The sequence below is a fragment of the Cucumis melo genome, chromosome 3 (assembly GCF_025177605.1).
Source record: "Cucumis melo cultivar AY chromosome 3, USDA_Cmelo_AY_1.0, whole genome shotgun sequence".
NCBI lineage: Eukaryota > Viridiplantae > Streptophyta > Magnoliopsida > Cucurbitales > Cucurbitaceae > Cucumis > Cucumis melo.
Genome location: NC_066859.1, coordinates 3,353,165 through 3,483,106, shown reverse-complemented (window position 1 = coordinate 3,483,106; position 129,942 = coordinate 3,353,165). Strand labels below are relative to the sequence as shown.

The 129,942-nt window shown below is 32.3% G+C and overlaps 13 protein-coding genes across 18 annotated transcripts; 2 read left to right on the top strand and 11 right to left on the bottom strand.

Annotated features, from left to right (window-relative positions):
* Positions 1-5,405: 5,405 nt before the first annotated feature.
* LOC103485574 (NF-X1-type zinc finger protein NFXL2) lies at positions 5,406-10,793 on the bottom strand. Its single transcript, XM_008443245.3, has 13 exons — positions 9,615-10,793; positions 9,374-9,487; positions 9,244-9,299; positions 8,453-8,519; positions 8,163-8,255; positions 7,712-7,797; positions 7,436-7,598; positions 7,146-7,319; positions 6,787-6,977; positions 6,608-6,689; positions 6,267-6,473; positions 5,949-6,038; positions 5,406-5,859 (listed from the first exon to the last, which is right to left on the bottom strand). Exons 1-13 carry the CDS (start codon positions 10,743-10,745, stop codon positions 5,701-5,703), a joined length of 2,613 nt encoding a protein of 870 aa, XP_008441467.2. The 5' UTR covers positions 10,746-10,793; the 3' UTR covers positions 5,406-5,700.
* An 8,312-nt stretch (positions 10,794-19,105) lies between these two features.
* LOC103485573 (phosphoinositide phospholipase C 6) lies at positions 19,106-23,674 on the bottom strand. Its single transcript, XM_008443244.3, has 9 exons — positions 23,087-23,674; positions 22,369-22,565; positions 22,123-22,258; positions 21,799-22,014; positions 21,270-21,493; positions 21,053-21,170; positions 20,528-20,680; positions 20,362-20,448; positions 19,106-19,457 (listed from the first exon to the last, which is right to left on the bottom strand). Exons 1-9 carry the CDS (start codon positions 23,417-23,419, stop codon positions 19,158-19,160), a joined length of 1,764 nt encoding a protein of 587 aa, XP_008441466.1. The 5' UTR covers positions 23,420-23,674; the 3' UTR covers positions 19,106-19,157.
* Positions 23,675-24,755: 1,081 nt separating this feature from the next.
* On the bottom strand, positions 24,756-29,910 carry LOC103485572 (DNA replication complex GINS protein PSF3-like). 2 transcript variants are annotated; one of them, XM_008443242.3, is made up of 8 exons: positions 29,304-29,908; positions 28,887-28,956; positions 27,299-27,387; positions 27,156-27,224; positions 26,975-27,075; positions 26,084-26,176; positions 25,167-25,306; positions 24,756-25,070 (listed from the first exon to the last, which is right to left on the bottom strand). In XM_008443242.3, the coding sequence occupies exons 3-8, from the start codon at positions 27,341-27,343 to the stop codon at positions 24,961-24,963; spliced, it is 558 nt and encodes a 185-aa protein (XP_008441464.1). In that variant the 5' UTR covers positions 27,344-27,387; positions 28,887-28,956; positions 29,304-29,908; the 3' UTR covers positions 24,756-24,960. The 2 variants fall into 2 exon arrangements, with proteins under 2 accessions (XP_008441464.1, XP_050937839.1); XM_051081882.1 differs by lacking the exon at positions 27,156-27,224 and having other exon boundaries at positions 29,304-29,910.
* Positions 29,911-30,251: 341 nt separating this feature from the next.
* Positions 30,252-35,011, bottom strand: LOC103485571 (putative ABC1 protein At2g40090). Its single transcript, XM_008443239.3, has 12 exons — positions 34,767-35,011; positions 34,252-34,406; positions 34,037-34,162; positions 33,714-33,809; positions 33,496-33,596; positions 33,260-33,296; positions 32,748-32,966; positions 32,206-32,317; positions 31,975-32,066; positions 31,684-31,863; positions 31,280-31,393; positions 30,252-30,817 (listed from the first exon to the last, which is right to left on the bottom strand). The coding sequence occupies exons 1-12, from the start codon at positions 34,948-34,950 to the stop codon at positions 30,617-30,619; spliced, it is 1,617 nt and encodes a 538-aa protein (XP_008441461.2). The 5' UTR covers positions 34,951-35,011; the 3' UTR covers positions 30,252-30,616.
* Positions 35,012-55,559: 20,548 nt separating this feature from the next.
* On the top strand, positions 55,560-60,771 carry LOC103485570 (anthranilate synthase alpha subunit 1, chloroplastic). The gene is made up of 11 exons (XM_008443238.2): positions 55,560-55,802; positions 57,220-57,392; positions 57,770-57,959; positions 58,419-58,570; positions 58,746-58,861; positions 58,936-59,182; positions 59,279-59,335; positions 59,416-59,568; positions 59,722-59,802; positions 59,891-59,977; positions 60,214-60,771. The coding sequence occupies exons 1-11, from the start codon at positions 55,568-55,570 to the stop codon at positions 60,535-60,537; spliced, it is 1,815 nt and encodes a 604-aa protein (XP_008441460.2). The 5' UTR covers positions 55,560-55,567; the 3' UTR covers positions 60,538-60,771.
* An 877-nt stretch (positions 60,772-61,648) lies between these two features.
* On the bottom strand, positions 61,649-65,539 carry LOC103485568 (probable LRR receptor-like serine/threonine-protein kinase At3g47570). Its single transcript, XM_008443237.3, has 2 exons — positions 62,547-65,539; positions 61,649-62,272 (listed from the first exon to the last, which is right to left on the bottom strand). The coding sequence occupies exons 1-2, from the start codon at positions 65,242-65,244 to the stop codon at positions 61,845-61,847; spliced, it is 3,126 nt and encodes a 1,041-aa protein (XP_008441459.2). The 5' UTR covers positions 65,245-65,539; the 3' UTR covers positions 61,649-61,844.
* A 3,300-nt stretch (positions 65,540-68,839) lies between these two features.
* On the bottom strand, positions 68,840-72,402 carry LOC103485567 (probable LRR receptor-like serine/threonine-protein kinase At3g47570). The gene is made up of 2 exons (XM_008443236.3): positions 69,762-72,402; positions 68,840-69,426 (listed from the first exon to the last, which is right to left on the bottom strand). Exons 1-2 carry the CDS (start codon positions 72,400-72,402, stop codon positions 69,032-69,034), a joined length of 3,036 nt encoding a protein of 1,011 aa, XP_008441458.2. The 3' UTR covers positions 68,840-69,031.
* A 3,058-nt stretch (positions 72,403-75,460) lies between these two features.
* Positions 75,461-81,033, bottom strand: LOC103485566 (endochitinase A). 3 transcript variants are annotated; one of them, XM_008443233.3, is made up of 6 exons: positions 80,708-80,883; positions 80,111-80,595; positions 79,832-79,949; positions 77,934-78,045; positions 76,294-77,343; positions 75,461-75,986 (listed from the first exon to the last, which is right to left on the bottom strand). In XM_008443233.3, the coding sequence occupies exons 2-6, from the start codon at positions 80,304-80,306 to the stop codon at positions 75,729-75,731; spliced, it is 1,734 nt and encodes a 577-aa protein (XP_008441455.1). In that variant the 5' UTR covers positions 80,307-80,595; positions 80,708-80,883; the 3' UTR covers positions 75,461-75,728. The 3 variants fall into 3 exon arrangements, with proteins under 3 accessions (XP_008441455.1, XP_008441456.1, XP_008441454.1); XM_008443234.3 differs by having other exon boundaries at positions 80,111-80,476; XM_008443232.3 differs by having other exon boundaries at positions 80,111-81,033.
* Positions 81,034-91,175: 10,142 nt separating this feature from the next.
* LOC103485565 (arginyl-tRNA--protein transferase 2) lies at positions 91,176-95,973 on the top strand. 2 transcript variants are annotated; one of them, XM_051081879.1, is made up of 7 exons: positions 91,176-91,333; positions 91,662-91,872; positions 92,387-92,428; positions 92,685-92,835; positions 93,312-94,448; positions 94,755-95,073; positions 95,465-95,973. In XM_051081879.1, the coding sequence occupies exons 2-7, from the start codon at positions 91,731-91,733 to the stop codon at positions 95,579-95,581; spliced, it is 1,908 nt and encodes a 635-aa protein (XP_050937836.1). In that variant the 5' UTR covers positions 91,176-91,333; positions 91,662-91,730; the 3' UTR covers positions 95,582-95,973. The 2 variants fall into 2 exon arrangements, with proteins under 2 accessions (XP_050937836.1, XP_050937837.1); XM_051081880.1 differs by lacking the exon at positions 91,176-91,333 and adding an exon at positions 91,336-91,484.
* A 318-nt stretch (positions 95,974-96,291) lies between these two features.
* Positions 96,292-99,662, bottom strand: LOC103485564 (protein yippee-like). The gene is made up of 6 exons (XM_008443230.3): positions 99,106-99,662; positions 98,827-98,924; positions 98,382-98,425; positions 97,905-98,013; positions 97,754-97,809; positions 96,292-96,595 (listed from the first exon to the last, which is right to left on the bottom strand). Exons 2-6 carry the CDS (start codon positions 98,920-98,922, stop codon positions 96,496-96,498), a joined length of 405 nt encoding a protein of 134 aa, XP_008441452.2. The 5' UTR covers positions 98,923-98,924; positions 99,106-99,662; the 3' UTR covers positions 96,292-96,495.
* A 1,212-nt stretch (positions 99,663-100,874) lies between these two features.
* On the bottom strand, positions 100,875-106,896 carry LOC103485720 (probable zinc metalloprotease EGY2, chloroplastic). The gene is made up of 12 exons (XM_051081878.1): positions 106,499-106,896; positions 106,319-106,388; positions 105,452-105,583; positions 104,907-104,957; positions 104,698-104,808; positions 103,573-103,647; positions 103,376-103,481; positions 103,188-103,281; positions 102,846-102,999; positions 102,130-102,337; positions 101,404-101,564; positions 100,875-101,239 (listed from the first exon to the last, which is right to left on the bottom strand). Exons 1-12 carry the CDS (start codon positions 106,654-106,656, stop codon positions 100,991-100,993), a joined length of 1,569 nt encoding a protein of 522 aa, XP_050937835.1. The 5' UTR covers positions 106,657-106,896; the 3' UTR covers positions 100,875-100,990.
* Positions 106,897-107,915: 1,019 nt separating this feature from the next.
* Positions 107,916-110,698, bottom strand: LOC103485563 (uncharacterized). Of its 2 annotated transcripts, XM_008443225.3 has the most exons (6): positions 110,478-110,698; positions 110,218-110,373; positions 109,946-110,041; positions 109,564-109,665; positions 108,586-108,712; positions 107,916-108,444 (listed from the first exon to the last, which is right to left on the bottom strand). In XM_008443225.3, the coding sequence occupies exons 2-6, from the start codon at positions 110,242-110,244 to the stop codon at positions 108,170-108,172; spliced, it is 627 nt and encodes a 208-aa protein (XP_008441447.1). In that variant the 5' UTR covers positions 110,245-110,373; positions 110,478-110,698; the 3' UTR covers positions 107,916-108,169. The 2 variants fall into 2 exon arrangements, with proteins under 2 accessions (XP_008441447.1, XP_050937834.1); XM_051081877.1 differs by lacking the exon at positions 110,478-110,698 and having other exon boundaries at positions 110,134-110,352.
* Positions 110,699-115,358: 4,660 nt separating this feature from the next.
* Positions 115,359-122,175, bottom strand: LOC103485562 (auxin transporter-like protein 1). The gene is made up of 9 exons (XM_008443222.3): positions 121,909-122,175; positions 121,603-121,784; positions 121,201-121,386; positions 120,977-121,089; positions 119,900-120,083; positions 119,421-119,518; positions 118,035-118,242; positions 117,680-117,937; positions 115,359-115,928 (listed from the first exon to the last, which is right to left on the bottom strand). The coding sequence occupies exons 2-9, from the start codon at positions 121,768-121,770 to the stop codon at positions 115,719-115,721; spliced, it is 1,425 nt and encodes a 474-aa protein (XP_008441444.2). The 5' UTR covers positions 121,771-121,784; positions 121,909-122,175; the 3' UTR covers positions 115,359-115,718.
* Positions 122,176-129,942: the final 7,767 nt, after the last annotated feature.

Here is a 129,942-nt window from a genome sequence, read left to right as displayed (position 1 = left end):
TGACAGGAGACTATAAATATGAGAACTCTCACAAATTGTCTTGCAAAAGTTGAGAGTGATAATTAAGGTTTCCCCAACACTACACAACATGGCGGTCTCTTTTTTTCTTAAATGAATTTTAGGTATTTAATACAAATTTCGACTCAAAGTAACCACATGTTTGCTTTTTCTTCGAGTGAATTTAAGGTATTTAATTTCATAATGTTTTTTCTCTTATGTAATTCATTTACGATGTTCGCTTAAATTTGAAGTCATTTTATGGTTGGTTTAGTATAATAAAGAGATTGATTTTGAGTTTGCTTAATTGCATCTACGAGATTGAAATGAGGGCTAACAACACATAGCTTAATAAAGACCCTATATTACATTTACGATCATTTTTTCTATTATTTACGAGAATGTCTAAGTTTACTTCTTGTTTACATAGATATTATAGTTCAATTACCTTTTTGTCCCCAAACATCCATGTTTTAGAGGGGTGAAGAGATAGATAAATGAGAATTTGTCGATATCTTCACGAGCGCCACCATCCTCCTCTCGGACTGGCAAGTTGAGGAATAATTATATTATTTCTATTAAATTTTTGTTTTAATTTTTTTATTATTTAAATGAAACGTTGAGAATTCACTAGTAGAAAAGGGTCTACGGTGACAATTAAATGTTGTCATTAAAAGCTTTCATGACAGTTTTTTGTAGTCATTGATGCGGCAGTCGTGAAAAGTATTTTATGACAGTTCTCCAAAATTGTCACAAAATGTGGTTTTTCATGACATAGAATAAATGTCACGAATTCAATATTTTATGACAGATTATAACTGTCATTATTTATTTTTGATGACAGTTAATAACTATCATTGTTTATATTTTATGACATCGGATAACTGTCATTGTTTACATTTTATGGCAGCGAATAACTGTCATTATTAATATTGTATGACAGATATTAAATGTCATTATTTATCTTTTATGACACTTATTAACTGTCATCATTTCACTTTCCAAGTGTATTAGTTTTTTACTCAATTCTAATGTAGCTTCGATTGATTTTTCTAGTTGTTTTATCATGGAAACGACGTGACAATACCAAACTTTTTACACTTCAAGTAGAGTCGATAAACGTCTTAACGAGAGTACGATCTGTGGCTCATCCTTTTATCTAACAAATTTTTGTTTTGTAGCTAGGCGATCAATCTAGGTGTCCACACACCAAGCGACCAAGCACCAAGCTTCGTTTGATCTAGGCGTCCAAACTTCCAGGTGCCTAATTATTGTTGCTTCTAGCATCTGCTTCACCGCATCCTCCAATACTTGCATCAACAAAACCCCAATTCATTCTCTCCCTTGATGAAAAAAAAACATGTGCAATGGAATACATATCAAATTTTACTATAATTGCATTAAATTTACATTCAAAACTCTATTTAATTAAATTAGAATTTTTAGGGAACTCACATTCGTAGTTCTGTAATTGCTCGATTCTCTATCCGATCATGAACTCGAACCACCACCAGTATTGACCCGCTATTCTCCAGACTTAGAAGTGGATTGTAGGACACGATGGATGAAGGATTTGAGAGAGAAAGATAGAACTTTGGAGGAATGTGTAGAGATCTTTTTAGAAACAATACTTTGGTGAATAATTTTTTAAAGTAATAAAATTGGGCCAAAATCTAAAGTAATAAATTCATCCCGTAATTACACTCCCCTCACTATATATATTTATTTATTTATTTATTTATTTATCTCCATCTGATATAACCATAATTAGTAAGTTAATTTTTCACAGATTGTTCATAATCTCGATTGGTTCAAAATTACCATTATACCCCTAAGGTTATATCTTATTCCTTAAGTCCCACTAATCCATTATTGAACACTTAGTTTAATGTTCAACCTATAAACTAAATCTTTTTCGGGTCAATGAGAGGGTGGGGTCCTTGTTCAAGATCTGGATTTAGAATTCTTAAGGGAACAACCTATATACTAACCCTATAATGAGCAGGAGTGAATTTCATTTTGCACCATATGTCCCCAACTATATATCCACAGTGTTATAACGTAAAAGAGACTATTTAATGGTCTCAGTCTTATGTAAACTTTTTACATAGGATGTCTCCACATAAAATTCATGGTGTATATAGTGTGATCATGTTGAACATTAAATCAATATGTGACTTATATATTCGAGATATACTTCATATGTTAGATTGTACAATGATTTATGTCCAGCATTGAATCGATCTCTAAATTATATTTTGTGGTATATTTCATATACTGGTTAAAATATTTTCAAATATCAAACAAATACATGTTCAAAATAACCATGAGTCTATCAGAAAAACCAATACATGAAACTAACAAAAATAAAATGAAAATAAAATTTCTCTAAATGCATTTTCTCTCTATGATATATATCTACATCTAGAGTATATATAAAAGCTCCTGTTTAGTCCATTTTACCCTTTTGATTATAAGCATTCTTACCATTCATTTGATGACGATTTTATCTTTGAACTTTAATGCATAAATAGTGGGTAAATTTTAACTAAAGAGTGAGTGGGTTTTAACTCTTCCTCTCCATTTCTCTAACCCTTTCAATATTTGATTGAAAAATAGTTATTACTCTAATTAACTTCATGAGTAGTAGAAGAGTTTTTATAGGTATGATAATAAATTTAAGGAAGTCTTTTAAAATTCTCTAACCCACACTTTTTACCAATTTATTCAATATAAATGTATGATATTTGGTACCCCTTGATTCTTGAAGCAACAAGTCATTGTCAAGTGGAGAGAGAAGTGCAAGGAGACAAGAAAGATGAGAAGATAAGATAAAGAGTGAATCTAGAAAATTGCATCATCAATTAGGTGGAGATGAAAATGCAAGAAGACAATATTTACTTCTTCGGTGTTATGGAGACCTATACAAATATCTTTTTTCATTTCTTTGTAAAATTATCTTCTTTTCTATTTCTTTGAAACTATTTTTCTTTTGTTATTTTTTTAGTTATATACGTAAGTCGAATGCTAAATTTTCTTGCATATTCTTTTGTATTATATTTTTCCTTTTTCTTTCTAGCTAGAATGAGAAAATAAAATGATATAAGACCTTATTTTTTATTATGTCTTTTATCTTAAATTAGTATATCTCTTCGTTGTGATTTTCTAGATCTAACGCTCTAAAATTTCTAATATTTTCTTTGAAGAATGTGTTTTTTAATTTAAAATTAGTATTATTTTAGATGATAAAAATTTAATATTTAGACATAAGCACAAAACCAAAAGAGTTGAAAACTGACATATCGTGAAACTAAATGCAAATCGATAATTTTAGATACACATTTTCAAAATTTTAGTTTAAAATATTATATGACCTTTATATTTGATAGCTACTGTGGACGTATTATGAATATTTGTTACAAACATTCAAATTCTAAAATAGTAAAAGACAATAAATTAACTATTAATCTCCTAAAAAAACTAACATTTTATATATACAAATATTTTTTACATCAATTCTCTAACCTATCATGTTTCTATATATTACTTAACTCTCTATTTCTTTTTTTTTCTTTTTAACTTCTACTTCCTGCAATAATTTTTAATAATATAATATAATTCGAAGCTATTCTATAATTTAGAAGTATAATGTTAAGTCTTAAAAGGAAAATTAAAAATTATTACATTTTGATTCACAACAAACTTGAAATAAAGAGAATAACTAAAAAAAAGTTTTTATCTACTATTTTATAGAAATTAATTTTAAAGTATCTCTATCGTTAATTATAATTAATGATGAAATATTAATTTTAAATAGATTTAAAAAATGATAAGATGTTCCTCTCAATTAGGTAAAAAAATTATAAAAATATGAAAATATAATTATTAGTCATATTATTAATTTTATATTTTAAAGATTACATGCAAAGTACTTGAAAAAATGTAGTTTAATTAAATAAATAGGAAAAATTTCAACTAAAAGCATCTTTCTCTCCCATAATAGATGTGGTTTCTATTTCCATCGTCGGTATAAAATAAAATAAAATAAAGTAAATTTGTCAAAAAAAAAAAGAAAAATAATAATAATACTAAAAGTTTTTCTTGAAAAAATTCAAATTTGAAGAAATTTTTGAAATATATTAACCTAAAGAGGATGATTTATATAAAAACCTCTTGAAACGAGTTGCCTTAGAAAATTAAATACAATTTCTTTAACCTAAATGAAGCTCCTCATCGTGTTTTTAATTGTCATCAAAGGGAGTTAAAAAGACTTCATATATACAAACATACGTAGGTATATAGTGTATATATATAAAAGTTGAGAAAAGTAAGTAAGATATATTTAAACCACCATTTGGATTGCATATATATTTAAACTCGTGAAACCTATGATCTTTTAGTTAGATATTGAACCAGTAATATAATCATAAATTATATAAATACTAATAATTAAATATTAATTATTTTATTATACAATAAAAAGTTATTAAATAAATGTAATTTAATTAAAATACTAATAACTAATTATAAAATCATATTAAATAGTTCTATATAGTTAAGATAACGTAAAATATTAGTGATAGGTGTATTGGTTAAAACTTTATTAAATATAAATAATATATTTATATTTAATAATTAATTAAATTTAACAATAATGATTAACTAATATTAATTTATTAATTAATAGGTATAAATATATCACCTGTTTGGAGAACATTAGAAAACCTATGTCAGATGGGTTGTAATGTTGCGGAATAATAATATTCTAGATTTTAAAATCTGAAACACGTCAAACAAAAGACGATAACTAAAATCTAAACACGTCGAACAAAAGACGATAACTATTGTCTACCATTCGAGTTCTTAAAGTATTTTCTTCCTTGTTTTTTCTTTAATTATAAAAGATATCCTTAAATGCGACAGAAACTTTCATAAATATAACAAACAAGTGAAATATTTAAATATTTCAAGTGATTTTTTAATTGTACTAATCGCCTTCCTTCGTACTCTTCTTTTTTAGCTACAATTTCTTTTTTCTTTTTTCCTTTTTTTTAGATTTGGGTAACCAAATCTATTTCTTTCTATCATGCATAGACTTCTTCCTTTTCCTTCTTTTTCCTTGCATGCATTGTATGATCTTTCTTCTTTTCTTTTTTGCGTCTACGGTGTATAAAAATCTTGAAAAAATTAGTTAGACAAACTAGGTAACCAAAACTAACCAATTGTACATAAAGAATATTAAAAAAAAATCGCTTATACCAAATTTTGAAAACGTGTAACCAAATCTAAATGATCGTATATCAAATTTGGATAAAAAAATCGTTTAGATTTGGAACCTGTTTTTTATATTTTTGAGAAGACGCCTAAATGCGAGACTTGATTTAATTATAAATTATACAACAAACAACCCTTGAAGTTTGAAATTTATTTCAAAACTCGTGATTATAAAGGGGGAAAGTTACATTATTGTGCCTCGTATCAAAGTTTTACAGAGCCATCACAGAATTCATAAAATTTCATTACGGAGCTCAGCTACAAAGCTTTTCCACAAAGAAAAGCTAAAGAATGTTTAGAAACAGATAAATAAATCATGCTACTATCTATTTTACAAACTCAAATATGTAAAGTTCTTGTGATCTAAACAGAGTAAGTATATTTTTTCATGGAATGGAAGACTTCAAGGTTAGAAAGGACCTTGAAACATTAGATTCGAGGGTATCTCCTTCTCGGTCTTTGATTTTCAACTTCATTCATCCAATCATTTAGCCATAATAGCCCCTTGTAACCGTACAAGGATATCACGACGACAGCGATCAAGACAACAATTACTAGAAGAATATACTTCAAGGCAGCAAAGAATTTCTGTACACAAGGATTTCCAATTCAACCAAGTAAGAAACAAACTACAGATGTTGCTCATTTTGTCCAGAACTAGGTCAAAGAGAGAGTACCTGTAGTCTCGAGATCTGCTTAACTTGGTGAACCGAGTCACGCCTTCTTTTTCGCTTTGATGCTTGCTTCTTGGTGTCAACCTCCTTCACCTTTAATTCAAGTAATTGATTGTATTGAAATTGGAATTAGTAATGGGCCATTGCATTTACTCCATACTCAAAAAATATATGTACACTAAAAGTAAAACCATCGAGCTTTTATTATTTCAACGGTTCACTGCGGGAATTTCTTTCCCATGCTAATTTTTTTAGAGAAAACTGAAACATTCATTTAGTAGTCAAATACAAAAATATCTGTACTGGTATGAAAGACATTACCCCGTTGACTTCAGGTTTCCTTTGAGTTAATTCTGACTCAACGACCTGTACTTTACTCTTGCAATCAGAACCACAAGGTAGAAGTCCATATCCAAATTGGGTTTTTGGTATGTCTTTCGGGTCGCGTTCTGCTTTGCGATAAGCTGCTTGCACATCCTTGCACAGCCACTCCTTTTTCAGGGTTTGGCATCCACAACGAACAGTAACCTTTGAAAGATTTCATATACAATTTGAATGAATGTTTTTAAGGTAACATTGTGCATTGCATAATCATAAAATATTTATATAAATAGATCCTTGTCATTAGTGTTCAGCAAAAGATGAAAGATGTGAGCCTATACCTTTTTAGAACAGTTCTCTGGAGATGGGCAGTCCCCAGGATGACAAGTTTCCGGACACAGATGTGTGCAATAAGGCAATTTTCTGCAATGGCAAACACCTCAATGTTTTTTACGCTTTGTTTCTTTATTAAGGAAAAAAGCAAAATAGATCACTAACAAGAAACAGTATCATTGGCTACCTGTGGCAAGGTCCACTGCAGGATCGTACAGCCATTTGCTCCTCCGGGGACAGACTAATGTAATACATACACTCAAAAACATGGACCATTGAACTGCAGTGGCATGAACGTTTTAGAAGCACTTTGCAGGGAGGACAATCTCCAGGATGGCATTTTAAGGGACATGGATGTGCACATTTAGGCTTCCTCTCCTAGGAAAATAAATTTTGAGAATTGAAGAAAACTAATTATTGTAATATAAGACGATAAAGTTATAAAGCTTTTCTGCTTTGGAAAAAAAACTGTGTAGACTTCCACATCAAATGTGAAGAAGGGAAAAACAGCAGATCACACAATATATCAAAAGTGATGACGCCAACCTTTTCACAAGGAAGATTACACTTTTCGCATGGCTCGCTCAAGTCTCGAAGGGATGGTGATGGATGTTGGCTCTTGAGTGCGTGGCAAATTTTTGTACAATAATGATTTGTACAGGGAAGGGGATTTCCGCACAAATTATCACAAGAAAATTGTGTACTATTTGAGCAAACCATCTGAGGAAAAGAAATTTAAAACAAAAAGGCAATGGGACGAACAAAATCAATTCAAAGGGAACTTGGAAGAAAGTGTTCAAGCAAAAATTTAGAACTGCAAGGGACCTACAACTAACCATTCTATCAGCACCAATGTGTTGACCTACGCATGGCCTCCACACTAATTCTGGGCACGAAGGACATGGAGAACCAGGAGCAGGTTCCTCAGGATGAAACGCCTTCTTTTTCTTTGGTTTCAATGTAAACTCTGGTTTTGGAGGTGGCTTGGGACCATGGCATCTAAATGAAGTGAAGGAAAGGAGATAAAAAGGTTAAAAGAAGAAAATTACATCAACAAAATAACTTGATCATTGTCCAAAGAAAAGATTTATGCCTCAAAGCATTTCGCTAACCTTAATTGGCATTTATGCCCACATGAATATTCTTCTTCACAAATTCTTCGACATGGGGGACAAGCTCCGTAGTGACATTTGTGTGGCTGAATACATTTAAATTGTCAAGAAAAAAAGATAATTTCTTTAAAGATATGGGAGATAACCGATACTTCATTCATCCATAGAATCTGTGATTTTTCAGAAAGGAAAAAAGAAAATGCAAAATTGCAAAGCATGTTGATGTGGATTTGAACCCCAACTAGCCATTCAACCATGCAGAGTGCATCTCAGGTTCTAGAATATAGAAGTCAAGTAAAATGTTTAAAGGAAGAAACAATTGGAGTATTAGCAATACAAATATCATGTGAGAAAGGATGGTGAGTTATTTATAATTTAATCAGATTCAACAATAAAAATACAACACACACAAATAGCAAGAAATCAAGTCATACTTAAAGCACAAAATTACCTTTTGACTTAATCTATGACTGCATAGAGGTGAGACAGGACATCGTTTAGGACATTTTGGAGGCTTCTGATCCATCTCAGTTCCACAAGGAACCTAATTTAGTTAGCAATGCAAGACAACTCAGTTATTGATTGAATAGATTGTTGTAAAAGAAAATTAAGCACGAACTTAGATTTCATTCTTTCAGCTCCAAGTTAAGTATAATTTACCCAAGCAGACAACACTATAGTATAAAATGAAATAGACATCATATATCACTTGGTACAAAAATTAAAGAACCAACATTTCACCTCAAAGTGTGTCTCACCACATGCACATGATATCGTTACCATCACTGGACAAGGAGCACAAGGACCTCTGCAGTACCAAATTGATTATTTTCAAAAAAGATCATCAATCAAACTAATGTACAGAAGAAAAATCATTAGAAAGAGCTTCATGATTAAGCTTCAGCCATTAATAAAGTGCTAGGCCTCCAATCACCAAGGTTTATCAAAGAAAGGGTAAGAAGGGTAAGAAGGGTATTTCAGCATAGACAACATGGTAGTTAGGATTGCGAGTAGTCCTAGCACTACGTGACAGCAGCAGGAGGAGGATATATATTTGGATGTTTTGGGCTAGGGTTGGGGACAGGAATATTTTGGTATTTTGAATGAACCTTGTTGTTCATTAGGGAGAGAGCAGCCCTCTTATTTGGCTAAGGTATTGCTGGAACTCTTTTGTGGCTGATTATCTATCTGGAATCTATATATATATATATATATATATCATTTACCTTCTACTATCATTTTCCTTTCTACTCCTATATTGAAGTGTGTGTGTGATTGGTTTACTGTGCTGGGTTGTGTGTCTGTGGTGGCTGAATTATTGTGCTCTGTTGTGTGTCCTGTTGTGGCTGGTTGTGTGGTGTGCTGTTGTACGTGTGACAGGGACCTTGAAGCTTAACATAAAGCTCTAATTCATTTCTTAGAAGTAATTATTTTGTTAACGGAAGAAAAACCAAGTCAAAATGGTCTTCCAAACATCATGAACATATTAGTACTCTAAACAATCATAACATATAAAGATAACAATGACATACCTATGACATGGGGACGGACATTTGTGGTTCTTACATCGTAGCCTCCTGCCACAAATCTAAAATTGTGAAGAGTTAATAATCCTCCATAGATGCAGAACTGAATGTAAAATCCTAAGACAGTAATAGGCACCTCTGCGCAGGGAGGGCAGTCACCATCACAGCAGCGACGTCTACAAGCATGGCGTCCACAGTCTCGCATTCTGTTGCACTTCCTCTCACATGCTAAATCTTGATAACAAGGAATCTACTCTAGACTTAGTTACATTTTACTTTACCATCTCCAAATTCATTGATCATTAAACTTATATTTCATTTCAATCAATTTCCAATGCATTTAAAAGTAAACAGAAAAATTGAAAAGAAAAAGGTACCTCTTTCCTCAAACTTCCACACCTGCAAGACTTGAAGACGACAATTCTGCAAGTACCAATACATGGGCCGCGGTGACATCGCTCTGGACACCTATGGAGGCCACAAGCAAGCATCTTATCACATGTAGCCCCACACAATGGCACAGCAACATCACAAGGCATTCCTTTGTACGCTTTTTTCCCACAAGGGCAGGTTCTTTTCCCTTTAAATGGACACTGCCCACATTCTCCAGAATGACACCCTTTATTGCAAGAATGTTTCTCACATCCCAACAGTTTATTACACTCATTCTCGCACCTAAAACTCCGATCCCAGCATTCCCTCTTCTCCTCAGTCTTCCCACATTGACATTTAAATACACCTTGAATTCGACACGGCGGACAAGAACCCTCATGACAAATCTCCGCACACTTATGCCTACCGCAATCCAACACTTTCGAACAGACATTGCTACAAGAAAAATTCTTAAACCCACATCGGCGAGCGTCCCGAACAGACCCACAATAGCAACTAGATTGCACTATCTTTGGACATGAGGGGCAAGGCCCGGGGTGGCACAAGAGCAAGCAATGATGACCACAGTTATGTTTCAATGGCCTGCCGCATACCTCACCACATGAATGGGGTAAAATCCATGGATCATCGCTTGGTGGGTTTTCCAATTTCCCACAGAAACAAAAATACCTCTTAGGAATTGAAGATTTGGAATACTCGACTCTGCATTTGGGGCAGTTCCAAACAGAGTGTTCGTCGGGCTTATCGGGGGAGATGAGAGAGCGTGTGGCAGCTCGAGCGGCGGCTAGGTCGGAAGCTTGGCGAGCCCAACTCTGAATGCAGAAGAGATGAAAGACAGCAAAACAAAGAGAAGAACAGGACCAGGTGGGGTCGGAGAGCCTGATACGTTCGAGGCATATCAAGCAAGACAATGCGCCAGAGGAGGAGGAGGTGAGGAAGGTTTGGATCTTAGACAGGTCGGCTGTTGTAGTAGATCGGCCGGTGAATTCGAAATAGGCTTTGAAAATGGAATCGGAAAGATCGAGATGGCGGAGGGATTCAGATCCGCCGTTGTCATCGTCGGAATTAGAATCAGAGTCAGAGGTGGTCCGCCGATGGTCGTGGGTTGAGATCATCGTTAAGAGTAGGGGAAAATGGCACAATGAATTGTGTATTCTTTTTATTTATTCAATTGGTGATACTTATATAGGCCTCCCCTCTCTTTCCTTGTGTAACAAATGATTGCAAAGTGAATAAATTCAAGTGTTCACAATTAACATTACCAACATTACCTCAATTTGAAACTTAATTTTAGGTCTAGGGTTTAATCTCACTATTTTGTTAAAAATAAAATAATAATAATAATAATAAATGGTTCCCATTGCTTTGGAAGGTGTTTTACTTCCTCTTTCCTTGTTGGAAATTGAACGTCCATGCATCTCGGTCGAAGGAGAAAGGAAGAGATGGCTTTAGGTAGATTGTGTCGGGATCACAATTGTTCTGTAGTTCTAGGTGGTTGCAAGTTTATTGGGTAAAATTAGGATTAGTCCTACTTGAAGTTGAAGCTTTGCTCGAGTGTTTGAAATGGTTAAGCTAGTGGTCTAACCATAACTCTTTCGCTCGAGGTTTAATATGATGATTTGGAGGTTAGTAAATTCAATGTTTCTTTTTAAGAAAAAAATGGAATTCAAGTTAAGGATATACTTTTTGTAGAGAAAGTTATTAATATTGTGCATTTCTATCTGGACAAAATTGTATATGCTTTTGCAGCTTTGACGTTTTTATGTTTTTTAAATCATGAAAGATTTTTTTTTTCCTTAGAGTATTATTCCTTTCCACTGAACTATAGAAAAAAGTGGGTTGGTCATTTGTCATCCCTTTATTAGGTTCTTTTAAGGTGAACTTTGATGCCATGTTTGAATGGGGATGTGAGTATCAATATCACAATTCGTGATAAGAATGATGATATGCTTGCAATGTAGAGTCACTTTTCTTTGATGAGTTATGTGGAGCTTACTAATGTTAATCATTGTAATGTTTAATGGCAATTCTAGAGCTCTTAGGTCTTTGGATTGAAACAAGATATCCGTTTTATTGGGACTATCCTTGGGTTCCTTTATGCAACAACAAAGTAATTATGTTACTCATGGTTTAGCTTTTCATGTATGCATGTCTTGACATTCAAGTGTGACTTAAATACTACATTCTATCTTGTAAATGCATTGTATGTACCATATAGTAGGTCCCATTCTCTTTGACCGGCCTTTTCGGGAGTCAATGACTATTCATACCTATTACCTTGATATCAAAGAAGAGTTCGACCAATACTTTATTTCTATCCTAATTGACTATGATTTGACATTAGCATAATAGTAATTTTTTTCAATAAATAAATACTTTTATCTGTAAATACTGCATATTTGATTTCATTCATAAATTTTTTTCTCTATGCGTTCGAGTCTCAATAAGAATGTTAGTTCTTATTATGCATATGCTATGATATAACCACACCAATTCATTATGTGATTCTTTTTTACAATAATTTCCTTTAGAATATATTTGAATCCTTAATCAAAATAAAGTTTTTAAAGCTTTTTATTAGTAGAATGATTTTTGGGATGGAAATTGGACCTCCTCCCTGTAGAATGGAGTTCAATTACCACTAAGCTCGATTTGGTGAAAGCTACTTTTTCATTATTGGCACAACTTCATTTACTTACATACATGCCCATTTTGCTTAACTAATAATAAGTCGTTCACTTTTGGATGATGATAAAATTTATAAGGTTGAGTCTTGATCTTGTCAAGAGAGAAACGTAGGTGCATGCAGGGATTGAGTGTTCCAAAACGATTAATTAAGGAGAAATAATCGAATTGAACTTACCTGAAGAATCACCCACAGAAACCACAGTGCAAGTTCTTCACATCAACACATAATAGTGTATATTATATCATAGTTAATATGTTCTTTTTGAAGATATTTAACATGTTTTTTTAGTATAATTAAAACAGGTGAATTAGAACCACAAACCTTATAATTATTGATGCATCAATGTCAATTGAACTATGTTCGCTTTAACAAATATTTAACGTGTTAAATTTACTTGAAAGATGTAGTAACTATTAAATTAATAACTAACATGCATGAGAAAAGTTGACATATATACCTAACAGTTTACCATAAGCTTGTGATTGTCTTAAAAATGTGCTGTTGATTACAAACAAATAAAGTAAAAAGAAAAAGTATTGATAAGTCAATTAGTTTGTTCTGTATTAGATTTACGGTTGTATTTAGCGAATAGGTGTTTGCCAAATAATTTGAATTATGTTTATGAAAGATTGCTTTTTGACATTGTGAATATCATTTTTTATATTTTTAATCTATCTAGATTTTTTATTTTAAATTTTAAAGTGCATAATTTTACTTATGATTATTGTATATCCAATTATGAACTCAATTTATTTATTTTTAATTAAAATATGCACTATGTAATGTGTTAATAGTTGTCCAAAGTCATGTCCAAGGCCCTAGAGGATAAGAGAGTTTTCACCCAAAAAGCCAAATCTCAATACCTTGAGTTTTGCACTCACCAATCAAGCCAGCAAATATATATATAACCTAACCAAATTTGAACCAGCACCCTACAAGCTCAAGCATTTGAAATGTCTCCGACGCTACCATCATCACACATAATTCGAACACCAAAAAAGGAAAAGTAAGTGTTAGAGGTAGTAGGGTTGTGCCCTAGAGTACTTTTGGAAAGAATAATATATAAGATTTTATTTCCTAAATATTTCCTAGATCTTTTTTTTTCTTATTCCTATTGTACTCTATTTCTTCTCCCTTTGTACCTATTGTATTCAGTTCATAAGAAAAATAATAAAAACTAAAGTATCGTGGTTTTTCTCCCGGTTCTCGGGTTTTCACGTAAGTCTCGAGTTGTTGTTAATTGCTTTCAATATGGTATCAGAGCAAAGCAATAACGAAACCCTAGAAAATAACCTAGGAGAAACCCAGATCGAAACTGAACCCGTCACTGTCGCCGCTGTCGCCGCCGCCATGGAGAAACTGCTCCAGAACCTACCGAAACCGTCGATCTACCCAGTGGGAGTGGTTCCGCAATCGTACGCTCCGCCGTTTGACCAGAAGGTGATGCACGCGCCGCCGCCGTTTCACGTCACCGCCCAGCCCGTTCCCTTCTACGCACCGTCAGATGTCCAACCGTCAAACCCCTCCGGCCATTCGCATTCTCACGGGCCGCCTATAAGCTCCGGATAGCAACCTTCAACCGTAAATCTGTCAAATCTATACAGTAAGCATCCACTCTACGTTGACTCTTTACAGCAACCGTTGTTTTCTGGTAACGTAATTGATCAACCCCAGAACAGATCGGACATTGAAGCGGGCAAATCTTCGACGCATTCCAAACCAACCGAGTTGCTGATGTATTCCAAGAACCCGGTAACTTCGTTCCCTAATTTACAGTCAAATTATATAACTAGCTCTTTGGATTCGTCTACAGGGAATTTTTCAAGAGAAAAATTAAATGGTCAAAATTATTTTTCTTGGTCTTAATCAATAAAGATGTTCCTCGAAGGTCGACACCAGTTTGGCTTCTTAACTAGAGAGACTATACGTCCTTCACCAGGAGACGCCTTGGAACGACTCTGGAAAGAAGAGGACTCACTTATTCGGTCCATGCTGGTTAATAGTATGGAACCACATATCGCAAGCCTCTACTATATGCAGCTACAACAAAAGATTTGTGGGATACAACTCAGAACTTTTACTCGAAACGACAGAAGGCCTCTCGATTATATACACTGCGAAAACAGGTCCATAATTGCAAACAAGGGACCCTAGACGTAACTACCTATTTTAACAAGCTCTCCCTCCTCTGGCAAGAGATGGACTTGTGCAGGGAGATAGTTTAGGACACACCAAATGACAGTACACAATATGCTAAACTTGAAGAGACTGACCTTGTTTATGACTTCCTTGCAGGACTTAATCCTAAATTTGATAATGTTTGTGGTCGTATACTCGGACAAAGACCTCTTCCCTCCCTAATGGAAGTTTGTTTTGAAGTCCGCCTGGAAGAGGATCGCACTAATGCCATGGGTGTATTGACTACCCCTACCATTGACTCAGCTGCCTTTAGCACTCGATCCTCAAATCATGACAGTAACAAGAATAATGGGAAGTCAATTCCTGTGTGTGAGCACTGCAAGAAACAATGGCACACCAAGGATCAGTATTGAAAACTTCATGGTCGTCCCCCAGGAGGTAAGAAACGGTACTCCAACGAGAAACAGAACTCAGGACGTGCCTACATTAGTGAGACTACCCCTGCTAGCACTTTTCAATCAACTGATTCTACTGCAAGCCAGATCAAGACTCCGGCTCTGGGTGCCATTGCTCAGTCAGGTATGCCTCAGTCCCTTGGACTTATTAGCGTTGATGGGAAGAATCCCTAGATCTTAGACTCGGGGGCTACAGATCACTTGACAGGTTCTTCGGAACACTTTATATCATATGCCTCGTGTGCCGGTAATGAAAAAATTCGAATAGCCGATGGCTCTCTAGCTCCGATCGCTGTCAAAGGACAAATAGTTTCCTTTGACGGTTTTGCTCTCCAGAATGATTTGCATGTCCCTAAACTGTCTTACAATTTGTTATCTATAAGCAAGATCACTCGTGAGTTGCATTGTAAAGCTATCTTCTTACTTGAATCAGTTTATTTTCAGGACATGAGCTCGGAGAGGACGATTGGCATTGCCCGGCATAGCAGGGGACTTTACATCCTTGATGATGATAGCTCATGTAGTAGTTTGTCTAGGGTTAGTTTACTGTCATCCTACTTTAGCACTTCTGGACAAGACTGTATGTTGTGGCATTTTCGACTGGGCCACCCAAACTTTACATATATGCAATATTTATTTCCCTACCTTTTTTCTAAACTTGATGTCTCTTCTCTATCTTGTGATGTGTGTATCCGAGCTAAACAACATCGAGTCTCTTTTCCTTCACAACCATATAAACCTACACAACCGTTTATCCTCGTCCATAGTGACGTTTGGGGTCCTTCCAAGGTCACCACCTCCTCGGGAAAGCGGTGGTTTGTAACTTTCATTGATGACCATACCCGTCTTACCTGGGTCTACCTTATCACAGATAAATCTGAGGTTCTATCCATTTTCCAAAACTTCTATCATACTATCAAAACACAATTTCATACAAAAATTGCAATTCTTCGAAGTGATAATGGTCGGGAATTCCAAAATCATAACCTTAGTGAATTTCTAGCCTCCAAGGGGATTGTTCACCAAACCTCGTATGCCTACACTCCTCAACAAAATGGAGTGGCCGAACGAAAAAAACCGTCACCTTGTGGAAGTAGCCCGTTCACTTATGCTTTCCACTTCCCTTCCATCATACCTGTGGAGAGATGCTATTCTTACAGCCGTTCACTTAATCAATAGAATGTCTTCTCGTATCCTCCACCTTCAAACTCTCTTAGATTGTCTTAAGAAGTCTTACCCCTCTACTCGTCCTGTTTCTGAGGTTCCTCTTCGTGTGTTTGGGTGCACCGCTTATGTTCATAATTTCGACCCTAATCAAACCAAATTTACCCCTCGAGCTCAGGCCTGTGTGTTTGTTGGGTATCCCCATCACCAACGCGGTTATAAATATTTTCACCCGCCGTCTAGGAAATACTTTGTCACTATGGACGTTACTTTCTGTGAAAACCGACCCTACTTTTCCGTTAGCCATCTTCAGGGAGAGAGTGTGAGTGAAGAGTCTAACAGCACCTTTAAATTTTTTGAATCTACTCCTATTACCGTGTCTGACATTGATCCTCATCCCAGAATCTTACCCACAAACCAAGCTCCCTGGAAAACATATTATAGGAGGAATCTCAGAAAGGAAGTTGGGTCCCCTACTAGTCAACCGCCGACTCCAGTCCAAGATTTCGAACCTCCTCGAGACCAAGGTATGGAAAACCCTACAAAACCTTGTACTAATAATACGATGAGTGAGAATGACAAGTCTGATGTTGCTGTTTTGAAAATATGGAAGAAAAGAATCGTAAGGATGAGACTGAGGTTAGAATAGGAACCAGTAACGATGAAGCTGAACAGAGTCATACAAGGAAACTTGATGAGTATGATCCCTCTCTTGACATTCCAATTGCATTGAGAAAAGGTACCAGATCATGCACTAAACATCCAATTTGCAACTATGTTTCCTATAATAATCTCTCTCCACAATTTAGAGCATTTACATCAAGCCTTGACTCTACCATAATACCGAAAAATATCTACACTGCTCTAGAGTGTCCTGAATGGAAGAATGCTGTTATGGAAGAGATGAAGACTCTTGAAAAGAATAGAACTTGGGAGATCTGTGTTCTACCCAAGGGACATAAAACTGTAGGATGCAAATGGGTATTCTCTCTCAAATACAAAGGAGATAGTACGCTTGATAGACACAAGGCAAGGTTAGTTGCAAAGGGATTCACTCAAACCTATGGTATTGACTATTCAAAAACTTTTTCTCTAGTTGCTAAATTGAATACTGTTAGAGTCCTACTATCTATTGTTGTGAACAAAGATTGGCCTCTATACCAGTTGGATGTTAAGAATGCCTTTTTGAATGGAGACCTTGTGGAGGAAGTCTACATGAGCCCCCCACCAGGATTTGAAGCCCAATTTGGTCAACATGTGTGTAAACTCCAAAAATCCCTATATGGTCTGAAACAGTCTCGAGAGCATGGTTTGACAGATTCACTACCTTTGTCAGTCTCAAGGGTACATTCAAGGACACTCTAACCATACTTTATTTACAAAGGCTTCCAAGACAGGGAAGATTGCTATTCTAATAGTTTATGTGGATGACATTGTTTTGACTGGAGATGATCAAACAAAAATCAGTCTACTAAAGCAGAGAATGGGTGATGAATTTGAAATCAAAGATTTGGGAAATCTGAAATATTTCCTTAGAATGGAGGTGGCCGGATCTAAAGAAGGTATTTCCGTGTCTCAGAGAAAATACACCCTTGATTTGCTAACCGAGACAAGTATGTTGGGATGTCGTCCTGCTGATACTCCTATTGAATTCAACTGTAAATTAGGAAACTCTGATGATCAAGTTCCAGTTGATAAAGAACAATATCAGCGCCTTGTAGGTAAATTAATTTACTTATCTCATACTCGTCCTGATATTTCCTTTGCTGTAAGTGTTGTCAGCCAGTTTATGCAGGCTCCTTATGAGAAACATATGGAAGCTGTTAACAGAATCCTGAGATACTTGAAAAATACACCTGGTAAAGGGTTGATGTTTAGAAAAACAAATAGAAAGACCATTGAGGCATATACTGACTCAGATTGGGCAGGATCTGTTATTGACAGAAAGTCTACGTCCGGTTATTGTACCTTTGTTGGGGCAATCTTGTAACTAGAAGGAGTAAGAAGTAAAGTGTTGTGGCCAGAAGCAGTGTTGAGGCTGAATACAGAGCTATGAGTCTGGGAATATGTGAGGAAATTTGGCTCCAAAAAGTCTTGTCAGATCTTCATCAGGAATGTGAGACACCATTGAAGCTTTTTTGTGATAACAAAGTCGCTATTAGTATTGCTAACGATCCAGTTCAACATGATAGAACTAAACACGTTGAGATTGATCGGCATTTCATCAAAGAAAGACTTGACAGTGGAAGCATATGCATTCCGTACATTCCGTCAAGCCAACAGATTGCTGATGTTCTTACCAAGGGGCTTCTCAAACCACACTTCGACCTTTGCGTTAGCAAGTTGGGACTCATTGATATTTACGTCCCAACTTGAGGGGGAGTGTTAGAGTTAGTAGGGTTTTGCCCTAGAGTACTTTTGGAAAGAATAATATATAAGATTTTATTTCCTAAATATTTCCTATATCTTTTCCTTTCTTATTCCTATTGTACTCTATTTATTCTCCCTTTGTACCTATTGTATTCAGTTCATAAGAAAAATAATAAAAACTAAAGTATCGTGGTTTTTCTCCCGGTTCTCGGGTTTCTATGTAAGTCTCGGGTTGTTGTTAATTACTTTCAATAGTAAGTAATCTCCAAACCTTACTTCTTTTGTACTTGATTGAGTTAGCCACTTTTTGTACTAACTTAAGCATTTGAGCGTCAACATAACATCAATACGAGCATCCCTTCCACTAGTCGGCTTGGAATATCTAGAGACCAGACTGCAGGAAGTGGATCAGAGATACGAGCTACCAAAGACCCAGAACAAAGCCCAACGCAGACAAGATCCAACCGCTAAACATAGTGCATTATCAATCATATACTACAACAATTTTGACTTGAAAACCTTTGACATTTTTATCTGCATTTAAACAAACCAATAAATAAAGAGAGATTAATTTTGTTGATTCCACGAAAGAGAGTGGCTGCACTTCAAAAGAAAAATCCAGTAGCCAAAGAAGGCCAGAGGTAAAGAGGCAGGCAGCTATAATAAGTAATAACACTAGTAATTGAACAACAATGGAAGGAATCATTTGTTTATCTATACAAAAACTGGAAGCGCATAAGAAGCCTCGCAGACTTTAATTTCTCACCCTTCTTGTCGTAAAGAGGGACAGCACGAATCCCAGGCCTGAGCTCTGATATTGGCAAACATGTCTGCCCACCAAAGTCATCCTTCTCCGACCTGTCGAAGTCTCGAACTTCCATTTGCAATAAACCAAGCTCTGGAACTGTCAATGGAAACTTGAACTCTTCGTTCCATACTGGCACCCAATTGTTCTCAATAACCTTTGTCTTCTTCTTCACTGCATCTGCTGGGACCCCAACTATTCGAATCTGTCATTCATTCCACACTCATACCTTTAGTCTAAACCAAATCTAGGTTGAGACTTTGGAGGAGGTATCTCTCTGGGTTACTTGAAGTTTGGATTGTTAAGGTCTCATTTTATAATTATAATTATTTAGACTTCGTTTCCTAACTATTTGATTGTTAGTGTTTTTTTTGGGAAAGTTAAGTCTATTTTTTCTCCATTTCTGAGACAGATTTTTATCTTCCTTGAGTAAAAGTCTTGAATTCTTAGCTAAGTTCAAAAACAAAAACAAGTTTTTAAAAACGATTTCTATTAGCTTTAAAAAAATAGGCTTGCCTTTTTCTATATACGTGAATATTTGGGCCAGCTTATTTTCATAACGACTAATCTCACTAAACAACCCAAACATTTGAGTGTCAAAGAAACTCGTAAAAAATTAATTTCTAGGTAAGTAGCTACCCTAGATTGAAAAAATTTGACTTGATTTTTTAAATTATTGGTAAAAAGAAAATGACAAAGCTAGAAATATAGGTGTGATGGGTGTTTACAGGCTTAATTTTCAAAAACTAAATGATACCAAATGAGACCTTAGTTTTTGTTTTTGAAAATTAAGTTTATAATAATACTTTGACCCCTGGCAATGTTTTCAAAATTCTGTCAAGAAAGTAGTATTTAGTTTGATTCTTGTTTTTGTAATTTGGGTAAGAATTTAGATGTTAAATTAAGAAAGATGAAACAATGGTGAGAACTCGTATGAGGGATATATATGATATCTTCTATTCTTCTAAGCTATTATATTCATGCACTTGGTTGTATAAATCTTGTTTGACACCCTTGGTTGAATTCTGTGTTATTCCAGAATTAGCAAATTCCAACAGAAGATGGTGAAAAAGTCACGTTGGTGGGAGGAATGAATTTTCACCACTAACCTTTGTGTAGAAGTCTGGTGGGGAGTAGTTATCAAAATGCGTTTGACTAAAGTCAGAGCTCCATCCATCTCCCAAATATACAGTTACCTGAAGATAATAACATGAATGTTAAAACTGATGCCAAGGGAAAACCAAATTTAATTAAAAACCAACACAATTAGCTTACTTTTAATGTTTCCTTCACTGGTAAAGGTCTACTGGGATCAAAGACCTCATTTTGTGGGCCTTTAAGCAGTAGAAAGTCTGGTTTTTTCAAGTAACCACACCCTCCATTGGCTCTAAACATCCCATGCATCAGCCACAATGATCTCCCGTAGCCCTGTCGAAGGAAAATAAACAGGTGCTTCATTGGATCATTCCTTACAGGTTGAACAAATAGTGAGTGGTATCAAACAAAACAATTTTTCTATTTCTGTTGCAAAGAACATAGATTTATAAGAAATTTTGCTTAAAATTATCAAACTATGGCCTAGTTATCATGTAAGGTCGTAACATTTGTAAGCTTAAGTCAACAGCGTTTGAACTCATTCAGAGAACCGTTCTTTTCTTCTTGGTGCAAAAGATATATCTGGTTTGCATGCAGGATAATAATTTTAAGTTGTGTAATGCACTTCCTTACTAGATGCTACCAGTAAAACAGTCTTGGACCAAAGAATGTAAAGAGAAAAAATGTCAAGAGGTCAATCAGCACCTGCATGTTTAAAGCTACCATCTGAGCTCCATGTGTCCACCCAATATTTGGCCTGAAATTTGAGGACGTGACACGTGTTCCTTTCGGGTAAACTCTCAAGATATTCCTCTGGGTAAACCTAAAGATCACACAACTATAAGTATCAAGCACCAGCAAAAGTAAAGAAAGTCTTTTATGAAGAAACAAATCTCTTACACGTTATAAGTTGAATAGTTACCTTACAACATCAGATCCATTAGAGACTACGGCCTTTTCAAGTCCCTGCTCACTCAAGCTAAGGCGCCTGACCTTGTCACCTTGTACGTTCAATGCATCCTTTAAGCAGCCACCCTTTGGTTTTCCTGCATGGATTGTAATTAGACGTTTGTACTCGGGTGCACCTTGTTGAAACGTTTTTAACTCGCCTACAATGCTTTCGTCATCATCTGGATCACTTTCACTCTGTCATCAATGAAAAGTGTCAATCAACCCGCAGTATATACTTCAGTATAAGAAACAATATGTTGTAAGACCACTAGTTTTGGAAATAGTAAGATTATTAGTATAAATATTTGTATGATTATTAGAAGGGTCACGTTAGTAGGTAGATAGTAAGTTTGCTAGAGCTTCTAGTTATAAATAGACTATAGAGGAAGTGGGTTTCCTTTGAGTAATTTGGGAAAGAATAGTCCTTCAAAAGGATATGGTACATTGTAGTTCATGAGTGTTTTTATTAGGAAGTATCTTATCTTTCATTCCTCAATCACCTGCTCCTCAGCTTCGAGATCTGGAGTCTCCATTCCCGATGTTTCCTCTTCAGATGACTCTTTTCCATCACTTAAAACCTTGTCCTTTTCCAGGTACTCTTTTGGTGGCTTTGTTGAAATAATAATTCTATATTTTAGGGATTCTGGAGATGGGAATTCTGACAAGCTCGCTGCCTGAGGATAGAACAATGTATCTCCAAATATTCCAGTTACCATCTGCAAGTAATCTAGAGAGTGAGGAAACAAGAAGCATACATATTAATCATATTAAAGAAAAATCTTTAACCAAAAGTAAAGATAATTATTTTGAGTAGGAAAGAAAACCTCTGCCACTTTAGCTTGAAGGTTAGGAGTAAGATGATCTTCAAGGGTTATAATAACAGGATATGGAGATTTCTCAAAAGCATGTTCTTTTATAGACTTCAAACACTTCAAGAGTGTCACGGGGCTGGTTAAAGTCCTACAGTCATCCACAAAATGGTTCTGTCCAGTGATTTCCTCTTTTAAAATTTAAACATCGGCTAATATTTTCATTAGTTGACTTGATGATATTGAATGATCGGCTAGTACCTTCCATGAAGAACATGAACATCATCTTTTGCTGAATTTGGCCATAAATCAAGTTCAACTACCCGCAACCCACTCTTCAAACCCTTTATGATGGGAGCATCGCTACAATCACTACTAAGTTGATTCCCTGTAAGGTAAGAGTTGTGCCCTGTATATATGAAATAGTGTGACAATGGAGCACTCATATCATGATGTACCTGTAAAAAGTATTGTTATTACAAGCATTACTGATTGTACGCAAATGATGTTCATTGGAATTGGATAGTTGCAATAAGCAACCTATTGAATTGACAATCTAATCATCTTCAACTAATTGTCTAACCGCATTTATCATCTTGCTCTCTTAGTAACTTGTCATGATAAAGTTCTTCAAAATTCTATCATAGTTATAGAGTGATATGACCCAAACAGAACTAAAAGATAAACGATAAAAGGTATAAGATAACCCAAGCATTCAACGTATTTGGAACTTCCCATCTCTGTAAACTAACTCAATCTACAAAATTTAGGCACTAAACTTCTAATTTACCCTTCAAATTTGATTACTCTGCTAACAGTACAAAGAAAAGAATAAGAAAAGGATAAGAACTGATTCTTATATTCATTTTTCCCCTACAAAGGCACTATCCAGAACAAATTATTGCTACATATAGGTAAAAACAGAGAGAGAGAGAGACAACAAAAAGGGAGTAACAGAGGAAGGGGAAAGCAAGGAAACCTGAGTTTTAATGGGACCATTGAAATCATCCATGAAGAGATAGTGGAAGAAATCATCAAGGGTGAAACCCTGAACCAAATGATCAGAGGGACTATCCGAGCTTCGTCGCCTCTGCAAGACCTGTTGGAGAATCTGCTCGGCCTCAGATGGGGCACATTCCACATCCCCTTGTTGATCCACAAGAAAACGGAGGAATTGATCGGCCGACATGTAGTCTCGGCCACCTGAAAAAGAAGCGAAAAGATTTCTGACGTCGGGCGGTGGTTCAGCCTCAGTGGTTTTGAACTTGCGACTGAAACAGAGAACCTTGTAACTGCTGCATCCACCTTTCATGTCGGATCAGAGGTTGAAAGAGTGGAAAAACAAAAGGGGTTCTCGGGTTGGAAAGTGATGTTGTGAATGCGAGGAATGGAGAGGCGATCCTGGATGACGGAAATGTTGAGTTGAGAGAGAAGAAGCCAAATTTGTCGGAGAGTTTAATGCTGAATCGCTCGGCCACGTCCAGTTTTCAAAATTACACAAACCCAATAAACAAAAGGAATGAAGAAAACTTCTTTTAACTAAAGATTGCGCCAATTCTCACCGGCCATGTGGTTTATTCTTTGCGTTTGTATTTTAGTCAACTCCCACCAATTTAATTTATTAATGTCAGCAACGTCGGTCGGTCTTTCTTTATCGAATCAAATTTATCCAAATAAATAATACAATTTCCGTCACCATATTACTTTATTGTTTCATTTCTTAAATTTCGTTCTTTTTTTTTTTTTTTTTTCTGTTAGCCGTAAGATTTTTACTACAAAATTTGACAATACTTCTTGGATGAAAATTCTAAATTTAATTTTGAGAGAGTAGATTTAAGATTTATCAAAATTTCGTGAATTAAGATTGGATAGTTGAAAATATGAGTACAAGAATTTAACCAAAAAAAAGTAATTTTGTTTTTTTATATATATACAACATTCTTAATTGTACCATTTTGTTTGGGGTGGGAAGTTTAAATACCTCATACCCTTATTTGCTTTACTTGAGAAAAATAATTTGTTATATTTTTCATAAAATCTTTCAATTATTAATTAAGATATTAACATATTAAAATCTCTACATCTTTATTTTTATTATACATTAAAAACCTTATGTGTGGTGGTGGAACATTGTGTGCATCCATGATGTGTGTTGTGAACCTTCAAGAAAAATAGTCCCAAATGCATTTGAAAAACAAAAACTAGATTGTTGTAAAATAGAAACAGATTTCAACCATGTTCACTTTTAGTAACTACAGTAAATTATACTTTAAAGGAACAAATAACAAGTTTTTTTTATTTTGAAGTTTAACTGCTGTAACGAACACAATCAAAATTATGAAGATGATTGAAGAGTTTTCTTTTTAAGTATATTGTTTTGTAGATATTACACTATCTAGGAAGCCTAGATTTGGATGCATATTTAGAAATTTAAGTTTGATTAGTTTAAGCTATCACCTTAATCATTTGTTTATTTATCCCGTTTCAAAATAATTAAGTTTTTTAAATTATATCAAATATATGCTCCTTAATTTATTGGTATATTAAGATTTGGATTAAACATCAATTAACCCTAAAGTAGACTTAATTTAGCACAAATACTACATAAGATTCAAATCCAACATAGTTGAGCCAGAGGGTAATAAGAAAATGGAAATGTAAAAAGTAGTATGAAGAGTAAAATAAAATAATAATTATTGTAATTTAATTTATAGAAAAAAAACTAAGCATCAAAATTACTCATGAAATAAATATAAGCAAATTAGGAATAAGTGACTACTTTTCCAGGAAGGGGGGATACAAACTTAGATTTAAGATACTTTATATAGAATAAATTTAAGATCAAATTAGTGGCTACTCAGTTGACTTCCTCTTCCTGCTTAGAAAGGATGCTCTCTGGAATCTAGGTCCACCCATTCTCCATTTCTTGAAGGCTGTCATGGAGGATTGAGCTGCTTCATACACTGCACAAAAAATGGGTTGTTTTATTAATTGGAGTTTGAAGAGAATCACTATATGTGGAAAAAAGAGACAGACAAAACATCTAACAAATATCTCACTTTTGGTTTCTTCTTTTGACAGAAGTGCCAAATATTTAGAACTTGCCGCAAATACTGCACTGTGAGCCTTCGTAAGAACTTCCTTGTACCTACTCTTGAAAGTCGATAGAAGCCAAGAACCGATTGTTCTATCGCCAACCCTGACAATGGAGTTTGTGATGAGAAGTTAGAATAATCCTCTAACATGAGCTACCTCGACTATAACTTATCTATACTCTTGAGGTTGGAGGTTGAAATCCTCCTCGACGTTGCTTGTACAAATAAAACCAAACAACATGTGGAAGAAAAACAAGAGAGATATTCAATCTACTGTGTTCTCTTCCATTTAGGTACATTTAACAAATCTTACAAACCGCAATTTGGTACAGCACACCCCAACGAAACAGACATCCTACATGCACTCCAAGGCAACAAGCTCTACTTACAAGATAGCTTAAAATCTCTGTGCATATTTATCAATCTGAATATACAATGGAATGAAATTGAGATTGATATTCATTGAGATCCAAAACTTGAGATGGTAACATGCGCCAGATTACTGTTAAGCCTAAATACATGATCCTTGGTAGGATGTGCAACCAGCATGCTTAATAAACAAGTTTAAATAGATCGTTTTATAAGTCAATTAGACTGCAGTAAATAAGTAGTCTTATGTCTAGATAACTTAATTGTTATATTTGAAAAAGGATATTTTAAATGCCATGTCTCCAGAAGGCTACTTCTGGCAAAGGTGAAAATAAATCATGCTTATTAGATTACAAATGTATTTCAAATGAAAGGGCACTTAAACAGTTTCCATTTCAAATGGCCATAAGTGTGACTTCACCTAAATTAATAGGCAAAGCAGCAATATAAAAGTTTCTTCTCATAAAAGAATCACGATTTACATCCCAAGTGTTGGATCTCAGGATACTCACAAAGGTGCAATCTTGCATCCAAATTCATAGAAGAATTGACATCTAGATCGAAGATCAACAAATGCAGCATCAGCCTGAATTTCCAGTCGTGTTCTAGTAAGAGAACAAGAGCACTGGTCAGCTACAAAGATCATCATATTTTCAATATATATAAGAATAAATGTCATCATCAAAGTCTTACTGATTCCTTTAATCATGAGATTCTAATGCAGGAAGTTTCCACTAGTAATAAAGTAGTGAGTACATGGAAAACTTGAGCCACACGAAGGTTTCGAAAACTACGCCCGAAAAAAATTCCTTTGGGCGTGATCTCTTATGCAGCAAGTGCGAGCATTCTAAAAGAGATTCTATAAATAAATCTCAAAAAGTTTGGAATGCTACAATTTCATGACCATAACAGATCATCAGGACAGTATCAAGGAGAAATAACCATAACTTTTGTTTTGATAAATGAAACTGAAAGGTAAGGCCATTAACATCATTTGTCTCCCATGTAAATGTAATTCATCAGCAAGCCAAAGGAGTAATGAATAAGTTAAAAATAATAACACAATTAACTTTAAAAATGACCAAACCAAATCTGACTAATGCCTGTACTCTTCGGATTCCAATTCACAAGTTTATGCTCATAAATAATTAGCGGACCAAAAAAATGCAATCCATGAGACCTACGTGCTAGCCAGATGGGAAAAAACACTACACATAAAAATGAATTATGCAATCACAGGATTAGAGGAAAAGGAATCAAAATTCAGCGTCTTTTCATGTCAGCTATTAGGAAGTCGGGACAGTGTAAATAAAATCCTCCTCTTAAGCTCCCAAAAATTTTAGAACACTCTAAGCTTGCTGAAATTATTGGTTGTAGAGCTTAAATGTAATGGCTATTGCTACCTTTGGTTAAAACAGGAAGGTAAGGCCATAACCGCCACTTGTCTCAGATGCAGCTCTTGTGCAAGCCAAAAGGGTAGCTCTACTTTGGATCCAGATTCAACCTGAAATAACACCAAATAAGAAAATATAAGTTTTTCATTCAACATACGTAATATATCTCCTACTAATAACTGGAACTCACAGAATCTGTTTCAGAACTGGGATCAATTCCAACTCCATTAACTGCCTTTTGGAACACAACTGAGACAAGCTGTCAAGACAAAGACTCAATATTGATTTTGCAAGTTGATTAAACTTTATCAGGTAAAAGGATAAGTTATTGACCTCTTCCTCTGCAAGAATGTCATCAATATCATAATAACTTGTCATTCTGAGAGCATTCAACACGTACTCCAGCCCAATGTTCAATACCTCTGCAAAAGATTAAACTTTCAAATTGATATATTATTTTCAACCATCACCATGTACTTCTACATTAAATATTTAGTTCGAACTGCCAGAAAATAAAATGGCAGTTCACCATCAAATTATCAACCCTTTGGTTTTTTTAAATTAAGTTTATACCCACTACTTCCACCTATGAGTTTCTTTGTTTTGCAGTTACTTACTACCAATGTTTTCAAAATCCATGCTAAGCCTTGAAAACTAAGAAAAAATAGTTCATAAAACTTGTTTTGCTTTTGAAATTTGACTAAAAATTCGAATGTTAACTTAAGAAGATGAGCTTCATTGAGAGAAAGCAAACACAATGTTCAAAAATCAAATGGTGTGTAACAGATTGCACTTTCCAAAATGCAGACCAGAACAAGCAACTGATCCTGCATTTACACTTAGAAAAAGCAAACAATGAGAATAAAAATGTTCCATAAGGAATTCCCACATCAAGCTTTGAAATTTATTTTCTTTCAAGACGAGCCAAAAATACAAATCCTTGCAGAACTTTCAAATAAAAACTTTGTTACAAACAGTGTTTTCAAAGCCAATATCTTTCAATTAAATAAATTTTCCTAAACTGAACATTTCAAACTAAAGCTTTCAAAACCAAAAGTTTAGACTCAAACTTCCAAATAAACTTAAAACTTGCACTAGAAAAAAGTTCAAATAGACTTTAATGGAACAAATTTTTCGTTAGTTTTAACAAAAAAAAAAAAAAAAAAAAAAAAACTTCAATCGAAGAGTACTTTCAATCAGACAAAACTACCAATTGATCAATACTTCATTTGGCATAGCTTTCAATCAATCAATTCCTTCATTTAAGAGAGTGGAAAATATGCATAATTGGAATAGCCCAGACAAGTGTGGTTACCTGTTGGTAATACCAATCTTCTAGTCATTCGATCAGATAACAACAATTAAAAATCGACCAGAGATTATATTCAACACAATCAACCAGAGCATTCAATACAACTACTGAAGTATTCAATACAAAGGAATGCCAAACCACAATAAAGTGCCTTCCTACAAATAAGCTTCAATCAAATCATGTACTGTCTATTCCAAACTTGGCTGCTACAGAATGAGCATACGATCCCAAGACAAAGTTTAGTATATCCAATGGTCCTTATCGAATTGATAAAAAAAATTCATAAACATTATAAACATAACATGTAACTTCAAATAACAATTTTAAAAAATCAACCATTTAAGCTTTTCAATAATTTTCTATCATATATATCAAAACCAAAGGTCCAAAACAAACTTACTTTCAATTCTGAAATCAATCAAACGCTTTTATTTCAACTTATCCAAAATGACAAACATACTTTCAACTAGTAAAACAGTTAAAGCATACAAATTAAATTCGATGAATTTCAAATCATACAAAAATACTTCCAAACATTTGTCAAATCGCAATAGTCAAAAATAATTAAACCAAAATTTATCTTCTGGAAAGTATGTGGAGACTACTTACCAAGATTAACGACCAACCATTCTCAATCCAAAAATTCAATTCCTTGAACAAATGTCAACTTTTCAGAAGCCTAAACAATAAAGACAGGGTTTAGAGGCTAGAACTCGGATAAATAACCATAATCATAATTGAAAGACTGTTCAAGAGGGATATTCAAATCCAAAATCAACCTTAAACCTCAATCGACCATTTTAAGCTCGTCAACAACCATAAACAAGAAAATTCCCACAGATTAAAGACTAATCTAATATACTTTAATAGAGTTCGAGAGGGTTCAAATTGCATTAATACTTATTGAACCTTAATCCAATAATTCGAAATTGGCCCAAACAAAACAATAGAAGAACTCCAAGGACTTATAGTCTAACTCAAACACCTAAATCGAATTCGGAAGCAAATTAGAGCAAAGTTACTCACTGAAGGGCTCCGATCTTAGTTGGTCGGTGTTCGAAAGTGTCCAAACTTGTAGATCAGAACCTTATGGACTGAGTAATTCGATTTGAAGCCACACTAAGTGAGGGTCAAAGCCGTGGTTCGACAAAAAGAAGAAAAATGCTGCTGCTAACTACTGGAAGGCATTCAATCGTTGCTACACGTTCGCCTCGAGTACTCGTGCCTTATCGACGCGTGAACCACAAACCTCCAAAGGAAACCCGTCGTCGCGAGGTGGTTCAATTGTCCTGCGAAGGAGAAACTTGTCGGAAAGAGAGAAATTCAGCAGCTCCCGCGCGTGGCGTAGGTTTGGGTTTGGTGCGCGGGAAATTTGATTGTTGGATCAAAAAATTTTGGGCTCTAATGAAATACATAAGACCCCTTTCTAGAAGTTTGTATTTGTATATTATTTTGCTGATGTCAGCATCTATGTAAAATTATACTTTTAACCTTTGGTTGCACGGTGGTCTGGGCAGTCACCGCTGCCGGAGAAGACCAATGCTCGTCGTCCCCGGAGAAGAAAAACTGAGTTAGGGAGAATTAGCAGCGGCCAGGGAGAGAACGGAAGCTTGAAGCCCATGGCCCCCTACGGTTTTCTCTTTTCTTTTTTATATATACATTTTGTTTTTCTCTTCCTTCACCTTCGTCTAGTTAGTAGTTACTTTCAAAATGATGCCCCCTTCTCGTTCCCAAGAGATTGAAAATTAATCTCTTTTTTTCAAATTTTGAAAATAAAGATTTAAAGGAAGTCTTCAAAAGAAAATATATTTTTATTTTTGAAAAATGCTCCCTTCTGATGCTACGTTTTTCTATTAAATATTCACGCTTAAACATTAAATGCAAAATTAAGTATTTAATAAAATGTTAGATAAAATCAAAATTGTAAATCTCAGAACTAAAACAAAATTCAAATTGAATACATCGAAGTCCATGTAGCCAAGTCCGTTCTTTATGAGATAAATTTTATTAAAACCCAATAGTATTGATACATTTATAATTTGTTATGAGTTACCATTGTAACCTCTCCAAATCCATAGTATACCCAAAAAGAAGATTCTCTCTTACAACTGCACTCCCACTCTAATGTATACATATTTTCTATCGTAATAATTAATATTACAATCTGTCACGCAAACACTATTTCAACTCTTCTTCTTCACCTGTATAGTCGATCCGTGTTCAAGAACCCAGCAACAAAAGAATGGGAAATTGGATCACGGAGAGAAAGAATGAAAAATCTTCAGAAAGTATGTTTGATGAAACTGCTCTTCCTCGCGTACTGATAAGGTTTCACATTTTCACCAAAGTAAAGCTTTTTTGAGATGTAAAAGCCATAAAGCTAGCTGCAACGTGAAAAATCGAGCTTCCAACATTACTTCATCCAACCAAGCATTTAACCAACGTGTCAATGATTTATTTTTGGATAATTTTGCCTCGATAACTGCTTCAGATGATACCTTCCCGATTATGAGGAATGTTTCCAGTGAAGATCCCTGCAACTGTTAACAAACAGTTTTAATAATACTTTTTTTAGACTATCCGAAAAGTTTTGACAATATTGCTAAACCTAATGTTACTACTTTAAGAGCTATTTTAATTTATTCATAGTTACCGGAGATCCGAAAGCACCAACTTAATCTATAAGGAACCCAAAACGAGCATAGCTCAATTAGCATACAAGAATGTTAGTGATTATGAAATTTATAATCTGAATCCCTCGATAAAAGAACAAAAAAAAATTCAGAAAGTTGTCCCTCTATCTAGTACCAACAACTGTTTGAACTAAGCATAAACACCAGAAAATTGCCGGAACCAGAACATTTCTGCTTCAACCCTAGTGACTGAACTATACTCAAGTTGGCCGAGGAGCTTTCAAATTGCCAAAAATAAAGTATAGTTATTAAAAGGGCTGCATAGAGCATTACAAAAGTAAATCTTTTTACAAAGAAAAAGCATATTACCAGAGAATTGTTAACCGCCCTCAAACAATCATTTGTCTTCAGCATCAACAAGATCACACGTGGTAATTTCCTAAGTAGCTCTGAGATTTGTGGGAAATACTCTGAAGCATACATCTGAGAAGAAAGAAAGATCAAATGCCGTCAGATGGCCAGTTGAGGAGTTTACTATGAGAATAAGTTATCTCATTTTAAGAGAGTTTTTCCATACTTTCTAAGAAAAACAATGGTCGTAACTGTTTCACCAAATAAGTAATAGTGTTTCAGGATGGGATGGGTTTTATAAACCCGCTGTGTAAGAGTATATAAGAACTCCCTTTATTATTTCTCAAAAAAAAAAAAAAAATTCCTTTATTATAATTATTATTATTTGTTGGGGGTGGTACGTACCATCTAAGAGAAATTACCTGTAATTCTGAACGTTCGTTGTCAGTTCCTTGAATGACTAAATGGTCAACTGCTGGGTCAATGACTCGATTCCAAGGTTTCATAGTAAGAATTCCAGCAAACAATGCATAAAGATCTTCCCCAGCACCCAATTTCTTACTGTTTTCCTTTATTGCTTCAGCATCAGAAAATATTAACGCCTAACAGTAAGGGAAAGAAAAGAAATAACATAAGATGACAAGCGAAGGCAGAGCCATGCTAGCAACATTAATACATTTAGACGACACTTTGATGAATTATGAAGGAAATACCTTCCAAAGGGAAGCATAGTTAAATCTTATGTTGAAGTCAAGATCTTTATACAGCCCATGGTCCAAAAGTACTAACTGTGGCTTCCTCTTGCCTGTGTGCCGACAGAAGAATTGACATATCAACATTAGCATTCCTTTTATCTCCTAAAGAACAAGCTAGGCTACATATTGATATCCCAAGAAGTTATCAATGGGTTTGACAAATCAAACGATCATTTAGTAACAGCTCACCAAAGATGTTCCTTCTATTAGAAGGCAACGGACGGACGAGCAAGTTTGCTGCATGAGGGTCACAGTGCACAAATCCATGCTTATATATCATCTCAGCAAATGCATGACTTACCTATACGATAAGTTGAAGGTAATTTAATCAGCAAGTGACGGAAAACTCATATAATTAATTCATAATAAGGTCAAGGAAGCATTATCAAAGATTTTAAAAGAACGTCTCAATAAATGGTCTGAATTCCAAAACCTGCACTACATCTTCTAGCTAGTCAATCTATAACTGTATAAATAAATAAATAGAAGTACAACCCAACTCTAATTAAATTCCACATCCAAACAGTAGATAAATTTTGCACGGTTGCACTTAAAATACTTTGAGCTGCAACATGTTTAAATACATGCAGTTTATAAAACCACGTGAGCATATAGGACTATCAAGTGGGTAAAGAAAGGAACACTCAGTGAACAAAGGCAAAATATAAATAACGCTCATAAATAAGCCTAATTTTCCCAAATAAACAGAATAGAGAAATCTGTGGTCTTACTAATTTTGCAACTTCTGATGGTTGAACTCCAAGCTTCTGAATGGCCTTAACATCATTTATTTGAGCACCATCCATAAACTCCATGGTCAATAACTTTGAGGTACTTAAATTCCAATACACCTTTGGAGCATACACATAGTCCGCAATATGAGGAGACAGCTTCCGAAAATTTTCCAAACATTTCTCACTGTTCCTGGCCTCGTTTAAGAAATCAAGTTCCTGGGGATGAGATTAAAAAGCTGTGTCGGAACTCACAGAGATGGAAAGTAATAAAATATGGACATTGATAATCCCGTAGGTTTTAGCTATAAAGCTAATAGTTGTAAAGTCAGCAATTAAACAATTAAGGAAAAAAAAGGAGGAAAGTTCGTTGACATCCTGTAAAAACTGAAGAATTCTGAGCAAGAATTTCTCAAGACATAAAAGAAAGTATACACAACCAGAGCAAAAGGAGTATAAATGATGGGCATACAACTAAAGGGAGAACAGGAGACGGAGAAAGGAACACCTACCTTTGGCAAACTTTCACTGATCTCATCAACCAACCACCTAAATATCAAAACAAAAAAGCATTTTTCATCGTAAGAGATCGTATAACAAAAGTCTCGAGAACAATATTATTGACAGTTGGTACAGAACTTTTCTTCATTCAGAGTATATATATGCATGATTTATATGTGTTTATTAAGGACGGGATGCAATTCATCCGCAAACCCTTAAAAAGATCATCATATGTTCTAGTACTGACCTATAATCAAAAGAAGGAAAAATTCGATATAGGGTGTTCACAATTAATGCAACACTTGCATGATCTGCAGCTGCAGTATCAGTCATATGAGTGTGCTGCACCTGAATATAAAGGGATTAGCATTAAACAAAATTGGCTCTCAAAAGACAAATAAATAAAAAATAAAAAAAATAAAAAACATGTGAATTCAAGATCAAATTTGTTGAATATAACAAGACCTTCACAGCAACTTTTTGCCCATCATGGGTGCGAGCAACATGCACTTGTGCAAGTGAAGCACTAGCTATCGGAGCAGGATTAAATTCCAAAAAGATCTGCACAAGAGAAGCCTTGCATCATAAGACAACATTTTGTTTATAATAAATAATAGTGTTAATACAATAGCAATGAGATTATGCAAAACATGATGTAAAAAACAGAAGCCCTAACTCATATGTAACACAATCACGATCAGCTTCTATCAGATTTCAAAACCAATTTTCATTAACAGAATGAATGCTAAATCTGATTACATCAAACAGGTTTAGCCAAGGAAATATACCTTCTCCGGTGTCATGCCAAGCTCTCTCTTAAACACTTCACACACTTGATTATACGGGGATACTGGACATTTGTTCAACATATATTCTCTCATTATCTGGACATATTCTTGGGGCACCAAGTACTCCTGCATGATAGTCGAAGAAAGGTAAATTAAGGACTGCAGTTCCATCTTCTTTTTCATCACATACTCAGGGATGTGGATAGAAGGCATACCAACTGACCAATATGTTGACCAAGCTTGATATATATTCCTCCATTTTTGAAGCATAACTCTTGAATTCTACGTGCAGATCTAAGGTGAACTTCGTGCTTAACTTTTTCCCTCTCACTACTACCTTCAGGCAATCTCCACAATGAATATTCGTAATCTAGGAAAAAAAGAGTGATGCCGATTCAAAGAACAGATTCAAGGGCTTGGTCATTCGTATAAATCTTAAATCTTACATCTCCGAACATAATGAATTCAACCCTTGAACAAACTACTCAAATCTCGTGAAATCAATGCAAATAATTGGCATACATTCGCATTCCAGCACAAATAAACAAGCATAACAAGCTCGATTCCTATACCAGCTTACCAAACCCAGCAATTATTCTTAGCAGTTAGCATACAATTAAGCCTCAAAGTTAAATAAATAGTCAAAGAAGTAGCGGTAAGCATGCAATCAATTCCAGTAAAGCCAATGGAATATAAAATTAGGGACAAGTGGAAACGTAGGGATGCTTACCGACGGCAATGGTAGCAACTGTGAATGAAAGACGAACGAGGCGAAGTGGGACGGTGGTGCATAGCTTAAGAGCCATAGAAGGGTCGTCGGAGGTGGCTATGGAGGCCGCTGCGGCACCACCACCGATGGCGGTGGCTGCCATCGCGACTTTGGCTCCGGCGCGCCACAGAGACCTCGCGACCATACTTGAACGCCCTCCGTTTGGCGAATGAATGAAATTCGATAATTCACTGTGACCAAAATTAAACCGTACCGAATTTTAGGGCATTTTAAATATATATATATATATATATATATATATATATATATATATATATATATATATATCTATAGCAGACAATTAAAACTATTTAATTAATTTAACAAAATCTCAATTAAGTTATCTTTTACTATATTTTATACTTTTTTATCCATCAAAATTTTTCATATTTAGATACAAAGAAAACTATCAGTAACAATTTAAGGAAAAAAAAACAATTTAATCAATAAATTGAAATTTAAAGTAATTTATTCCATGTAGGTAACTATGGTAAAAAGTATGAAAACTTAATTGATTGAAAAACTTAACAATATAAAAAAAAAAACTTTTTTAAACGTTTAAATTAAATTTATAATCAACATATTGTATTAAATTTAATGATATATTGAATTTGCGCAATTAGTTATTCCATTCTATTCCAAACAATCTATATCTACATATTTATATCATTAAATATTTTTTAGAAAATATCTTATAATAAGGTGCCATTAGGACACGTGCTCCCTTCATTATCGATTTTTGTATTTTAATATTCATTTTGAAATGTCAGAGTACAATATTTATTAAATAATGTTTTATATTTACTAAAATTGGTTATGGTATAGTAGTTGCGCCTTTACTTTCTAACAATCAAGTCAAGAGTTTGAATCTTATGTGTTATAATTGTTTTCATAGAATAATTTTTATTCCAAATATCATTAGTTTTTATTTCAAATATCAATAGTTTTGTTTCCCCAAATATCAATTTTTTTCTTAAATTGTCACAAAATATATTTTATTCCAAACATCATTAATTTTCTTTTCCTAAATATCAAATATATTTCCAAATTTCAATAATTTTATTTCTCATTTTATTGACAAATTTCAATAATGTCATAAAAGAAGATAATTTATTAATAAGAGAAAAAAAACCTAACTAATATAAAACTCTAATTTATCTAACAAATATTTAGAAAAAATAATGTGAAAATTGTCCATCTTTTCTTTATTACTACAAATATAGTGAATGTTATTGGAGTATCAACGAAACGTCAAGATATTCTACGAGAGAAACATAGTATGAAAATTTTTGAAGCTTTAAATAATGATGAAATATCAAGTGGACAAGGATTAAATCAAGAGATAATGATTAAAAGACCAGAAGATACGCGATGGGAATCACATTACAACACTTTAACAAGTTTAATTACAATGTTCTCTTCAGTAGTTAATGTGCTTGAGACAATTGTGAACAGTGGATCAAATTCAGAACAAAAATATGAAGCACAGATTCTAATTAATTCAATATTGTCATTTGACTTTGTTTTCAATATGCATCTCATGAAAAATATATTGGAAATCACAAATGACTTGTCTCAAGCCTTACAAATGAAAGATCAAGATATCGTGAATGCAATGAATTTAGTCAACGTTTGTCAAGGTAGATTGCAAGCAATGAGAGAATCTGGTTGGGACTCATTATTAGAAAGAGTCTCCGATTTATGCAATAATCATGACACTGAAGTTCTTAAAATGGGTGCTATGTTTTTAGTTCGAGGATGAAAAAGTCGAAAATCTCAACCAATTACAAATTTGCATCATTATCGTGTTGAATTCATCTATGTGTCATTGATATGCAACTTCAAGAGTTTAATAATCGTTTTACTGAATCAAGTACTGAATTGCTTCTCTATATGACTTGTTTGAATCCGAGTAATTCATTTGCTTCTTTTGAAAGATAAAAACTTAGTCAACTTGCTTAGTTTTATCCTAAAGATTTTTCAGCTATTGAACTCTCTATACTTGAGGATCAACTTCAAAATTACATTATTGATATGCGTTCAGAGTCTGTTAAACTAAAAAACATCGTTGATCTTACAGTGAAAATGGTTGTTACAAAAATAGATAAGGTCTACCCATTAGTTTATCGATTGCTCACATTGACATTGATTTATCGGTTGCAACAGCCACTGTAGAGAGAACATTTTCTGCTATAAATATTGTGAAGATTCGTCTGTGCAATCAAATGGAAGATTGATGGATGAATGATTGTCTTATAACTTATATTAAAAAAGATTTATTGGATAAGTTAGATAATAAATTATCATGGATCTTCAAAACATGAAAATTCGTAGAAGATAATTGTAATACGTATTAAATTAATTATATCTTTGAAGTTATTAATATTTTTCTTTTACATTTTTTTTAGTGTGTCTATTACACAGTACCCCTATATAAATTTTACGTGGATATATGATGTAGGTTTAAAAAAATCTTTTAACTAATTATTCCAGCTATCAATTAAATATAGATTTTAAAAAAAAACTCCATCAACTAATTATTTATTTTCAAATATATATATGTATATATATATTATATTATATTATATTCACGTTGAATTAAACTTTAAAAAAGATTTAACTATTTATTTTGGTTTTCACATATCACGTTAAATATATAATTTTTTTCAAAAAAAAATATTTTATCTCTAATATTTAATCTTAAATATAATAAAATTTATTTATTTGTATTTATTAAAAGAAACTATATTTCATTTATTATTCAAATTTTAAGAAATTGTATCTTGTGTGTATGGATTATCTTTTATGCTTAATTTTGAAAAAAAAAATATTTTCAAAAAATATGACGTATTTGGTAGCTTTTGAAAATGTAATTTAAAAAAATTAAATTGAAAAATAATTTATTTTTATCATTAAGAAAATCATAATTTATATAAGTCCTACCAAATCCTTGAATAATCTCATTATATTATATTTTTATTTTTAAATTAGGTGAATAAAAATCCAAACAAAAATCTTAAGATGATATTTATCTAAATTAGTTTCTTTTAATCTTCTAAGTTATTTTTTTCTTCGGTTTTGCAGTAAGCAACACCTCTATTTTTTTTTGGGTAGAAATAACTCACTATCTCACTTCTTTTATTTGTTTAGCATAAGTTATATTGGTTAAATAATATATAGTCATTCTTTAAAAAAAGAAAAAAAAAAAAAAGAAATACTAAATTAAACAAGAGAACTAAATTACTATAAATAGTTTTTTACTTCTAATAGAATTTATTAGCTTTTACTTTAGAGTTCTATTACCGCAGGTGCAAAATATCATTAGTTAGTTTGTTTTCTTACCATCAAATACTTAAAGCTAATTAAGAGAAGAGATCAAAAAACTCAATTAAAAAACTTCCACAAAAAAGAAGTTTCAGAAAGGTATAATTAATTTAAATTTCGTTTTGATTAATATGAAACTTTGTAAAAAATATATACAAAAAAAAAAAAAAAAAACCTATTTTTTTTCCATATCTATTTTTTTTTCAAACAAATTCTCAAATATTTTATTTTAATTTATGTGTTCCATAATTATGTGGACAAGATTATCATATAAATCTTATTTACAACAACAATTTTATATAAAATATGGTAAGATTATAATAGAAAATTTGACTGAGAGTGAGATAAAAGATTTGATAAAAATGTGGTGAGAAAGTTCAAAATTATCAATTTTTAGGTTTTCTCAGTGTAATTTTACTCGAGATGAACAAGATTATCAAGTTTTGAGGAATCGATATCCGTAATTTATTTGAAAATATTTTAAAAAGAATAGTTAAGATTTGGAAAATTGCTAATGTCTATTGAGATGCACAAAAAAAATCCAAAACAGCCAAAACAAAAAACGTTAATATTTTAGAGAAGTCTCGATGGCCGATCTTATGAGATGGACTGAGAAAATATGTTTAAACAAATTTTAAAAAATGGTGCTAATTTTCCGAGACAAAACCAATTAAAAAGTCATTTGGAACCATTCCCCCGTTAACTATTTTATTAGGATATTGGTGGAGGGTGAGGTTGAGCACCTTTCTTGGTCATACTTTTGAGTCTAATTAAGATGATATTGGGTCATGTTGTGTGTGAAACATATGCCTTCCAAATTATTCTATCACTTTGCTGTTTCCGTATTTGCTATGTGGCCCAATCCAACACATCCTTTACATTCAAAATTATTCTATCCTAACTTTTTAACAAAAATGATATGAATGGTAAAAAAAAAAAAAAAAAAAAAAAAACCCTAAACTTGTAATCTTTTAGTGGTAAATACTAAACCCTCAAATTTTATATATATATATATATATATATATATATTTATCAATATAATAAAACCAAATCACAATAATAATAATACATTTTCTTTACAAGAATAAATTAACTAACAAGGCATAACTAGAATGAAATTGGAAAAATATAATAATATTAAAATAATAAAATATAACATATATATAAATAAGAAATTAATAAAATTAGGAAAATTTGAAAGATTCTCCACTTTTATGAAATTCTCTCCGAGGTACATACAACTCCACCAAATACCATTATTTATAGGTAGACAAGTAGGATGTGGCATTACATGGCTACTAAGATATCATGTTTGTTTGACATATGACTTGAGTGTTGGATGATAAATAGGTTGACATGTGGTTATGACCACTAGATACACTAATGAATAGTAAACATCGTTAATATTTATAATAAAAATCATATCTTTAGCCCAATAATTATTGTGTATTTATTAACTTAGTTCATTAATTTATAGCTAATGCGGGACAATACATAAAATTAATGTGTTATTTATTAGTACAAAAATCCCATTAACAAATATTAACATAATGTGTTCTTACACCATTTGTTAGGTGAATGTCCAGTGAAATCTTAAGTTAAACGTCGAGTAAAATACCTTTTTATTATTGTGTATTCAAGGGTCAATTCGAAAATTAGTATAGTTTAAAAAAAATAAGGTAAAAATGATACTTATAATACTTGTTAAGAAAAATGATACTTATAATACTCGTCAAGAGTAAAATACAGTTTTTTCATTGTGTTTCATGAAGTAGTGCAACTAATAAAAAATAGATTAAACTTGGAAGGTTAAAATAATAATAGTCTGATTTTTAAAATTAAAATTACTTTATTTTAAAGCGCTACATTTCTCTAATTTCTTTTTTTTTTTTTTTATAGATAGTAAAATAGGTAAAAATATTCATAGATGTTATACTAATAATAGTATAGAGATGTATACATGTATTGATGCATTATTTTAACCCTTTGATATTTTATTTGTGACAGTCAAACACAACTATATATATTTAAATTCAAAAGAACTGTCTGAATATAAAATTTATAGATTGATCATGACGTCACTGTCACCTTGGACTGATGTGTACTCAAACCTTTCATCTACAAACGCTTTTATTTTCTATTTTTCTATTTTTATTTATTTTTTTATATTTGAAAATAAAAATTAATAATTATATAAATTAAGTTATAAAAAATGTCCCTTTACCTTTGTAATTTCATAAAAAATACTCTTAAACTTTCGAAATAGTTCAAAAATATTTTTACAAAATTAAAAATTACCTCCAAATTATTGAAAAGTTTCATAATTAAGTACTCTTGAACTTAAAAAAAAAAAAGAAAAAAAAAAAACTCTGTTGATTTAAAATTTACACCAACTTTCTCATCAAACATAATAAAAATAAAAATTTAAGTTAAAATATAAGCTTTCACAAAATCTCACAAAATTTTTAATATAAAAGTTTCTCTTTAAAACATACTAAAACAATAACTAATCAAATGAAAAAAAAAATACTTTTGGCGGTTAACTAACTTCTTTATCTTTTATTTTTTTGTCACCCTCAGTGTACATTTTAATAATAAGATATATCGACTCCAAATAAGAATAATAAGAATCATGGAAACATCAATTAATTTAGGACATAAATAGTTTAACGAAGTTGTATATATGTTAATAGGTTAGTGTGTATTAATAGTCAAATATATTTTATATTTGATTAATTATTGTTTTAGTATGTTTTAAAGAAAATTTTTATTTTGAAATTTTATAGATTTTTATGTTTTTATTTAAAATTTTGGTTATATTTTGATGTTAAGAAATTTGGTGTAAAAATTGAATTAATGAAATTGTTTTTTAAAGTTTAAGAATATTTATAAAAATATTCAATAATTCAAAGATATTTTTGAAACAAAGTTTTAACGATTTTCATACGGAACTAATAGATAGTAAGAGTATCTTTATATGCCATTTAAATCTTTAAGGGTATTTTTTAAACTTTTGAAAATTTATTAGCATTTTTTATATAAACTAATCAAAGGCATTTATATATATATATTTTTTTTAAATAATTTAGCCTTATTATATACTAGAGTGTGGTAAACACACAAGATTAAGTGTAATAAATTAATATTTATTTCAAAGTTTAATAAACTAAACACATAATTAAATGAATGAAGGTATAAACACCATAACCAATGTGGATTTAAGACTCTACAATTCAGATAATTTGAAAAAATATGAGGAATAAGTTTGAATGTAGATGGGGCTAGAAGATGGACTTACCATTGAGTTAGCTAATAGTATTGATATTATATCAATTATATATGTATGTGTGAAATACGGAGCATAAAGTTGAAAGTGGTTTGAACCTCATAGTCTTACAGGAAGCCTACCAATAACTAGAAATGTCTATTTAATCCGCAAGGTAGAGGTCTCATCTCGAATGGAATGAAAAATTCTTTATTAAAAAAAAAAGAAAGATCCTAAATCTACTAAACACTTCAAAAAATTGTAACATTCAAAGATAGTCACCTTTATAATAGTAATCTTTCCAATGATGTTAACTATATTCTTTGCCCTCCCCAACTTCCCTGCCCCTCTCCGATTATATATACACTTTTTATTTGATATATGAGATTTGAATTACTTCAATATATTTAGTAAAAAGTCTGTGGGAAGTGTATGTCTATATAACTAAATGTGTGCACACTGAGTTTGTAATATAAATGGATTACTCAAGTCCAATTTGAATGGAAAATGAAAAACTTAAGTGATCCCACTTCGGATATAAATAAGATTCTTTTTCTTTCTCCACCTGAATTTGAAAATTATTTGTAACTCCAAAAGAAATAACTTTATGTTATATGGTGAAAATGGAAATAAATTGTCCATATATAATATTTGAAAAATGATTCAAACATATGAAAGTGGGATTTTTTTTTTGGCAGTGTCTCAACATTCAAATTATATCCTTTTAGTTAAAAAAAAAAAAAAAAGCAAATCTTATATCAAAATTCAATTCTATCGGTAATAGATTTTGTTTGATGCTGATATGCTTCTATATAAATGACATTGATAGGGAGTGATACAAGTTTATCAATTTCTATCATCGATAGAATCCAATATTTTACTATATATTTAAATATTTTAATTTAATTTGCTATTTTTGAAAATGTTCATTTCTAAATGTATTTTAATTTTTAAAAACAAGTTTAAAAGGTGAAAAAAATATTCCTCTAGTTTAAAATATCAGTACAAAGCTATTTGAATGACTTTCTAAACCTATTTTTGAAAATGGGTTTTGGTTTAACAAGAGTGCTATACGTAAAAATATAGAATTTGAAATTAACAAAAACTATAAGGTGTAGAACCCAAAATTCTATTTTAACCTAATGTTTTCTTTTACTCCTTAAAAAGATTTACAAAAAAACAAGGAATTAACTTTTACTATGAAACTTGAGTAATGATGTTCTTCCCTTATCTCTGCAGGTTTGGGGCATGCCATAATAAAGAGCTCTTACACTACAAAAACATTGCTTTGGAAGGAAAAAACTATAGTGTAAATTCAATGTAACGCATGTTATGTCACTCACGACATGTTGAAAAACAACCACGACCAACTCAAATGTTGACAACGAGCAGAAATTTACGATAGAGCCAACGATGTATATACTACTTTTTCTTCCAAAATAATTTAAGAAGTATATGTGATTTATCACAATCTAATTGTGATATTTTGTTATATTGATAAAATATTAGGTTAAAAAATCCCCCATCTTTAGTTTTGGATGAAAACTATTAGTCCATTATTTTCAAAGACTATTTTTGAACAACGAGAATTTTAAATAATACTTAAAAGTTTAAAAGAAAAAGTTCTAAAAGTCATTATATTATAGTTAGTATATAGGTAAAATGGCGAATACTACATTCTAAAAATATTAATCACATGACAATTCATTATAGTCAAGAACTACCAAGTTGATTTTACCCCTCGAGATGTCCAAGAAGTCCTCAGACTTATCTCCTAAGGATATTGTGTAGGAGAACTTTCCCATAAGGCGCAGTGCCATAATTCTTGAAGATATTTCAATAATTCTCAATGTCCCTACAGAAGGATGGTTCCGACTTCCTAATTCTAACCTCTAAGCTCTTTCATCACACCGTACCATTACATCAATCAATCGAGCTCCAACACTACTATAAAAAAGAACACCTAAAAACCCCACATAAGAAAGGGGAAAAATGTGAACTTACACCCCCACTACAAGAAATCTGGCCTTTAATATCGGTTTATAACCGACATTAAACCCCTTCAATGTCGGTTATAAACCGACATCTTTGAAGGTGTTATTGAAGGCCTTTAATGTCGGTTCATCTTTAATGTCAGTGGATAACCGACATTAAATATGTCTTTAATGTCGCTTATGATACATCTTTAATGTCGTTTTTCCACCGACATTAAAAATGTCTTTAATTTTTTTTAACCGACATTAAAGCTTTCTTTAATGTCGTTTTGAAACCGACATTAACGATGTATTTAATGTCGTTTTTTCAAATTTATTTTTATTAAATCCTTGCATTATTGTCCATTTTGTATGACACCAAATAGTTAAAAATGAAATCTTTTACTTGTACATATACAAAATGAAATCTTAATAATGTGTATATTTATATACAACTTGGATCCAAACACAGAAATTATGAAGCTTAATTATTACACTGATCATCCTTTGAAAAAAAAAAAAGAATATATTAAGAGAGCAATAACTAAAATTGCAACTAATAGCAAACTAGAACGCTTCACAAATGACGAACTTCAAGATCTTGTCACAAAGTTGAGGGTCTGGCTAATTGTACTCACTTGCAACCATTTCTTCTATTGCAGTCATTTGTTTAGTGATAACTCCCTGTAAAAGACATCAAGATGGTTGAATTGATAAGTAACAATGTTAAGACCTAGTTGCTAGTAGAAATATCAAAATATCAAAATGAGGATGATATGATAGTTCCAAACAAAGGCAAGATTTTGTTAACTTCCCATGAACAAATTGTTATCAACTTTCTATTCATGTTTTTCAAAAACAAGTCAAATTTTGAGAAATAGTCACCACCATAATAGTCTTTTCATTGCCAAACAAAAGAACCAAACATAAAGTCACCACCAAAACAGTTTTTTCTTCACATAATTAAACTTCCCGCTTTTCTAAATTGTTAAACAGTATTTGAAACAACACCACAAAAAAAAATTTCAAAACCAAGTGCAACCACATAACAGTCTTACCAAGATAATATTGTAACTTGTTCATTCAAGTCTTCCTAAAAAACAAATTGAGAAACATGGTAAGATAAACTCCCCTGAAAAACACATCCAAAGAAAAAAGAGACCATTTATTATATTTATAGTAGAAGTCAGATATCAGCAAATTATATAGGGGCACCAAAACAGAAAAACCTTGTAATCCAAAACTTCGAATGAATTATAAATTTGCTGTTTTGTTTTGCACATGCATTTGTGCACTTCCGTTGGCAGGTGCACATAATGATGTGAAAAACAAATGCAACCCTAAACAGAAGAAAACAAACTTTTACCTGTCTTGTGCAGCTCTAGATTCAACAGAAAGTGCAACTTGCCAATCATCAAACAAATTAGGATACTCCTCTGGATCAGCCAATGACTCAGCAGCCTTAGGGTTAACTTGAGTTACTGTCAATGTTTATCAAGATGTCCTAGAACCGTCAAAGAAAATGCTAATATAAACCCCATTAAGTGCAATTTCTTTCTACATATCATAACTTCATAACTATACGAGCACAAATGAGAAAGAAGAATCTATACATTTCCATTTTGTCATTACTTTTTTACTAAATTCATTTTCTTCACTTCACTAATGGAAACTTGAGAAGCAGTTAGTATGTAAAGTGTTTTTTAGTCCAGTAAATCATTGTCAATACAAATATGGTCCTTTTCAAGTTATCAAGATGCAAGTGATACCATAAATTAGAACACTCAAAACATTATAAATAATGAAGATTAAAAAGTTTTGTTCTTCGTAAAGGAGCTACGGAACCATGTCATAATGAAGCTTTGAAAAAATCAAGAACTTATTTTAGACAATGAAGAGTAACTGTTATATATCCTTATACTTAATTATGCATAGTATACTATTGTGTTACAAATATTGGTTCAGTGATTGAAAATCTTTAGTTTACAATTAGTACAAATCGTGTATAAAAAGAAAGAAATCAAAGTTCTTGTTCCTATTTTATAAATGGGGTTATGGAAAAGAATGTTTTCCTATTTTGCTCTTAAAATTTTCAAAATTTTCATAATTTTCATAAACTATAAATTTTACATCCATCTCGCATGTTATGAACTAGTTTAAATAAATAGAACATCAACAGAGAGGTAACCATCTAGTTTACCTTACTCAGGTCTTTCCTCCAAATTGCAACTATCTCTGATATCTTGCTTGGAAGATAAGATCGAGCCATCAAAGCAGCTTCTGGAATCCGATTACTGTCAAAAAATTAAAAAAGGGAGCTGTTTCTTTCAAGATCTAAAGTTTCATTTTCAGCAACTTAAATCTTTAAGATCCAGCAAATGTAGTCATTACAAATCTCAAGCAATATAAGTAAATAAAATTACCGTCCAGTTTGTTTAAGCATGTCAAGCATATTGGTCTGGAATACATGATCAACAGCTTCGACGCTGACACCTGTACCACTTTGCGGCATAGCAAATACATCGACCACGCGCACGGTGTACTCGTCAACAAATTCCCCCAACATCAGACCCATCACCTCCATGGGAACCCCAGCTCTTCCTATAAAGCACATTGAAGTGAAAATTACATAAACAGGAAGTTTATTTAAAGCTTCACAATCTTAATTACCCTAAACCACATCCAACATGCTAAACCTAAAACCGAGCAAAACCATTCAAATTCGTTGGTAATATAGAAGTGGAGAGTCGAAAAAACCTCTAAACATTAAATTAGTAAAAGATTGTGAACACATTCGAAAGAATAGGAGTGGAAGAAATAAGAAAAGTGGCAACTTCAATTCGAACATTACCGTGCTTAAGCATCTTCAGAAGCGCGAGCGAGGAGATGTAGATCTGCTCCGACGAATCAAGAGTGGGGGAGTCTGGCGGTGGGTGCCCCAATGAACCTCCGGTGCCAGCGAACATTCTCTGTAGCCGCTCCATTCGTAAAGTTTTCCCTCAGCAAGTGGTAGAGCCGGTCGGAAAGTGATGAGATTGAGCAGCTGTCGAAGAAGAGAGGGAAGAAAGTGATCGAGATTGAGAAGGGTGAAAGAAATTTGAGAAAGATGAAAAATAGTGTGGGGGAGGGTTTGAGAAAAGAGTAAAGTAAGAGAGAGAAAGTTGACTTTTTACAAAATTAAAAAATAAAAATAAAAATAAAATAAAAATGGGCTTTAATGTCAGTTCTAAAAAAGCAGGGTGTTTAATGTCGGTTTTAAACCGACATTAAAGCTCTATCTTTAATGTCGGTTTAAAACCGACATTAAACATTCGCCTTTTGAAAAACGACATTAAAGCCCATTTTTCATTTTTTTCACCCGACATTAAAGACTAGATTTCTTCTAGCGCCCATGGCACATGATTTGAATTTTCCATGAACTTCCTACACAATAACTTCCCACATTTCATCAATGTTCCACTATATGTGATTTATCACAATCTAATTGTGATATTTTGTTATATTGATAAAATATTAGGTTAAAAAATCCCCCATCTTTAGTCTTGGATGAAAACTATTAGTCCATTATTTTCAAAAACTATTTTTGAACAACGAGAATTTTAAATAATACTTAAAAGTTTAAAAAAAAAGTTCTAAAAGTCATTATATTATAGTTAGTATATAGGTAAAATGGCGAATACTACATTCTAAAAATATTAATCACACGACAATTCATTATGGAGTGAAGTTAAGAACTACCAAGTTGATTTTACCCCCTCGAGATGTCCAAGAAGTCCTCGGACTTATCTCCTAAGGATATTATGTAGGAGAACTTTCCCCCAAGGAACAACACCATAATTCTTGAAGATATTTCAATAATTCTAAATGTCCCTATAGAAGGATGGTCTCGACTTCCTAATTCTAACCTCTAAGCTCTTTCATCACACCGTACCATTACATCAATCAATCGAGCTCCAACACTACTATAAAAAAGAACACCTAAAAACCCCACATAAGAAAGGGGAAAAGTATATGTGAACTTACACCCCCATGGCACATGACTTGAATTTTCCATGAACTTTCTACACAATAAGTATAATAGGATTAGTAGTAAGTCCTCCTTTAATAATGTTACTTGAGATGGACAAAATACCATTTTATAGATTTCTACATAGATAATTCCACACACCTTCAATAATTTGGGCTTAATCATGATAAAGGGGTTTGTGTAACTATATCATCCCGTCAATTAATATTTTGTATCGAGACTTCAGATTATCTAATCAACACCCTCACGATCCCCCTATAATATCTTCATGGAGAAGACTATATAGTTGATTAAGGCAATGTTCCACTTTTCATCAAACATCAGTAAGATCACAAACACACATACATTTCATCTCTAGGCTTATATTCATACAAAATAGGTATTTGGAGGTTTAGTCCACCAGCCAAGGGTCCCCATGGAGATGTAGATGTTAGCACCATTTCCAACTTTCCATCTGTATCTTTTCATAAAAAGATCCCTTAATTCCTTAACTATATGTTAAGGAGGTATCCATCGTTAAAGTATCTTTTTTAAAAAAATACGAGTGAGCAATCTTATTGAATCCCTAAATGATCTCTCCATGCTTTGCTTAGCCAACATGACTTGGTTGAACAATTGCAAATCATGAAAACCCAAACCCACACGTCGCATATGTCCTTGCTCTTGCTAACACACACCTAAATTGTTCCAAAAACTTTTTAAAATTTAGAGAAATATAAGTCCTGACTCTAAATATTTAGAAAATCAAACTTGTTATTAATTTAAGTATTTAACCTATTTAAAAAACTGAAAAAAATATTTTTGATTCATTTCGATAACCATTTAGTTTTTTATTTTTTTAATCTATAAATGTAAATTATTCGATTCAGGGGGTGTAAATTCATCTCTTGCCTTATTTAATTATTGACCTTATTTAGTTGTTGCCTTATTTTATTGTGTTAGCTATGTATTTATTTCCTTATTCTTCTAATGGAAAGACACACAATATTTTATCAATCAAATAATTATCTAGGTTATCTTTGAAAATTGAGGTATGAATATTCATTTCATCTCTAAATTTCTTGTTTCTTTCTTTCTTTTTTTTTTTTTTTTTCTCAAAAGCTTTTTAAAATTTTGTTTTTATTCCAATTTGGTTAAAAACTCAACTCTTATACTAAAGAAAAACCCAAATCATTACTAAGAAAAAACAGATTTTTTAGAATCCGCCTTATAATCATTATTCATATGTATGTGAAACGAACAAACAATTAATCAACGTCTCCGTTATTATTATAGCTAGCCAACAGAAATATGACTGCATAATCGAAGAATTTCCTTATTTTCATCTGTGAATCTCATCCCACAACCATAAATTGAGAGTCATTAATAAAGCTAGAAAATAATTGCAATATAAGTAAGGAAAAAAGATGATCACTTTAATTAATTGATGTTTTGTAGGGTTGTTTTCACCCATCATTAAAGGTGTACTTCTTAAAGAGCCGTCCTTCATCCCAAGCAATTTTGAACTTATTTCGGTGAAATTTCCTTTTTATTATCATCCCTTGGGTGGCCATGATAGGGATATTATGAATTGCATGCTAAGCTACATTCAATAAATGCAACTAAAGGTTTTGCTCAATTTTTAGTTATCAAGGGGTCGATATCCTAAAACTTGGAATTTATTTCAATCTCCATATCCATTAAAGTAAATATATAGGGTAGTTCCACCAAAAACAAAAATAAATAAGGGATCGTTTCATTAATTATATCACATAATGAAATATAGATAATGATTTAGGTATTTATGATTGTAACTAATATTAGGTGGTCAAAGTGAACATAGCTTAACTAGTTAAGCTAAATGTGATAATATAAAAAATTCATGATTCGAATCATATTAACTACTCGATCCATAATATTAAAAGAAAAAGTAGACTATATGATAACATACTTTGATTTGGGGTGTTTTAAACTATGTCATGTATTTTTAATATTGTTCAAATTTAGTCCATTGTACTTTTAGTAAATTTAGATTTTTATTAACTTTGTCTAAACCAATATGTTCACAATTAGAGATGTCCATGGGGCGGGGCTGGGGATGCCATTCTTCGTCCCTGTCCCCGCCCTCCTATCCCATTTCTCATCTCCACCAATTTTTTTCGTGGAGAACGGGGCGGGGATTCGTCGTCTTTTTTTTTTCTTTTAAAGTTTAATCTCATTTTTCAATCAACGTTTACTTGAAATGTATATACATTTACAATGTTGTTTTATTTTTGATAGAATATTATCAATTTATTATTTAAAACAATTCAAAATGTCATCTTCTCATTGTTGATAAAAATAAAAATTCAACTATTTGAATATACATTTAGAAATTCATCCATAAATTTCAATTTTCCATACAATAAAAAAAAAAAGATCAATCCATAAGTATTCTAACAAAGCTTCCAATTATATCATATTTTTTTAAGACGTAAAACATATTTTTTAAAGAAAAGTTTACAAATCACAAGTCAAAGCACAACACATACATACATATACTTTTTAAGAAAAGTTTACAACATAGAAATGACATTAGGGAAAAAAAAAAGAAATGGAGTAGAGAAAAAAAAAAGAAGAATATCAAAATAGTTTTTTTTAAATCTTTTACATATTATTAGGTAAGTAAATAAATAAATATTATATATATATATATATATATATATATATATATATATACTTATTTATTTATATTAAGTATATTTATGTTCGGGGCGAGGCATGGGCAGAAGTGGGGAATGTATTCCCCATCTCTAGCCCGTGTTGCCAATGAAGAAAAAAATTTAAATATAAGATGATTGCAGTATAAATTGAGAGTCATTATTCTTTTAATAAAGCTAGTAAATAATTGCAATATAAGTAAGGAAAAAAGATGATCACTTTAATTAATTGATCTTTTGTACGGTTGTTTTCATCCATCATTAAAGGTGTACTTCTTAAAGAGTCGTCCTTCATCCCAAGCAATTTTGAACTTATTTCGGTGAAATTTCCTTTTCACTACTACAAAACTGTGATTAGTTGATGCCTTTTAACTGTCAAGTATTGGTTTACTTGACGTTTTGAAATGTGTCAACTAATCCAGTGTCAAGAATAAGGAAGGTTTACTTGACAGTTTTTACGTGTCAAGTATACTTATACTTGACAGTTTTTATGCGTCAACTAATCCAGTGTCAAGAATAAGGGGTTTATTTTTGACAGTTTCGAAGTGTCAAGTATAATTATACTTGACATTTAAAACACGTCAATTATGGAATTATACTTGACAGTGTTTATGCGTCAAATAATCCTGTGTCAAGAATAATGGGGTTTTATTTTTGACATGTTTTACACGTCAAGTGAAATTATACTTGACAGTTTATAGGTATCAAGTATATAAGGTTTGTTCAAATAAAAAATTATATATTTTGAAATATCCATATATTTTATCATTCACCTGTTTTGAAGTCCAACAATATTAAAATACACATCAATTAAAAATTTGAAATCAACTCAAACTTTCCATCAAAGAAATTGCATAGATATATCAATAAACCACATATATAAGTTGGTGATTACATAGTTAATTACAACATATATATATATATGTGTGTGTGTGTGTGTGTGTGTGTGTGTGTGTGTGTGTGTGTGTGTGTGTGTGTGTGTGTGTGTGTGTGTGTGTGTGTGTGTGTGTGTGTGTGTGTGTGTGTGTGTGTGTGTGTGTGTGTGTGTAGCCCAAACTTCTAACAATAGCCTAAACTTTCCATCAATGTGTCGATATATAAACAAAATATATATGTAGCCTAAAGGTGTCGTTACCATATCAAAACTAGTTCACCTATATCCCACTATCAACAAAATATCAACAAAACTAGTTCACCTATATATTCAGTATCAACAAAATAACAATAAAACTAGTTCACATATATCCAGTATCAACAAAATTTGTCTATCTAACCCAAAAAGAACTTAGTTATGACCATTTCACATGTGGCCATCCAAAAAATCAGCAAGCTCCATTCGTACTTCGTCCAACTCGAGTTGACTGTATGAGGTCCTAGTATCAATCTGATATAAAACCCAAAATATTGAAGTTAATACTTTGATTACTTGAATTTAATTTATAAAATAATTCAAACAATCATTTAAACACTACTTACCAAATCTGTGACTATTATGCTCCCATTGGTGATTATATCTCTCATGTATCTCATCACATAGTATCTACATTCAACTACTCCAACTTGCAAAAGACATCGTAAATACATAGTACCCAATATAATGCATATTGCCAAGAAACCACACATAGTACCCAATATAATGCATATTTCCAAGAAACAACCACATACTACCCAATATAATACATATTTCCAAGAAACAACCACATAGTATTCCTATTGCCAAGAAACAATTACATAGTATCCAAAATAGTGCATATTGTGAAGAAACAATCACATACTACCCAATATAATGCATATTGCCAAGAAATATGTGTACACTTACCTTCACTGTTTTCCATATTGGTTGTTTACGACTTGTTTGAATATTCTTCTGAGATCGGAAGATGGTAATAGCCCTAATACCAACATACAACTAGACGTTATAATGAAGTAAACTTTAAGATGGAAAACATCATATATGAAGAAAGCTTACTTACGTGTCAGTGACATATCTAATATCTACTCTTGATGTTGTTCGAAGTGAGTTAAGATAATAGACTGTCTCATCATATGCGTTAATAGCTAGAAGTGCCCAATGACCACTACATAGAAAGAATAAAGTAGATTGTTTTCATATAATTTAATTTCATAACCCACCACTACCACCACTACAACCACAAGATTGTCTTCACATAATTCATTGATTAGTATAGTAATTACTTACCCTGGATTGAATGGAGCAAGAACGAGTTGGTTTGGTTTTGAAGCCATTAATCTACTGCAAAGATTGCGAGCTCTAACATCTTGGGTGCTGTGTCCAATAGATATAAGGGATGGATCAATGAAGATGTAATTTGAAAGTTCATCTTGTGAATGCAAATACCTAAGAAAGATAGAGAAATCAATAAACAAGTATTTATATAAAAAGATTGGAGTGGATGAATGAGTACTTACGCCATATATGCAACCAATGTCAAAGTCTTCACTTCTTGCATGTTACAAAAATCAATAATATCTTCTCGAAGAACACACGTCTTCCTACCGATACCAAACAACGAGAATGGTAGTTGGTAACGAATCCCTGAATCTTTGTCCATTACCTTTTCAGCAAATCTGAGTATTATCTTCAAAGGTAGTGGCATCTTCATATTTAACTTCTTTTTCATTACGAACCTAAGAAAGACAAATCCAACATTAATAAACTTAATAAGACTTATAGAAACTCATGCATCAAGTTGTGCCAAAACATAACTAATTACCTCTATAGCATCCTCTTGTAGATCATTCAAAATAATCACATCTACATTCACCTCCTCTTTAACTACCTTCTTTTCCACATTTTTTTACATTGAATATCGTATTCCAATCTTGGTCTGGAGCAAGATCCATGTGCAGACGTCGGTGTAGATTGTGTTGATATGTGAATATTCTCTAATTCTTGAACTCTCAAACGAAGCTTTTCATTCTCTTCACTAAGCTTGTCAATTTCTTCATTCTGTTTCTTTGAGCGTTTTGCTGTGTGAAAATAAGTACTTGGGGTGACAAACCCGTCAACTCCACGTACACGTCCACTACTCTCTTGTGTACCCAAAGCTTGTGTCAAAACATCGTTTGGAAATGGCTCTTTATCAGCAAGTTTTGGATATCTCATCCTAAAAATGCACAAATGTAACTAAAGGTTTTGCTCAAAACATCATTTGGAGACGGCTCTTTATCATCGTTTCTCTTCTTTATCAGCACATGAAATTTCCTTTAATTTTATTATCATCCCTTGGGTAGCCATGATAGGGATTATGAATTGCATGCTAAGCTACATTCAATAAATGTAACTAAAGGTTTTGCTCAATTTTTAGTTATCAAGGGGTCGATATCCTAAAACTTGGAATTTATTTCAATCTCCATATCCATTAAAGTAAATATATAGGGTAGTTCCACCAAAAACAAAAATAAATAAGGGGATCATTTCATTAATTATATCAAATAATGATATATAGATAATGATTTAGGTCGTATAATAAAGGCTTACTATTTAATATTAGGTGGTCAAAGTGAACATAGCTCAACTACTTAACATATGAATGTGATAATGATAAAAAATTCATGATTTGAATCATACTAAAAAATTCATGATATTTGAATCATACTAGCTACTCGATCCATAATATTAAAAGAAAAAGTAGAATATATGATAACATACTTTGATTTGGGGTGTTTTAAACTGTGTCATGTATTTTTAATATCGTTCAAATTTAGTCCATTATTGTACTTTTAGTAAATTTAGATTTTTATTAACTTTGCCTAAACTAATTTGTTCACAATTAGAGATGTCCATGGGGCGGGGCTGAGGATGCCACTCTCCGTCCTTATCCCCGCCCTCCTATCCCATTTCTCATCCCCACCAATTTTTGGTGGGGAACGGGGTGGGGATTCGTCGTCTTTTTTTTTTATTAAAGTTTAATCTCATTTTTCAATCCACGTTTACTTGAAATGTATATACATTTACAATGTTGTTTTATTTTTTATAGAATATTATCAATTTTCTTAATTAAAACAATTCAAAATGTCATCTTCTCATTGTTGATAAAAATAAAAATTCAACTATTCGAATATACATTTAGAAATTCATCCATAAAATTCAAAATTCCATAAAAAAAAAAGATCAAATCACACGTCAAAGCACAACATATGTTATACTTTTTAAGAAAAGTTTACAACATATAAATGACATTAGAAAAAAAAAAGGAAATGGAGTAGAGAAAAAAAAAAGAAAAGAAGAATATCAAAATAGTTTTTTTTTAAATCTTTTACATCTTCTTAGTTAAGTAAGTAAATAAATAAATATTATATTTATATTTCATTATATATATATATTTACTTATTTATTTATATTAAGTATATTTATGTTCAGGACGAGGCGTGGGGGGAGCGGGGAATGTATTCCCCATCTCTAGCCCCGTGTTTCCAATGAGGAAAAAAAATTTCCTCCCCCATTTCTCGTGTAATCGGGGATTCCTCTTCCATTCAAGGCGGGCCTTCGATCCCGTAAATTAAATTGACATCTTTATTCACAATAAAATCTCATTGTCTATATATTATTTTTTTGCCAAATTCCATAAAATTTACATTAGTTTTCTAAAAAACTTTCTTGAGAGAAAAATATAATGGACTAATGTTAAAATTTATTAAAAGTAAAACTAAATTTACATATATGAGAAATGGTATAAACGTACACGGTAGTTAGAACAATATCCTCAAACTTTAAGTGTGAAAATTGAGCATTCCGATTTAAAAAGAGTTTTAGAATATATTTTCAAATGTTTAATTTAAAAGATAAATTATTTTTAAAAAAAATCAAAATATTTGATAAGTATTTCCAAACATAGACAAATATCACAATGACCAAAATTGACACAAACAGTAGAAATAGTAATATATCTTTATATTTTAATTCATTTTGCTATATTTGATAACAACTTCAAAGAAAAATAAGTTTTTTTTAAATTTTTTTCAAAAAGACAATGCAAACGGTCTTAAAATTTTATAAGAATACATAAGGTTAAAACCAAACCCTAAAAAGTTCAAATAATCATAGAAATCGTAAAATTCGTATAAGTTTGAAGGTTTCATTTTCATCGCTTGCTAGTTCAACGATCAAATTTAAACTACGATTATAGTTGAGTAGTGATTTTTATAAGTTGGTGGAAGAAAAAGGTTAAACCCGAAATTGATGAAAATAGAGAGAGAGCTAAAACTTAATAATAATAATAAAAAAAAAGGGTAAAGAAAAAAATAAAATAAAAAAGGAATTGAGATGAACCAATTAACAAAATAATTTTATAAGGTTCATTCATCATCAACCAAAACTCTAAAAAAAATAAAAAACGGTCATGAAAATTTGATTATAGTGTGGACCGTTACATGCAATGTGTGATGTGGAAGATGAATAAATCCATATATATATATATATATAATTAGGAACCTCCTTATTAACATTTTAAATTCATCCTCCCAACTTATTAATGAAAATGCAATCTTTTATTAACACCCTCTCTCATCCCACCTTTCTCCTCCCCTCCCCGCACCCCCAACGCTGTATTACTTCTGTCCACACTACTTCCGCCCACACCACTGCCCGCGGGTTCTTTCCATGTCCTCCTCGATCTCCCTTCGCCTCGCCTTTCCGGTCTACGTCGCTCAAGAGTTTCCCAACCTTTGTCTCTTCCGTTCTTTCCACCGCAACTTCCAACTCTTCCGGTAATTTGCTTTTTGTTATTTTCCCCTTTATTTCTTCATTTCGTTTTTTTTTTGTTAGAATATATAAAATACTTATCTTATTTTATTTTATATTTTTACTTACATATTTGAAAAAATTTTATTTTTTATGATTTTACATTTTTAACCTCAATTTTTCTTTTAAATAACATTTTGAAATTTAAGAATTAAATTGAAGTCAAGCTCAAAACTAAATGATCAAATGTTAGAGATTAGACCCAAAATTTTGGAACAAAAAATGTATTATATCATAGATTTTTCTTTAACTTTTTTAAAGTAATGTCTAATTGATTTTTTTTTTTCCTTTTTGTTTGATTAATTCTTAAAGCAGGAAAATGTCTTATAAAATTATAACAATTTAGTGCTTTTAGAAACTAATAATATGTTTGAAAAAAGAAATTAAGTTAGACTTTGTGTTGAATGGAAGTTTAAACTTTTAATTTTGGTTTGTTGGTTGATTTATTCAACAAATCTATTGAAATGTTGAGAAATTATACACAAGATTAACAAATAATAATAATAATAAGAAGAAAAAAGAAGTTAGAGGCCAATTTGATATTCTTTTAAAGTTTAGGCCCTATTGAATGCAAATACAAACATTTTCTTTTATTTTAGTAACAATATAAATTAACCACTTGATTAAAATGGTTTTGGAAATACAATTAAATGCTTACAATACTAATTGTTATGAATTTATAAAATATTCAATTATTTTGTCCTTTTTTTAAATATAAATTGGAAGAAGACATCTTAGTTTCAAGTCTCTCAAACTTTTATAATAAAAGGTATTTAAATTTGGTATCCTTTTTAAAACTTTTAAATATGGTATTTTTATGAAGTTGTCATTCCCAATATTTTAATACAAACATAATTTTGGGTTAACTTAATTTTATTTATTTATTTTTTTTAAAAAAACAGAGTTAACTTAATTACAAAATACTAGGTCTAATTTTTTACTTTATAGACAATTAATATGTTTCCCCTTAATAAATTGTGGGTTGACTTATTAAAATAAATAAAAACATAAAGAAACAAATTGAATTTTTAGGGGCGTTTTTTAAATATAATAAAATAAACTAAAATATTTACAACATACACCAAAATTTTGGATAGAAAAAGTATATCAATGTCTATGATCGATATAATCTGAAAATTTACTATATTTTGTAAATGACGATTCTTTTTTAGAAAGTATGAAAAGAAATTAAAGTTAACACGAGCATAACAAACTAATAAAAATCAATACAATGTTTTTGCCTAATAATATATACTATTGTCTGAGAAGTTAGTAATTCGTATTCTCGACACAACTCTAACATTATATTATAGTTATAAAAAGGAAGAGTGTCATTTCATTGAAATGTAAAAATCATCATGGGAATTTCTTGTGTTGTTTTAGGTGTTGAAGCAGCAGAGTTTATAGAAGCATCAAAACATGGTAACTTGGTCCCCCTTTCTCGATGCATTTTTGGCGATCAACTTGACCCAATTCTAGCATATCGTCGTCTAGTCAAAGAAAATGATTGGGATTCTCCAAGCTTTCTTTTCGAGTCCGTCGAGTCTAATTCTCAGGTTCGTTTATGCTTCACAATGTTTTTTCACTATTTTCCAGTTTTATCTTCTTATGTAATCGACAAATAAAGAAAACAAAAATCATAAAGCAATAAAAAAATCACGTAGTTCGTTAACAATGTGTTAACTACATCTAGAAAATTCATAATATAGATAAAATGTGCTTTGGATTGGACTTAGAGAGTTTATATAATTCACTCCCATGAACTCTAGGGTCAAAGTTGTAAATAACATATATATATAGCAAATACAAGTTAAACGAGATCCTGCGCTTGACTGTTGTTGGCACAAGATATGAGATTTAGGACAATATTCCAACATATTTTATAACTTCCCTTCTCATTCTCTAGATTTTCATACCATTTTCTTTATCACAGGGTCGTTATAGTGTGCTGGGAGCTCAACCAACTATGGAAATAGTGGCAAAGGAGAATAAAATCACTATTTTAGATCACAAGAAAGGGAGATTGACTGAGGAATTTGTTGATGATCCATTCATGGTTCCAATCAAAATCTCAGAGAAATGGAAACCTAAATCAATTGGTGGACTTCCAGACACATTTTGTGGTAAAATTTGTCTATGTTCTTTTTCTTGTTAGTTCAATGATGTCTTGTTAAGTACACAGAAGAAAATTTTGGCTAAAAATGTATTTTTGTTGATATAATGTGTTTGTTAGGGACAACAGACATTAGTTGTCCTTAAAAGGCAGTCCTCCGTGGTTTTAGGCATAGACCTTTGTGGTTTTACTCTTGGTTTTATTCAAAAGGCCTTATACTATTAGAGATAGTTGTCTTCACTAAACCCGCAATCATCCTCTTATTTATCCAATGTGAAACTTTTGATTGTATTATGAACATTACGAGTATTTTAAATGTGGTTTGAAGTGTTTGTTTGCTCCTAGATTTTGCTTGTGATAATAAAAACCCTCTATGAAATTGTGACCATCACCAATCAACTTGAACTTAGAAACTTAAGTTGTTGGGTTATGGTTATATTTAACACTTGTGGTGTTGGTGTGTGAATAGGTGGATGGGTAGGTTATTTCTCGTACGATACAATGCGATACGTGGAGAGCAAAAAACTGCCATTCTCAGGAGCTCCTAAGGATGACAGAAATCTTGCTGACTTTCATCTAGGTCTCTATGACGAGGTTGTTGTGTTTGATCATGTTGAAAAGGTGCATATTTGATTTCCTTCTTCTAAACACATATACCAATTCTCATATACTGCTCACTATGAGTATGATTACAGAAATTCGCATCTATTTGATGTCTATCCATAAATGTATGTCTTCTTATTGATGTGAATGAAGTTGCTCTACTCTATTGCTGATATAAAGTTTTGAAACTCAGAAAGTCAGTATAATACTTTGGGTGGAGCTTGATGGATTTTTGTCAGTGGAGAATGCTTATGAAGATGGAGTAAAGCGTTTGGACATTCTAGCAAAGAAATTTCAAGATGGTGACCAGTGAGTATAATTGTGCTTTCATTTTAGATGACTGTTGAAACATTTAACATCAGTTAGTTTGAATTTTCATTCAGTCCAAGGCTGAGTCCAGGTTTTGTCAACTTGAATACTCGGCAATTCGGTCCGTCCTTGAAGAAATCAAACATGACTAGTGACTCATACAAAGCAGCCGTGCTTCGGGCAAAAGAACATATTCTTGCAGGAGATATCTTCCAGATAGTTCTAAGTCAGCGTTTTGAGTATCGGACTTTTGCCAATCCTTTTGAAATCTATAGAGCATTGAGAATTGTCAATCCGAGTCCATATATGGCTTACTTGCAAGTAATGTTCTCTCTTAGTACAAATTTTTAATTCTAACATGTTCTTACCAAGCTATTTTTTTTCTTCATGTTGTTCATGCTATACATTCTTGTTTAGGCTAGAGGTTGCACATTGGTTGGTTCTAGTCCTGAAATTCTTACTCGTGTTAAAAAGGTAACAAAATTGTAGTTGTTTTTTCTTTTACTAAGCTGTTTAGTATGAAACATTATAACAACAAATCTTGTTTTCAATAGAATAAGATTGTAAATCGCCCATTGGCTGGAACAGTTCGACGAGGGAAGACAGAAAAAGAAGATGAAATGTTGGAGAAGCAGTTACTGGATGATGCAAAACAGTGTGCAGAACACATCATGCTGGTTGATTTAGCTCGGAATGATGTTGGAAAGGTTCTATTTTATCATTTAAAGTTAACTTTTATGACATGAGATGATATGAAACAAGGAAGAAAAGAATTGTGTTTTCAAAGTTCATATATAATTATGAAAGCTTCAGTACATTAATTTCAGTGTTAGTAACATAAATCAGTGATGGTGATGTAGGTGTCAAAAAATAGCTCGGTGAAGGTGGAAAAACTTATGAATATCGAACGGTATTCGCATGTAATGCACATAAGCTCCACGGTAAGAATATGGTACCTTCCCATGTAGATGAAAGACGAGAACAACAAATTTCACATTAAAGTGATGCAACTATGATTCCTTTGTGTAGGTAACAGGAGAGTTACATGACCATCTAACAAGCTGGGATGCCTTGCAAGCTGCATTACCCGTTGGAACCGTTAGCGGAGCGCCCAAGGTTTCTCGATTGGTCTTTTTTGTTACTGTTTGTTTTATAAGTTGCCTTAAATCATTATGTTTTTGCCTAGTGGTGTCATTGAGTTAGAAAAAGAGAAGAAAATGAGTCTAAACTATAATAGCATCATCCACCTAAAATTTAATATTTGATGAGTTTTCTTGACAACTAAGTATTATAGGAACACCCTGGCTAGATCCTTGTTTACGTTTATCACCTTACCTATTGTTGTGATACAGGTCAAGGCCATGGAGTTAATCGATGAATTGGAGACAACAAGACGAGGCCCATATAGTGGTGGATTTGGTACTGTGTCTTTTAATGGTGATATGGACATAGCACTGGCTCTTCGAACTATTGTATTTCCAACATCAGCTCATTACGACACAATGTACTCATACAAGGATGTGAACCAGCGTCGGGAATGGATTGCTCATCTTCAAGCTGGTGCTGGGATAGTGGCTGATAGTAGTCCTGAAGATGAACATCAAGAATGCCAAAACAAAGCTGCTGCTCTTGCTCGTGCCATTGCCTTGGCAGAGTCCGCTTTTGTTAATAAGTGATCACTCTTGAGCTTGGTCTCTTGTCATTATAACGAAAGAATTGTGGCATAAGAGATATTAATCAGTGTTTTTTTATGACAAGTTCACAAATCATAATTATGTTCTAAAACAGAGTTTGATGCGATTCTAAACTTTTTTATACTAGCAATCTCAAACTCTGTACACTCAAACTATTTGTTTCACAAGCTAGCTTAGCCTTCCAACAAATGTAAGGAAGATCAAACCTTCAGTTCATTACATCTGTATTTGTTTCACTACACCAAAACTAAAGTAAGTTTGTTAGTTTGCTGATGTGACCAAACTTCAAAACAGAAATGTTAAAGGATTTTACGTTTTTGCACAACTTTCAATCTTCTTTGCATAAAAAGGTGTTATGGATTTGGTGTACAAATTTCCTTTATTCCTTTTGTCTAATGAACGAATTTCCAGGTTCTTTTAGGTTTTAAATAATATCTTTATCTTTTTTTGAAAGGACCTAGGAGATTTAGTCCTTTTTGAGATTCTAGAAGATTTGGCATCTCTGGCTTTTGACCTAATTTGGAGCGTAAGTTATATATACACAAGCCGAGAGTCAAAAGTACTGCTTTTTTTATTTTACTCTTTTTGGACTAGAGGTCAACGATGAGTTCTTAACAAACACAGTTGTATGGTGCGTAAGTGTTGAGCACTTGGTTAATGACTTTATAATGCACCGGAGTGAAAACATTCATATGGTTAAGGGAGCCTAACTTTTTGAGAGAATTCAATGGTGTTTCATTCAGGGGAGCCTATACAGGATGACAAAAGGAAGAAGCATGAAGTACCCAATCTCGGGGAAGTATAGACCGAAGACCTAGATTGGTAGATTGGAAGGGTTTCAAGGCTATTAGTCTTGTCAAAACACTGTACTCATGAATCGTTTTGAATCTCAATAAATTATCTTTTTTTTATTAGGCTCAAAGCCCCCCAAACACTGTACTCATGAATCGTTTTGAATCTAAATAAATTATCTTTTTGATTGAGCTCAAAGCCACCAAATATAGGTGTAGTTGCACCAAATAGGATTACCAACTTGGCTGTGTTATGTTCTCTGTTTCTACTGTTCTTTGTGTTGTTTTCTTTGTTAATAACCTTAGTGCTAATGTATCACTCTAAATTAACATAGTGTTTTTTTCCAAAAGGAATACAAATATATGGTATTTCATATCTATCTCATCTATACCTGATTTACCTAAGAAAATCGAATATTGTCTGAGATAGCGACATGAATCCACTAAAAATCATTAACAAATTACGACCTCAGGACATGGTTTTACAGAAGGTAATGATTAGGGAGGATTGACAGCTTGCTCATTTTCGACAAGGTATTGTGCTCGTAAGCCCTGTGAAAAATTATCTCTTGCAAGGCATAGTTGGGAAACAACATCACTGATATCCATTCTCTGATTAGGCATTTGTGCAGAACATGCAACTCCTATGCTGAAAATGGAAAACAAGCATTCTTTAATTCTGAGCGATTGATTAGCCTCAAAAATAAGATTTTTGTTTCCCGTTCCCTTCAGTTCTTGAATGCCCATTGTTGGATCTGCTATTTCTTGTACCCTTTCAGGTAAGGCAGTAAGAACATAGTTGTTCAAGGTTAATCCATCTTTGAACGTATTATCAGTTGGACTCTTTCCAGTGAACATCTCCAACAATAGGATGCCGTAACTGTACACATCACCGTATGTTGAAACCTTGCTTCCCATGGCATACTCTACATTTGTTCAGGGACAGTCGAAGAAAGAGTTAGTATTAAAAACTAGTCTTTCAGAAAAGTCATACAGAACTTAATTTCTGAAAGAAAATAATTTTGAATCTTGTTTGGACCCAAGGAATTGAACTTTAGAAATAGTTTTGAGTATGGACTTCAAATTTATGGCTTTAGTAGAGACGATGAAGTAGTGCAAGGAACCATGAAAGCAAGCAGAGCTAAAACATGCATAGAGATAATATATGATCAGCTGGAGAAAAAAAAAGATCCAAGTTACCTGGAGGAGCATATCCAACCGTGCCTCGTATGCCAATGGATCCGCTTTCGGTTGATCTGTTCTGAAAGGAAGTTTCAGCCATAAATTTTGCCAATCCAAAATCTCCAACATGAGCAGTCATGTCAGCATCCAAAAGAACATTGCTTGGCTTTAAGTCACAGTGAGCTATCGGCATGGGGCTACCATTATGCAGATAATCCAGAGCACTAGCCACATCGATGGCAATATCTAGCCTTTGCATAATATTTAAATACCTTTCCTCCCCTTCCTGGTTCAAATTATCAACTGGATGCAGCCACTTCTCTAGGCTGCCATTAACCATGAAATCAAAAACCAATGCCATAAAATCGTTTCCTTGAAAATCGACTCCTGAGCAAGCAGAAAGAATTCGGACAAGATTCCGATGTCTAATGTTCTTAAGGGCTTCACATTCTGCCAGAAAACTCTTAGAAGCTCCCCTATGTTGAAGGTTGAACACTTTAACCGCAACAGCACTTTCATCTTGACTAAGGATTCCTTTATAGACGGACCCATAACCGCCAACTCCAATTAGATTGTCTGGAGAAAACTCATTGGTGGCTTTAAGGAGGTCATTATAAGACACAGCAAAATAAGAAGCCTTCAGTGATGGACTCAAATCAGACTTATTTCTTTTCTTCCTTGACCAGAAAAAGAGCAGACAACAAATGATCAGAAGGGCTCCGACCAATCCACTAACAACTGAGATAATTATTTTCAATTTGGTAGTTAACTTCTGCTTTCTGGGATAATCCAAACTGCATCTGGGTAGATTTAATTCATTTATACCATTGCAAAGTTGCTTATTTCCGAGAATTGAAAACGCAGTTGTATTTTTGAACACTCCTTGAGTAGGAACTTCACCTTCCAAATTGTTGAAAGATAAATTTAAATAGCTCAGAACTTCAAACTCCTGCAAATAAGTTGGAATTTTCCCTGACAAATTGTTGCGCGAAAGGTCGAGTTCTTCGATACCTCTCAAAGAACTCAAAGACTCAGGTATAGGACCCTCAAGGAAATTTCCATCCAAGTAAAGATCTTCTAAGCTCGTACAAGCACCGAGAGTAGAGGGAATAACCCCAGTTAACATGTTATCAGAAATATGCAAATAACCAAGGTTTACCAACTTTCCCACTTCCAATGGAATGGAGCCAGTCAAATAATTCTCAGACAGATCTAGAGCAATTGATAAAGATGATATACTCAACAATTCTTTTGGTATTGCGCCAGATAATTGGTTCTGAGAAAGTGCCAGCATTAGCAGAGTTTGGCTTTGTCCTAGATTTGGTGGTATTGCTCCAGTTAAATTGTTTAACCTAAGATTGCATCTCCCAAGTGCAGACAAGTTTCCAAGAGATTCTGGGATTGTCCCCGAGAGTTTATTCATATTCAAAAACAAATCATTCAGTTTATGTAGTTTGCCTAATGAGCTTGGTATAGAACCAGTCAATTGGTTTGTCTCCAGTCCTAATGCCTCTAACTGAAAGAGATTTCCAATCTCTGTTGGAATTGTTCCATGAATCTGATTCCGACCAAATCCCATAATCCTGAGCTTTGTAGAGAAGTTGCTTATATACTCAGGTAGTGGCCCACCAAAATTGTTGTCACTGATGATTATAGAACTCAAATTGGTACAGTTAACAAGAGGAAACAGAAAATTCAAGTCATCAACATTCCCATATCCAAGATTGTTTCTATCTATTCCAAAAGCCTCTAAATGCCTTGTGCTCGCGAAGCTAGGCACCTTCCCAGAAAACATGTTCTTTGAGATCACGAACTCCTCTAGCTTTGAAGCATTGGACAGTGTAAAAGGAATTGGTCCACTGAATTGATTGGTGTGGATTTTTAAAACCTGAAGATTTGGGAATATGAAGCCTAAATCTGTGGGAAGCCCACCCTCAAGTTGATTCACAGGTAACGATAAGATTCTCATAGAGGAAATATTGTAGATTGAGGAAGGAATAGTACCTGACAACTTGTTTGCCCCAATAACAAGAGCTGTCAAATTCCTCAGCTGCCCAAAACTACTTGGAATATTGCCATGGAAGTTATTCAAGGTACCCCAGAACTCCTTGAGAGACGACAGATTTCCAAATGTTTCAGGTATTTCTCCAAACAGTTCGTTGGAAGAACACTGAAATACTTCGAGCTTGGTTAACAACCCAAGTTCCATTGGCAGCAAGCCAGTTAGATTGTTGTTTAACAATCCAATGTAATGAAGCTCTGAGCAATTTGATATGGTAATGGGAATTTCCCCAACAAAGTTATTGTTTCTGAAGTCCAATTCTTGCAGCTTGCTCAAGCTGCCTATCTCTTGTGGAATTTCCCCACCAAAGCTATTGTTAGGGAGGTTTAATGTCGTAAGGAAACTCAAGTTCCCTATAGAAGGTGATAATTTACCATTGAATTGATAAGAGGGAAGATTTAACTCAGTAACTCTCTGTTGTGGATTGCATTTAACACCTACCCAGTTGCATAAATGAACAGATTCGTTCCAAGAGATGAACAAACCAAATGGATCTACAGTTATCTCAGATTTGAAAGAAAGCAATGCAAGCCTGTCTGTTTCATTTCCTCCAAGAGCTGCTGAAGGTAAAGGAAGGCTGAATAGAAGAAAACATATTACAAACAGCTCAAATTTGCAGCATTCCATACAATGGTGATTCCTTCCACACTCCATAATAAGGAAGGATTAAGATTTTGTGAATGAAATTCAAGAAAGTGATGGAAATTCAAAAAATTAGGGATATTATCATTCTTTGTGTTGAGCTGAGAAGTGTGATTGTGTTTCTCCCATTTATCAAGAACAGAAAACAAGAACCAGTGGGCTTGAGATCATGTTGAGTTGAAGCCGAAAAATTGGAATTTATGATGATGTAGGCCAAAGGATTAGGCTGAAGACTCAACAAAAAAAAAAAAAAAAAAAAAAAAAAAAGAAAAAAGAAAAAAGAAAAAAACTATTGGAGTGTTGATCAGAATAAAGATATTAGTTGACGTGGTTAAATTGAAGGATTGCAATAAATAATAACAACAAACAAGAGCCGCTGCCATAAACCACATTGCTTGAGTTGTGAGGGAAGTGGAATAATAGCTATCTGAAGTGCCCCTCACGATGGTATGACAGTTAAACATCCAAACAAATGGATATTTTGTCTCATTACAATATAAGTCTGTCAATCCCAATTATTAATGCCAAATACCATAAGTGAATACAAACTATTCACGATTTGATTTCTCACCCTCTTTGTTTGAATCAAGAAAGAATCTATTATATCTATCAAAGCTTCCATTTCAATGGTTAATTTCCGCTACTCATTTCTTTTCAAATACAAAAATATCTAGTGTTAGGTAATATAAAAGTATTATTCTTTTAAAATAAAATAACATATCATCTTAATAATATTAAAAATTTTTGTACAACTTTTATACATTCACGCAAGGTTATAATCCCCAAAATTTTTGGACAGCACAACACACTATATCATTCTGTATAATTGCTATATAACAGGTCAGCTTCAATTAACAATTAAAGAAAAGCAATCTTCATATATATATATATATATATATATTGACTTCAAGTATGAAATTGGATGGTTTTTGTATTTGAAGAGACAATATCAAGAGACAAAGAAACTTGATCTTTCAAAAGTCAGATATTATTTGTCTGGAGAAAAAGTCATTGCATGAATCATTATTACAATTCCATGCAACTCCTTTTTTTTTTTTTTTTTTTTTTTTTAAATAATAAAATAAAAAAATAAAAAATAAAAAAGAATTTTGTATTATTATTATTATTATTTTATTAAATATTTATTTTTCTCCAGCTAAGATTGCTACTCAATCATATCTCAGATTTCTTTCAACATCCTATAGATTTATTTGAAATAAAAATCTAACCTTCACGTTCTATAATTTAAACTTCAATTAGTTTCATTTTGTTCTCAATTCATTTACAAAACTTTATTCTAATCTATATACAATTTAGTAAATCTTGTTTAGATCATCTGTGTGTGGCTCATAGATAGGATTTATCTATTTGTTTGGGGTTTGTAAATGCATTTTGGCTAAGAACACGTCTCGATCTATTGTCAAATTGAACACACCACAATATTTAATAGCAAACTATTGGATGACAATTAAACTTTGATTACATCGAAAATTTAGTTTCTATAATTTATGTAATTCTAAAAGTTAAAATTTGATTCCTATAATTTGATAAAACCTTGTAAATATAGTTCATAGATAGTTCTTAAAAGTAGAATAAAGTCACATAGGAACTATTTATAAAATTGTTACAACACCATAAGAATTAAATTTTAGTTATAAATCATATGGACTAACTTTTAACTTTCTCTAAATTATAGAGACCAAATTTGCATTTTAACCAAAAAAATTTGAAATCTAAAGACCAAGTTTTGAAGTTTATGCGATGAGAACTTTTCCATGCACATTGTAGGAGAGAGGCTAAAGGTATTCAATTTATTAGGAATTGTTTGGAAGACTTGAATGTAACCAAGATTAGGGACATTGGAATAAGGTGAGGAATCAAGAGTGTAATGAAAATTAGATTGCAAAGTGTGAAAATGATGGAAAAGAGGATTTGGTCGAAACTATGGAAATAGAAAAGTTTTCTTTCACAAATTGAGTTCAAAACGTTCAATCCAAACATGAGCTCTGAATAACATCGCATTATAAACTCAGTCTATTACAACTCCAAACACCCTGCGATGGCATGACATAAAGTTTAGCATTTTACGTTATAAAGTTGAATATATTTATGCACAAATATTAAACAACCATAAAGACTCTTAGTGCCTAAATTGACCCGTCATTGAGTTTGATAAGACAAAGATCCCTAAGCAGCAAGCAATTGACTTTTAGTTACAAGTGTTAGTTTGTCCTCTATTGTTCAATAGGTAGAACATGAATGTTGGGCCACACACTTATGAATTTTGGTGTAATGGATGTAAATAAAGCGAATTTGTGTGCCATAATATGAATGTTCTCATGCTATTCTTGATCATCTTTGATTTGCTATATATGGAAATGATGTAACCCTTGTCAAAAAAACTCATGTAAGTTTGTACAAATAGTCTTCAACAACCTTGAAAGAAACTCAAAACATTACGGGACATGTTCATCTCACTTCAAAATTTTAGGCTAGGTGATTATTTATGTTTCTTGTCCTAGTATTAAGGTCGGTTCGAAATGATATTAAGTATTGAAAAAGTCATTTTAGATAGACTCTTTAAATCTACATAGGATGGTACAACATACAAGCTCGTAATTGTAATCACGGTCAGAAAAAAACATGAAAAATGTGATTAGGGGTATTGTTGATGTAATTGTTTCTACCATCACCATATCAGAGAGAGAAGAGAGAACTGTGTTAAGAATGTGGAGCCCAAAATCAATTTGCTTAAGTCTCGAGCATTCCCAACGTACATGTGCCAACGTTGCATGTTAACTCATTTTTTTTTTTTTCTCAAGGCCCATTTCCTGTAATGAACCTATGTAAGAAAGCTTTTCTATTGGCTAAAATTGTAGGTGGTTATTGTTAAAGAAAGACATGGGGGTGGAGTCTATTCTATAAAATTAGAAGGAGGTTTTTGAAGGGAAAAATATAGGTGTGGGCCGTGATTCATTTTGCCGTTGAAGAAGAATTAAAACTGAGAGCACTGATGTTTTTATTCTTCAGTATTTTAGAGTGACAGTAAGCAAACTACAATGTGTATTTTTCTATTTTGGGTTATGAGTTAAGGGTTTCTTTTGTTTTATTTCAAGCTACCGAGTTGTGGCAGTTGAATTCAAATAGTTTTTGTTGGATTATTTGGGGAGAGTGGTTTGTAAGCGTGAGTTTGAGGGTTTTTTAAATCTCCATCGTAGTTGAACTTGAAGTTGCAGAAGACTGAACATAGTCTCGAGTTTGGGACGAACCAGTATAATGTTCGGTGTTGTTCTTTCTTTTTCTACCTTTATTATTTATAATTTTATGATCGATTGCTTATTTGATTCTAACCAATGAAGTGAGAGTTTAAGATATAATTTAGCTTGTTCTAAATTTATTTATATCTTGCGTAAATTTACGGTAAGAATAATGTCAGTTTTAAGAAGATCGGTCAAAATAGTAAAATATCCGAAAGTGTAAATTAAACAAGTTCAGTATACTCTATTTGCAACTCTTTCTCAGCTGGAAAGAAAATAAACTTTGTTGGTGTATTGATATGACAAAACTTCATAATAGAACAGGAAAAGAACTACCAAGTTTTTGTATAATGATTTTCAGTCTATAGTATCACATATCTATCATCTATGCATTGATTTATCTAAAAACAATCCTAGATTCGAACAAGATGACGTAAATCGAGTAAACGAACACTAACAAAGTACAATCTCACGACACTGTTTTGCACAAGCTAGTGATCAGTGAGGCTTCTCAGCCTGCTAATTTTTTTGTCCAATATATATTATGTTCCCACATTCAAGCCCCTAGAAAAGTTTCCTCTTGCAAGGCGAAGTTTGGCAGCAGCATCACTGATATTCATTCTCTGAGTAGGTACTTCAGCAGAACAGGAAACTCCTACGCGGAAAATGGAAAACAAGCACTCTCTAATTCTAAGAGACCGATTAGCCTCCATCATAGCATCGTTGTTACTTGTTTCCTCTAGTTCTTGAAGCCTCATTGTTGGATCTGCTATTTGTTCTACCTGGTCCGGTAAAGCGGTAAGAACGTAGTTGTTCAAGGTTAAGCCGTCGTTGAACATATCATCAGTTGGCCTCTTTCCAGTGAACATCTCCAATAATAGAATGCCATAGCTATACACATCTCCATATGTAGAAACCTCGTTTCCCATTCCATACTCTACATTTGTCATGAACAGTTGAAGAAAGAGTTAGAATTTTAAACAATTTCATATAAAATGTACACATATTTGCTGAAAATTATAGATTTTAAACTGGTCAAGTCCTCAAAAGGAGTTTTGAGCATTATCTACTAATTTAGCCAGGTTGTTGAGCAGTTCATGGAACCATGAAAGCAAGCAGAAAATATTTAAATAGGTTAGATTGGTTTGAGAAGTAAGCAGAAGTACTCTTCAAAGTATTCACATGAACAAGAAGAGAGAAGCACATGGATTTGGATTTTCATTTTATACCGAGTCAAAAGTGCATTATCATGTGGGAAAAAACCAAAGTCACCTGGAGGTGCATATCCAATGGTGCCTCTGATACCAATGGACTCGGTTTCGGTTGATCTGTTTTGGAGAGAAGTTTCAGCCATAATTTTTGCTAGTCCAAAATCTCCAAGGTGAGCAGTCATGTTAGCATCCAAAAGAACATTGCTAGGCTTCAAGTCACAGTGAACTATCGGTATGTGGCTACCATTATGCAGATAATCCAGAGCACTAACCACATCAATGGCAATATTTAGCCTTTGCTTGATATTTAAACGTCTTTGGCCCTCTTCCTGATTTAAACTACCATCTAGATGTAGCCAATTCTCTAGGTTCCCATTCACCATGAAATCATAAACCAATGCGAGAAAATCATTTCCTTGAAAATTGAAACCCGAACACGCTGAAAGAATTTTGACTAGGTTTCGATGTCTAAGGTTTCTAAGAGCTTCACATTCTGCCAGAAAGCTTTTTGATGCCCTTCTATGATGAATGTTGAACACTTTAATTGCAACAACACTTTCATCCTGACTGAGAGTTCCTTTATAGACAGATCCATATCCACCAACTCCAATTAGATTGTTGGGAGAAAACTCATTGGTGGCTTTAAGAAGATCATTATAAGATACAACAAGACATGAAACACTTGGTAACGGATTAGGATCCAGCTTATTCTTTCTCTTCATTGACCAGAGAAAGAGCACAACAAAGGAGACCAGAACACTTCCCACCAATCCACCAACAACAGAGATGATTATTTTTACTGTCATAGTTGGTTTCTGCTTTGTGGGGCTTTGAAAACTGCATCTCGATAGATTCAATTCATGCATACCACCACAAAGTTTCTTGTTTCCTATAATAGAGAAGGCAGTTGCATTTTTGAACACTCCTTGTGTGGGAACTTCACCTTCCAGATTGTTGAAAGATAAATTCAAGAAGTTCAGGAAGTTGAAATCTTGAAAATAAGATGGGATTTGGCCTGAAAGATTGTTGCGAGAGAGGTCGAGTTTTTCAATACCTTTCAAAGAACTCAAAGACTGAGGTATGGGACCCTGAAGAAAATTTCCACCCAAGTTTAGATCTACTAAGCTTGTGCAACCACTGAGAGTAGAGGGAATGGCCCCCGTTAACATGTTGTCAGACATATGCAAATAGCCAAGGTTGATCAACTTGCCTACTTCCAAGGGAATGGAGCCAGTCAAAAAATTCTCAGACAGATCAAGACCAATTGATAAAGATGAAATACTCATCAACTCTTTTGGTATTGTACCAGTTAGATGGTTTTGAGAAAGTGCTAGCATCAGCAAATTTTGGTTCTCTCCAACATTTGATGGAATGGCTCCTGTCAAGTTGTTTAACCTCAGATTACATCTCCCTAATGCAGATAAATTTCCAAAAGACTGGGGAATTTCCCCTGAGAGTTTGTTCATATTCAAGAACAAATCACCCAGCTTTTTTAGTTTCCCCAATGAACTTGGTATAAGACCAGTCAGTTGGTTTCTCTCCAGACCTAATCCCTCCAATCCAATGAGATTCCCAATATCAGTTGGAATGGTTCCACGAATATAGTTTCTTCCAAATCCAATAATCCTCAGCTTTGAGGAGAAGTTGCTTATATATTCTGGAAGCATCCCACCAAAATTGTTGTCACTAATGACCACAGAACTCAAGTTGCTGCAATTGACAAGAGAAGATAGAAAATTCAAGTCATCAACATCCCTAAATCCAAGATTGTTTACAGAAACTCCAAGTTCCTCAAGATCCCTCATGTTTGCCAGGCTAGGCACTTTCCCAGTAAACCTATTTTTTGAGATGGAAAACACCACAAGTTTTGTTGCGTTGGATAGTGTAAAAGGAATTGATCCACTGAATTCATTGGTATGAATTCTAAGGATCTGAAGATCTGGAAAGAGAAGACCTAAATCTGCTGGAAGGCTACCCTCAAGCTGATTGAAAGGAAGTGAAAAGGTTCTTATGGATGAAAGGTTGTAGATTGAGGAAGGAATAGAACCAATCAAATTGTTTGCTCCAATAGAAAGAACTGTTAAGTTTTTCAACCGCCCAAAGCTAGTAGGAATACTGCCATGGAAATTGTTCAAGGTGGCCCAGAAACCCCAGAGTGATGAAAGATTTCCAAGTGATTCGGGTATTTCTCCAAACAGTTTGTTGGAAGACAACTCAAGTTCTTCAAGTTTGGTCAACAATCCAATTTCCTTTGGAAGTAAGCCAGTGAGATTGTTCCTAAGGAATCCAATGTAATGAAGCTCAGAGCAGTTTGATATGGTGATGGGAATCTCCCCTACAAAGTAGTTGTAGCCCAAGGCCAATATTTGCAGCTTGCTCAAGCTACCAATCTCTTGTGGAATTTCCCCACCAAAGCTATTGTTTTGGAGGTTTAACGTTGTAAGGAAACTCAAGTTCCCTATAGATGGTGATAATTCACCAACGAATTGATAAGAGGGAAGATTTAACTCAGCAACTCTCTGTTGTGGACTGCATTTAACACCAACCCATTTGCAGAAATGAACAGATTCATTCCAAGAGATAAACAAACCAAATGGATCAACAGTTATTTCAGATTTGAAAGAAAGCAATGCAAGCCTGTCTGTTTCATTTCCTTCAAGCGCTGCTGAGGGTAAGGGAAGGATGAATAGAAGAAAACACATTACAAGGAGCTCAAATTTGCAGCATTTCATACAATGGGGACTGCTTCCACACTTCATAGTAAGGATTAAGCTTCTATGAATGAGGTGCAAGAGAATGATGGCAGTTTACTATAGAGATAGCAACAATTTTGGTGCTTTGAAAGTTTAGAAAGGAACTTAAGGAGTTCATAAGAGAATTGCAGAAGATCTAGTAAAAATATGAGGGGTTTTGGTATTCTTTGTGTGGGGTTTGTTAGGATTTTTCTTGCTTTGAATGTCTGGTCCTGCTCCCCATTTATTAACAAGAGAGAACAACTTGAGATTAGTGTTGAATTGAAGCCAAAAGTTTAGAATTTTTGATGATGTAGGCAAATAGATCACAGTGAAAACTTAATGATATGCTGAGAACGAAAAGGTTTGGTACAAAAGACAAGTTGATTTGATTGAAATACTTTATAGCAGCAAACAAAACCAAGAGATATTGAATACTTAATAATATGTTGAATTCAGCCCTATGATTTGTCAAGGGAACACTTTTGGATCTGAAGACTTCCAAAAGATTGAACAAAATAGTAATTAAAAAAAAAGAACAAAACAAAAATGTGAAGTTTAATACTCTGGCTGTGAATGTATTTGTTCACATTACTTTTATAATCACAGCGAAATTTCCACTTATTTTCAAATTGGTATGATATTATCTACTTTAAACGAAAATCCTCGTAACTTTGGTTTTGGAACCATTTGGCATCAACCCCTAACTCTTAGCAACCCTCCAATTTTGACCCTCCTTTCCAACAAATTCCTCCACTCCCAACCATGACGAGAGTTTGCTCCAAGTTAGTTCCCATAGCATGAATGAAGTTCACTAGATTTCTTCGTTTAGGATTTAAGTATTTCACTTTAACCAACTAGCTTTAGACCATACTATGATAGCAATTGACAAGGACAACGATATGATATTGTCTACTTTGGGTACAAGTTCTCGTGGTTGTACTCACTTATATACCTATAATTATATACCACTCAAAAGGTCTCATACTATAGATAATTGTCTTCACTTATATACCTATGATTATTACTTTTCTTAATATATGAGACTTTGTTTCTAATGCAATATGACTTTTCCTTATTAACTCTTAGGTTTAGATTCAAAATCAGTATATCAAAGTGAGTTTGGTTTAGTGGTATTAAGATGACTTTCGCTGTCATACTAAAGAAAACCAAAATGTTATATATCTTTAAAGAATAGTATAATTACCAAGATCGAGAGTAAATGAAAATTTTGATATTTAGAGATATGTAGACTAAAATTGAATGGAATCTAAAATACAAGGACATTTATTTCATGAAAATAATATATCATTGGGTGTCTTTTCTAACCATGGTTAACTCAAGAAATTATTTGGCTTATTATTGTTATTATTATTTTGTTTTATATATGCATTGACTTAGGGTTGCTTCTTAGAATATTAGATGTTTCTTTTTTAATGAAAAAAATGATATAAGACTAGAAGTTGATATTCCAAATTTTTTGGGCCAGATGAAACCTCTTTACATCTCTATAGTATTTTTAATGTTCTATGATCATAACATGTCTTAACTACCATACTTTTATAATTTTCCTTTTTTGAAAAATCAAACATTTCCACAAAGAATTATTTAGGGGAAAAAAAAATCAAAGATTTATCAACGTAATGCAATCTAAAGTGTGTTAATTTAGTGATTTTATATTGGTCAAATATTGTTTGATTCATTGCCTTCTCATTCTCATTCTATGCATATAGATTAATGCCTGTGGTGTGGAAAGAAGATAAACAATCATTTATTTAGGTCTTACTTTCATAATCAAAACTATTTTGTTTCATCATTTTGATTTTGAAAAATTAAGTTTATAGAAAATATTTTCACCTCCAAATTTCTTTTTTTATTGTCTACTTTTTATCAAACCAACCCAAAATTTGAAAACTAGAAAAGTAACTTATTATTGTTTTTAAATTTGGCTAAAATTCAACCATTTCGTCACAAAACAAAAAAAAAAAAACTTATTTTTTTTATTTATCAATTTAAGTGAAAAACTTTTGATATTAACCAATTTCTAACAACAAAATCAAATTTTTAAAAACTATTTTTTTCTTCAAATTTTAATTTGGTTTTAAACGGATGAATACAAAACAGATAACCAAAAACAAAGAAATTTAAAAGTGGAAGAAAGGTTTATAAACTTAAATCCTTTTTTTAAAAAAAAAAATCAAATAAAAAGAGTCTCTCCAAATGTTTACTAAAACAATTTAAAAAGAGAAAATGGCTAGACCTATGATGGAAAATATTAAAAATTGCTCCATCAACAATGCGCCTAATATATTTGATATAAGATCGTTTAAATTTGGACTATTGTTTGATACACGATCGTTAAAAAAAAATAATTATGTACACGATCGTTTAATTTAGTTAGATTTGTATACAAGATTTGATTGTTTAAATTTGAGTAGCCATTTTTTTCAATATTATTTTGTAGACGATCGATTTGAAGAGACACTCTTTTATATAGGATCTTGAACAATCAAATATCAGTTTGAAAAAAAATAAAAAATAGATTTTTTCTATTCGATGATATTGAACCAAATATCAATTTAAAAAATATTGAACCAAAAAACAATTTGAAAAAAGAAAAAGAGGGAGAGAGAAAGACGATGAAAAAAAATCGACGAGAAAGAACGATAAAAGTGAGACAAACTTTAAATATTTAAAAAAATGACTGACTTCACAAACTTTTTATTTTGTTATACGAACTGTAAATATTTTAACGATTTACTATATTTATGAATTTTTTTAAAAAAACTGTTAATCAAATAGATTTTGAAAAAAATTTATGTAAGATCCAATGACTAAAAATATTTACAAAATGACGATATATTAAAATAAAAAGTATTAATAGAATAAAATTTTACAAAATCATGTAAATATTTTGGTTCATTTGAAAATGCAGTACAGGGAACGGAGGGTTTTTAATTTATATATAATGAGTTGGAAAATGAATACATTGTGAATAGTTAAAGATATGAGAAGTGGAACTTAAACGTAAGCAACTAGAAAATCAGCGTGTAGAAAATGCGTAAAAGTTCAGCATATAACTTTGTTTCTTCCTCTACCCATACAAAGCTCTGAAATTACATAAATACAACACTCAATCAACTTTACATTAGTCCTAAACACATCATTTTGGTTATCACTTCCACAACTATCATATCTTTCCACCATCTTCATCATCATCATCAAAGTTGATGACCAAAACCAACCATTTGATATGATTTATCACAAATGAACCATCATCACCTTCACCTTCACCTTCACCTAGTGCACATGCTGCGAGGTGATCGACCTCCTCGCTCGCTGCCAATTTCGTCGTCAATTTCATGTGTATCTAAACAGAGACCATTGTTGTTCACACTCATTTCAGAACTAGCGTTGCTACTCGTGGCAAGAGGAGAGTCTGAAACACTGACAGTTCGGCTTCGAGACGGCCCGGATCTTACACTATACATTGAAGAAGCTGGAATATTTGTCATTAATGGTCGTAAATTACCTGGAATGCTTCTCCTTATATCCTGATCAAGAAAAGTGAGCCTAGTGTTAAACAATAATATACAGTAATATTGTCTTTTCACTTTTTACTGACAATTGTTAAATCACTGGCTGACTAAAGAACCTAAGCTAGTAGGTGAAAGCTACAAGTAGAAATCAAATATTAATTGAAAAGGAAATAAAGTTTGAACACATAAACATTTTAGATAGTTTGCTCCTATACCATCTTAAATCACTACTCAATAAAAAAAGCATAAGCTAATAGGCGAATGCAAATTTAATATAATATCGTTGTTAAAAAAATGTTTGAAAACAAGATAGGTAACATACCATGTGTCTTATGGCCATATCCAGAGACTTCTTAGATAATGTTCTTCCGAAGCCCGAGCTATCTGGCGACGAAGACTTTCCAGACAGATTCCCATGAGGTGAAGAATGTTTGTCATCTTGCTTGGGAGGGACTAATTTGCGCATGTTTATTACCCTTTCAACCATTTTCGTCCCTATTAATACTGGGCTTATGTTGTCATTAGCTTTAGAGTGCATACGGTTTATTGCAGGGACAGAACCCCCACTGAGATGCATATTGCCGTTAGGTGCACGTCCTCGAGACGGAGAGCATGATTGTCGTCTTGGCCTACCGTTTGGAACAGGTTCTACGGAAGAAGATCGTGCACTAGGTGCTCCAGGCCGGCCTCTTGTAACTGAAAGTGGCCTTTCAGGAAGTGATGTCCTTAAATTTGGTGGAGCATCGAGAGTGAAACCGGGCATCTCTGAAGGATTCCATGGTCTGGATTTTACTGTTGGGGAAGCTCCTCTCGATGGTGCTTGATTCCTCGACACAGTTGGAGATGGCTTTGAAATTGATGATGAAGACTTGACTAAGGAAACAGGTGCACTTGATGCACTAGATGGCGTAGATGGTCGGCGTGTAGGAGTCGAGGCCCTTGATGTGGGCTTAGGTGGAGGTATGGTAGGTCTAGAGGTCGGTGTTGACGATCTTGCTGTTGATCTTGTTGGAGTAGAAGATCTTGTAGGAACTGAGGACTTGCTAGAGGAAACAGTGGGCTTAGTCATGGTAACTGTAGGCTTGGCTGACGCAGTTGACAGCTTATTTGAAGCTGCTCCAATCTTAGCTGAGGAAACTACAGGTTTATTTGACGGTAAAGTCGCCCTAGAAGTAGGCGTTGAGGATCTGGAAGGTCTAGAAGTTGTGGTTAATGTAGGACGTCCAGTTGGGGTAGCAGGTCTTGATCCAGGGCCTCCAGATGATGAAGGTCGACGTATCCCTACACTTGAAGAGGTCAATCCTGGGGAAGAAGCTGGTTGTTTTGAGACCAAGTTGCTCCTCGTAGTAGGTTCTTGTTGGAGATTCGCAAGCTGAACCCAAAAGGGTGAAATAACTTGACAACTTAATCATAGAAAGAAAAATTAATAACACAACATAGATAGCCCATAGTCGCTATTCATATGCGTGAGGAATGTTCACAATATTATCAGTTACGTGCAAAAACAATCGAAAATCACTTGTGACATTCTGCGTCAAATGCCAAGCAATCAAAAATTTTAGCCCAGTACATTTTCCGATGGCCTATATTTAATGCTGAGTCTATCCAACTTTGCTCCAATTGTGAACGAACTATGGCACTGGCATAGACACAACTGGGAGCAAAAAAATTATATCTTCCTATTGGAAGAAACCAAAAAAAGGAAAAAGAAAAAGAAAAGAAAAGCACTTTGTTGCTTATTCTTGAGTCATTTAATTTCATGATGAGGGAAAGTGCCAACTCCAGCTTTGTCCTACTGGAATTCCCAATAAACAAACTTTTCAAAAGGAAAGCAGCAGGAACGTTGAAGATAACTATTTAACATCTACAGATCATACACAACTGCATCTATGTTTTTAAACCAAAGATGTCAAATTTCAATATGAACAACTAATTGAACTCAAGACTTGAGAAAGAACTTACTCTAGATTTCAGCACATTGGGACGACCCATTGGAGTAGCATGGCTCATTAAGACCCTTTCTGACTCAGTTTCCAAAGATGGAAAGAGAGGAGTTCCAGGAGGAGTTAGAAGCCTGAAAACAGATCGAGCTCTGGTTAATTTAACTGGTCCAACTGTCACAAAGTAAAGTCATAACCAATCATAAAACAACCAGTAACTATGCATGAAACACTTTTGAACCCATGCAAATAATTGTAGGCATTCCATTCCTGGAAAAGATACTTTCACTATTGACATGTGAATGAAAACAGTTGTTTCCATACAGAAGCAAAAGGTACTTCCTCATAATCTTGTTTGTAACTCCACACCAACCCCATTCCTTTTCCCACATACGAACATAAAGTTCCAAATAACAAGAAATCAAGCTTACTGGAAAGAGTCTCTTTGGATCCCAATGATTATAAGGTTTCAATTACCCAAAACCTCATAATCTATGGCAAGTGGTACCAACATAAATATTATCTTCTCATGTCCAATATTTGTATCACAAAATCAACATTTTGGCAAAATATTCATTGTTTTTTTACATCTATCATTGTCCGGGTCAGCTCTCACACGCCTCAATTATTCTCTCAATACAATCTACCTAAACCTACAACATTTGGTTGTTAAGGAAACTCGTAGGAAAGTAATTCCTATGTAAGTGCCCGTCATGGATTGAACCGATACCTCTTAGCCATTTATTAAGATTGCCTCCTTTTTTAACACTAGGCCAACAGATGGTTAAAATATTCGTTGTTTAATAAGACTTGTTTTTTAGCATGTGGTTGACTAGAATAACTCACTCTTTGATCAATCCTATTTGGGAACTCTCTAATCTTACAGCATTTGATTCAATGAAATACAGATATTGTTGAATTTGCTAGTTACATGGTAATCATAATCTGAACCTGTGGCTATGACCTCAAAAGCATATAAATCCAGAGATTGAGACTTCCACCCCAGTCAAGGTTACTTGTTCCGGGAGTGAAATTGATCATAAATTATAGGAAATTAATGTCTGCATCAAGGGTCCAGATCAGGCAGCAATGTATCACTGGAAATTGAGACCTCGTTAACATTCACGACTTGAGAGGGAAGAGCCTCTTTTTCCATCCATTCCTACCTATCGTAGTTATATTCTTGTCCTCCTCATCAATAAAGCTATAGCTCAGGGAATGAACCCATCCGTCACCATAATATAAACATTTCACAAATTTGTCCATTCATATTTTTTCAGATCACTAAAATAACTCACCAGAACCACACTCTTTTACACCATGGTTCAAAAACTCGGTCCATTCATTTCTCTCAGGCCACTAAATACATTATAGCATAAAAAAGGATTGTAAATTACAACATTGTGGTTTGCACAATTTACGACTAATACCCTTTACATTTTTAAAGTAGTTTTAAGTACTCTTAAATCGACACACAAACAATGAACCATATGCGTCATTTCAATCAAACATAATGGACCAATTGGCAATTTGACAAATTAAACCAGACAGACAAGTGGTTTGAAGTGTTCCACATTTGCATACTGCTACCATCCCACACAAGAAACAATGTCATATGGAAGGATAAGATCTAACTCATTTCTCGCTTTTTCAAGAAGAGAAACAAATCTTACAGAAGAATGAAATAAACAAAGCTAAAAGACTGGTTTTAACATTCAGACGCAATCTGAATAACTGTTCTGTCAATTAATTGGTTTAATTGACTTTGTTAAAAGAAAAACTACTTGGTCTCATTGATTGTTAATTCACCCTATTCAGTTATTCTCAACACTATTATTGATTGGTTCATTCAGGATTTCCATAGGAGATTTTATTCAAGAAACTAAAATGAAAGTGAGAGGTGAAAGGTGATAACTTTACCAATCATAATCATTTTTATCATTGTCAGAATTAAGAAAATCATCAGCACCAGTCTTGCGAGTAGGGGCTGGGGTCGCGGATGAGATGTTAAAAATTGGAGAAGTTCCTGGTTTTGTTGCTACAAAAAACAGAAAATGGAATTCTATAAATTAGAATAACCATAAATAGACGTGAAATAAAAACGAAACATTACTCCTTTTCTTTCATGATCAAAATTCATATAAAAGAATGCATCAAATTTAAGATATAGTCCATAAAGTAGAACCTAGTTGTCCATACCTAAAGGGGCATCAAACTCTTCAGCGTTGTTAGATAAAAGATCATTCCTCTCCTTCTCACGCTTTCTCATTTCCAAGAACAAGGCAAGCTCCTCCTCCTTATCTTTCATGACCGACGCCCTTAGTCCCCCAACTTGCTGCCGTTGCTTCACTGGGGCTTGCATTTGCGATTCCAAAGCCCTAAAACTACGATTCATCTCTAAAATCCCCTAAGTTTCCTTCTCCAAAAATTTCAAAAATCAAAATCTTCTGTACCACCAACAAATACTCCAAAGCCAAAAGAAATCCCCACAGTACATTCAGACGTCTTCACCTCCTAGAACAAAACTCATACCAAAACATGGAGCTCGAAAGTGCAACACAACACCTAAATGCAAAATCAATTAGATCTGCAACAAAGCTTCAAAACCACAAACACTTGAAAACACAAACTTAGTAGTTGAGTAATCCACGCCCAAATCCCCTTCTCTGGATGAAGACTCTAAACTGAGTAGTTCGAAACAGAAACAAAGAGGCGTGTAACTCAAACAAGCAGCAAAAGAGGAAGGAGGCGAGAAAATAGAGAGCAAAAATCAAGAGGAAATGGTTGTAGAATCACCCATTGTTGATCGATCGAGCTCAGAGAATCGAAAGAAGGATGCCGTATGGAGTGCGAAACGGGGAAAAATACCGGTGTGTTTAAGAACAACCATGGCTTTTCTTTTCTTTTCTTTTTGTGTGTGTGTGTGTGTGTGTGTGTGTTTGTGTGTGTTGCTGTGTTTCCTCTCACTTGAAGTCTACGTTTTCGTGTTGGGCCTTTTAGGTGGGTCAATATTATACTGGATAATCACGATTTTGCCCTTCTATTTTCTTGCACAAAAGGACCTTCCTTCTCTCTGTTTTGCCAATATGCCCCTTTGTATTTTCGGATTTTTTTTGTTTCTTCTCTCTCCCATTTGAAAACGATACAAAGATTCTTTTAAAACTTACCTTTTCAGCTCTAAAGCTTCCAACAAGACCTGCATTTGGTATCTAACTTCTTAATAAATGTACCTCTTCAATCTTTCTAATTTACCAACATAAATGAACCATATGAGTTTCTATATTTTTTTTTAAAAAAAAAAAAAAAAAAAAACTATGTTATATTTTAAAATAGAAAAATGTTTTAAATATATCATATAATTATTATTTTAAAAAAAAAAAAAATAGTTCTAAAACCTTTTCTATACATTGGTTTAATATTTTGGAAGATGAATATAGGTAGGGCATGTTGTGTGTTGGGATTGGGGGTGGTGGAGTAATGATTTGTTTTTGCTTATGAGTCCTTCTAACATCTCATCTTTTGAAAAGGAAGGGTTTTAAAATTAGACCCTACTCCATTTAACCGCCTTTTTAAGTCTCACCTTTTTCTTTTTTTCTTTTTTTCTTTTTTTATATATAATATGTAAATAAGATATTAATAATTTTAACATATAGCTAATTTCTTCACCTAATTTCTATTACATTTTTAAATCTTCTCTCCCTAGTTTACCCTCGTAACATAATATACATCTTTTTTAAAAAATCAAAAAAAATTTTTTGACAAACTACAATAAACTTTCTCTTTTTAAATATTTTTTTTAGATTGATTTTCTTATTTATTGTATTTTAAGAATTTGTTATCTTATTTAAATTATTATAATTAATGGTTATTATAATATGTAAGTTAAAATAGCTTTTATGTTATAAGAATTTGTGTTTTGGTTGCAAGCTATTTTAGTCAAGGCTATAGTATAACTTTTCTAATATGTGCATACGATAACAAAGAGAGAAAAGGATGATGGATAGAAAAAAAGAAGACATTGTGACAAATACTTATTTGAAATAATAATAATATTATTGTAGATAACAATGATTAAAAATACCGACTATTATAATTTGAGCCCCCAAACACAAAGCTTTGTTCACCCACTCAAAGTTGGGGGCCTAAATCTTTTTCGGTTTAGAGAAGTATTATTAGACATAACTTTTAAGTTTAAAAAGTACATGTATTACTTAGTATAGTAAACATGTGTAGCTTTGTTAAAAATGTAATTTTGGTCTTGTATTTTGATTTTTCTTTTATTTTAGTTTATGTACTTCCAAATGTTAAAAAAAACAAAGATATTGTTCGAAGAATAAGCATTGGCTAATTAAGTGTCAATAACCACTTTGATAGATAAAATGATTGGACATAACGTATTTAAATATATATTCCAATTTTAACCATACAAATATGACAAGGGAGTCTAAGTACTTTTGATCATTTTTTAAAACTAGTTTCTATTATTAGTTTGAAGTTTTTCTAACCAAATTTGATGGTAGTAATAATAATTTTCATCTTGGAGGAAGATATTAACTTCCCTAAGTTGTTAAAACTCCTTTAAAATTATTAAACTAAAATAGAAGGTAATTGAAATGATATTTTAATCAAATAGGTTTTTTTTTTTTAAGAATCTTTTTCACAATACCTTACCTCTCTTCCATTAATGGTTAACTATGCATGCCAAAACTAACATATCTTAATTGGCATAAGAATGTGTTACCGATCAACATGAAGTTTGTAATTCAAATCTCTCTACCTCATACCTCATTTTAATCGAAGGTATACATTTTATGTTAGTTTACTTTGATCGTTATTAAATACAGTTGAATCAATCAAACAATCGTAAGATAAATATAATAAATATTATATTATTTAATTAATGTGATTTTGATTTATATTTTAGTAGTTTCTTTTTCATGCATTTTGATTTTTAATATTGAAATTAGAGAAACTTTTGATTTAATATAATATTTTACGAGAATTATTATCCAAAAATTCACACTTTATATGTAAACAAACAAAAAGGTGAAGAAGAATAGCGTTATATTTGATGTTGCCTATACATTATGCATAGATGTGACATTTATCCAAAACGACTAAAAAGTTATTTTCCCAAAGAAACACACACACACACACACACACACTTTTAGTTTCATCCGTTACTTTTACTTAATATATGTGTGGTTCTACTTCTACCAATAATTGACACAGCTTAATTTTGTTAATAAAATAATAATTAAAGTCGTTATAATATTCTCTAGTTCCTCGTATTTTATTGAACGATTTGATTTTTAAGAAGTTTATTCCAAAATTACCCATCCCTTTGGAAGTAGGGTTTTACCCCCTCCTTCATCCTTTTTAACTCCTTTTAGCCTCTTCAGTCGTCTCTCTCGATCTCTCACCTTCTCCTCTCCAAGTCCTTCAACCAATTCACGGCTATTCTGGTCGTCGGTTGCTATTGCTCCATTCTAACTCTCTCTCTCTCTCTCTCTCTCTCACTCCAATCTATGGTTGCCCGTTGTCATTTCTCATTTCTAGGTTCGTTCAAGTAATTTCTATTTGATTGTCATGATACCTTAGCTTGTTTAGTAATTTTTATTAAAAATTGTCAATTATATGAGAAGAATATGTGGTGATTATATGACAATCAAAAGTCAATCCTATGACATACTAATTGACAAAAAAAAAAAAAAATGTTTTCATATGATAATTAGGTATGATGAATTCCTTTTTCCTTTTTATTTTCTAGTGAGCAAACATGAAAATTTGGTACTTAAAAAAACTAATTTTTCAAGTCAAACCTTGAGAATTGTGATTCAATATTCGATGTTGGCAAAAAAAAAAAAATTTGGAGTCACATGAAGTTAAGAAAATAAACAAATATGCATAGAATCCATATCAAATACCAATCAAACAATAACTATCAACCAACAAATAAATATACAATAGAAATTATATAAACATAAATGTCAAATAATGATTAGAGGTGTCAAAGAATAAAAGCTAATCAGATGCCAATTAGAAGACAATCAAACAATATATATAAAAAAAAAATACTATGACAAAAAAGTAATCAGATGATATCTCGTAATCAAATGATCATCTCAAAAGGTTAGCAGATGACAATCTGAAGATAAATCAAATGATAATCATCAGATAATCAAATGACTATATCAGTAATTTGTTGTTGTGATTAAGCATTCTATGATCATTTTTCATAGTGGCAATGAGATAATTGACAATGTTACGTAGATTACAAAAATGTGAATGGTAATCAATACTTAGTAATTGGCAAAAAACAAATAAACAAAGGTAAGGTAATTTGATGAATAATCATATAACAATCATAACGCAATAAAAAAATCTTTCCCAATTGACAAAAAATGAAAAATAATCACATAACAATACGATGGTAATCAGAAACTATTTAATAATCGACAAAAGTTGAAAGGTAATGAGATGATTATCATATTTTATTTAGTAATTATAACAAAAATGTAAGGTCATTAGATAGCAATCAATATTGTTTGCAATTAAATAACCATCGATATGAAATTAAATAACAATGAGATGGTAAATCGATATCATTAACATTAGATAACAACGATCAACATCAAATAGCAATTTAATAACAATCATACGGTAATCAAATGCAGTTCTGCATTTTTAACTATGAGGGCATTTTGGTCATCCGACAATTTTGATTATGTTGGGCTTGTTAATTTATCATTCCTACAAATTTTAAAATGTTGAGTCATAGACTACTCTTCCCTCCGACTTCTTTCTTTGTTTACCTTAACAATTGTTTTAAAAAATCCACCTAAATTTTGAGGAAAAAGACAGTAACCTTCAAAAACTTATTTTTGTTTATTTTTTTTAGTTTGACTAAGAATTTAACTATTGTACTTAAAAAAAAATGCAAATTATGGCAAGAAATCGAGAAAAAATATGCATAGTTTTTTAAAATAAAAACAAAAAAAATCTTATTTGTAACCATCTTGTTTTTTTTTTTAGAATTAAGTCTATAAATATTATCTCTCCATCTAACTTTCTTTTTAGTTAGCTATATTTTTATTAATGGTTTAAAAATTAAACTAAAATTAAAAAAAAAAATTTACAAAATTTGTGATATTTTTTGAATAGTTAATTTATTTTTATTATCCACAAGAATTTCTCACTAAAATATATGGGAAAGGTATGGGGTAATTTTCTGTTTATATAATCATAATAAGAAAGTGAGTTAGACTTTATTCTAAAAATCCAAAAGATATAAAGCTTTGTCGTTATGCTAATTTATTTTCACATAAATGGAAATGAGAAAAGCAAAATTGCCCAACCAGTTACTCGCTGCCACCTGGCTACTACTTCTTCTTGTCTTATTTGCCTAACTCCAAAACAATGCTTTTACAAATACAACAAATTCAGAAGAAAGGAATGTAAACTTTTCAATTACTGATTTACATTATCCTTTTTGTATTTTCCATTTTTCTTTTATCATAGAGTTGGTAAGTGAGGAAAATGATTTATAATGTAACATTTTCACCATTAACACTTTTTTTATGTTCATTTTTGTGTGTTTCGTTCATTTTTCTACTATATAATAGAAATATTATTGATTCATTTCATAGAAATGTGAAAATATTGACATGTTGATAGAAATTTAATACTATAGTATGCTTATCTCTATGTCTCCTTAATACATATAAAAAACATCTATTTTAAAAAATAAAAAAATTTGTTATGTGATATTTTGTGATTAACGCTTAAAAAGGGTGCAACACGATATACTTGTAAAATAAATACAATTATAAATGAGGGACTTAATCAAACAAAATCAATACTATACACATCTATTGATATGTCTACCACTAAACTTCCATACTCTCAAGAGCTTTAGGTGCAATTGCATGTGCCAAATTGTTAATCCTTTGATTGCACCATTTAGAGAGCAATAAGAAAAAGGGACGAGATAGTTTATATGTTTGAAAAGTTCATGTGTTGTGTTTAGGGTGTAGAGTTGTTTTGTTTGAATTCATATGTTTGTGTTTGGGGTGCAAAGTTGAGTTCATATGTTAGTAGTATTTGATGCGATTCTTTGAATTTTAAATTATAATATGTTTTTTATACCTACTTTTGTTTTTAAAATTTGTTATTCAATAATTCTAAGTATGAAATAAAATATGGATTACATTTTTTTCTTTTAGTTTTTATTTATTTAATTTTTTTTTTGGTAATGAACAACAATTAATTCACTAGATTTCTGTTACTAATATAGATAAATAAAATGTAAAACAAAAGAAAATTCAAAAATTTTTATTCCAAAATTTTATCATGGATTTCTTTATTTTCATTTACTTCCCATTATTGCTTTGTATTTTTCCTCACTCATGATTTATTTTAAATGAATCTCCCCTATCATCGTAGCAATCAATGAAATGACATCACATTTTTTCAACAATTATGCACTCAATTCCTCCAAATTTGGAGAATCATCAGAGAACATATCTTCATTTTCACTAATCATTGCTAGAAAATTGCTAGAAAATGATTTTAAAAAACAATCTCTATTTTAAGGATTTTTTTTTGTTATTTGTTATTTGTTATTTTTCTTCGTCATTCAATACATACTTTACCAAATCCTTAACACTCATTTGATATGTAAATGCAAGAAAATAAAAATATAATAGTGTGTGTCTATATATGACCAACAAAAAACCAATTTCATGCCTACAAAAAGATATTGGCTTGTTGTAGAAGTTGATTGATAGAGGTGGTTATTGCCCTTCTTGGTTTTCTAGGGGTAAATGTTAGTATTGATTATTAGAGGTGGTTATCATTGAAGTTGATTATCACAGTGATTTTTGTTGGAGCTGGAAGTTGAAGGTGGTTGTTGAAGTTAATTATCAAAGGTGATTTTCACCAAAGTTAGTAGTTGTAGGTGGTTGTCGGAGGTAGAAATTGGCTGCACGAAGGTGATCTTAGAGTTGGTCGTAAGAGTTTGTTGTTGGAGCCTGGAATTAGTATCGTGAAGTTGGTCATCAAAGTTGATTTTCGTTGGTGATTGTTATTGAAAATGGTTATCGAAGCCCAAAATTGGTAGTCAAAGTTGGTCATGCAAAGGTGGTTGCCGGAACCAGAAATCGGTCATCGAAGTTGGACGTGCGAAAATGATCGTCAAAGTTGGTTCTCGAAGTGTGGCAATGGTAATTGTCAATGGTGGTTAATGGGTGAACCTATTGGAAACATTGGGGAGAAGGGAGAGTTTGTCACACCCCATCCCCGGACCCCTCCTCACTAGACCCGAGATGGTGGTGTGAAGCTGACCAACATTGTCTCCTTCTAACGATACATGTTGACTCTGCTTAACTTGGACTCAAACTATCTCTCTATAAACATACACACTCCAGAAAACTAAACATCTAAAACCCTAAAATATAAGACCTTAAAATATAAGACTTCATAATAACTTCAGGTCATCCAACCAATGGACAATCTATTTACTCAAATCTTTTGTAGACATAAATAAAATTAGAGTCCCAACAACATAAAACTATAGCTCCATAAACTCAGCTCAAGTAGTTTTTACTAGTCTATTAGAGCCACAACAACTAAGTTCAATTCTAATCTTAATTACAGACCATCATGCACAAAATGGAATGAGTTGTACGTACTAAAAAATCCTAAATCCAACTTCTAGCAGAATAGGCAAAATTATGTCAGGTGTTGAAACTACGATCTCTACCTGTGTAAGGGAAATAAAACATTGAATAGTGAGCTATAAAACCTCATGAGTGACAACTTTTAAAACAAAACATGCTTACTAAAACAAGTATGCAAACACTTAGAAAGAAGTCTTTACATAACACTTTTTCTAGGCAAGTATTTCTAGCAAAGCAACTCATGACTTAATATCAACTAGCATGGTATTACTATGTTGTGGTAGGGCATGCCCAATGCCCCCAAACGTCTTCCTTTCTAACTTTAACTCTACGATGTAGTAGGGTACACCCGATATTCTCATCGTTTCGACACTTACAACATCATCGATGTCATGGAGTAACTTCAACATCGACCACAGAATAATATTCACTGTGCACATAATATCATCATAGTCTCAATCTGAAATCTTAGTCAAGTATCTAGTGTCAAGCTTAGAAATATCAAAACATTTAATCATACTTTTCTTTTAAGTATACTGGCTTAAATCTCAACTTAGCTTAACTTTATAATTAGCTACTAGAGCTCTTTAACTTGAAGCCACTCTTGCATCCTGCTTGCTTAAACATATCTTTAACTTAGATATTTTCATAAACTCAACATTTAAATATTTTGCTTAGAAATCTCATGTTCAAAGAAACTTGTTCAACTCGAATGCTTTAAAACTTAGATCATGCATACTTATTAGTAAATCTCATCAAACTCTTTCTAAACTTGAAACTCATGCTTTGTAATTCATTTATAACTCAAGCATAATTCAAATACTTTAACTCAAAGCATGCTATAAATTTAACTTAATGAAACAAGTCTAGAAATTCATTTGAAATTCATTTTTGTCACTCACAAACTTTTGGCTAGTTCCTTGATCTATAGATTTGTCCTATTTCTTCTTCATCTAAAGATTACAAGAAACTCAAGTAAACCCCTTGAGTTCGAAACTAAATGAACTCCTCAACTTCTTCTCTTTCCCTTTTTCTACTCAATGGAAACCCTTTTTTAGCTAACCTTGTTCTCTTTGAAGTCTTAGTAGTTTTAGCTTGCTCAAAACCACTTCTAGAAAGTTTGTTTTAGCTCAAATGAGCTCCTCACATATTAGACATCTAAATTAAACAACCATTTCTAGCGAACCTTTCTCTTAAGCTCCTTAAATATAAAAATGAAAGCTTGGACTTACTTGGCTTAGACTTCAAGCTCTAACTACCCTTCTTTTCGGCTCAAACTCTCAAAAACCCCAACTTTTAGTCTACAACAAGGAGAAAACAAAAAGTCTAATGTTTGCTCAACTTTTCTTGCTTTGCTTCAACTCACCTAACTCAAACCCTCAAGAAATTTCAATCTCTTCTCAAGCTTCTCTCTCTCAAAGCTAACTTTCTCTTCTCTCCTTGAAATAAAATGATGGAAAATGAGAGAAAATGGTTTGAAGGGAGAGCTTATAACAATCATGTCCAACTTATGCTAATACCTTCAGATAAAAATCTTTTTGAAAACCCTATCCATTATGCGTTTAAGTGATCTTGGTTGAGTACGGTCCAAAATCCTTCGAAATCTTCTGCTTTTCTCGATCGAACACGTCTGAGTTCTGCTCAAGTTTCCTTAAAATTGTTTCTTTTTCTGCTTTCAGTCTCAGTCAAAAACGATCCCAAGAATCCATCTCCAAAACTTTTTGTTCTTCATCTCAGCTGACAAGCACCGAGATGTTCATGTCTTAGCTTGGGATTAACCTTCTATCTCAAATCTCGCCTAAGATCACACAAGGTTGCTCGAGATTTCTTACTCAAATGCGTTCTGTTTTTCCTCTCGATCGAGCAAGATCGAGTCTCAATGCCTTTGTCTCGAGATACCATTTTCGAGGTACTTGCTTTGCTAAACTCCAGGATGTCGTCCTAGTTGCTTGACTTGGTCCGAGAGTACTCTTTGGGCAAACTCCTAGCCTTTCTCAACACTTAGGAAGCAAATGAAGATAGAAGATACATGTATTACAAAGTTGGGATGAGTTGGTATATTATATCAACTCAACTCAACTCATCTTTATGTTGGTATGCCAAATACCCTCCTTCGATTGTGGTGGGTTTTGTTTTATGGCATAAACTATATGAATGATTGTGTATTGACACAAATTGAAAATCTTGCACCCTACCATGTTCAATCCATTAGACTAATTTGCAACCGTTGGTTTTGGAGAATTAGTTTTTGTCAATTGTACATGTGTGAAGTTGATATTTGTTAGTTGTATGTATAATGTATAGGTTTGAAACTAGTTGTTGTATCTAGTTATGATGATGCAAATTTATTCTTTGGTGTTAGTTTGAAGTTGTTGGTCTGTCGTTGTGCTACAAACTTTATGTAAGTGATTTGATGTCAATTGTTGTTAAGGTTAGATGCCATGATCAGTTACTTCATGAAATAAATTTAAAATTTTCAGATTAAAAGTTTATTTGAGGTGAATTATAGGTTGCATATATTAAGGGTTCTAATAACTTAATTTATTTTTCAAATTGGTGTAGTCGATGGGTAAAAAAATCAATGAAAATGTACTGTTGACATTAAAAAACCCACAATAGAAATATATATTCACAAAAAATAATGAAATACTTTCCTTTGACATGCAAAAAAGAACATCAATAAAAGGAGTTATCTTGACATTTTTATAAAATAGTTGATTAACAAAAAATATCGATATTTGAAAAGTATCAAGCAAAGGATTTTGTTTTTTTTACCATTTTCTTCATCTGGACGATGCATGGACAAAAGAAGTCGAAGTATCATTTGTTTCATGGCCAAGAACTTCAAGAAAGAGTTTTTAGTGATGTTGTGTTTATCATCATTTTCCTGATGATTAACCTTTCTTGATGTTGAATTTTTTTTTTTTTTTTTTTTATCAAAGTAGACATTCTATAAAAAAATTGTCAAAATTGTAACGTAGTGATTAAATTCAATTACACATTTAGTTTTTGAACTTTCATGTTTGTGTAAAATGATCTTTTTTTTTTCCTAATGACCCAAGTTTGATAGTGTATTTTGAAAATAATGAAACCTTTTGTGATCGACAAAACACATAAAAAAAAATTGAATTGTTCATATACTAACCCTCAAGGCCTCACTTGACGTCAATGAATTCACAATAGCAATTACAGCATAAGTGAGTTTGAGGATTGAGGAGGAGGAAAGCGCAAGTGATAAAGTTAGAGGAACATGAGTGCGAAAGAGTGAAGGAGAACAAGTCACAACTTACAAGAATGCTATTGTATTAGATTAGTTTAACAAACAAAGAATGGAGGAAGAGCACGAGGGAGAAGAAAGAGTCTTAGACTGTTTGAGTATAATCTTATGGATGAAATTAATTTCACACTCACTGAAATATGGAGGCCAATGCAATATATATAATTAACACACCTAATCTAGTATAATGTACATTCAAATTATTTTGTCAAGGTAAATTAACAATTGTGAGGTGAAAAATCGAAACTCTCTACGTAGGTTAAAAAAAAAAAATTGTTTAATAAGTTAAATTAAATTATAATTTGTTTTTAACATGTCTAATTTTGACGTTACAATGTTCTTACAAACAAAGGAAGTATTGGAATAGATGGATGTACACTCCACGATCGCCATTGGAGGCTTTGCAGTAGAGAATTGTAGGTTATTTCTGAACCAGTTGAAGCTCAATCCTCTGTTTACTTCGAGGTAACCATTTTTCTTTCAATGAACTTTTGAGACTGCAAATTTAGTCGCAAAGATGATGATGATTGATTATCTTCGCTGAAGTAATTTCGTAGGAATATTCCACTTTCAGGATCATTCCAAACGACATATATCTATCCAACCCCTCGCAAAAGTATGATCAATTGAATAACTACGAATCAATCAAACCCCTAATTATTAATTTCTTTTCTTTGTTGACCAACCCGGATGTAGCCGTCACGATATTAGTTTTTAAATTCTAATTTCAATAGTTTAAAACGACTCTCTTTGCGAATCCGGTGTCTGATTATATGGAAGTCTACTGTTTCAGACCTTAAATTGATGCGGAAAGCGTCATAAAGAAGATAGGGAATATTGACGTTGTGAAAGGGAGTCGGAAATGGCCGGAAAGACTATGAGCGACGCGAGCAGTAGTACTATTGGTGGTGCAGAGAGAGGGGAAAGCGTTGTGTATGACTGTAGAAGACGAAAATCCTCGTGCGGTTATTGCAAATCTGGTTCTCGCGGCAGCATCACTCACGGTCTGATTGATTTTTGATGAATTTCTTGATTTGTTTCTCTGTTACTGTTTCTGGGTTTTCGTTTCTTTGCTAGCTTCTTTAGTTATTTGATCTTTTTTGGAATTGGTTTGATGTTTTCATATGCGAGATATGTTGGGTTATGCTTTTGTGTTGTGGGCTGTGATAGAATTATAAGTTCATGGGATAACCGTATTGATCAACTGTTGCTTTACTCTTTAATTTTTTGCATAGTTTCTGTAGGATTGAATAATACATATGAATTCTAGTTCTTTAGGAGAGAAATCCCACAATATGCGTCTAAAACATGAATAGTCAAGGTATTTGTTAGATGATGCGTTCTGTTGTTCCCTAGCTAGATCCTTTAGACAATGTATGTAAATTTGTATATTACAATTCCAGAATTAGAACCAGAAAACAATTGTTGTTGTTGTTGTTGTCACTTGCTACAGCGCTCCGATCGTCATTGTGTTGGCTTTTGTTATATACTTATGTTTGTTTTATTTTTTCATGGCAGGTTTATGGGCTCCAGATAATCTTACCGTTGATGATTATCAAGGTTTGTATTACCGGCATTTCTTTTAGTCTTTCTAGGACTTCCTTTCTCTCTGCCATCACAGTTCATGCAGAATTGTCATTATTATCCATAAAACATTGATCATCCTTGCATATCTATTTATATAATTTAGTATGATGCTTGATCAATTTCTGAAACTGGTTCTGGTTATAATGTACTATAGGCTATATAATTTTATTTAATATAACTTAATGGTACATAACTTTTATTTATTAAATTACTTTTACCTGTTTCATAGATCTCCTTGATCGTGGCTGGAGAAGATCTGGCTGTTACCTCTACAAACCCGAGATGGAAAGAACATGTTGCCCTTCTTATACAATCCGTTTAAAGGCATCTGACTTTGTTCCATCTAAAGATCAACTACGAGTGTCTAGACGGTTTCAAAGGTGTGATCCTAAAGAATTTTGGTGTATAGTTTTATATTCATGCTCCCCGCAATCTATTCTTCTCTTTCAACATATTGTTTTGAGGTGGAAGATGTTGTCATTATTCACATTTCAATATATTTGATTACTTGAGCAAATTGATCATAGGGGGTCTTGATGAGTTAACAAGTTCTAGTTATAGAAATGAAAGTGTCTTTTACATTTTGTTGAATTCGACCTTTAGTGAGGGAAAACATCTTCTTTACGTTATTACAGTGATTTTAAAATTAGACTAGGAAGTAAATACGTTGACAACATTTCTAGAATGTTAGATTATGAATTGCTTTTGTTCCATTTTAGCAGCTAAGTTATCTATAATATGTTTGTAAAAGCTTCCTCGTTTTGGATTGCTAAATTTGTGCTCTTTTTCAATGTTAGTTTTCAGTTCTGATTGTATGTGTTCCTATAACATCTGATGAAGTTCGATTTGACTTTAGGTTTCTAGATGGTGCCTTGGAGCATGATAAAGCAGTCGAACACTCAGAAGTTTCAAGTACTTCCGAGGGTGGAAGTCATGCACTTAATGGGGAATCTCACTCAGTAGGAAAGAACTCAATGTCCTTTAAAAATGAAGAAAATGAGGAAGACCGCTTTATGCTTCATCTGTCTGATATAGTTGCTGATTCCATAAGGTTATACACCAAAAACATTGTTCTTCCTCGTAGCATACAGATTCCAAAAGCTTCTGTCAAGAGGGTTTCCCATGCAAAGAAAAAACTGCTTGTTCAAGGATCTCAGAATCTTATATACTCCTGCAATGTTGCATTCCAATTGTCTGCCAGCATAAGGCGTGCTCAAGTTGGTGAAATGAAAATTGATAACTTAGCATCATCAGAGAGTAATACAGCAGAAACTGGGTTCATACCTAAAATAATAGCTGAAAAGTTGGTAAATCATTTGAGCCAGGTTGATGAGCTATCCAGTTTCTCAATCAAACCATGCAATGGACATATTAATTTTTATTCTGAAGAAGGTGAAGCTTCCTTCCCGAAGAGTGCTGAAAAGGCTAACATTTCTCAGGAAACTGCTAGAGCCAGAAGTAAAGATTCCAGTATGGAAAAGAACCCTAAATGTTCATTACCGAAGAGACGTAAGTTTGAGCTACGCCTGAAAAGGTCCAGTTTTGATCCTGTGGAATACGCTTTGTACAGACGGTATCAGCTTGTTGTGCACAATGATACTCCAGATCGCATATCAGAAGCCTCATATAGGAATTTTCTGGTGGACACCCCCCTCAACTTTGTTCCCTCAACTGGTGATGGTACAGTTCCTCCCTGCGGTTTTGGTTCTTTTCACCAGCAATATTTGATTGATGGAAAGTTAGTTGCAGTTGGTGTTGTAGACATCCTTCCAAGATGTTTATCGAGTAAATATCTATTCTGGGACCCTGCCTATGCTTTCCTATCTCTGGGCAAGTATTCAGCCTTGCAAGAAATAGAATGGGTAAAACAAAATCAAATGCATTGTGCGAGTCTTCAATATTATTATCTTGGTTATTATATTCACAACTGCGGAAAGATGAGATATAAGGCAACATATCGCCCATCGGAGCTTCTTTGTCCCCTTCGTTACACGTAAGTTTCTCTGTAGGTGGGGGATTGTTTGAGTTTTATTTCTTTTACTTGGAAAGGGTGGGCATGAAATTAATGTCCTGTTTTCCCCAGTAGCATGAGTCAGTTTAGGGGTTTTATTTAGTAATTCCTTAATTTCTACGGCAATTGACGTTAGACAAAACCAAGAGTAACAGAACCTAAGCGCAACAAATGAGGTTTAGGAGCTGTTCGGGAACTAGAAGTTTTTCAACCATAAATAACTTGTTCCTACCATTTATGACTGACGAGTTGCTTCAAATTTGACCCATGAGCTTTGTATCTCCTCAGGTGGGTTCCATTTGATGCCGTGAAGCCATTGCTCAATCAAAAGTCTTATGTAGTCTTATCAGATTCTTCACTCCAACAAAATGGGGAATCATCACTTCCCAAGGTACCTAATGATATGGAACTTGAACAAAATGCTGATTTCCTGGAAGAACCAGATGATGTTAATATGGATGAGGATGGGGAAATGGCTGAGGCTTACTCGGATAGTTCTGATGAGGATTTGGACTCAGATAGCAGTGGCCTGCCCTCCTCTGACATGGAAGATCAAGATGTCACAAATATTTTAATCGGCATAGGCGACTCCCGTATGAGATATAAGGTATATACTATCATTTTGTTATTAAGATGTGCTGTGATTAAATTCCTCACCTACAAGTTCATATTGGTAAAACAAAAACATTTCATACCGTCCTCGTGTTGGTTTGGATATTGATCTGTCCAGTGTGCTTGTGTCTAAAATTATACCCGCCTGGTTGATTTTTTCCCCCTTTTTTAAAATAATAGTTGTTTCTATTATACCAATGCAATGAAATTTCCTTATGAAGAAACAAATTCAATGCAAGTACTATGTTATGGTTTTGAAAAATCATTCAAAACCAATATTACACAACAGATGTATTCCATCTGAACTGAGAACCCTTGATTCATTATGTTGATGTTATAATCTCTACTGTTTTTTAATCCTTGTTTTTCTCTTTATTACATGAAAGGATATACAACAAGCCATCTCCCCCTCTGGAAGGAGTTACTTAGAAAATCAGCTGATTAGATACAAGAGAGTGGTTGGTAAAGAGCTTTCGGAAAGGATAGTTTACATACTTCGATGACCTGTAAATGCAGCATTGTAGACTTCGATTCTTGAAGTTCTCTGTGGGCTCTTTCTGTTGATTGTTTATACATTTGCTCTGTCAACTATATTTGAAATTACACTGCAGACAGTTGAGGCATCTGAGTCCTTCCAGTTTCATTCTCAAATGAGGAATGTTTTTGGAGTTATATATATATACACGGATAGATATCAATGAGGTGAAGCAGTATGATTCTGGGATGCGCTACCCTTCAGCATGGATGTTTTTATGTGAAATTTGTTTCTTATGAATTTTGTTGGAGCAAATGGTGATTAAATGTTTATCTGGGATGGGAACAGTTCAATTGGTATATTAAACAATTTTTGCTGTTGGTAGTACAAAGTTCCAATTAAGATAATACGTTCATGTTAGTCTGAGTATCAATTAACTATATATTTGACAAAAAAGGGTTCCCCTTTGAGTGGTTAGATTGTAAATTTCTTATTTGACCAATCATAAAATCAAGTTGATTTCTTAGCCTACATTCAATTCGCATTCTTAACAACGCCGGTTTTCTAATTAAAACAAAACATGAATTTTTTTACAATTATTATTACATTCTAATATATTAATAAAAATATCAAATTGAAAAATGACAAACATTAGGGGGAAACTGATAGATTTAATCAAAAGAACACAAATCTGATAAAAAGAAAAAAAGAAAAAAAAAAAAAGGAAACATATCATGGTATTGCAAAGTGATATTGAATATCAAGTTAAAGAAGAATAAACAGTGAAATGTTTTGAGTGTTGTTACAAAACAGCAAGCAAGTTAGCTGCTTGCTTGCTGAAATGAGGAATGACAGTTGAAGAACAATGAGCTGAAGAATATGAACATTGGATGTGTAGTATATACAGTTGGAATAATAATATCATCACCATCGTCATCATCATCAAGCTTCATCTGCATCACTTCCTCCACCATGGCCTGTTTCATGACTATGAGTATGACTAACCCAATAACTGGTTCCACCAGGCCCTGAAACCTTGAACCTGTTCATCAAACAAACAAATGCATGAATCCCTACTTCCATTTTCACCTTACTTCTTTATATAACTTTTGCTACAAATGCTACTTCATTGCCCCTTCTTTGGTTATGTTGAACAAATTCTCGACTGCTGGTGTAACTAATCTATAAACTTCAATGCTTCCAGACCTCTACTTGTTTTTTTTTTTATAGAAACAATTTTCATTGACAAAGAATGTGCAGGCATGCAAAAAACCAAGCCTAAAAAAGAGACATCCCTCTAAGAGAAGGGACTCCAGCTATCAGAAATGATGCTTATAGAATAGCTACAAAAGGTCTTTGAAATCGAAGTCCATGAAAAAACATCATAGCAAACAACAAAGAAAACCACACTAGAACTGCTTATCCCTCTTATAAGAGAAAAATAATCAATGTGATGATACAACAATCTTGGGATGGTTAACTTGAAGACAAGATCTTTCTGAAGAGGCCAATATGGAATTCTTATATGGTTGAAACTGCATTATGCTTAAAATTGAAAATTTAAAGTGCTCTAATGAAGATTATATATCTCTATTTTGTATATATCTATTCGAGGAGAAAAGGTCATTTCTAGTCTCTTCAGTCCAAGATATGAAAATTAGTCCTCCTTGAAACTTACTTCAATAATTTAAGATCTAAAATTTTGAAAGTTGTTCTAAATAGTCCTTTGGCAATCATATGATATGACAGGTTAACCAAAAGTTGAAAGGATAAACACAAAATGAGATAGCAAAACTCTTTTCTACCATGTCTATAAAATATATAGTATATAAGCTACTGCCAAAGTGAGTTTCGTTGCGAGTTGATTGGCATGCACTCCTTTTCTGAGGTTGGAGGTTCAATCCCTCATCCTATTATGGTTATACTAAAACATAGTCTGTTAGCTATTTCAATTATCTCATGATTTGTCGTGTAATATTTTAGTCCAAATGATAATATGATAACTGATTCAAAGAACCATGAAAGTATTTTTCATAGAATCGTCCTTCAAGGGTTAACTATAGACTGAATATGATCATTTCTCAGAAATGGACATTTTAGAGCAGCTTCAAGTCTTAAAGTAAAAATTCAAAGAAACTTACTGAAAAATATTAAGTCTCAACTGATCTACAATTGTTCATTATGTACATTATTTACTTACCGCTCCAGTACCGATTTTCCTTCTTTGTATTTCTGATTTTTCTCAAAGGCAGTTTCCTGAAGTGAATGATCAAAATCACCAAAAGAAAAGATCATTAATAAGATCATAACAGCATAAAGCTTCTAAGCTTTCCTGACTTATGATATCTTACATATGTCCATCCCACAATTGATCCACAGCCAACACAAAAGATATCAGCAACAGTATGCATTCCCGTCATCATCATTCTCGTTTCTTTCACTCCAACAGAAACATTCACTCTGTTAAAAGGGGGGAAAATGAAGATTAGTCTCAATTGTTTAAAGTATAAACTTCATTCAATTTTATGCATATAAAGGATGATGAACGTTCACTTCTAAAATGACCAATACATTCACTTGAATTGTACAAAAACCAAAAAACCATAGCAAGGAAGAGCAGCATAACAAAGAAAGTAATGAACTCCAAAACTACATCTTAAAAGGAAAAAGCAGTCAGATAAAAATGAAAAAAATGGGGACTGAACAAGTCAGGATTTGACCTTTATCCCCATTCTCCTAGTTTATCATTGGGAAGAAACAAAGGAGATTTAGGATCATTTTAAAGTAAACATTTGGCCCAATAACTATTATCATCCAGGAAAACTTACACTTTATTGAAGAGGTAAGCTTTTCCATGTCTGCTTTGGAAAGACTGAATCATAGAAACACAAGAAAACATTAAGTCAGAACACTTTCCTCCAATAGTCCAACGACATTCCTATAATCATTAAATCTGAAAATGAATATTCGAAGGATAGAACCAACAAAGAGCATTAACACAACAGAACCAATATCCATACTCGATCAAATTTCTAACTAAAATTATAGATCATCAAGTAGTTCTCAACCCCAAAGAAGAAACTTGGGGATTGGGGGTGATCCATCTGATAACAACCACAAATCAGAACAGTCAAACATCATATTGTTTTTATCATATTAAAGGGTCGATCAATATTATCAAAACAACAGAAAAGAGTATAAAGACATCAATGAATAATCCATAGAAGAAATCAGATCAAAAATCAGAAACGAACAGTTATTCTATATCAAAACCTTGGAAACTATGTCCTCATAAAGAGCAAGATGGGTTCGGCAGTGTTTGCAGCTATAGATCCTTCCTTCAAGGTTCACAACGAACAACCTCCCCATGACTTTGAAATCTCATCAAAAATTGAAAAGAGGGAAATGGGTAACCAGAAATTGAGTTGCTAAAGAAATTAGAAAGAAGAAATAGAAGAAGAAGAGGAAGAATCAAGTGGGAAACAAGGAAGAAATGAAAGGAAAAAAAGAGGGAAATGAAGGAAAACGAAGAGAATCAAAAGAGAACTTTACCTATCTTCTTGTGGGTTAGTCGCAAGTTACAAGAAATGTGGACAGAGAAGTTTGGTCACGTCTCGCCAATTATAAATACCACTTTCTCTGGAAAAGACGGTACCTTTAACGCGATACGACGTGGATGCTAATGCAATCAACTTTTCAACTTCATTGTTCCACTTGGAATTTTATATTATTTTTCCCATTTGGGTTTTTGGGTTCATTTCTAAATTCTACTCAATCATCCTCATTCCATTTCATCGAAAGAACACAGCCATTTTCCAACTATCAGAGGAAATCTATGGTCAGTAAGACCATTTATGAAGTGAAATCCATGAAATTGACTGCTGTCGGCGGCGGACGGCGGACGGCGGGCGGCGCATACTGTGAAGTGTTGAGAAAAAAGGGGAGTCGAAGCCATCGTCATTGTTAAGGATCTCTTGAACCAGCAAAGTCAGCAATGGCCCAAAGGATTCGTATCCTCTCTTCTCTCTTTCTCCAAAAATGGAAACACATAAAATCTAAAATGTTTTATATACGTAAAAGTAATTAAAGCAAATCTAAGCAAATGAGTTCCTCTCTGCTGTGTTGATCGTTTTTTCTTTCAAGTTTTTTGCTAAGTTCAAATAAACAAAATTACTAAGTTAACCTCAGCATAATCTAATCAATAGTTTATGTCAATCGAATTAAATCGTTTATAAATTAAAGCTATCCATCAAGTAAAAGTCATCTTTCATTTTTCTTCTTCCCATCTCTCATTTATTAAACTAAAAGACATGGAATGGAAAATTTTAAAGAATCTTTTTCATTAAAAAAATGTATCAAATGCTATTTATTTCTATAGTATAAAGATTGATGTCCGCATGCCTAACATTTCTGTCTAATGATTTAATAGCTAGAATAAATACCAAAGATAATTGCACACAACTTGTCTATTGAAATTTGAAAAGATATCATATCCACTATTAAATTATAATATTTTTCTAGCAAAGGCATGCTCAACGATTTAATAGCTAGAAAAGAAAAGAAAATCGCAAAGATAATTGCATACATCTTATCTATTGAAATGTGAAACAATATCTATAATAATAATAATAATAATGTCCTAATGATATTTTTATACTTTTATTTTAGTACGATAGTTGCAAAGATGATTAAACATCTCATCTTTAAAATGAAAGATTATGTTACTAAATCCGATTTTGTAAAATACTCTTTATTCTTAACTTCCTGATTTTTTTTATCATTTCAACACATTAAATTGATTTCGTGAGGCAGCATAATATACATGGTTGAAACATTTTATTTTATAATGAAATTTAATTCAACATAAATGATTGATTTGCAAAGAGGGGAAAAACCGTTGAAATTAGGATCCACATAGCCTGAAAATTTAGAAAAACTACCTTTCATAATTATAAAGTCATAACCATGGTCCATCAACATACCCCAATTCAATGAACAAATCATCTTTAGGGTGGGGAAAAACATCACCCTAATTTCCAATGGTCTACCGAATATTGATAGAATTCATTTTGACTTTTCCTATTCTCTATATAGGTAAGTTATTTATCAACTAAAAGAATTGTGCATAAAGAACTTAAAAGAAATGAGTCCAATTCCTAATAGTCACCTACTAGAATTCTATATCCCATGGGTTTCTTTGGGCAATTGTCCCTTGAGTGAGGTATGCACAACCTTACAAAGTTTTCCAATATTTTCTATTGATTTGAATTATGATGCATTGTGAATTTTGTGTATCAAAATGGAGTTAACTAATATGGAAATGGAATGGAATTGGGGGGATTCTTCTAAGTTTTAAGTAGCTACCAATGTACATTTGAAGTAGTTAAAAAAAAAAAAAAAAAAAAAAAAAAAAAAAAAAAAAGGAGGGCCTCTAACATCAAAAATTGGAGATGGCTTCTTCTGAGAAGGGGAAGGGGAATGGTAAGCAAACCAGCAATCCTAAAAACAAAACTAGAATTCCAAGACCAATATACTTCTCATCAGGATCGGTGATTTCCTCAGAAAGTGGAGCAATTGGACCCCTTTGTAAGAAGAATATCAAAGCCACCCAATAAAATGCTACATCACTAAACAGAGAGGCTAGTCCTAGAAGAACAATCGAGACGCCAGTGATTCGAGATGATGCCTGTTTAAAATGAGAGCTTGATCAGCAAGTCATATTTTATATACTTCTTTCTTCATCATCACTACTAATTTCAAGGAAGGTCATTAGGGCATTTGATTTCATATCGAAAAGTTAACTATATTAGAGGAAGATAGTAGAGAGCAAGTGAGCTTCAAACTACGTACCTTTCTTCCCCATATTGAGAAGGCAATTCTCCCACCATCAAGCTCTCCAGCAGGGATGCTGTTGATGGCATTTATGAGAAGTCCAGCCCAAGCCCATATCACAAGAGGGTTCAGGGATATGGGAGTTCCTTCCTTGAGGGCATCGCCCAAAAGTAGCTTTGCTGAGAAATGAGAAGGATAGCATAGATGTTAAATGTCTGTACACAACCAGAGAGCAGAAGGGGAAAAGAAGTAATTATGTCTATTTGATAGCATTTGGTCACAATTTCTTTACAATGGCTCTAATCTTTCTCAATAAAACATTTGAATTTGTAACGAATGTTCAAAAACAAAAACAAAAACAAAAACAAGCTTAGAAAAAACATTTTTTTTAGTTTTCAGAACTTGGTTTGGACTTTGAAAATATGCCTTTAAAGCAAATAACAAAATAAAGAAACTCAGCTGTCATTGGTAAAAAATGTTTCAAATAGCTATCAAATGGGACCTAAATTGTTGATGTGGATGATGCTCATACAATTTTGTTATTTATTTTTGGGAAATAGGAGAAGTCACATGATTCGTTTAGCTACACTTCCCCCAAAATATGAACTTTGAAGATGTAAAAGAATTATCTTTCTTAGTGATACGTAATTAAATTTGCCTTCAACCACTAGCTTAAGCTTTTGGGTGAATTGATGGTTTAATAATTTTAGTAAAGATCCAACACATAAGAGAAATTATTATTACCAATACCACCGGCAAGAAATGACTCGTGAAACACAGAAGCATCAACGATAACTCCAATGCCATCACTAGGTGGCAAGATGAAACCTAAAATGTAAAGAAGGAAGCCCACGGAAAACCCAGCTAACGGTCCTGCTAATGCCACCTTGAGCAGATCTTCACGCTTGGGTACAATATTTAGGATCCGTGTGATTGCACCAAAAGAGCCTATCTGCCACCAAAACAGTTCATCAGATTCGTAGATTTATTTGGTCAGCCTTCTACACAAGTTGATAGGTATGGAGGAAAAACAACTAAAATCCGCTAGGAACATACGTAGGACATTATGGTTGAGGAGATATAAATGGTGGAGAAGATTAGGTTGAGAGCTATAAGGGAAAAATACAGGAATCTTGTCTAAGCCAGACCCAAGATTTAGCATATTTTCTTGTAACTCTACCTTTACAAGGTATTGGTACTAGGCAGTATTCTGATAGAAGTAGCAGTTTTGTTTTAGCTGAACAAAAGTTTTTCAAACAAAAACATAGATCATATCAATACTACAAAAAGAATCTCCCCGGTTAAATTCAATAAAATCATCCATAAGCCAGTCTCCGACAAGGTTGCCTCATGCAAGAAAACTGATTTGCTGGATGGTAAAAAGAACATAACGTATACAGCAAAAAATTGATGAATCGTTTAATGATTAAAAAAACACTCGAGGGAAAACTATATATCACCTGCCAACTAGGAACAAAGTATGGAATTCCAAACTTAACTCCTGCATCTCTTGCAACTAAAATATGGCCGAGTTCATGCACTCCTAAAGTAAGTGCAGTTACAAAAGCACCAGGTAGTCCATCTTTAAGCAACTCAAGGTTGTCAAAAGTCGATCTGCCACAAAGATAATAGATCTAAAAATTCAAACAAGTACAATAAGTCAATAGGTCAAGAAGCAGCAATAAAGACATTCCCGACTAGGTAAAATGTTCTCTAGAAGACATGGAAATGAAAATTAGTACGATAGAAGCAGCAGATTTGCATAAAGAGAAAAATGTACACATAAAGGAAAACTTTCATACAGTAAATTGGATTGCAATGCAGGAACATTTCGGAGAAGTAGCGTAAATACAGTAACCAGGCCAAAAGCGGCGGCAGCAAACCATTCTGGGACAGCTGCAAATTTTTAACCTTAACGTGAATGTCATTATTCTTTCTACCTTTCAACTCCCACAAGGTAAAATACATCAACAACAAACCAAACGTTCACCTGTCGTATCTGGTTGCAAGGTCTTTCGTGGAACAACAACCGCCACAGGTTTATCATCCTCTGGATTAATTAAAAGAAAAAGCTTATATACATCCCCAAACGTATCCTGTATAGTTACCGAAATATCAAGTAAGCAATTAATTACTTAGGAACATTTAAAAATCAGTAAATAATAACAAATGCAGACATAGAGATACCTGCATTCTCCTTGTTATCTTTTCATAGCTCTTAGCAGCCTCTCCTCGCAAATTTCCTTTAAACAATACTCCACCCTAGTAGAAGTAGCAAAAATAGAAAAGAAAAAAGAATCACAGAGTTTATACGGCAAAAGGCTAGGATAATCATATCTGGACATCTGAGTCATTTTGTCCACTTTGTATCAAGTAGTTTTATACGTTGGTGAGGATCTCATAATGAAAAAATAAAGAGATCTCCCAATTTTTATAAAATATATATGTTACCTCTCTTATTGTTAATGGGTTTTGAGATAGACTCGTATGTTTATCTTATATGATATCAAAGTGCATGAAAGACTAAATTGGTATTTAGTCCAAAACATTAAAAATGGACCCAAATATGGTGTACCAGAACAGCACTATCTTAAGGAGACATGTTGAAGATCCTACATTGGAAAGATGGACAGACCACACAGTCTTTATAAAATACTTGGTTACTCCTCCCCTTGTTAATTGGCTTTGAGCTAGAACCCCATGTTTATATGATAATTGATTTTGATATACATCTCTTCTTTTAGTTATTCACATATTATATTCAATACAAGATATTGGTTACAAGTTCTATTAGAGGTTGCAGCCGTGTACAAAATTTTCAAATGCTTAAAGATTTTAGTATTTTATCAATGAATAAATTATTAGGTTTTAATAAAAACATCTGACATAAGCAAACAATTATTTTTTGTACTTAAAGTTTCATTCCTTTTCGGATAAAATTAACTAATGGAAAAGATAAAAATTAAAACAATATCTAGAACTAGAGTAAGATAAAAATTGATGTAGTGTATATAATTCAACTTCGTTTTCTGTAAAAAAAAATTGATGTATATAATAAATAGAAGAGAGTGGGTAAACTGGTACTAAAATTATGTTGGTTGTTAACATATAACGATTGTATGACTACTAAGATAGGAATTTATACTTGGATTAATTAATTATTCTAATGGTAGTTAATAAGTATTCATCAAAGTTCGTCTAACTAGCTCCATTCCAGCACAACACCCACTTCTCATATTAATTATAAAACTTCAAAGAAAAGTAGAAACCTGCGAGGCATGAATAAAAAGAGAAGATAAAAAATCAAATCACCTCATATGGATCCTGACTTGTCACAAAGAAAGTATCGAATCCAAACACTTGGTTCTTAAGAATTTCAATTGTTTCTCGCGGAATTCTGAATGATTCATCCAGTTGTTGTGGCTGCTTGAAATGTTATCAAATAAATAACAGATGAGGTACCACGAAAATTTTCCTTTTACTCTGTTACAAGAAAAATACAAGCAATAAACTATAAGTACCTTTAGTCCTGGAAGTGGAGATCCACTAGCAACTTCTACATTATCAATATCCTGTTTCAAAGTTTAAAAACACTTCAAATACACTGAGGTCACAAACTAATTTTGTAACCACCCCTTCTCTGCAGGGCTGACTTTTTAAAAGAAAAATCAAACAAGAAATGAAGAATGTTGGAGCAAAAATGGCACCCAAGAGAAGATTTGGTCTTCAAAATGAAGCGTCCATATGCCGGCTTCTGATAGAGAGATCAGGATAAAACCTTCTATGTTATATTAATTACGACAAGTGAATTCTACTGTATATAGGACTCTGTATACACTCAGGTGCACCATGCAACAAAGTTCTGCCGGCTTCTGTTGGAAAAGGCCAAATTTTGACTTATATTCTTTACACAAACATCATTTAGAACTCATCACCAGGTAAAAGCATGAACGTCTATTTCAGTCGGCTGTAGCTACTCAAGACTCAAGAGCACTTTCTAACGAGAAACTGATTTCCAAGCTAGTTTCTTTAAGTATAAGGTTTGCAAGCAGCTAGAAATACATACCTGGATGTCACCTTGGTCCTTATTTTCCACATTATTGACCTCATCGACAGCCTGAGAATCAAGCTGAAATTTATCTTCTGCAACGGAGTCAGAGAAAGATGGCTGATCTCCACCTTTGGAGCCATCTTCTTCCTACAAATTGAGGTATAATTTCTTTAACCCGTCTAACCACTCACAAGAATGACATGAAATATTAATCTAATTATGTCACTAGACAATGAAAATACACTCCCTTTTATTAAAGCAACTATTTGCTTAAGTTTTTGAGTTAATTAGTGATTTAACATGCATCAATCCTATGTTCAAACACCTGTAATAACATTTTCTCCCCGATTACTATTGATTTCGACTAGTTAGACCTACTATCAAAATCCTAAACCTACAAGTAAAGGAAGTGTTAAAGCAATGATATTATTAAATTTATTGAAACCATCAATTTTAAGCTTTTGGGTTAAATTTACCATAATCTAATCCCAACTTCTGAAGTGATTTCTACATGACAAGTATGTTATGCTCTCAAAAAGATGACAATGGGTGCTAACATTAACCACATGACACCAACTACTATGTAATCTAGAACTCATGTCATACCATAAATCCTAATGCCCCAAGTGGAATAAAGGGACCTCATCAGAAACAGGAGGAAAACCTAAACTTTGAGGTGAAGTTACACAAAATTAGTAGAAACACATTGATTCTAGAGCACCTCCAATCCAACAGGAAAACTACATTAAAGATTACGAATCAATTGTAATCGTTAGCCTAAGAGAACAACCTGTAAAAAACCTGATAAAACTACACGAACACCCACAACAGAAAAAAAAAATAATAATAAAGAAAGGGATTTGGGTACAAAGTAACGAATACCTTGTCATTATTGCCATCTGGTTCAGTCTGTGTTTCAGTAACTCTACAAGCAATCCGTCGCTTCCCACGGCTATCAGTAACATAACAACACAAAAGAAACCGAATTCAATACACGTGCATCCCCCCCCCCCCCCCCCCCCGCTACATTACAAACCTAAAATTAGAAACTAAGCAAATTACCTGGAAATTCGACAGAGCTTGAGGCTGGTATGACGAATCCGTTGTTGCTCCCTGAAGCTAGTAAACGAAGCAAAACAGGGATTGAAACGAATGTAACAGCAAGAGCTGCAGGGAGACAAGGGAAAAGAATTCCCGCGAAAAGTTGCAGGCAAATCCATTGAAGAAAGTAGAAGCGAAATTGCTGAAATTAAGTCAGCAGATTAAAGAACTCCATTGATATGAATTGAAGCTGTCGAGGAGATGGATTGAACGTAGAATCAGAATGAATTATCCGGAAAAACGAGAAAGGAAATTGTTTTTATTAAAAAAAAAAAAAAAAAGGAGGGAGGGGGGGGGCAAATTCGTAAAATGGTGGAAATGGAGGTGCCTTATAGTCAATTACATATTTGCTGGGGGATTGAATATGAAGAGATGGATATTGTGAGGAATTAAGGAATAGATGAAATTTGAAATATAGCGAATCTCAACTACGAATTATCCCTTCGCACGTGTGTGTTATTATTGATTGGATTAAAGGTTGTGAGCCCTTTTCACAAAAAAAATATCTAGTGGACTAATTTCTAATTTTGTATTTTTTTGGGGGGCAATTTTGGGAATATGGAAAGATTGCTTTATGCAATGAGGAAGGCTTTGTTCTATACATCCAAAACTAAACTAAATTATAATAATTTAATTTTAGTTCCAACAGAACTATGAGTTTGTGTATACTTGAAATTACCCCTCCAAATCTCAACATCAACTTCAAATAGAAAAATTATTAAATTTAATTTCAAACTCAGTTTTTTTTTTTTTTTAGTTTTATTTATCCATCCATAGGAACAATTTTACAAAAACTAAATTCATAAATAAAGAAAAAAGAAGTCTATCTTATGAAACTATAAAAAAATAAATTTTATTTTTCCGAACTATAGAGCTCAAATTTGTTAATGAACCTCAAATTTATTTATAAAAGAACAAAACAAATATCCCAACTGACCTTTGAGTTTGGGGTAGGTAATCCTTCTAATAAATAAGACTTAGGGTATAATAAAACCAACCCTTCTAATAAACAAAGACTTAGAAATAACAAAAATTCATACTTTTATTAACCATTTATGTGTATAATAAAAAATTGTAAATATTTGAAATATGGTCTATCATTAACTTCTATAATTGATACACTATATTTGTAAATTTTAAAAATGTTACTATGTATGCTAATACTTTGAATTTATTATAACATCATATGGAGGTAAAACAATAACTTAACTTTTTTAAAAAAAAAAAAATGCCACATGGCTTTTTTTTAGGTGAGCTATATGGAGATGGGTGCAAGGCTACACCAAAGTATTTTCCCATTAAAGAAATAAATCACCTTAATGCAAATCACAACATAGTCTATAATTTGACCTTTCACACAAGATCATATGGAAGGAAATTGTTGAAAGAGTTAGAAATTCATTTTTCAAAATTGAGATACGAGTGAGCTACATTTAACATCATGCTCATAATAATCCATCACTACCAAAAACAAAACACTTCTTTTGTGGGCAATTCAACTAAAAGGCTTGGAAGCTTCTTCAAACGTTACCCTAACAGACAAAAGAGGGTGAAACTACCATTTACACTTTCACCTATCTTCTCCCCTCCAGTCATCAACATCCAACCAGCCAAATAAAAAGAAAAAAAAACTCATGATTCTGCAGATTCCACATCCCAACGCTTCTTTCTTTTTTTCAGTGCACCAGGTATGAGTAACTTGGCAAGCTCTTCAGGCAAATGATCTGGGGTTAAGTACACGAGATCCTCCTCCTTGTTGTCCTTACCGATCCAGCCATGATAAGCTTTTCGCCTTCGTATTTTGGGGGTGTATGCAGGTAAAGACTGATTAAAAGTACTCCTAAAATGGTCATCGTCAACAGAAGCTTTATTGTTCCAATAACTTTCATCTCCAGGAAATAATGTATCTAAAACACGGTAAGGTTACAAGTTTAAGGCAGCACCAATCATCAAGTTTACAACTAAACTCGCCAAATTACGTGTGAAGGAATTAACAAAAGTAGTTATAGAACGATGTCTTCTTTGGTAAGGTATGGAAAACTAGTTACCTAACTCATTTGCAGGCAATGTGGCTGTGGTTATTATAGCTTCATTTGAGGGAGTTACATCGATAGCACTCAATGAACAGCCAGCTACTGAGGTGCACTGATGATCTACTCTTTCATTATCATGAACCTTCAGAAGATGGACATTCAAACGTGGAAAAACTGAAGAAATAAAACAATGGAAAAAATACAAGGTGTGCATTATTCTGATAATTAGTCAAGTCAATCATGCTGCTACCACAGGGGTGAAGTTTAAAACGAACACTCATGACTTAAAAAATGGGATCAACGGGCTCACGGGAGAAAAACCAATTCTCTAAACAATTCAACATAACAACAGTCATTTTCATTAACATTTTGAATTTAAAGTGGCCAATTGAACTACAAACACAATTACCAGCTGGCACAAACCCTAGAAATATTGCGATTAGAAGTTCAGCTTAAAGTACTCCCAAATAAAAGAATAACAAAAACTATATGCATGAGCAAATGTCGTGCTAACTGCCAACAATTTGACAACAACTAGCAAAAGGAGTGGAGTTTGTGCACTCTGGGGAGTTAGGAAGTCCCGTGCCCACTGTATAAGATGTCAATAAAGCACAAAACTGATGGCTTTGAATCGTGGGGCCACAAACTTCTCAAGTTGAGGCTGACCTTCACTCCCCAAGTCCAACTCCATGGGCTAATCAGCTCCTTTGAAATTTTGAATTCGAGTTTCGTTGGAGCTAAATATTTCGGTTCTCATTTATATAAAAACACAGTCCGGTGAGTACCTTTCCATCTAAGAAGGATGCCTAATACTAGTTCACTAAAAACTACAGAACAAGCAGTTTTTTATACCCAACACTACAAACATCAATGGTTCTCAGATGGGATCGTTAATCACCTATAAACTGTATGCAAAGGTAAAGAACGTGTGCATGTCAAGAACCAAATGCAACAAAAGTAGCCTGAAAATCACAAGCTTGGAGAATAACTAACCACTTCGATTGCACCCTCATTCTGCTTCTCGAGAAGGGTATCGATCAAGAGAGTATAAGACCCTTCTTCAATGAATACCCATCCGTCGTCTCCTCCATATACCTAAAAAAATTCTTCACATAATGAATATGTCGCAGTGATTGCATGAAAATCAAATTGAAGTAGTGAAACAAAAAAAAAAAAAAAAGTTCAGGCAACACCCATAAATAATGACAACCCCAAACTGAATATAAAAAAAGGATAAAGTAATAATCATCCTTTCTTGTTTAATGACTTGAAAAACCAATGTACCCACATTTCAACAGATAACAGCCACAGAAGAAGCACACACACAAACAAAACAATCAATAACAATAACAGAGAGGAAATCTGAAAAACCTACATCGAGGAGCTCCTTGACCGTGTCACGCACCAACTTTGGAGGAAATCCAAACTGCTTCATAGCATCAAGGGCAGCATCAATTCGCAAGTTAGGCCTCTAAAATTTAAATTGAAGCGAGCCAATAAGGATAAAATTCAAATATATATATATATATATATATATATATATATATATAAAAATACTATTACCATCTACAAGAGAGCAATATGCAGAAAGCTATTTTAGAGGGAACAAGGAATCAACAAAAAGGTCAAATAAACAAAAGAAAATGCCTTTTTGCTTCGCACTCTAGGAGCCATTTCTGGACCCCTCGGAACCCAACGAATTATCGTCCAAGAAGCTGCAACTCAAAAAAGGCTTTCTCATTTGACTGAAAACCCAAGAAACATGATGAAGCAGTTCGGTTACTAAGAATCAGATTACTCCATCTGCAACACCAAAATCACCCAATAAATACAGAGAAGAGAGAGAAAAAAAAGGAATATGGGTTCAAAAGAAACCTGAAAATCACAAGCTTGGAGAATAAACATACCTTGAGAAGAAGACGTCAGTATCAATATGAAGAGAAAAAGGGAATGATTTTTTATCGGATTGAGAAAGAAAGATGTTGAGATTCCACGTTGGAAGATTGAAGGGGCTTTTGGTGTGCCAATAGAGAACAGTCGATCAGACCTCACATTCCTTATAAAATTAATGAGTTAATCCTCTCATTGTCAATTAAGTTTTAGTGGTTGAGTTAACCTCTAGTGAGCTGAAGCTTTTCAACTAATTTAATCCAACAATGCTCTCATTAACTAGGGCTCTTCCTCAACATTAACCATCCAAAGGCTTCCTCAAATCATTTATGACTATTGACAATGAGGAAGGTTCCTCAAATCATTTAAGTTATTAATTATCGAGGTCTAAACTAGATAGATAAGATTTGAACCTTGTTGGAAGGGGCTGATAGGCAGAATAACCATTAAACTAACTATAAATATTAAAAACTAAATAGTTTTCTTTATATATATTATATAAAAACAATAAAGTTGAGGGTCGGCCTATGCTAAATCCATCGGTGCTTAGTGACTTATTGTCATGATAATCAGCCACCAACCAATCTTCTTGGCAACCGTGAACGGACTTCACCATTTATCTCTTAGGGTCTTTCCATGGGTTTGAATAGTAAAACATATTAAGCTAATGAATTATCTTTTTTTTTTATTTCTAATTCAATCTAGAAAATTTATGAGCCAACTTCGAAAACCACTCTTGTTGACCATTATCGGTCGTCCATTGGGTGTCATTTCTGACTACTCCACTAGCGAACACCACTAACTCCGTCAACTACAGTTCATTTAAAAACATTTTTTTTCCTGAGTCATTCCAAATACACATTTGATTTAATCATAATAATATTTTTTAAAATACAGATTTTTCATTCTTCTATTAATATTTTTTAAAATGCACATTTTTTTCATTTTTCTATTTTTTCTTTTCTTTCCGAGATTTTTTAATGATAATTATAATTAGATTGATCTTTTTTATTATTTTTTATTATTATTTAAAATTAATATTTTCTTAATTTTACGAGATTTTCTTTATTTTGTTATATTTTTAGTAGGTGAAAATTGATGACTACCTATTGTAATCTCGAGTATAATCAAATATTAAAATATTAGTAATATAATAGAAATTGTAAATATATATCACATATACCATGATTTGTGTTTAGTTTAATAACATTTTTCATTTTTTTTCATTGGTCAATTTAACTAGAAGACTTTATTTGGATTGATTTAAGAAAAAAGTATTTGTAAAAAAACGTATTTTTATTTAAACTCTTTTGGTAAAAGTGGTTTAAAATACATTACATGTGTATCATAGAAAGACAACTATAATTATAGTTAAATGTAACTCTATTTGACTTTCGCTCTAACATGACCTTTGTGGTTATGCATATTTTGAAACATATTATACATTTTTTAAAACTTAACTGAAACTTTCGTAAACCTCATTCAATTATCATTTACAAAAAATTTCATTTCAAACTTTTATTGATTGTAATCAAAATTATTATTATTGAATCTTAAAATTTCTCATTTTTATTATTGTCATGAAAATTAATAGAGTCAGCAAATTGAATTAAAGATGCAAAATAGAAAAAAAGTCAATTAAAAATTTAATACATGATAAATTTAGAATGTACAATTCACAACAAAAAAATTTAACACATTAACTGAACCTAAGAATTCAAAACTAACACCTAAAACATTGACATTTGTGATTGCCAAACATCAGAAACGACGGATTCAATTGTTAGGCATTTGATACTAACCTACGTGCCAAATGTCTCGTATGAGTCTGGACTGAAACAGTCGGTCGGTTAATGACGTAAGAACCAAACCGACTGCTGATTCGGCCGGTTCATTTCACCCCTTAATTTTGAAAACATAAACTGCTAGCGAATTGTGCGCCAAAGAAGAACTACTGGTTTTATTCTACTCTTTCTTTTTTTCGCTTCTTCTTCTTTTTTTCTTTTCATTTTACTTTTAGTTAACATTTGTCAAAATATTAAATAAAGGCTTTCTCTACTCTAATTTCAAGAAATAAAAAAAAATAACAAAGGCAAAACATATTATCAATATTCTATATTATTTGATCAACCAAAGATAAGGATCTGTAAAAAAATGTTTTTTTAAGAATATATTTTTTAAAAAATATTTTTTGTAAAATGAGTTTAACATCTAAATACTTTCGTATTTGATTTGATCTCTTTATAAATGTTTATATGAAAAATTGTGTTTGGTTTGTCTTATACTAACGATATTTATATTTAAGTCAAATTACGATAAAAGACTATTAAACATTATGAATCAATTTCATAGAAAAAAATACACAAATCTTGAATTTTTTTTTCAGAAATATATTTTAAAATTAATCGCACGTTATCTTTAAATTATTAATTTTTTAGTTATTTGAAACTAAGCATTAATTTCATTTTTCTTTGTTTTTTCTTTTCTTTTTTACAATTTAATTTTAAAAGCACAAATATCTTAAAACATAAATACATAACCATAAAGAAAAATAATTGATTTCTAACAACAAAATATACATGAGATAAATAATTTTTTCTATACAATATAATATCAACTAGACAAGAAAATATGCAATTTGATTACGTTTTTCATTCATCTTCATTTCACGAACCGAATGATTATGTTCTTCTTGACGTGAAGTTCTCATGATTTCTTTCACAGGTGTTAAAGTGATGTAGATTTGGCTAAGAGAGGAACATTTGCAAATCTCTATATTTAAATGTATACGAACTCACATTAAAATATATTCAAAGTATTTAAAAAAAAAACAAAAAGAACGATGAAGTGAAAAATAGATAGTAAAAAGAAATTAAAAAAAAATAGAGGAAGAAAAATAGATATTTTTAGAGGGATTTCTCATTAAACACCATATAAAAATTTATTCTAAAATTTAGTTGGATGTGTTTTCTCTAAAATGACTTATTTCATAATCTCATTTTTCTAAAAATTATTTTAATCCAATGCCAAACACCTCGATTTATCTTAAAATGAATTATTTTAAAAATTAAACACTTTAAAAATCAATCCAAGTACACCCTAACCGATGTTGATATATTTATGGATGCATCTATAAAATTTAAAATTTTGATAATCAACATTTTAAATTTTTACATACAATGACATATATATATATATATATATATATATATATATATATATATATATATATATATATATATATATATATATATATATATAGTAACATTTTTCTCGAAAAATTTAGATATGTGTTTTTAGTTATTAATACCGGTATTGTATCATTAATCAATGATTTTCTTTAGAAAAATAATTCAAATTTGACCGTAACTATTCATTTTCATCTTTTTAACTTTTTCAACCAACTTTTCGAGGTCTAACTTAGTTAATATAACTATTGTTTAGCCAAAGGTAGTATTACTGTGTTTGGGTAGGAACTATTTTTGTGTTAAGTTTCAATTGTTTGTATGTTTGGAATACAAAGTATTATAATCAAGGTAAAACAATAAAAAAAACGTTTTTATAGCGAGGTGTGTCCAACAACACAAAAAAGGATTTACAATAGGAGTGGAAATTTTGATGACATACCTCTCATTCACTAACACACATGGAATACCAATTTAGCTACTCTCTTTGGCTCAATACAAAAAATGTTGGCATAACTTTTGTAGGTACAAATTAGTCTTTTAAAAAGATCATTGATGATAATGGAATCGAGTTTCCACTACATTTGAACCTATAAATAGCAATCAATACTTATAACAGACACTTAGGGCGTGTTTGGGGTGGGGTTTTAGAGGGAAAAGGATTAGGAAATTGGGCCAAACCGTGTTTGGCCCAAGGAATATGATAAATAATCCTAATCCCTAAATAACCCTATCTTATCCTATTTTTACTTTCTTACAACCCTACATTACCCTACCTAAATAACCCAATCTAAATTCTATTATTATTTTTTAAATTACTACAATCATAATCCTTCCCCCAAACACATATTACTATAACACTATTATCATAATCTCTCCCCCAAACACATACTATTATAATACTACCTTTTATATTCTTTCCCCCAAACACATATTATCATAACACTAGGATTATCATAATCCTAGGATTATTATAATCCTTTTCCCCCCATAACTCTTTCCCTCCCCCAAACGCACCCTTAAAATTATAGATGACTGATGTCTATAATATTTTATATTACTTGAGTGTACATCACATTTTTATAGTTTAAGGACTAAAATAAATTAATTTAAAAATACAAATATTATACTCTAAAAAAAATATGTAAGTACACAATCGAAAATAACTATTTTAAAAACACATTGACCAAAACGAACTCAAGGGTTGAAGACCAAATTATTATTTAACAAAAAAAAAAACACATCAAAATTTGATGGATGGATATAGGAGTGAGCATGATAGACTAAAAAACCGAGCCGATCGACCAAACCAAAGTCGATCAGTCAAAAAACGAGAGGGATCAGTTTCAAAGTTTCAAATCAAGAATTTCCGAAAAGTATTTTTAAGTATTAAACCAATTCAACTGACCATTACTTATTGATGTCAAGATCGATTTGATACTTTACTAAACCAACCATGGTTGGTTTGGGGTTAATTTTGTTAGGTGGATGTTTAAAAAATAGGTAGATTGTAATTTACACAACCATATAAAATTGTTTGTCTATGATTACATATCAAAATTATTTTTACCAATATTAGATACTAACTATATACAAATGATTGATTGGTCAGTAAAAGTCACTGATACATGAGTTTTTCTTAAGGTAAAAATGGGCATAACTTGGCTAAATGGATAAACATCATCTTGAAACCAATTAAATAAAAACAAAAAATGCAAAGCTCAAAATGGACAGTTCCATTTATGTTCCCTAATACAGAAGCATCCTCGAAATACTTTCTAAATTTAGTCAGAGAATACCATTAGCTTTTAGTTTCTCAAAGTACATAACAAACAAGTGGAAGAGTGGGAGAAGATGGTTTATATGCATCTAAGAATAGACTCTATCCAATGTCACATATTTGCATTAAAAATTAATAATGATAATAACAATGAAACAAACAAACATCATATTGAGAAATATAAAGAGACTGATCGTCAAGATTTGACTGATTAATATCCATATCTGAAGGGTGATGGAGGAAGGGAAGTTTGATGCTCTATGTGTATGCATTGTATGGTAAATGGAGAAAATTCAATGATGGGGAATTGCTGGGCCCTGAGGTGGACACTGGTAGCACTTTGCAAAAAGCCCAAAAGTGTCAACTTGCTTGATGAAATTGGTCATGCTAGCCCACCCTCCAAATCCAAACCCAATGACCAGGACCCAGATCACTATAAAACTGTTCACCACATACATGGCTGCCCAGCTAGGTAGGAAAATCGGAAGCTTCTCAACAGCATTCTGCAGCCAAAATATACATTTGCCTAACATGTCATACTTGCCAAAAAAATAGTTTGTACTATTCACCATCTTCATTCATCTAAATATACAGGGACCTTCAGTTCCAACTGTTGCACAATTATGGTAACTTTTATAGCTCTACATTTATCACTAAATTTCAATCAACAAGATTGGTGGCATATCAAGGACAATATTAGATGTGTCCCATTGGATAAATAAAAAATTATTCAATGGGATTAATGTACCATAGAGCTAGTACAGTATGGTTGTACCTGGGTGCTCCAAGCAGAGTGATTAAATTAATTTATTGTTTTTAACGAAGTCCACTAATATGCATGTTACAAACACTAAAGTATGAGCCTCCAACTTTTCATTTGATAATTTCTCATCCCATTGAACATACTTATTTTACACATCCTACGGCATTAATCTAGAAGTAGGGGTGTAAGTGCAGACACGACGGAGTCGACATTTGACAAAAAAAATTGATGTCAAAATTATACACTTAATTTAATAAAACATTATATATAATAATAATAATAATAATAACAACAATAATAATAGTACCAATATTGAAACCATAAAGCCAAACCTACATTAAATTATCGACTCCAAATTGACCCATATAAGCAAAATCAATTTAAAAACGACAGAACTTATCCAAACTAAATTGGCTAATCATTCTTCAGCTGTATTCAGTTTCGTTTAGCATTCCAAACAACAAGAGTAATTAGGATTAAAAAGCTGCAAACTAGTTGGCAAAAGTAGCCTCAAAAGCAAGATACTTTGATTTGAAAGTAATCTAAAAAGCCTAAAACTTCGCTCAATTAGCCAACACATTGGTCCTATCCATCGGCCGTACAAAGGAAAAAGGTACAATATTTGGATTGTGAAATAGGGTACAACATACTACAGGAAGGGTGTGTTTGATTGGGCCAACTTAGTCCAAGATGTGGCTAGCAAGCGCGAAGAATTGTGACGAAAGCAGATAACTGAATGAAAAGGAAACAATACCCACTCCCATGATGAAATGTTTCATGAAATTTCAAATGCTAGTCATTATAACAAACAGTGGGGCTAAAACGGCTGTCTATTGGAACTCATTTACAGCTTAAATCATACAGCTGGAACCACATCCACAAAATGATAAGAGATGAAAGGACCAACTCTTTTTACAAAACTTCCACTGTTAACATTCGTACTTTGGTGACACTATATTGGGGACCTGGTGGTACGATCAGATTATTATATCTCAACGTGTCTAGCATACTGACTCTTTGGTACTGATTCATATCATATAAACGTCTTCATCCATTCCAAGAACAAATAAGATAATAATATACAGAGTAGTAGGAATTGAAGGTTAAAAATCTTTGAAGCTCAAAAGAATAACAAACAGAAAATTCAACCAGACGATTTTAATCCAAATGGAAGAAATAAGCATATGATAAAAACAGCCCAAGAGCCAAGACTCAAGGAATGTTCTGAAATCTGAGCCAAGGTTGCATTAAATATTCAATGATTCAGCTAGTAGCTTAGATTGCCTAACTAATAGAGATTTAAAGAAAATCAATCACGACCCCAGCAATGATATGGACAAGATATGAGGGCAGATTGAATGCATCAATCAAATAATATTAAACGTCAGCCTTCAGAACGAGAATTCGACAATGCCAGTTGGATAAACGCGTATTAGGTAAAATATAATTGAAGCAATGAAACAGAAAGATGAAAGGGGAAAGGCAATTTACCTGTCGGGCAGAGGCAGATCTGAAAGTGAGCATATGGGCTAAGGAAGGGATGATGTAGACGGTGAAGCTAACCAGGAGAGCCCCCACCGCAGAGTTAATGGGTCCAAAAAAGGGGAAAATAATGGCCAAAAACCAAATGGGTATCACAACAGGTAATCGGGCAAGCGCTCTAAGACACATGCTCTTTGTTTCATGCATGCCGATCACCTTCTCCCACACGAAATACAAGGGCGTACAAGCAAACCCAAATGTTATGAACTGCACACGAAGCGTTCGACGAAGCGTAAGAGAAGAAAAAGAAAAAAAAAAAGGGAAAAAAAAGATGAAATGGAAATTTGGAAAGAAATGAAGAAACCTGGTGAATAAGCATCAAAACGACGGCCGTGGTGCGCCATCCGTTGGGGGGAAGAAGAGAGAAAGCGTTGGAGTGGGTGAGGAGTTGGTCGCCAAAAGCCCAGTAGACGGCGGTGGCGGAGGGGATGGTTAAAGTGAAGACGTAGAGAGTAGCGATCAGATAAATGAATTTGAATTTTCGTGGCTTCCACATAGCGTCCATTATTTCCCTGCCGCGCCAATTTTTTTGCTTTAACATTTTTCTACTAATTTTACCAAAACTATTTATCATTGTAAATAGAAAGTCATATTTTTCTATGATCCTAAATATCTTTCTAAATTTATCATTTAAAATATTTTTTAATTTTAAAATCTGTCAATTAATTCAACCAAAGAATTAGGATAATTACAAAGACCATACATTTTACTTAGTTTCACAAAATCTCAACAATTGTAGTTTCACAAAATCTCAACAATTGTAATACCACTTTGAAACTTTCATGAATATTTCAAAATTACTAAGGCAAGAGTTTTATATATAAATAAGTTTTGAAACTATGTAGCAATGACCCAAATTTGGTCTCATTAATTTCTACATCAAAAATAGGTTTGGAAAGTTTCTTGAATTTTTTTGGAAGTACATGAATACTTTTTAGACAAATGATAGAAGATCGAAACTTTTGAAATATATTTTATAATTTAACCTAAATTTTATGAAATTGATGATTACATTTTTACCCCAATTATTTTAGAATAATTTTTGTTAGGTTTGTTTTTCGTCAAAATTAGTATATTTCAAGCACAAACTTGGTACCATAAGCTTCAATGCATACAATTTAAAAAAAAAAGAAAATATATATATATATATATATTCTACAATAAAATTTTGAGTTTAGTTCTTATTTGATTTTTATATTTTAATATGTTACATTTTTAATTATTAGTATGATAGAAATAAAAAAATTAGAATCACGTCAATTAATTAAGTTAGGTACGTTTTTTTTCAAAATATGTTACATGATCATAAATAAGAAATGGGCCTACAACCTATAGAATAAATAGTGTTACGTACCTATATATATATTATAGGATACCTAGGAATATAAAATATATAACCTAAAATCTATTTACCTATAATATATAACAAAAACAAACTAGGTATGGTATACTATATAATTTGTAACCACTACTAAAAGAAATGTGCCAAAGACCCTACATTCCCTCATATTCAACATTTCCACCCCCAATAATCTTGACTTCAATGACTTTTTGGCAGTAAAAGGAAAAGATAAGAAAAAAAAAACCTAACTTTTAGATTCAAATTCAAACCTCCATTAATAATTAATGATTGACAAATGGGGTTTGGAAATAATGTAAATTTTGTTGAGAGATAAAAAAGAGTACTCACACAGTGACAGCATGGCCACCAAAAGTATAAAGTATGTTGGTTGCCCCAGTGAAGTACAGCACCATTTTGGTTGGCCCAGAATGTTGCACCCCCTCAACCTTCAACCATAATAAAATATAAGAATATTTTACTATGTTTTTTACCAATAAATCGATCTCATGCTCTATGATTCTCACAAATCAACAAAATTTAACCTTCTTTATATTTATAGTACACTATTACTTTTTATACCATATCATATTAGAAATGACATGTCAATCATAACCGATCCATCGCGATCTTCATTTTCGTGCTTTCACAAAAGTGAAGACCGTGATAGATATAGTTATTCTTAATGTGTAAGTACTGTATGAAAGACAATAGCATGTGTTTTTGACATAAGGAGAAGGTTAAAAATTTTGTGGATTTGTGAGTGTGATTATAACAAGTGATTTAGAAAGTTGGGAAAAGAGAAATGATTTTGATGAGGGAAGAGAGACCTGGCCATGAAGAAGAGAAGCAATGGTCAAGTACCAAGCAGTGTAAGTGGTCATTCCAAGGCCAAGAAAAGACCATATTCTATAGTTGTGAAAAGATGGTATAAACACAGTTGTAGCACAGCATGCTCCAAATATATAAGTCCATGTCCTTTTGTCTAATTTGTCATTTATGTAATATATATTGCTGCCACATTCAACATCAACACACATCAGTCAAACCCAACAAATAAAACACATTACTCTAATATTATATCGTCACTTTACTACTTCAATTCTTATACTATAACATTCTATTTTGATCTTTCAACTTTACATTGAAAAAACAACTATTTCAATCATTGATATCTACGTTAGATGTATATACTAGATAAGTGTCTTGAACCCACGTAACAATTAGAGTGGCAAGTTTCGTAATTCATTTTTGGATTTTTTAAATATTTGTTAGGTTAAATAATTTTTTTTGAAAAAAATCTTTAAAACATTTCTTTGTTCAAAGAGAAGGCTCATATACAATAGGGCTAAGTTGGTTATTATTATTGTTTGTGTGAGTTATAATAGTTTGTTCTTGTATGCTGATTATTTTAGTTTTTATGTTGGGGATAGACTATTTTAGTCGAGAAAATAATAAACATTTTAATAAAACATAACTTAAAATTGATATTGTAGTTAATTTTATATTATAATAATCGAAAATAACAACTATCTTATTTGAACTCCAAACACAGAGTGAATTTTAATAACACACTCTATTACGTTGAAGTTAGAAGTCCAAACACTCCTTATATTTCAAAAGACGTCAATTCAAAATTACACCTTAAATATACAAGTGTTGTATGAAAATCGAGCTTGGAGCAATACTGCACCATTTTAAGTCTCAATTTTCTTTTAACTTTCTAACGAATTTCAACAATAATCGTAGTTTTAAAACCAGTAGATTTAGAAACAAAAGGCAAGTCATTTCTTTCCTTTTTTTTTTTTCTTGTTCCCAATTTAGCTTATGTGACATTAGATTTGTTAGGTAGGAAAAGACATTTTAGGGGTAAATAGAGAAGAAGAGATATGGAGTGACATAAAGACCTTGCACAAGCAATTAGCTGAATAACAGATCCAAAGAGGAGGAAAGTACAGTTGAAAGCCAATCCAACAGCCTTCCAATATGGACCCAACAACCCATCCAGCACTTCAAACCACTGAACCAACACCAAAAACAAAAACAAAAACCAAACTTTTTCAAATAATTTCCAATAAAGTGAACAATGTGTTGTTCTAAAGTTTTGATCTGTTTTTCTGTACAATCTAACCTGAATCACATGGTTCTTGAAACTGACATTCTCCTTTTCCTTTCGACTTCGATACTCGACGTAAAGAATACTGATCAAATATGCAGTCCAGCTCCCAATAATCCCATAAAACACTTGAAATATGATCCCTGAGAGCATACCCAGTTGAGAAAATGAGTATGGCAGAGTCAACAAAACTTGAGCTACCTGTAAAAATAAAAAACAAAAAGAATTCCTTACGAAATAGACAAATAAAGATGAGCAGAAATAAATAACAGGTTACATATCAGATGGTTCTGATGTTTGTTCGAGACGTTAGATAAGAGATTTTAGGCATTCGAAGACAAGCTTTTAACACACAGAATAGAAAACAAAGGGGAAAAAAAAAAAGAAGGGTTTTGGTGAGCAACGAAGTTTGAAGACCTGATTTGATGCACAACTAAACCAAGCATCATAAACAGAGCCACCATGCCAGAGTAAGCTTTTAAAGCTCAATGGAGATTGATTTCCCTTATCTTCTTCATCTCTTTCAATTGATTCGTTCCTACTTTGATTATTCATCCCTCCTTCACCCTGTTTGGAGGTTGCCATTTTTCTCGACAGATCTACCAAAAAGAAAGATTTTTAAGAAAAAAAAAGGAGAAAACTTTCGAGTACCCAAATAAGGAAAACGAAAACAGAATCAAATAATCAACTGAAAAGGGTAAAAGAATAATAAAAATGCAATACCTTTTTATGGTAAAAAGAATAAATTAAATAAAAATAAACGTATGACAGTTTCACAAAATGAATGGCCTCTCTGTTTTTTGGAGTGTTTCACACCTGAAGAATGAAGAAAGCCGTAGTAAATTTAAAGGCAGAGAAGATCATCACCAGTATCTTTGAATTCAAAATTTCGGCTGTGTCTTAATTTTTCAGCTCTATCTCTCAAAAAGAAGAAGAAGCTGCTTCAGGTTTTGGCAGTTTCTACAAAGGAAAAATAAAAAGAAAGACCTAACAAAGAGTGTAAAAAAAAAAAAAAAAAAAGGTGACAGTCTTTAAGAAGCATGGAAATAAGAGTTCTTTTTTCTTTTTTACTATTGGGGGATAATTAATTTTACCAGTAAAAGGGGTTTTTTTTTCTTTAAATCATGTCAAATTATTGATCATTATGAGACAAGAGTCAAAAAAAAAAAAAAAAAAAAAAGGAATTGAATGGGAAAATGGGGTTTGTTTGGTTTGTAGTTTGGTGAGGGAGAGAATAAGTGGTTTAAGGGGAAAAAGCAAAAATGATGAGTGAAATTTTTGGTGTAATAAAGAAACAAAGTTGGAAGGAGATGGTGATGTGTAAGGAATTGTATACACCAAAAGAGGAGACATAAGTTTTGCTTGGTGATGGGTTCTTTTCTTTGTATCAATGTGTAAGAGACCCTAAATCCCATGTGTAATGTCTCTCTTATTCATCACTTTTTTTTGGGCACCAAAAGTGTTTCTTTTTCGCTAATTTGGATATAGTTTAACTGATAAGTTATCTATTATATTCATCGAAATGAAATGTCTAATCTTCTATCTCTTTTTTTCTTTCTTCTTTTTTTAATCTAATGCATTAATTAAAATATTGAGACTTGTACAATGAGTTTTAGTTATGTAATACGGTAAGTTATTTGAGTATAGTTTAACTTGCATGATGCTTGAATTATATATCAAATGCGGTTCAACTATCCAGCCCACATATTGTCAAAAAAAAAAATATATATAAATACTCTAATGAGAATAGACGTAGTTCAACTAACATAAAGTGTGTATCATAAATCAAAATGTTTGAGATTTGAATCTCTCAGTTTTATATTAAACTTTAAACTTTAGAAAGAGTTATAAAATTATTTAATTTTGAAATTATATTTATTTAGTTTATATATATAGATGATTTGAAATAAAGTTGAAGACATACACTATAATACTTTTTTTTTTGAAGTCGGACAGTTTCATTTCTCAAACTTACAATAGCATTCTTAACCATGTATTTTACGTAGATATATATTCAATTAATGATTCTTTCTTGTATATAACATTACAATTCAAGTAATGGAATATGAATGGTTTAAAAATGATAAGGAGAAAGAAATGTAAATTTAATCTATATCTATACTTTTATATATAAAAGGACTTATATCCTTCCTTTGTAACTTACTTTTATAATTAATTTGATGGATAATTTTATCATATTTGTTTCAATTTTTGTTTTAGTTCTCTCTTTCTTTTAACATTTATCTGTTATTTGAGTTTTATTAATAAAAATGATTTCTAATTATTAATTATCATTAAATGTAATCAAATGTGAAGAACGGAGAATATGAAATGTTTTTTTTTTTATTTATTTATAAAAAGAAAACTACTTTATAATTTATTTATGAATTTACTTTTAATTATAATTATATTGGTTTCAAAATTTTTAGAATTTTAGTAGTTTTACAATATCATTTTTGTTACTATAAAAGGAGTTTTCTTCGCTATATTTTATAAAACTTGTCTTCATTTGGTGTTTTTTGCACACAATTCAATTTAAAAAATTATAGATAAGGAAATTTTTTTTGTTCCTTCATCTACACAATTTCCTCTAGCAAATTCTATTTTGTATGATTGATAAACAAAGACAAAAAATTATTAAGGATTATCGTTGAACTCCAAGAGTTTTTAATATTTATGTAGCTCTTCCCACTCATGCTAGCAAATATTTGTGGAATGTATTCGGCTAGAAGATCATTCTTAGGTCTTTGAGATCATCAATTTCCTTTGTTAAGATATTTTCATTGTTGACTTGGTTCTTTTGTACTAAAAAAACAAGCACACTGTGTTATAGAATTAATAACTTGGTAACTACAAATATATCTTTTATGTTTTTCATTTTCTTTTAATTGATATTTTAGGATATATTTTAAAATCAATGTAACCTACTTTTAAAGAAAAATATTTGTTATAATTTAGAAATTTTGTATTAATTACAACCTCTATTTTTTTTAAATATTATGTCTTACGTAACTCGTTAAACTTGAATATTCTAGCTTTCAAATAAAAAAATCTTAACGTTCTCATACTTCTCCTTTTTCCTTTTAGGTTAATTTTTTTATTTCAGTGTTTATTAATTTGTAGTAGAAATTTTTTAGTTTATATATATATATATATATATATATATATATGTCTAACTATGTTTTGTTTATTTTTCTTTATTTTGAAGTTATGTTTTCTTTTTCATCTTTGTATTTTTTTTCTTCTATATTTAATGATATAGAAATAAATCTTTAATAATTAATCTACAATTCTTATACCCATTCTATTATTTTTGCAATTTTTTTTATTTTCTTCAATTAATTTTTGCCTAAATTTTTAAAGAGAATCTAAAAAGGAAAAAAAATAATTCAAAGATTAATATGACAAATCATGATAGAGAAAAAAGTTTGAAATATCACGGACATCGTACGTGTTAAATCCTAGTGATTCTAAAAAAACTACTTAATTAGATTAGTTTAAAATGAGAACAAATTGGAAACTACACTTTGGAAGAGACTACTAATTAATGTCATAATTCCTTGAGCTTAGAGTGGGATTGTGAGTATTATTGAATTGTCGAACAAAAGATTTGGTCTTTGACCAAGTTATAAAAAGCATAATAAATTAAAAGATGTGATGTTTCTACATTATTATGAAATAGGAAGACTTGATTTGTACTCTCAATTCCAAACACAAACAAGTCATGTGATTAAGATTTTGATTAAAAAAATAATTATAATCGATAGCAATTTTAGGAATAATAATGAAGTGTATAACAATATTTAAAAAAAAAATTACAAATATAACAAAATCTATTAACGATATACTTTCTATTGTCGATAGATTTTGACAAATTTTGTTATATTTATAAATATCTCTAAAAACCAATTCCTTAAGGATAGAGAATCTAAAAACAGAAATTTGAAAACAAAGGATTCAACGAAAACAAAGTTTTATTTTATGTTTTCAGATATGTTTTCGGTGGTGAATTCAAAAAACTGGATTATAATTTTAGAAAATGTTTGAATGTGTTTCATACTATATATTTATAAACCCTAAAAACCTAGTCTTATTTAACTTAGTTGACAATAAACTATTATTAATTTATATATGAATATAATTTATGTTTAAAGAATTGGTTAGATTGTAATTTTAGTTCCTATTATTTGGAGAAAGTTATAACCTATAGTTCAATAAAATTAAACCTCATATATGTTCCTTATGATTTGACAACTTTCATAAATAGTCTACGAGTGAGATTATTTTTTATGATTTTATCAAATCAAAACGACTAAATTCTAGTTATAAACCATAGGGACTGATTTCTATCATTTTAAGATCATAAGGACCAAATTTTAAATTTAATCTAAATATATATATATATATATATATAATTATTATTTTATATAATTATTAATTTATAATACTTAATATATTAAAAGAATGGATTGAGCTTATAACATGACATATTGTATTTATAAATATTTTTATATGTGTTTAGCATAATTTTGCTTTTTTAAATTATAGAATTCAAATTTTAGATACAATAAAAAACATAAAAAGTTAATTTTAAATTGTACTACTCGATCACAAAATCTGTAGATAGTTTTCAGAAATAGAATTTGAATTGTCTGCCGAACACATATCTAATAAATTCAGTGAATCTGAAAACACATAAAAGACAATATGGATTCTCTACCAAACGGACAATAGAATTTGACAAACTAACTTCATTTTTTTACTATAAAAAACAGTTGAATCTGTTTAAGGAATACCCAATCCTTACGTTTGATTTAAGTGATTTGTATTGGCATCCTTAACTTGCCCTTCTCCCTCTTTTTCTCTAAATTAAAATTTTAGAGGTCTATTTTAACTTTTTAGCATTAGGAATTTTGAAGACAAATTGTTAGGTAAAGAGTTGAAAGAAAGATTGCATAATACCTAACTAGATTATAGAATGTATCAATTAATTGAATCCATGGTTGTGTAATTAATATTTTTAAAAGTTAAAATGGTCTGAACCAATGTAAATATAAAGGTAAACAAACTCCTAATTTGAAAGAGAAGTAAATAATATAACATATTTATGTGATAGAGCTATATTTATTTGGTTAGCCTTGGAGCCAAACATCCCATGAGTGATCAAAACAAAACCAAAAAGAAAAAGAAGAAAAGGAAGGCACTTTCTTCAAGATTCTATTATTTTTCATCACTTTTCCAACAAATGCACCTTCTCTCACAATCTCCATTTCTCTCTTCATCAATAATTAATTATGTCTGCTCATTAACATATATACATATATACATACATATATATATATATATATATATATATATATATATATATATATATATATATTTATTCATTCAAGAAGCTTTATGTTGAATCTTAATTTCACTCTCATTAATTCCAAATGCTGTAAATGTAAACAAATATATACTAGAATCAAATTCAACTTTTTGTTTTCTTTTGTTTTAAGAAAAACGGGACGTTTAAGATTGAACTTTTAACTTAAAAAATTATTATTTATTTCCAGTGAAAAAAAGTAGAAGAATACAAATTTTCGTTGAAAATAAAAAGAAGAAGAAGAAGTATGATTTTGTGTTTAGGAAGCTTTTGTTTAGGAATTTGTAGCATCAAATTCTTAGAGTACAATCTAATAGATTTTGCTTTAATTGATTTTAAATTAATTCTTTAAAAGAGATTAATGATTGCACACAATATTGTATTATTAATTGGATTTTGTTTTGCCTCCTTCCCCACAATACCAAAGGATCTCTCTTGGAAGAGATAAAATTAATTAAATCTTTTTATTAAAAGAACATATACGATTTAATACTAATTTAGTTGGAGGTCATAGATCTAATTCACATCCAATTTTAAATAGAAATCTACTTAGCCTTTTTTATCATTGTAGATTAAGGCTCCTTCCCAAAAAAGATAAAAGTAGATTTATTGTAAAAACTAGTTTGATAGTCTATTATCGATCAAAAGTCTATGATATGAATATTTCATTCCATTTAATATATACTAATGTATTACTACGTGTGAAATACTTTTTTTTTTTAATTTTAAATTAATCTAATATTTTTGTTAGAGTTCATTGTTGAAAAAAAAATTAATTCGATCACAAATTGCAACGTAATTTAGCAAATTAACGGTAAAAATACAAATAATTGAATTTGAGACTAATTAAAAGATGACATATGTCCTAAATTGAAATTGGAAGACATAAATTGGCCAATTCTGGTGATGTTACGTGTTTTCATCATGACAGTTGGGTCAAGTTAATTATTTTTTTTTGTCCAATTAAGTATTATTTATTTGGATTAAAGTTCAATTGATGAAAAAAAAAACTTTAATTTAGCCCAAAAGCTAAGTAGGACCCAAATCCATGTGGTTGAGCCCTGGGCTTGATCCATGGAGTAACAAAGCTCAAGCCCATAAAACACGCAAGAGAATTTTATAAATAGAAGAGTTATCATTTATGGAGGGATATAAAAATTTTAGGTCTAGAGAGAATTCTCTCAAAAGCCAAAAGACTCTCTAACTCCCGAAGTGACTTCATCTTCAAGAACATCTCCGCTTCCTCAAATCAAGTATAGACATTCAAACAAGAGAAAATCAGATGATTAAATACTAAATAACAAAACCACATCATATCAAATCAACACAAACACAACATACACACAAGTTTAACTCAACGAATTAAATTTATGTAGAAATCTCCTGTGTACATGCATATTTATCGTTGAGTAAACTTCATCGTATCTTAATCATGAATATTGACAAAATGCTAATAAGTGTGGTTGAAAAAATTACCTACATCTTAGTTTTACATATTTGTTTAATTTTGAAACCTAAAAATTAAATATCTTGTAATAGTTTTAATCAGATGAGTATTTGAAAATTTTGCTTTTGTTTATAGTAGTGTTTAACATATTCTAGCCTTAATGTGATCGATATTCATTTCAACTATCTTTAAAAAAAAAAAAATTCAAGCATCGGTTTTGTTAAATCATTGGTAACTGAAAAAATAAAAATTATGTTAAAGAACCAACCATTTGGTGATGAGTGAGAAGCGCCTAAAATCATAATTGGTGGTGAATTGCTCCATATTGACATAGATATAAGGTTAATTTTTATTGATTCTTTAAAAATCTTATAAAGAAAATGCTTCATGAGTAGACATTGATTGACATGATCAACATCTCATCTATATACATTTTTTTGTAAATATTTATATAGTAAGTTTTATATATTTATTAAAAGAAATAATAAGGGGTCGAAGTTTGAAGGGGACGAAGGAAAGAAGATGAGTATTATTGTAATAGAAAGGCAATAATATATATTAATGGGCAGTGGCCGGCGGAAAGAGGAAACCGGCGGGCAGGGTGCCGACGTTGGTACTGAAAAGACTTTTAAAATAAATATAATGTGTTTCCTTTCCATTAGTTAATTAAAAGGAATAAGGCTTTCATTTGGGGAAGACAAAAAAGACACCCACTCTCTTCCACATTAAAACTATTATCTTCTTCTTCTCTCCCTCTTAATTTCAACTTATTTATTGCCTTTTACTCCTTTCTTTTTCTCTTTTTCTTTTTCTTTTCTTTTTCTTTTTAATTCTTAATTTCTACACTTTTTTTTTGACAAATGAAAGAAAACGAAAGGACATCCTATCAAAAAAAAAAAAAAAAAACCTAGAAAGCTTTCAACTCCATTGAATCAAACAACCACTCGAGAGACAAAAAGAACTACGAGTTAAAAATTGAAGAATTGGATGCAAGCAACTGAAGTTTTATTTGAATATATCTATTTTCTTTGTATTTTCCAAACTGATATAGAGCTAATTATACACAATGTGGTAGTAATATAAGGACAAGATATCCTAATAAATGCAAGATTATTATGAACCAAAATTACAGCTTAACTAAAACTATGGCAACCCCATCCCTCAAACTCAAGATGGTAGAGTAGAGACCACCTTGAGTTTGTGAAGTAAATGAGTGAAATAAGGAGAATAGAGAGCTTTGGTAAAAATATCTGCTGGTTGGTCAGTAGTGGAGATGGTTAAAGATAGAGAGTATTGCTCTGAAGATGATGACAAACAAAGTGACAATCATTCTCAATATGCTTTGTTCGTTCATAAAATACATCATTGTGTGCAATATGAATAGCAATATAGTTATCATAATGAAGAATAATTGGTGATCTTTGTGAGGTCCTCATGTCAGTAAGAAGTTAGCGAAGCCATAGTAATTTCGAAGTCGCATTAGCCAGAGCACGATATTCATACCTTATGCCGGAACAGAAAACAATAGTTTGTGTTGTGTTGCACCGGAAGATGAGAGCATCACCTAAATAGAAGCAATAATCAGTAGTGGACCTTCTATCAATAGGATCACCCGTTTGATCAGCATTAGAGAATCCAAAGAGAATTATAGAAGACTGTAAGGAGAATTGTAGTCCATGACCCAAAATGCCTTTAGTATAGAATATGAAAGACATTAGTGAAGTGAATAGTATGAGGAGTGGCCATGAATAGACCAATAATGTGAATTGCATGCGCAATATCTAGGCGAGTCACAATTAAGTAAATGAGGATGCCAACAAGTTGCCGATACATAGTGGGATCGTCAAGAGGAACACCATCAAAAGGAGTGAGTCGCACATTTGGATCCAGTGGTGTTAAGGATATGGCAGAATCAGTGATACTAGATCGAGTGAGAAGATCA

Excerpts from the sequence above, each read along its gene's own strand:
- LOC103485574 (XM_008443245.3), bottom strand. The coding sequence starts at position 10,745 with ATGATCTCAACCCACGACCATCGGCGGACCACCTCTGACTCTGATTCT. Across the intron at positions 8,520-9,243 it reads TGTCCGTCCCCATGTCATAG|AGGTCCTTGTGCTCCTTGTC; the intron begins GTATGTCATTGT and ends TTGGTACTGCAG. Across the intron at positions 7,320-7,435 it reads ACATTGGTGCTGATAGAATG|ATGGTTTGCTCAAATAGTAC; the intron begins GTTAGTTGTAGG and ends TCTTTTCCTCAG.
- LOC103485573 (XM_008443244.3), bottom strand. The coding sequence starts at position 23,419 with ATGAAAGGTGGATGCAGCAGTTACAAGGTTCTCTGTTTCAGTCGCAAG. Across the intron at positions 22,015-22,122 it reads TTCAAGCTAAAGTGGCAGAG|ATGGTAACTGGAATATTTGG; the intron begins GTTTTCTTTCCT and ends GATTACTTGCAG. Across the intron at positions 21,171-21,269 it reads AATGGATCTGATGTTGTAAG|GTTTACCCAGAGGAATATCT; the intron begins GTAACTATTCAA and ends TGTGATCTTTAG.
- LOC103485572 (XM_008443242.3), bottom strand. The coding sequence starts at position 27,343 with ATGACAAGTTATTATGATATTGATGACATTCTTGCAGAGGAAGAG. Across the intron at positions 27,076-27,155 it reads CCAGTTCTGAAACAGATTCT|GTTGAATCTGGATCCAAAGT; the intron begins GTGAGTTCCAGT and ends GTGTTATTTCAG. Across the intron at positions 25,307-26,083 it reads GGATGCAAGATTGCACCTTT|GGTTGGCGATAGAACAATCG; the intron begins GTGAGTATCCTG and ends CTCCATTGTCAG.
- LOC103485571 (XM_008443239.3), bottom strand. The coding sequence starts at position 34,950 with ATGGTCGCGAGGTCTCTGTGGCGCGCCGGAGCCAAAGTCGCGATGGCA. Across the intron at positions 33,810-34,036 it reads TTGGCATGACACCGGAGAAG|ATCTTTTTGGAATTTAATCC; the intron begins GTATATTTCCTT and ends TCTCTTGTGCAG. Across the intron at positions 31,394-31,683 it reads ACGAACGTTCAGAATTACAG|ATGTATGCTTCAGAGTATTT; the intron begins GTAATTTCTCTT and ends CTTTCTTCTCAG.
- LOC103485570 (XM_008443238.2), top strand. The coding sequence starts at position 55,568 with ATGAAAATGCAATCTTTTATTAACACCCTCTCTCATCCCACCTTTCTC. Across the intron at positions 55,803-57,219 it reads CGCAACTTCCAACTCTTCCG|GTGTTGAAGCAGCAGAGTTT; the intron begins GTAATTTGCTTT and ends GTGTTGTTTTAG. Across the intron at positions 57,960-58,418 it reads ACTTCCAGACACATTTTGTG|GTGGATGGGTAGGTTATTTC; the intron begins GTAAAATTTGTC and ends GTGTGTGAATAG.
- LOC103485568 (XM_008443237.3), bottom strand. The coding sequence starts at position 65,244 with ATGGAGTGTGGAAGGAATCACCATTGTATGGAATGCTGCAAATTTGAG. Across the intron at positions 62,273-62,546 it reads GGTTGGATATGCTCCTCCAG|AGTATGCCATGGGAAGCAAG; the intron begins GTAACTTGGATC and ends GAACAAATGTAG.
- LOC103485567 (XM_008443236.3), bottom strand. The coding sequence starts at position 72,402 with ATGTGTTTTCTTCTATTCATCCTTCCCTTACCCTCAGCAGCGCTTGAA. Across the intron at positions 69,427-69,761 it reads CATTGGATATGCACCTCCAG|AGTATGGAATGGGAAACGAG; the intron begins GTGACTTTGGTT and ends TGACAAATGTAG.
- LOC103485566 (XM_008443232.3), bottom strand. The coding sequence starts at position 80,306 with ATGAATCGTAGTTTTAGGGCTTTGGAATCGCAAATGCAAGCCCCAGTG. Across the intron at positions 77,344-77,933 it reads CCAATGTGCTGAAATCTAGA|CTTGCGAATCTCCAACAAGA; the intron begins GTAAGTTCTTTC and ends TTTTGGGTTCAG. Across the intron at positions 75,987-76,293 it reads ATATGGCCATAAGACACATG|GATATAAGGAGAAGCATTCC; the intron begins GTATGTTACCTA and ends TTTCTTGATCAG.
- LOC103485565 (XM_051081879.1), top strand. The coding sequence starts at position 91,731 with ATGGCCGGAAAGACTATGAGCGACGCGAGCAGTAGTACTATTGGTGGT. Across the intron at positions 91,873-92,386 it reads TCGCGGCAGCATCACTCACG|GTTTATGGGCTCCAGATAAT; the intron begins GTCTGATTGATT and ends TTTTCATGGCAG. Across the intron at positions 92,429-92,684 it reads TACCGTTGATGATTATCAAG|ATCTCCTTGATCGTGGCTGG; the intron begins GTTTGTATTACC and ends CCTGTTTCATAG.
- LOC103485564 (XM_008443230.3), bottom strand. The coding sequence starts at position 98,922 with ATGGGGAGGTTGTTCGTTGTGAACCTTGAAGGAAGGATCTATAGCTGC. Across the intron at positions 97,810-97,904 it reads CAATTGTGGGATGGACATAT|GAAACTGCCTTTGAGAAAAA; the intron begins GTAAGATATCAT and ends CATTCACTTCAG. Across the intron at positions 96,596-97,753 it reads GGAAAATCGGTACTGGAGCG|GTTCAAGGTTTCAGGGCCTG; the intron begins GTAAGTAAATAA and ends TTTGATGAACAG.
- LOC103485720 (XM_051081878.1), bottom strand. The coding sequence starts at position 106,656 with ATGGATTTGCCTGCAACTTTTCGCGGGAATTCTTTTCCCTTGTCTCCC. Across the intron at positions 104,809-104,906 it reads CTCCACTTCCAGGACTAAAG|CCACAACAACTGGATGAATC; the intron begins GTACTTATAGTT and ends CATTTCAAGCAG. Across the intron at positions 103,000-103,187 it reads GCATTGCAATCCAATTTACT|ATCGACTTTTGACAACCTTG; the intron begins GTATGAAAGTTT and ends TCTTTGTGGCAG.
- LOC103485563 (XM_008443225.3), bottom strand. The coding sequence starts at position 110,244 with ATGGCTCCTAGAGTGCGAAGCAAAAAG. Across the intron at positions 108,713-109,563 it reads ATGAGGGTGCAATCGAAGTG|GTTCATGATAATGAAAGAGT; the intron begins GTTAGTTATTCT and ends CATCTTCTGAAG. Across the intron at positions 108,445-108,585 it reads ATTGCCTGCAAATGAGTTAG|ATACATTATTTCCTGGAGAT; the intron begins GTAACTAGTTTT and ends ACCGTGTTTTAG.
- LOC103485562 (XM_008443222.3), bottom strand. The coding sequence starts at position 121,770 with ATGGCAACCTCCAAACAGGGTGAAGGAGGGATGAATAATCAAAGTAGG. Across the intron at positions 121,090-121,200 it reads TCAAGAACCATGTGATTCAG|TGGTTTGAAGTGCTGGATGG; the intron begins GTTAGATTGTAC and ends GTGTTGGTTCAG. Across the intron at positions 115,929-117,679 it reads GATCTGCCTCTGCCCGACAG|AATGCTGTTGAGAAGCTTCC; the intron begins GTAAATTGCCTT and ends TTTTGGCTGCAG.